The 138,516-nt window shown below is 40.2% G+C and overlaps 16 protein-coding genes across 26 annotated transcripts in view; 8 read left to right on the top strand and 8 right to left on the bottom strand.

Moving 5' to 3' along the window:
- LOC115741664 (heparanase-like protein 1) overlaps positions 1-3,649 on the top strand; it is a 4,627-nt gene extending 978 nt beyond the window's left edge. For 2 of the 3 annotated variants that reach the window (XM_048281512.1, XM_030675670.2), the window contains exons 2-10: positions 1-35; positions 149-185; positions 367-550; positions 888-1,036; positions 1,116-1,349; positions 1,852-2,041; positions 2,150-2,275; positions 2,391-2,490; positions 2,945-3,378. The exon at positions 1-35 is cut by the window's left edge and continues 235 nt beyond it. In XM_048281512.1, the coding sequence (XP_048137469.1) occupies positions 1-35; positions 149-185; positions 367-550; positions 888-1,036; positions 1,116-1,349; positions 1,852-2,041; positions 2,150-2,275; positions 2,391-2,490; positions 2,945-3,334 (1,445 nt within the window). In that variant the 3' untranslated portion in view covers positions 3,335-3,378. The other variant, XM_030675656.2, reaches the window with a different exon arrangement.
- A 319-nt stretch (positions 3,650-3,968) lies between these two features.
- Positions 3,969-4,647, top strand: LOC115741759 (LYR motif-containing protein 4). Its single transcript, XM_030675759.2, has one exon. It carries the CDS (start codon positions 4,156-4,158, stop codon positions 4,441-4,443), a length of 288 nt encoding a protein of 95 aa, XP_030531619.1. The 5' UTR covers positions 3,969-4,155; the 3' UTR covers positions 4,444-4,647.
- Positions 4,648-9,325: 4,678 nt separating this feature from the next.
- LOC115741743 (SNAP25 homologous protein SNAP33-like) lies at positions 9,326-13,157 on the bottom strand. 3 transcript variants are annotated; one of them, XM_030675749.2, is made up of 6 exons: positions 12,734-13,152; positions 11,111-11,689; positions 10,796-10,889; positions 10,493-10,620; positions 10,207-10,304; positions 9,326-9,705 (listed from the first exon to the last, which is right to left on the bottom strand). In XM_030675749.2, the coding sequence occupies exons 2-6, from the start codon at positions 11,606-11,608 to the stop codon at positions 9,606-9,608; spliced, it is 918 nt and encodes a 305-aa protein (XP_030531609.1). In that variant the 5' UTR covers positions 11,609-11,689; positions 12,734-13,152; the 3' UTR covers positions 9,326-9,605. The 3 variants fall into 3 exon arrangements, with proteins under 3 accessions (XP_030531609.1, XP_048137473.1, XP_030531602.1); XM_048281516.1 differs by lacking the exon at positions 9,326-9,705 and having other exon boundaries at positions 9,742-10,304; positions 11,111-11,445; positions 11,602-11,689; positions 12,734-13,157; XM_030675742.2 differs by lacking the exon at positions 9,326-9,705 and having other exon boundaries at positions 9,742-10,304; positions 12,734-13,157.
- A 2,688-nt stretch (positions 13,158-15,845) lies between these two features.
- LOC115741712 (myosin-4-like) lies at positions 15,846-21,811 on the bottom strand. Of its 3 annotated transcripts, XM_048281514.1 has the most exons (10): positions 21,590-21,811; positions 21,358-21,488; positions 20,377-20,483; positions 20,060-20,119; positions 19,857-19,959; positions 18,373-18,976; positions 17,676-17,793; positions 17,238-17,405; positions 17,034-17,158; positions 15,846-16,255 (listed from the first exon to the last, which is right to left on the bottom strand). In XM_048281514.1, the coding sequence occupies exons 2-9, from the start codon at positions 21,449-21,451 to the stop codon at positions 17,102-17,104; spliced, it is 1,311 nt and encodes a 436-aa protein (XP_048137471.1). In that variant the 5' UTR covers positions 21,452-21,488; positions 21,590-21,811; the 3' UTR covers positions 15,846-16,255; positions 17,034-17,101. The 3 variants fall into 3 exon arrangements, with proteins under 3 accessions (XP_048137471.1, XP_048137472.1, XP_030531567.1); XM_048281515.1 differs by having other exon boundaries at positions 21,286-21,811; XM_030675707.2 differs by lacking the exon at positions 21,358-21,488.
- Positions 21,812-23,909: 2,098 nt separating this feature from the next.
- Positions 23,910-26,189, bottom strand: LOC115741694 (zinc finger protein ZAT9-like). The gene is made up of 2 exons (XM_030675689.2): positions 24,578-26,189; positions 23,910-24,445 (listed from the first exon to the last, which is right to left on the bottom strand). The coding sequence occupies exon 1, from the start codon at positions 26,126-26,128 to the stop codon at positions 24,599-24,601; it is 1,530 nt and encodes a 509-aa protein (XP_030531549.2). The 5' UTR covers positions 26,129-26,189; the 3' UTR covers positions 23,910-24,445; positions 24,578-24,598.
- Positions 26,190-30,971: 4,782 nt separating this feature from the next.
- Positions 30,972-35,416, bottom strand: LOC115740615. 2 transcript variants are annotated; one of them, XM_030674151.2, is made up of 3 exons: positions 34,627-35,416; positions 33,308-33,459; positions 30,972-32,928 (listed from the first exon to the last, which is right to left on the bottom strand). In XM_030674151.2, exons 2-3 carry the CDS (start codon positions 33,447-33,449, stop codon positions 31,514-31,516), a joined length of 1,557 nt encoding a protein of 518 aa, XP_030530011.1. In that variant the 5' UTR covers positions 33,450-33,459; positions 34,627-35,416; the 3' UTR covers positions 30,972-31,513. The 2 variants fall into 2 exon arrangements, with proteins under 2 accessions (XP_030530011.1, XP_030529994.1); XM_030674134.2 differs by having other exon boundaries at positions 33,308-33,456.
- A 3,683-nt stretch (positions 35,417-39,099) lies between these two features.
- LOC115740606 (diacylglycerol kinase 1-like) lies at positions 39,100-46,047 on the bottom strand. Of its 2 annotated transcripts, XM_030674122.2 has the most exons (8): positions 45,864-46,047; positions 44,035-45,463; positions 42,734-43,100; positions 41,943-42,019; positions 41,474-41,593; positions 40,787-40,951; positions 40,168-40,305; positions 39,100-39,372 (listed from the first exon to the last, which is right to left on the bottom strand). In XM_030674122.2, the coding sequence occupies exons 2-8, from the start codon at positions 45,199-45,201 to the stop codon at positions 39,223-39,225; spliced, it is 2,184 nt and encodes a 727-aa protein (XP_030529982.1). In that variant the 5' UTR covers positions 45,202-45,463; positions 45,864-46,047; the 3' UTR covers positions 39,100-39,222. The 2 variants fall into 2 exon arrangements, with proteins under 2 accessions (XP_030529982.1, XP_048137466.1); XM_048281509.1 differs by lacking the exon at positions 45,864-46,047 and having other exon boundaries at positions 44,035-45,654.
- A 1,283-nt stretch (positions 46,048-47,330) lies between these two features.
- LOC115740634 (40S ribosomal protein S19-3) lies at positions 47,331-49,071 on the bottom strand. The gene is made up of 4 exons (XM_030674161.2): positions 48,881-49,071; positions 48,403-48,493; positions 48,125-48,308; positions 47,331-47,536 (listed from the first exon to the last, which is right to left on the bottom strand). Exons 1-4 carry the CDS (start codon positions 48,962-48,964, stop codon positions 47,464-47,466), a joined length of 432 nt encoding a protein of 143 aa, XP_030530021.1. The 5' UTR covers positions 48,965-49,071; the 3' UTR covers positions 47,331-47,463.
- Positions 49,072-50,897: 1,826 nt separating this feature from the next.
- Positions 50,898-52,727, top strand: LOC115741137 (UDP-glycosyltransferase 83A1-like). The gene is made up of 2 exons (XM_048281513.1): positions 50,898-51,384; positions 51,640-52,727. The coding sequence occupies exons 1-2, from the start codon at positions 50,898-50,900 to the stop codon at positions 52,530-52,532; spliced, it is 1,380 nt and encodes a 459-aa protein (XP_048137470.1). The 3' UTR covers positions 52,533-52,727.
- A 1,399-nt stretch (positions 52,728-54,126) lies between these two features.
- Positions 54,127-60,461, top strand: LOC115743709 (biotin carboxyl carrier protein of acetyl-CoA carboxylase, chloroplastic-like). Its single transcript, XM_030678625.2, has 8 exons — positions 54,127-54,338; positions 54,547-54,618; positions 54,744-54,853; positions 55,098-55,411; positions 58,558-58,574; positions 59,370-59,441; positions 59,930-59,995; positions 60,087-60,461. Exons 1-8 carry the CDS (start codon positions 54,165-54,167, stop codon positions 60,108-60,110), a joined length of 849 nt encoding a protein of 282 aa, XP_030534485.2. The 5' UTR covers positions 54,127-54,164; the 3' UTR covers positions 60,111-60,461.
- Positions 60,462-61,026: 565 nt separating this feature from the next.
- LOC115746112 (UDP-glycosyltransferase 83A1-like) lies at positions 61,027-62,782 on the bottom strand. Its single transcript, XM_030681824.2, has 2 exons — positions 62,263-62,782; positions 61,027-62,028 (listed from the first exon to the last, which is right to left on the bottom strand). The coding sequence occupies exons 1-2, from the start codon at positions 62,744-62,746 to the stop codon at positions 61,130-61,132; spliced, it is 1,383 nt and encodes a 460-aa protein (XP_030537684.2). The 5' UTR covers positions 62,747-62,782; the 3' UTR covers positions 61,027-61,129.
- Positions 62,783-75,257: 12,475 nt separating this feature from the next.
- LOC115745851 (flavonoid 3'-monooxygenase-like) lies at positions 75,258-77,464 on the top strand. Its single transcript, XM_030681465.2, has 3 exons — positions 75,258-75,719; positions 75,818-76,270; positions 76,823-77,464. The coding sequence occupies exons 1-3, from the start codon at positions 75,276-75,278 to the stop codon at positions 77,462-77,464; spliced, it is 1,539 nt and encodes a 512-aa protein (XP_030537325.2). The 5' UTR covers positions 75,258-75,275.
- Positions 77,465-78,902: 1,438 nt separating this feature from the next.
- LOC115745843 (chaperone protein ClpB1) lies at positions 78,903-82,839 on the top strand. The gene is made up of 8 exons (XM_030681456.2): positions 78,903-79,051; positions 79,399-80,564; positions 80,684-80,865; positions 80,954-81,576; positions 81,678-81,957; positions 82,054-82,251; positions 82,359-82,724; positions 82,762-82,839. Exons 2-7 carry the CDS (start codon positions 79,412-79,414, stop codon positions 82,677-82,679), a joined length of 2,757 nt encoding a protein of 918 aa, XP_030537316.2. The 5' UTR covers positions 78,903-79,051; positions 79,399-79,411; the 3' UTR covers positions 82,680-82,724; positions 82,762-82,839.
- Positions 82,840-90,495: 7,656 nt separating this feature from the next.
- LOC115745856 (flavonoid 3'-monooxygenase-like) lies at positions 90,496-92,666 on the top strand. The gene is made up of 3 exons (XM_030681470.2): positions 90,496-90,972; positions 91,271-91,723; positions 91,845-92,666. Exons 1-3 carry the CDS (start codon positions 90,538-90,540, stop codon positions 92,490-92,492), a joined length of 1,536 nt encoding a protein of 511 aa, XP_030537330.2. The 5' UTR covers positions 90,496-90,537; the 3' UTR covers positions 92,493-92,666.
- Positions 92,667-93,292: 626 nt separating this feature from the next.
- On the bottom strand, positions 93,293-128,559 carry LOC115745823 (DExH-box ATP-dependent RNA helicase DExH14). Of its 2 annotated transcripts, none has more exons than XM_030681444.2 (50): positions 128,348-128,559; positions 128,206-128,267; positions 127,890-128,076; positions 127,067-127,508; positions 126,870-126,935; positions 125,569-125,673; positions 125,172-125,468; positions 124,516-124,632; positions 124,366-124,425; positions 123,853-123,924; positions 123,573-123,689; positions 123,330-123,491; positions 122,441-122,506; positions 122,196-122,348; positions 121,983-122,066; positions 121,582-121,656; positions 121,359-121,490; positions 121,207-121,272; positions 115,882-115,947; positions 115,676-115,798; positions 114,091-114,240; positions 113,432-113,644; positions 113,025-113,180; positions 112,711-112,935; positions 112,534-112,635; positions 111,994-112,074; positions 111,836-111,916; positions 110,067-110,270; positions 109,794-109,910; positions 109,572-109,694; positions 108,610-108,699; positions 108,406-108,531; positions 108,272-108,334; positions 103,606-103,694; positions 102,494-102,584; positions 101,006-101,155; positions 100,744-100,935; positions 100,561-100,626; positions 99,271-99,426; positions 99,051-99,194; positions 98,015-98,082; positions 97,734-97,899; positions 97,588-97,650; positions 96,235-96,330; positions 95,979-96,146; positions 95,665-95,835; positions 94,956-95,105; positions 94,745-94,876; positions 93,957-94,069; positions 93,293-93,541 (listed from the first exon to the last, which is right to left on the bottom strand). In XM_030681444.2, exons 1-49 carry the CDS (start codon positions 128,455-128,457, stop codon positions 93,986-93,988), a joined length of 6,279 nt encoding a protein of 2,092 aa, XP_030537304.1. In that variant the 5' UTR covers positions 128,458-128,559; the 3' UTR covers positions 93,293-93,541; positions 93,957-93,985. The 2 variants fall into 2 exon arrangements, with proteins under 2 accessions (XP_030537304.1, XP_030537296.1); XM_030681436.2 differs by lacking the exon at positions 93,293-93,541 and adding an exon at positions 93,634-93,918 and having other exon boundaries at positions 93,978-94,069.
- A 3,580-nt stretch (positions 128,560-132,139) lies between these two features.
- LOC115744626 (PLASMODESMATA CALLOSE-BINDING PROTEIN 3-like) lies at positions 132,140-135,914 on the top strand. 2 transcript variants are annotated; one of them, XR_004015827.2, is made up of 5 exons: positions 132,140-132,362; positions 132,824-133,063; positions 133,168-133,201; positions 135,163-135,512; positions 135,635-135,914. XR_004015827.2 is itself a non-coding variant. In XM_030679899.2 (4 exons), exons 1-4 carry the CDS (start codon positions 132,311-132,313, stop codon positions 135,458-135,460), a joined length of 624 nt encoding a protein of 207 aa, XP_030535759.1. In that variant the 5' UTR covers positions 132,140-132,310; the 3' UTR covers positions 135,461-135,914. The 2 variants fall into 2 exon arrangements, 1 of the variants encoding a protein (XP_030535759.1); XM_030679899.2 differs by having other exon boundaries at positions 135,163-135,914.
- The last annotated feature ends 2,602 nt before the right edge of the window (positions 135,915-138,516 follow it).

Here is a 138,516-nt window from a genome sequence, read left to right as displayed (position 1 = left end):
AGTGTCCATGGGGATATTCATCTGTTATAAATCTGGTAAAGATCTTGCCAAACTCATGGCTTGTATGCTCTTCCTAAGGATTTCTTAGATTGAATTCAATACTCCAGCAATCTGATCTTTTGCATTCTTTCTGTTGGTATATTTCCAGAACTTGTCCGATCCAGTACTTGGGAAGGCAATCCAAGGTTCGTACTCCTAATCAACGAGCTTGCTTAAATTAAGCTTTTGCAAATTATGCCTAAACTACCATATCCAAGTGTAATATGGTAAATGGGTAAGTGATCCTTACCTATGAAGTGACTTGCACAATTTCATGTGTGGGATCTGATACAATGATGATGCACTTTCTCTATGGTGGCTTAAAAGCTTTCAAGAGTTTGAGGATAAGAATTGGAGGTTCCCTGCAAGACCGAGTATTGTATGATGTCGGAAAGTTGAGACTTCCTTGCCACCCATTTAGAAAGATTGAAGGTAGCTTGTTTGGCTTTTCCAAGGGATGCTTACACATGAAGAGGTGGGATGAGCTGAACAAATTATTCAGTAAGACGGGGTAAGATTCTCATGCTAGATCTCATCGAGTCATTGATCCGAACTTGATTTCCGTCCAACCTCTTTCCAAATTAGCATATGCAATGCGGGCACATACTAACATTAGGTACCAGATACTTTACTGCCTAATATGGGTGCCCCCTAAATATGTTCCAGTCATGTAGCTAGTTCTTTTCTTCGCCCGCAAGCTGTCCATGTCACCATGTCTTTTATGAGAAAATTGAATTTATTTTGCAATTATTGAAGTCTTGTAGTTGAATGTGATGTTCTTGATTGAATATACAACAGCAGTTTCGGGAAAAAGAAACTGGTAAACAGATGATATGTCTCAACTGCAGGGCTGTCGTAACTTTTGGACTGAATGCACTTAATGGAAGGCAATGGATCAAGGACAATATCTGGGGAGGGGATTGGAACTTCAGTAATGCTTATGATTTTATCAAATACACAGTTGCAAGGAGATACTCCATCGATTCATGGGAATTTGGTATAAACTAGTACCATTAACATTTGTGCTATATATCCATTTGATCAATCTCAACTTGTTTTTTCATCTCTCCTTGAAGGTAATGAGCTCAGTGGAAGTGGAATTGGCGCTAGCCTCTCTGCTGAACAGTATGGGAAGGATCTAATTGTCCTTAAGAAGATAATCGATGAGTTGTACAAAAGTTCTCATTCAAAACCTTCACTCGTAGCACCTGGAGGATTCTATGATCGGGAATGGTATGCGAAACTCCTTCAGGTTTCAGGTTCAGGAGTGATCAATGCAATGTCCCATCATATATACAATCTGGGTGCAGGTGAGCCAAATTCGTGCTTACTGGTTACTGATCTATGAAGTTTATAATATCGGATTGCACAAGCTTCTACCTTTCAACCTAATGTATATGATTCTTGTTTGTAATTCTGCAACCAATTCGAGTCTTTATCAATTGTATGTAGTTGTTTGATGGTTAAGTGCACAAACAAGATTTAAAACAATTGAAGTTTAAGGTTTTATTTTGGTCACATAAGGACTTAAGGTTTTAAAAAGCCCCAATTAGTTCTTGAGCTCGCTGATGGTGGAATTCAGGTGTTAGAAATGACGTGGCAAATGATCAAATTTGTCATGTTGGAGCCATGTTGGGTTCCAACACTTGAATTTTACCATTAGTGAGCTCGAGACCTGAATAGGACTTTTTCAAAACATCATCTCCTCAATTGACCAAAATAAAACCTTAAGTACTCAATTAACCAACCAGCCAAAATGTCAAGTTCTGTTTCCACGGGTATCTCGTTGTTTGACCATTGTGGCACATCCAGGTGTTGATCCTCATCTTGTGAGTAAGATATTGGATCCAAGTTACTTGAGTCAGATATCGGACACATTCATCAACCTGGAGGAAACAATCAAGAAGCATGGACCCTGGGCATCTGCATGGGTTGGAGAATCTGGTGGGGCATACAATAGTGGTGGTCGTCACATATCTAACACGTTTGTCAACAGCTTCTGGTAATTTTGACACTTTGAATGGATACTTCATGTACACCTTACTTGCCTTGGCTCATAAGGTGTATTGTGTGATTTCTTTGACACAATTTGGTTGATACTAATCGGTAGGTATCTAGATCAGCTTGGAATGGCTTCCAAGTATGACACTAAGGTTTATTGCCGGCAGTCTTTAGTGGGTGGGAATTATGGCCTCTTAAACACCGCCACATTAGCGCCTAATCCAGATTACTACAGGTATATAACTAATGTTCATTTATAGTTTTCTCCATCCTTGGTTATTCCCTTTTTAAGAGCATGGAGTCTTTCCTCCATACTTTGAAAGGCTAATTAGGGGACTATTTCTTGGCAGTGCCCTTCTGTGGCATCGACTCATGGGAAAACGCGTTGTTGCTGTCAGTGGTGACGCTCCTCCATCTTTACGCTGTTATGCACATTGTTCAAAAGGAAAGGTAAGGTTTCGTCTTACCTCGATTTGAGTAGGAAATTGGCCGCAAATGAACTCGGCAAACTAGGGTACCTTAAAAACTAAAGGGCCAACCAGACCGTTATTGGATTGCAAACTCGCTAGCTTGCCGTGCATAACTTTGTTAGTGTATTAACTGCTGTTAGGAATTTTCGGTGCATATCTTAAGTTTGAGGTCTCGGTGACTCTGGCCTATCATATTTATATATCCTTTCATTTACATTCTTGAGGTTATTTGGGGGGCGAGCATAGTACTTGAACTCAATTGTTGACTCATGAAACGATCAACACATGACCTTTTGCCCCCATGTTCAAGCATATAGTTGGTTTGGAGATTGATGCTTTGAGGGCAAAAATTGAGGTCAATCTGCATTTTTCATCAAAAGTGCATTCTTCACCTACTGTGAGCAGAAGTTCAATTATTCTTCGTCGTGTCACAGGCAGGCGTGACTTTGCTCCTGATTAATTTAAGCAATGAGACTAAATTCATGATCGGGACCCAGAGTAGTGTGCAGAATTTGCACGCGGAGGAACAATCTGTCGATGGAGGGAGTATTCTCATTCACGGATTGAAGAAAACCGTCTCGTTCGTCGGCCAAGGATCATCGGATGCTCTGCTTTTCAGAGAGGAGTACCATTTAACTCCACAAGGCGGTCACCTTCAGAGTCAAACCATGCTCTTGAATGGAAGCCCGTTGGAGCTCATGCGGGATGGAGGGATCCCGCCTTTAGAGCCTAACCTTGTGCGGGCCGATTCTCTAGTACCCATTTCTCCTCTGTCCATTGCTTTCATAGTCTTCCCGAATTTTGATGCTCAAGCTTGTGCTTGACTCGTCCCCAAGCAATTCGCGCTCTGAAGTCGGGTACCCTTGCATCGTGTTTGCATAATTAAGCGGCGCGAGCAAGTTCAATGTATCCATTTCAAGTGTGTGAATAAAATCAAGTTACTGATGTGTGGCCCTATTGTGTTCATCTGTTTGTGAGATTGGTATTGAAGCTCTCATGGCAAATTGTAACTAATGCAGCATGAGAGCAATTGGGTTCTTCTCAATGTGTTCAAGTCACTGATTTGCCAAGGGCATCTTGCAAAAGTTGCAAATCTTTTGGTTCTTGGAGGAATGGAATGGAAATGAGCTGTTGAAGAAGTTGTCAAGCTCTATTTGCTTTCACACTACAAATCCTTTTTTGGATGAGGATTTAAGTTATGGAAGAACGTCATTAAATGGTGATTTGAACATAAGATTTACTGCTTTATCGTAACTCAAGTACATCGCTAATTCGTCCCCTTCTTCGATAACTTAGAATAGAAATCGACCGACGCGAATTCAATGAGTTTACTCGTCAGATTTCCAATATTAACAGCTATGCTTGATCAAAATGTGATAATTAAGCGCGAAAATCAAGTTTCTCTTATTACGCCAGGAAGCTCAAATGAACAGCTAGCCTCATAAAAAGGCCAAGCCTGAAAGTCAAATGGGCGGGCCTGGAAAAAGGAAAAGTACCCCAGAAAAAGCCCGACCCGACGTAGCCCGAGTCAAACCCGGCCCGATTCAAGAGAGTCCAATTTGGGCAGGGGGAGTCGCGAGCACGATCAGCCTCGATATACTCTCTCTCTCTCTCGGCTAAGTCGGCTTGCTTCGCTCGCTCTACCATGGCGTCCGCATCAGCAGCAGCAGCAGCTCCGTCGAAGCCAGAAGTCTTGACTCTGTTTCGGTCTCTGCTACGCACGGCACGCGAGTTCTGCGACTACAATGTGCGAGAATACGTGAGGCGGCGGACCATCGACGGATTTCGCCACAACAAGGACCTCGCCGATCCGTCGGCGATCTCCGCCGCTTTCTCCGACGGGAAGAGCCAGCTGGAGGTCGCGAAGAGGCAGGCCGTCGTTTACTCTCTCTACGCTCCCGAGGTCAAGAGCGTCATGGAGCTCAAGCGCTGAAATCGAAGGCTCTCGTACGCTTTTCTCCATTGGGTCGTCCTCTGGCGAGTCTTTTTGCTAGGGTTCTGTTCGGCGTGGCGTTCCGGGTAAATGACTAGTATGAGAAGGAGTTCTATCTTGTATTATATTGCGGTATTGAGGATTGAACAGCATAGTGGTATCCGCAGTTCAGCTTAATTAATGGTGAAATCAATAGTTTTGCGATTTCTTTCTTGTGCTTTTGAGCTCCTATGCTTGAGGAATTTGTTGTTTTTGAGATTGGTATGCTCAGCTTCTTGATGTGATTATTGCTCTGCGGAAATACAACAGTGATTGATGACTGAGTGGATTTGAATGATGGGAATTCTATTGCCTTGTTTCCCCTGTTATTGAGTCATGAGTATCCTGGAGAATGAGCGGAGTCATGTTCTCTCCCACGTCGTTTCTTTGTTTGAAATGCAATGTGGTAGTGGATTAATGGCTAGGAGATGGAGCTATGGTGCAGACTATGCTGCATTAGAAGGATTTCTAGTTTTTTTTTTCCTCAATTATGGTCATTTGGTTACATAGACTCAATAGATAATGGTGCGAGGATCTATTCGTGGCCAGTCAGGGTGACCTAGTACTCTCAAATCTCATTGAACAAGGGAATGCTTCTGTATCATTAGTTCAGAACTTTCAATTTGGTTGTGGCCCTGAGTGACAGCTCATGCTGTTCATATCATTCTATTATGTGCTTCTTTTGTGCCACAGCCTGAGAATTTTTGCATTAGATTTTGCTTCAAGTTGATACTTCTCAGAAGTACATATAGAAGGTGGAAGGTTCTTGTTTCATTCTTAAAGCACTGTGATCTTTGTGCTGCCACATTTGTTTATTTAATTACATGGGCTGATCAAAGTTGAATTTGCTCCACGGCTCAAAGTTTTTGGTGTGCGAGCTGGTGTCTTGTTGATGTCTTCTGAGCACAGATTTTACTTTGTATAAGGCGTGAAAGTAACGTTATGTTATACCAATTACCTGCAGATAGATGCAATCATGAGATCATTGGTTTTTGTAGCTTGAAATGCTGGGTGAGCTTGAGTTCGGGTTGCTTAGGAGATCATGATATGTGAAGGATTAGTGAGCTTGCACATATACTATTTAACTTTCGGTATTGTTTATTCATTCATTTTAGTCAGGTGAGCGTGTGAACCACAGGAGTACACATTCTCTGTTTTTTGGCTACATAAATGAACCGGTAGGGAAAGAAGGTTCGTGTGCAGCTGGAAGAGCATAACTTTCGGTGAAGTTGCATATTTCTTTGAATCATGCTTTGTGCTTTGAGTGATCGTGAGTTTTTTTTTTTTTTTGTTTTTTTTTTTTGTTGGACAAAGTGATCGTGAGCTTGTACTTGCTTGAGTTTTTGGATGTTTGTCTTGTCCTTGCTTGCTTCCTGAAACATTGTACATTTGTTCCTACATCCGGTCATAGCAGGTAGAAAGTGGACTAAGATTTTAACTTTAGTTTCACATGGTTATGGTAAAGTTTGAGCAAATTTGCTGCTCAAGGTGTTCTTCTATGAGCTCTCTCTTTGGGCCTTAAAATTGCTGAATGCTACGCATTAGGTTTCACTTTTATGTAGAAGAATGAAGTCAATGAACCAATTTGTTCTTCAAAGAGTATATATACTAATAAGTGTTGACACCTAAATTTTGATTTTTTCGTAAAACATTTGTTTCTACACAAAAAAATGAGAACTAGTTTAGTTCTCACCAAAAAATAATTAAATTAGTTTTCATGCATATGCACATTTATTTTATATCAATCATGCGTTGCATTTTTTTTAATTGGACCAGCGGCAATGGACTAGGGCTAACATTGTGGAATTCGACAAGTATATGGGGAGCAGTGGCCAAAATATTTAAGGCATGGGAGGCTATGAGCTAAAAATTAGAATGCCTTCAGTGGTTTAATTCGGCCTTGGTTCGGTGGATTTAAAGCTTAAGTTATTAAAAGGCCTTGGATTTAAATTGCATATCTAGTTCGTGGACAAGCTCATGAAAATGAAAGAGAGTTAAGCCCATCCTTTCATGTGTACGTGGGTTGACAACGCTAAAATCAGGAGATAAGAATTTAATACTTGAAAATATGCGAGAGATAATATCATTGATATCTTAAAAAAAAAACCCTAGTCTCTCTTATAAATAGAGCATTAAGTCAGAGTTCTGACGAGGGGGGGCTCTTGAGAGATTGATACACGTTCAGAATTTTGGAGAGGAAAATAGGGAGGGATCCAGAATTTTTTTCTAGAGAAAGAGAAAATGTGAGAACGTGAGTGAGTCTTCATTCCACTGTTCGCTGCACTATTTGGGGTTAATTCTGCTGCAAATCAACAATCAAAACAGTGCTGTTCGGGGTTGATTCTTAGGTGATTTCACCACAATTCAGTTCGAATTTTTGCCCTGTGTTTTAAGGGCTGATCTAGCATTGTTTGCGAGCAACTCCCTCGCTGTTCGTGAGTTTCCTGAGCTGGCCGCGACGAGGCGATTCATAGTCCGAAGCCTTGCACAAGTGTGATCTTCCAAGTTGTACGTGCATCGATCCCGCGAACTCTCATCCACGGATTGATGGCGTCGAGTTTGAATTGGCAATACGAGGCCACGGTGTGCGGAATTTTAGCGCGACATATCAAGGTAACTCTCTCACATTTATCAACGTTGATTTGCTGCTGATTTGGAATAGAAAACATGCTGCTTGACACGCCTTAGATGCTGTTCAAGTGCTGTGAAAGTGCTGTTTTTTTTGGAATTGTCCTTTGCTTTGCATCATACGTGTCCCTAACCATGCAGAATCTCACCAAGCTTAAAGGTAAGTGTTTTGACTATTTTATTGATGATTTGGCATGAATTAATTGCTGCTTGTTTGCTGGTTTCTTCGACTAAGAAATTGAATCTTTTTGAAGAAACTCAAAGAACAATTTTCGCATATCAAAACCCTAATTTTGACACAAATTTCGAAAATTGACATTAATTGGATTCATTAGACATGTTTTCAGAATAAAAATTTTTAAATCTAAATTAGGAAATTTTATTTCCTAGTAGGCAACATCTATGTTAAGTTGGATAAACTTGTCCGTCGCCGTTCGGATACGACCCTCCAACTTAGTAAAGATGGGAATTTAGTTAATCTGATCTATCGCCGTTTAGATCCGATTTGCTATCTTCAAAAAGCCGAATTTAGATTTATGAATATCCTATTTTTTGAAAAAAAATGCAAGAGGATGGGGTTTGATTCGTTTCGACTTGTCTAGATTGCTATCTTGAATTATCCGATTGGATTGATATTCTGCAATTGATTGAGATCTTGTTTGATTTAAATTTCCTGATAAACTTTAAAAAAAATCCTAAAAAATTAGTGAGATATGGTTTCTTATAAACCATGTCCGATTAAATCTTTAGGAAGATAAAGTTTCCTAAAAACTTTATCTCATTAAGTTTATTTTGAAAATTTAAATCAAGAGAATCAAATCAGAATATTCTTAATCCGGTCGAAAATTCAAAGAAAAGGAACGAAAATCAGTTCATTGTCATCTTGTGTGATTTCATGCATATCTCATCTTATTTACGAAAAAAAAATACAAAAAAATCTCATGCATATCTTCATCTTCATGTTATTTTTTTCACATATCTCACGTTCCATACATATCTATGTTTGCATTATTTCATTTATCTAGCCAAATTCACTTCATATATTTTCGAGTATCCCATATTGCATTCCACATTTTCAAAATCAATTGCATATCTTTGAATCATCTTTAGTTTCATGCATATTATATTGCCAAAAATAAAAAAATCTGCTCACTTCATGTCTTGCATCACATCTTCGAGTGTCGTCTAAGCCCATCATCCATTTTTTTTTCTTTTAAATTAGCATATATCATCCATGCATTCATTTTTTTTATCCCATTGGTTGTCTTCCATGTTCTGAAAATAACATTCTCCATATCTACATGTCATATAATGTCACATATCATGTGTTGCATGCTCACGTTTATTTTATTTTTTATTTTTTATGTATTATATTTGCCGCGTCATTCGCATGTCACTTAGCGCCATGTTTAGGACCATCCATTTTAGGCCAGTTAAAACTAGTTCATTTGTTTAAATCATTTAACCTAAAGTTGCATCACTAGTTAGTTAATTAAACTTTGCATAACATTGTTTGTCTTGCATTTTTGCATGGGCATATTGCATTGTTATTTGGGTAAAATTCGTTGTCGTTGCAAGCATACATTAATTGCATTCATCTAAATAAGCGAACCCCAAAAAGAACTCCATCTTCTAAACTTTGAAGTGAACTCAATCAAGTTGTCAAATCTAGGATTTTCATGGATTTAAGGTACCGAAAGGGCATTAGCTTTAATTAGGTAATGTAACCAAGTCCCCAAATCCTCGCCTCTCGGTTCGTAGAAATAATAATAGTCCTCCCGCTATTTTTATTTAGGTTTCTAATCAACCTACCCAAAATGGTTAGTGGCGACTCCGAATCCTAAATCATTCTAATTAACCAAAGTTGCGATTTGGTAGAGCTTGGGAGAGTCCGTATTAGGTTAGTCATCAAAATTAACCTGATAATCCATTAGCCTGAAAAATTGATTTTTTATGTCGCGACAATAAGCGCGCTCTCTCTCTCTCTCATTCAAAAGTTTATGTAGATATATGAGCAAAGTATATCACAATTTCTTCCTTTGGCGCTTAAATTGGTTGATGCTGGAGTGGAACTGAGTTTTATATTCAGATTCAGTCTTGAGTTTCTTTAGTCAGACTAATTCAGAATGCATCATAAGAATTCACCTTCTGCCAAAGAAAGCTTGCTCCATTAACCCTGGAACTCCAGCCATGAGACGGCCTAGATGAAAACTCCAGCATTGCCAGTTGCCACTTATCAGTCGCTGATTTTATATTGAATACTCAAAGATGAGCTCAGAAAAATGATTAGCAATAGCAGAACAAACGGTTGCAGCGTCGCTTCTAAAATCTGTCATAAACACTCTCATGACATGTTCTTTACAGTGTACAGGTTGCAAAAGCAGCACAAGAGAGAATTCGTGAAAAATCACACATGAGATGATGCTCAGGCTCCAGGTAGAAAATGACGGAAGGATGTGCTAAGCCACTCGGAAAACAAATGAGCCGTCTGAATTCTACTTCTTAAGCAAATGGCGTCCGCGCTGATTTGCTTGTTCAGTCCGAAAAACAAGCTCCTCCGCATCCTTGTCGAAATGATCCAGAGCTTTGTTTTGCCTGCAACATGTGTGTAACATTATGAAAAGAATTAGTAGAGTGGCCAAACAGAGATGAAAGAACAGATTGCTGTAGTACCGTACAGCATTTATCAGTAGAAAGAGGGAAAACAGCACTGTCCGTACTCCATTTTGATTTAGATCAAACGTAGAGCTTTTTCATAGGCTCATTTAGCGAGGATGATTTCAGAGATAACTATTGATGCGATCACAAGAGAAATAAAGCTGCAAAATGTATGCACGAGGGTCTCATAAAATAGTACTCTCGACACATATGCTCAAGGTTGATAAAAATTAGTACATACGCTCATTCAGAAACACTGAAACTCTGCGCATGAAAAGCGCAATCTGATTTCCGACATATTTAACATAATGTAACTTGAGAATACTCGTTAATAACACATTATGTAGGACAAAAACCGGTAATGCATTGAGAGAGAGAGAGAGAGAGTATGACATAGAGTTGCATCCAAAAGATCGATGAAAGATCGACAACACTGACCTCTGAATTTCAGTTCCCATATCAACAGCCATGTCCTTCATATCCCCCAAAATGTTGCTAATTTCTGAGAGAGCATCATCTTGCTTCGACTTTTCGACCTGTTCCAGAATCATTGCAGTTGCAGACTAGTTATTGTGAAGACCGGATAGATGTGAGATTTTGAACATGATCGACGAGTCATATTCTCCAAGAAACCCAAGGGACCTCACACTTCCTCTTGTTTGAAATGACCAACTTGATATTTGCCCAATCAGTAATCACAAGAAACAACCAGCCAAATACTAACCTCAACTTTTTGCAGTGCATCTGTTGGCTCGTGCAGTGGCGTTCGCTTGTTAGATTGTTGCTTAGTCACTGAAGTCAAACCCAACTTCTCCCTCTGTTCCAAGTGATCACCCTTCGTCGGGACAGCATCTGCCAAATCAAAGCAATTACGCATACCAGACACATGGTCTTTCAGTCTTGAGTCAAGAGGGTCTCGAACCAAATTGCAGAATGAAAATAAGGATAGATAAGCAGCACAATGACATTCACAGCCAGGAACCACAGGCACTGAAAACTAAACTTGAACAGGGCATGAGAGAGAAACCTCTTGTAATTAGAGGGCCAGTAACTCGACGGTTTGTCTTTGGTTTCCAAGTCTTTTTAAACATGCCTCCAAGGCTTCCCAGAAGCTTCTCGCCCTAGAATGAGCATAACGGGCATTTATCGTTACGGGGCTTCACCATCTTAATATTCAAATGGAAAATGCAAGAAACTACAGAGCATTTACAGGCATTGAACAAATGATTTCTATGCTGGACTTGGAGTATGAACTATCGAGAGCCTTACTTGTTTTAGTTTGCAAGAGCCTTTCTAACATCAACTGGTGTACGATCTATTTATCTTATAAAGTGAGCCTTACCCGGCTAAGATTGTGATCTATATCAACAGCAATGGCATGGCTCCTGGTGATCTGCTCACCCTGCTGATGCAACATGACCAGGGTCTTCGTCGCATCCTCCCTCATGTCCTCTGCAATCTTCAGGCAGCCATTAACACTCTTTGTAGTCTCCTCAGCCTTGTACACTGCATAGCCTTCAAGTTCTTGCACTGATTGGTTCTCCAAGCCCCCAGAATCTTGGAAATTATTCTTATACCTATTTCTTGTGGCATAGGTTAGTGAACTTGAATATGAGGAAGAAGATGTTCCTTTTTGAGAGTGATCATTGTAGGAGTTAACGCTTGGTTCTGGTGGACCTAATGTAGGCTCGGATGATGTCCTTCTTGAGGTTTTAAGATTATGCTTATTGTCTACCTCATCATCAGAACCAAAAGGATTGGATCCTGAAGTAACAGGATGTCCATTATCAACAGAGCTATGCTTGGCCAGTTTCAATGGAGACTTCTTTGAACCAAACATTTTGTTCTATTGTACAAGTGAACGACTTTCACGCAGTAATGAACCACAGAAACAGAAACCAAAGCAAAGCTCGCAGTGAACCTGTGACGGGAAAAAGAAAAAAAGTCAGCCTGAAGGAAACAAAAGACATAACACATAACCAAAGGACACAGATAAAGACATGGCTCCAAAAAACAATAGGACAACCTAACTTGCAAAAGTCAACATGATGAAACCCCCCCGCGACCCCCATAGGCCACCTCAAGAAAATTTAACAATCACTGTGAACCTAAAGCAACATGATCATGAAGATCATCTGAAGGTTTATCCAGTTCCTTTTGACAAAAGGCCATGGGAAAAATTAACAGTAATAATGATGTAGAAGAGAGAAGTGCGGAATTTTATCTATATTTCGATATACCAATAGATAGTACATGAGCTTTATTTATAAGCTTCATTGGATAACTATGTAAGATAATAAAAACATAACACCTAATGTAATCTATCAATCAATCATATGCACTATCAAAGGAGATATATCCACGTTCCTGAGAAACATGCAAAATCAAGTAAATATCCTGACATCGCTAACAGGAAATTTCGAGAGATTTGAAAAGAAACACGTAAAGAAATCTATATGTATACTATTGCACGCAAAACTTTTAAAACTAATATGGCCTTGGTTAACCTTCTCTAATTATTGGGAAAAGAAAGAAAGAAGAAAGTCCGGTTTCGAATCCTCTAATTACCAGAAACTGAAGTGGAGCGCAAAAGCTCATCTATCTGCCAAAGACTGAGGTCAAAGAACTTGGTCGACTGAAGCTTTCAGATCTTAAAAGCTACACTACTGATTAGCAGTGGTATTGGATTGCAGGGTCCTTTTCAAATCACCAAACTTTGAATCAAGACAACGACCCATCAACACAAACAAAATTAAGACAACAAAATCCACGACCCAGTAACATATCAACAAACCGAACTCAGATTCTACCATGCTTCATTCAACAGAAAGAACAGTGATCAGCAAACTTGCAGTTCCAACGACGGAGACAAGAACCGGAACCCGGCGACCCATTCAAAGCTCACCCAGATTGATGGCATTCGCAGAAAACGAACATTTACGAAAGAAACAGAAACTGGGTATACCTGAAAATCTTGCAAGAACGCAGAGTCACGGCGATGAACTACGACCTTCCTCCAAGATTCTACAAAATGACGAACTTGACGTCAAAGAGAGGATGGAGAGAGGATTACTTAAGGCGTGGCCTGTGGAAAATGCTAGGAGGGAACGCGCATAAATGGCGTTCGAGAGAGCGTTGAAAGTTCAAAGGAGGACGAAAGTTGCAGGCTTTCAAATGGTTAGAGAGGAAAAAAAAAAAAAATTCTATCTTCCGGGTGGTGGTGGCTTCACTGTCATCTGTCGTCAAACGCAGCAGAAACGCGAAATTTAAAAGGAGAATCTCGTCCCGCGTGGTTGAGTTTTTCCTGGCGTTCCTTTGAACAGATCAAAGTCCGAGACTTTAAGCCGATGCCTGTTCTTTGACGGCTCTTACTTGGACCTCTTCTCTCTTTCTCTCTCTCTCACCAAAACTTCCCCGAACTCTCGCACGTGTTTGTTTCAAAACTTAGAGAGCTAGGTTCCCGCAACAATTAAGTTTTAAAACTAATTAAATTAGTGCAATTGTCTTTCCGTTAACGCGTCAATTTCTCTATAAAAAAAAAAAAAAAAGCTCACGTGACATTTTTAAATTAATTTCTTTATCTTACATGGCATTTATTATTATTATTATTATTATTATTATTATTATTATTATAAAAAAAAAAAAATTTTAAATAAGAATACAAAGTGTCCTCATTTTCTCAAATAAAAGCTCAAAATGATCCATATTTCAAAAAAAGGGTCTAAACTGGCATAATATGTATCAAATAAGAGCTTGAAGTGGCCATAGAGCCTAAAAAAAAGGCCTAACCTCAAGAGCATTTTCGTCAATGGTGCAATGAAATACATATAATAATAACCAATGGCCTAACCTCAAGAGCATTTTTGTTACGGTTTTGTTTCTTCGAGGGCTGCCCACACAACCCTCAGAAAAACGCGTCTTGCAAGTCTAAGGAGGGTCTAGCCATATAAACCATCCAAGACCTCACTCCCTAAGCGATGTGGGACACGGGTGTTATAGGTTTTAAGACTTAATTGCATTTAGAATTTCTGGTGAACTTTTCCCAAACTTTTAATTGTCATACATTTGCTCCCTTCAACTTAACATTTTGATTTGACTGAAAAAAATAAAACTTAACATTTTGCCACAATTATTAATCATCCGTTACATTTTCCTGTCATATTTTCCGTTATTATGTGTGATTACGTGATTTTTAAAGATTAAAAAAATGTAATTTCATGTCCTTTTTTTCCGAACCATTATATCTGTAAAAAATGAAAGAAGATAAAAAATGGAGGAAAGCAATTTGTTTAAAAAAAAAAACTTAATACTAAGTGGAATACGAAAGTAAAAAAAATGAAGTTTGATGAATATATTAATAGAACTAATAAGTTAAATGTAAGAAAAAGAAACACAATTACATAAAATGAAAAAAGAAAGACTTTAATAATAAGGTAAACTTAGAAAAAAAGGATGCTCATGCCTCATGGTGAATAAATGCAAACAATGATCGACTAACAAGGTATATTTAAAAAGATCATCTTCGAGTTGGATAAATCATGTCTTTTTATAAAATAAGGACACCGTTTCCTTTTGTTATAGTTCTTTAGAAACAATGTTACTGCCAAATCATTTTTGCAGTAATCAACCTTTGAATACATATAATAATAACCAATTCTTGTCGTTGACGTTTTCGCCATTGAAGCTTTTTCTTTTTTTATTTAATTTGTATTTATTCTTAGGCGCCATCCCAATATATGACCAAAAGTGCATTTCAAATTGCAATTTGAGCTCTATAAGCTCCCATTTCGATAATACACGTGTTGATCGATGTGAATTCAAGGTTGCGAACACGAAAAAACAAAAACTCACGAGTGCGAGAACGTAGAGCTTCATATCAACTTGAAAACTCAAACCAGGGGTCGTAAGTTCCTTTGCGGACACTAATGCTCTTTGATTGAGCGTTTCGTCCGCGAACCATGAGCTTTATTTAGGACTCACTTGATCTAATGACTTACGGTACCAAGTTCACAAAGACCTCGTAGTGCTTGTCCAAAAAGGGAGAAACCTATGACATAAAGACCAATTCAATCCTAAACCTTTCAATTGTGCTACTTTAATCCTAAACATTTTGACGATTTTTCAATTTAATCCTAAATTTGTGTCAATTTAATTCCAAAACTTTTAAAAATTTTCCAATTTAATCCCAATCGTATTATTTGGATATTTGACTGTAAGAACTACATTGACAAATTATCAAAAGGTTTAAGACTAAATTGACAAATCATCAAAAAAATTTAGGACTAAATTAATACAATTAAAAAAGTTTAGGACTGAATTGACTCCCGTATAATAAATCTATGACTTTTTGGACAATTATCCCATGGACCGAGTAAATAAGCAGAAAACATTTAGATATCTGTTCCAGAAAGTTTAGAAGAAGAGTTGAAGCGTTTCATGATGTTGAAGGGACCAGTGTTTAGTTGTAAGGCAATCCACCCATGAACCTACTAAGCAATAATAAAGAAAAGGCAAACCAACATCCGAATTTGAAAATGTCCATACGGTTGAGACTTCCTATTCTTACGTTGCACCAATTGGATAAACTAAGAGGATATCTCGAATGAAATGGTCAAAAGTGTAAGAACATCTAACACACTAAATCAGTCTCTGTCCATCAAAGGTGAATTAAAAGAGGAGAATGGCCAGTGCTATCTCTGTGCTCATTGTGGGAGGAATCTTGAAGCATCTCGACCACCAAGTTATTCTAGATTATCATTGAGTTCATCCTATTTCTTGATCTAAATCACTTAAGATTTTTAATCTGTAGGAGCCACAACTAATCGTTTGGATTTCTATAAGATCAAACCTGTGCTTGCGTCTTTCCATTACACATATTTTATCTGGTCCTCAGCAGTTTTTCAGATCAACTTGCTCCAAAAGAATGTCACCTACTTTGCCCAGAAAACTTATTGATAGTGAAGGTGTAGATTATCTAAGTTAGGTTACCATCAATTGGAGTAGTTGCCACAATGTCCATTTTAAGCAACCTGCAGGGCTAAAGAGCTTTAATTTCTATCTCTGGCAAAAAGAAACCATCCAAAAGAATACCTTGGAATTGAAGACTAGTCAAAGCATTGTCCACTCATGGCAATCTCAAAGGCTTATAAACATTTTGCACGAGTAGAGAAAACATGGCGCTTGTAGAGGCACGCAAATGAAATGCAACACCTGAACCTGTTGGTTCCCTTATGGTAAACCCTGACCTCTCATGCGCACCATTCACCCGGTGATTAAGACCATCATGATTCAACCCAAACTCTTTGACGCTGCATTATGTAAATCTGACATCTAGATTTGCTAGAATCATGATGGTCCTATTCACTAGGCGATGATGCAGATCACAAAGTCGGGGATTACAAGACTACCAGCAAGTTCCTCCTGGTTGGAGCTTTCTTCATCTCCACAGAGAACGCTCATGATCTGCAGAGGCTGCGTTATATATTACCTGAGAAAAATATTTATGAGATTATTATTAAACAATCACGAGTAATAATTTAATGATTGATATTGTCAACAAACATTCACAGATGAACCAGAAATGACGGGAGCATCCATTTTCATTCAATCAAAGAAATTAGAGTTTGGGTCTGATCTTGCTGTCTTGATTGTTCGTGCTCTAGATTATCCCTCTTACATCCCACAACGAATTTTAAGAGCCAGAAAAAAGACCTTGGTTTTGAGGACACAGGCTATTCCTAAGGTACGCTTGGCAACTTCAAAAGTAGTGATAATAGCAATTATTATTTTTTTTTTTTTTTTGGTAAGGATAATAGCAATTATTTGTGGTGTTCAGTTTCCACAAGTCCACAATTTCATTGTTAACTACCTGGGTTTCACTTTGACTAGTCTTCCATGGATTTGGATCACTGACAAAGGCCACATTTGTGTTTTAATTGATTAATTGCACCCATTGTGACCCCTAAAACTTAGGAAAAGCCGTAAGATAATCTAAACCACGTGTCCTGGAGATACTGGTTTTCTAACAGTAGTACAATACAACGCAATCGCTATAGTACCATAGCTTGGTCGCAATACACACAAATGCACTATTTACAAAAGACTAGAAACAAGGTCTGAGCAAGTTAGTTGGCCAAGCCAAAGATGAGCATGTGCATTCTTGACAATTGAGTTGGAAAGGAGAAAAGAGGAGGCATGCATCATATACAACAGTCATGAACTAAAATCATTGTAAAGAATCATTTGGGATCTTTCAGAGGGCAAACCTTTCTTTCAACCATTATCGTCAAGGTACTAGCTTCCATACTCCTGATAAGAGTCTTCTATTTACTGCTCACCGGATGGTGGAGATGCTCATGGCAGTAGATGATCTTCTCTGTTCTTTTTGAACCTAGAAAATTCGAAATTAACTCTTCATTCCATGTAAGTTGCTAGAGAAACTAAATATTAACAAAATCCAAAATCTGTACCTGTGCCTCTAACTCAGCTATCCTTTGTAGTGATGCCTGTTCGATACAAGCACGGCGCTTCCGTTCTTCTTCAAGTAAACCAGTAATTTGGTACCTTAGTTCGGCCATCTCTTGAGCCATGTCCTCTGCCTCTTCCTTTGCCTTCAACTTTTCCTCCCTCAATTCTTCCTATCAACAAATGGCACATCAAGTTTCTACCTGAAAACTAAAAATTAATGAAGAGAACTTCTCTAAACCAATATTGACAATTAGGTAAAACGCCTTTTAGAGTGGAAAAGGTTGTGATAAGGATATGATGATTGATGACAATATGCTACAATTGCCTCTGAATGTTTTCTCGTGCATCGTAAGTTGTGGCTCGATGTTCTCAACACATAAATTTTATGTGAGAGGAATTCAGCAACAGCGTAAAACTTATGTCTGCATTAATGCTCATACCTTAAGCTGCCTCACGAGAAGTTCATATTCATGTATCTGGAGAGACATCTTCTTCATATTTTCTTTTGTCACTGCATCTGGAGCATTTATTTTGGAGAGCAGTTGAACAAATGTTTCCCTGCAACAAGTTTCAGAATTAAGCCTATTTGAGTCTTCTACTTTTGACTTTTAATTTTTTTGTAAATACCGCGGTATTCAATACCGCCAACTTGTTTTTGGTGCAACTTCTTGATACTTATGCATTTGCAACTTCAAAAATTGTTGCAGGGAAACATTTATTCAGCAAATGAAAGCATGAAGCAAGAGAGAACATGTAAACGATATAACACAATCAGGTTACCAAACCATCTCAGTAAGATGATGACAAGAGGTTCTGCAAACTCCAATGACCATCTTAACGACACAAATTATGATTAAATGTGGCGGCATGTCAACATCAAATGATATAAACTAATGTCTCGCTGCAATCAAAGTGTGATGTTTAAGGTGTTTAATGAAGGGCAATAAGTACAAATTAACATACAAAATCATGGATGACCAACTTTGGAAGACCCTACTTCCATACGAAATAACTTGTTATTGCTTACATATGTCAAAATACCAATCAAAGTGATTCAGAACGATGAAATGAAGGTTTCAACAAGAAAATAGAGCAAAATCAGAAAATAGAGTGTAGAAGTGGTGATCCGCCACATACCCCATGTCCCTCTGAAAGGTGACGTTACACCCATTTTCTCCCTTGAACAAATGAAGTTTTGACCTTTCGTTGTCATCCAGCAGTTCTTCAAAATACTCTTCGATCTTTTGAAAGAACTCCTGCATATTTGTTTCAGATAAATCAAGCTTCTCCCTCAGTTCTTTATTTTCCTTTTCTAAACAATCCACAACTCCCATTGCGTCCTTCAATTGAACCTCAAGCTCATCCATCAACCTGCTTATCCTATCTTTTTCTTGTATTGCTTCATCCTGACCTTTCTTAGCTTCAAAAAAGTTCTCCTCCAAGGCCATTAAATCAAGCTTCATACTCTCAATCTCACACTGTGACTCCAATCCTGCAGAAGAAATAGACTCCTCTAGTTTCTCAATGCATAAAATGGATCTATTAAGTTCCAATTCCTTTGTCTCTAGTTCCTGTACCAAGAACTCCCGCACTGAATCAGATCTCCTCAGTTCTTCACTCAATATGATAACCTTCTCTTCTAAGGTTTCCATATACTCTAATTTCAACTCAAGCATGTGCACCTGCTCCTCAAGAAAGTTGACCTCAGCAGTCCTCATACCTATCTGATCCTGCAGATAGTCTGTGGTGATTATGTCAAATCATATAATTCATTCATCAAACCTCATGGAAAGAGATGAAACAAACAATATTTAAGATTGAGACAAAAATTATCAAGTCATGATCACAGTTCACTGGTCAAATAAATCAGTCACGTTGCGTGATACTGAAGGGATCAAATGAACTTTCACTGCATATATATAATCCAACTGCAACTTGAATGGACCCGGAACAAACAACTTGCAAGCAATGGAACCAGACTTATTCTTTGAAAGACTGCGCAATTAACTTCAGCATGCAAAATAGATTATTGTGATGATTTTCACTAGCATTCAATTTAAGCTGCCATAATGTGACAACACATCTCTATCCCAGAGCACATCAACCAACAGAAGAGAGTTTCTTTATGATTTCCACATAGCATCACTAACTGATACAAAATCATATGCATGCAGAGACATGACAGAATCCCTTGAGTGCTGTCTTTAGTGCCAGGCTGCTTTCATTAAATAAAACCTCACAGCAAAACAACCCTGCCGTAAAGGGTTTAAGAAACCATTGACACATCACATCCATTAAGAAAAGCAGCAAACCTCAAGGAATAATTTCTGTACCACAAAACAGTTAGGACAAGGTATGTGAAGATGTTAACTTGTGCCCAAATATAGACGGGGCACATGCATGAAAAACATCATATGGTAACTGGATACAAACAAAGGACATGCATCGCGCACAAGGATAAGCATAACGATGACAATGGGACATCGAAAGAGAAAGCGCTACTGTGTATAATCAGCATAAGCTATGATATAGAGGACTCAGACTAAACACTACCGAACAATAGCATTACTGTGCCAACATACAGAGTAATGACAATTAGAAAGACCAGTAAGAATCAATACCAATCTCTTGAGAGCAGTTCATCAGTTCCTTTTCCAACTGTTGGATGCACTTCTCATCTTTTGCACGAGCATCAGACAACGAATTTACATGATGTTCTAGTTTCTGCAAGAACAACAACCTTAAATTGTTTAACTATCTTAACATTTGGCCTAACCAAGAAGAATCATATTGTTTAACCGGTAAAATCGGTGCCATCTACTACCTTGATTAGTTCAAAGCTTTGGAATTGTGATTCTCTCAACATATCCCTTTCTTTTCCAAGCTGCATGGAGATTGACAATCAATTCAGTAGTTAACATACTAATCAACTCCATCAATTATCTGATTACTAGAAAACTATCATTTTAACTAAAGTTCAACTCTCCCGAGCATTTAGCCAAATAAGAGTTTGTGCGAAATAATAACAACATACAACCTAAAAATGCATGCAATTGATCTTGATTCAAAATTTTCTGAAATAAAAGCACGTTTTCCTAGAAGCTAAAAAAGAGTTTGAAAGTCCAAAGGGACGGTAATAACCTCTCTACATCTTGTGCTGATTTGTAGGAGTTCCTCAACATCAAAAGAATTATCACTCTCGCTCATGGTTCCACGTGGCACTTTATGTCTGAAATGCCGATGAGGACCTGCAACGAAAATTTAGTGAATTGATTCAAGCAATTTTCAAACTTTGATCTCACAAAAGAACTATTTGATAGAATTTATAGGATGTAGCAGAGCAGCAAGAAAATTGCTCAATGATGAGAATTGATAATGCTCTATGTGATGCTTTCAGCTTTCTAGCTCCACATTGATACAATCAATAAAGACGTTTCTTTCCCCTAAATACCTCCCACTCTACGTTACATGGGTGTGCTGCTGCTGCCATGGCACTTAAAGTGACTAAGACAACTTAAGCCTGTACTTGATTCAACCAGGTACCTTAAACCTGCACTTGCTTCAATTAAAATTCTTAAACTTCTGCCTCTAATAATAATTGGTTCTTGTCCACGTACACTATGATACAGAAAAAACACAATGCAGCAAGCATCCGTGGGGCACAGATTCTAAATTCACCACAATATTTCCAACCTGAACTTTCATGTACTTCCCTTTTACGCAAAAAATTTGACAGCGCCTCAAGACACAAAACTTCATGTGAAGAAAGCATATGTCCATGGAAAGAGAAAACCTCTCCATATCACCATATCTGACTCTGGTGAATTAAAAAAGGGTCATGTTTCCCTCCATCCACCCTTCTGACCGTGGGTTACAGCCATGGCCATCACACACATTTATATTTTATTGATTTTGCATGTGGATGACATCCATGACTTGTAACTCACCAATCACATAAGTGATTGAAGGAAAATATAGCATCATTCATAAGCATTCCCCAGATAGTATGCCGATTAATCTCCAACTTCACAGAATGAGTAAAAAAAATACTATCTTATGCAGCAGTACGATTTAGACTCGTGCCTGTGTGGAACTGAATGCATTTTTCCCACTAAAACTAACAAAAGACGATACACTCGTCAGGATACACCCCCATTGCAAGAACAGACAAATACCCAGGAACCGGTAAGATCTTCCCAAACGAAATTCCCCGCATTCCGAAAAGAAATCCGCACTAAGATCGTCGTTGACGCCTGTAACAACGCTTATTCAATCCCTACGCCTGGCAGATACAATAAATCGGCACCGCATAACTCATTTCCCCACGAATTCTCACACACAGAGAGGGAGAGACCTTGAAAGGGTTTCCTCCGAATGGAATGTCGACCGGACCCTGTCAATCGATAGCTTGATTAAGGAGGGATTCGACGGAAATGATGAAATTTCTTGGGAGAGAGAGAGCGCGCGCTTTGAAATCGAAAGGCAATCGTCCAAACCAATCAAGACTCTTTGCGATTTCAGACAGTCTTGCCTGATGATGAGACAGCTTTCGCCTTTCCTATGTTTTGGTCGCCGCCTCAGCCTCCGCTGCGTTTTCTTCGAATTGGCGAAGTTTTTGAAGCTGGCGGGAACTTGGGCTCTGGTCGGGCCGAAGTAACTGACGGACAGCAATACGTGCATTTGGGCCGGCTGGAAATAATCTGGCCCAGAGTTCGGGCGCTGGGGCCCAAACTCGGCCCAACTGTGTCACACTCATCCCAAAAGATAATTAGCCAACTATTTTAGTTTAGAACAATGTTTTCCTTACCTCCAGAGATTTGTGGGTGTTAATTGAAATGATATGTTCGGGCGATCAGAGGAATTATTTGTTGCTTTATCATGCCTTTTTTTTTTTTTTTGGTTTGTTTGGTATCATGCTTCATTGACATCAATTATCATCACATAATGGTCAACCTCGCGTATCGAAGAATCACATTTGCTTAATGTATGGCTTGATCAAATTGGAGTGAAAGCAATATCACTGCTCGATTTTTATACTTTGATCATTCAAATTTTTCCAAGTAACAATTCACACAACATTTGGAACAAACTTTCGCAAGTACGAAATAGGACTGTGCAAAAAAATCGAAAACCGCTCGGAACCTAATCGAACTAGCCTAAAACCAATGGTTTCCATGGGGATTGGGCCTAATACCGGTGAGTATCGATCCGGTCCCCGGTTTCACGTGCGGAACCGCCCATTCACCCACCCGGACCGGACCATATATATAGTTTAACTTCAGTTCACGCCTTATATGCGGAGTTGTCTATTTTGTCAAAAGAAAGATACCCTAGTCGGGCTTCACAAGACAATAATGCCCCTGAGGTTTAAAGTTTGCAGTGCTCCCCTTCTCCTGCTCCTGTATGTCTGTGTATAATGATGATGTGATGATGGGATGTTGTTGCTTGTGAGTATAGTCGCCAATATGGGTCAATGACCCATTTTTGACCCATATATTATACAATTTGTTGTATATGGGTTCTAAGTTTTAAAGGATTGAATGAAAATGGATTTAAAAAATTTAAGTTGAATCAGATGGGTTGAAAATGGGTTGTTAAATCAGATGGGTCTATAATGGGTTTAACCCATTTTCGACCCATGAGGCCAGCTCTATCCCACAAGTTGCAAATGGGCCTAGGGCCTCAAATGCTCAACTTGGTTATTATTATTTTTTTAATTTTTTATTTTTATAAGTGAATGAAAGAAATCAAAAAAGAAATATATAATTAAAAAATATATAAATTGTTGGCCAACCGCTTGCCGGCCGCCATCGCTCCCGCTGCCCGTCCGCCACCGGTCACCGACGACCACCACCACCCATTGCCACTGTCCATCGGTCGTTGGAGAAAAATGAAAGAAAAAATAATTTAAAAAATTATTTTTAATAATATAATATTCTTGAATAAAAATATTTTTAAAAAAATTAAAAAAATCAAAAAATTAATAAAAAATTAAAAAATTATATAAAAAGAAAAAAATTGCACTAGATTTTTTATTGCATGAAAGTATTTTTGTAATATCATTTTTTATTTTATGTACTAATTTTTTTATTGTTTAATTTGTTGTTTTTATTTGATGTGAAGTTTTTATCTAATAACATATATATGTGAAGAGCTTAAAATAGATTAAATGAGTTATATAGGTTTTCTTAGAATATTAGTGTGATTTGGTAATACAAGTAAAAAAGGGTCGGATCGGGTATGGGTCGGTTACGGATCGGATCGGGTATAGGTCATGAAATATGGGTCAAAATGTATTACACGAGTTAATATGGGTCGGATCATATTTGACCCAACCCACCCATTTGACACTTCTACTTAAGTTGACGGACAAAATGAGATGTCAACCCAATTGAGCTTTTGGGTTCTAAAGGATTTTATTAATTCGACCTCAAGGGGTATAAGGGTTTCGTAATTGAATTGTTGACAACATTAACTTGAACATAACGAGTAGAAGTAGGTTTTGTTTCGTCTCTTAGCAAATAGATAGGAGATCCACAATTGTAGTGATTGTTAACCCGTTTCATGCATTCACCCGGGAACTGGACCTGACCGAGGGTCCATTTTCGGGTGGCTCCATGGAACTATTGGGTGGTTTTTGGTTTTCATTTTGTAGAACTGGTCATATTTAAACTAAGTCCAAGTGCAAACACTCTCTAAGATAAGCCTTTGTTGACATGGCCTGTACATATTTTAAACTCTATAATAAGATGGAGAAGAAGTGAGATGGGCTGTCATGTTTTGATGGTACGTGACTGAGCAACCACCTTGAGCTCACCTGACATGGTTCTAGTCTCTTTCCCCAGTTACAATCTTGGCTTTTTGCAGCCTCTTTCGTGACTCAACCTCCACAATTTCAACACCTCATTCATGTCCCTTTGATGCCAAGAAAGAGTATACATCGCTTTGAGCAATCAAGGATTGGCTCTGCTGGTAATGAACAGTGAATTAATCTTAGTCTAACTGCAGCAAAACGATTAAAGAAGTCACTTTGGACATTGCAGAAGCGTCACTCCTTTACTAGCTCGCTTCAAAAGCTCTGAAACGGTAGTGGAGGAGAGTTCAGAGAAACTTCTTAGCAGTTGACAGAAACTTAAAAATATCAACTTTGAGGGCGGCCTAGTTTGAGGGGCACTGAATCAGTATCAATATTTGAAGGGAAAACTTGAATCTGTAAGGAGGAAGAGAAAAAATCAATGAAATGATGTCCAGAGAATCTGTGGCTTCTTGGATCTTCAGCTCTGAATAGAAAGAAAAGTGAAAAAACAACCAAAGAAGAAGTCTTGGATCTTCAAAACCATACCAGACCAGTGTGAGTGAGAGCTCAGTTAGAGACAAGACCAATCAGGACCTCAGGATTGCAGTTTCTTTCTAACCACCATGGAGTGAAGTCAACATGTCCTCTCTCCTCTTCATCAAGAGGAGCAGGAAGATTAAGATCCAAGAATTCCCGAACCTTCGGGATTGGATTGCAAAGACTGGAGATGGGTTCTTCCTTTCTTGTCTCGGGTTCGCGTGGCAAGTGAGATCTCTTGTGACCACCCAGTGCTTGCCCTGATGGAAAGACCTTAAAGCAAATTGGGCACTCATGCTCCTTACTCTTGATCTTCAAGTCATTTCTGAACACAAATACCTTGTTGAGATTGGAAGTGCTCTCGGGTTGCTTTATATCCACTGTTGGATCAGGAGAGATTGTGGTTTCAATACTATTGTCATTGCTCTCGATCTCTGATGCGGGTGAAGGCATTGCCTTCTTGTGACTGGCTCTGTGACCACCTAGAGCTTGGTAAGAGTGAAATGTCTTGTTGCAAGTGGTACACTGGAATCTGCTTCTCTTGACAGGGCTCTGCAAAATTTCGAAGTCCGAAATTTCAGAATCCCGTTTTTTCGGGAGATTCACTTTCAATTCTGCATCATATGAACAGGTCAACTTCCTCTGGCTTGAATTGGTCTTGCCTAACTGAAGTCCGGCATGATCGGTCACAACTTCCTCGATCTGATTCTTCCCTGAAGTGGTATTCGAAAACTTCGATGGGGATTGGACTTCTTTCTTGAACTTCTTGCTGTCAGCCAACATATCTATCTTGTCCCAATGCCCTGAATTCGCCAGAACACAAAAATGGGCAATTCTACTATTAGCTTGGAAATCATCAAATCCTGAAGTTCCCGTCTCCAAATTATTCTTTTCCTCGAGGTCCTTCATCTTCATCTTTGTTTCCTCTTTGCATCCCCACAGAGAACTACTGATTTTCACATCCCTAGAGAGCATAATCAAGCACATGGCCACTTCCTCTTGCTCTTGCTGATCAATCTCAGAAGCAGAAGAAGCAGAAGAAGCAGCAGTTGCAAACGACAAAGAAGAAGAATTAGTTGCACCTGCTCTCGCCATGTGCCTTTTTCTTCTTTCTGATCTCCTCCTCCTATAGAGAATCTTTGCTTCTTCGCTTTCGGATTGGCCATCTCTCGGAAGCTGCTTCTGGTCATAACCGTCTCGGCCTCCCAAGCTACCGCAAACTTTTTCTTTGTCTGAGTGGCATTTCATGTGGCCGAACAAGGCCTTCCACGACTGGAACCCTTTGCCACATTCTCTGCAAAACCTCTCATGCGCCGAATCCGGAACAGAGGTCTCCTCACTAAAGTCTGCTCCTTTCCACGTCTTCTTCGGATTTTCCCTGAGCTCATAACCAGTATTTGTCGGCAAGAGCTTGCTTGTGTTGAGATTGAGATTCTCATCCGTCCCAGCTGATTCATTGTCGATCAGATGAGATCTCATGTGGCCACCCAAGGATCTGCCACAGAGGAAGCTCTTGCTGCATATCTTGCACACATGCTTGAGTTCTTGATCTTCTTCCATTTTTTACTTCCTCTCACAACCCAAATGGAACTAAGGAACAACAAGAACCAAACCAACCTCAAATCTGCTCTGATGCAATTGCTCACGAGCGAGAACGAAAAAAACAGAGCAACCCACCAAGAAAAGCAGAAAACCCAGACCAAGAACTCAAGAAAGGAGACGAAATCGGATCAAGAAAACGTCCTCTGAACCTCAAAAGCAGAACCCACCTCAGTAAGAAGAAGATCTAATCACCAAAGTGATTAAGACCCAGTCATTAATATGAAGAACCCAGCCTTTTTTTGCCAAGAAGCTGCTTCTTGGGTCAGTTGAAAAATCAAGAAAAGTGAAGCATTTGAGCAAAACGAATGGGCCTCAGCACTTTGCTTGCTGATGATGGCGAACAGGCCAATGAAGATATCTGGAAGAGAAGAGAGTGTTGGTTTAGTTGTGAGTGTGGTCTCTCTCTCTCTCTCTCTCTCTCTCTTAACTAAAGTGAGAGTACTGACTATTTTAAGATCGGGGGAGGAGAAATCCATGCATGGAAGCAAAGATAAAGACGAGGAAAAGGGGGAGATGGGGACACGTGTACCCAACTGAGAGTCCTGAGCCAGCTTGGATCCGACGGCCGAGATTGGTCCATGTGGACCATCCAAGTTGCTACAAAAAGCTATGACTGTCCCTAACTATTCTTTCCTTTGTCTTGCCATACACAGCACCTCACCCCAGTAAAAAAAAGCTTTCCACTCTCTCTCTCCGGCCGTTATTCTTGTTATGATCATATTCTGTCTCCATTTCCTGCTTATTTAGACCATTTGCCCAACTTAGCAATGAAATATAGGATGTTGATGAATTCTCCCAAGAGCTTGTCGGTATAATGTTTTTAGGGTTAATACTACAAAAAATCTCAAATTGATATACCTATAAAATTTTATTCTAGACTAATATTATTTTTTTTTTGCTATCAAAAATCTCAAATTGGTATGTCTGTGATGAATTTACCCAAAATTGATTTTTTTGACTACCAAAAATCCAAAACTAATACACCTTCAATAAATTTATACTCCGTTAGTTTTGTTGCATTGAGTTAATATCACAAAAGATCCCAAATTAGTACACAACAAGCGGAGAGTAAAAATCTCAAAATGGTACACCCGTTAACTTCCACGTGTCATCCAACTCAGCAATTTGATAATAGACTTTAACAGAAACTAACATAGAGTAAATTTGTTATAGGTGTACCAGTTTTAAATGTTTTGTGATAAAAAATTAGTTTGGGATAAATTTGTTACAAGTATATTAGTTTGAGATTTTTCGTGGTATTAACCCATGTTTTTAAGGGATGGTTGGATGTGGTCCGAGGGACTCTTCTTATATTCAGTAATGGAATCATAGAAAATCCCAAAATGGTACATCCGTCAATTTTTATGTGGCATCCAACTAGCAATTTGATGGTAGGATTTAAAAGAGACTAATGGATGGTAAATTTGTGACAAGTGAACTGATTTTGAATTTTTGGTGATCAAAAAATTAATTTGAGGTAAATTTATCACATGTGTACCGGTTTGGGGTTCTTTGTGTTATTAACCCATGTTTTCAAAGAATGCTTGGATGTGGTCCGAGCGACTCTGCTTATATTCAGTAATGGAATTATAGAAAATATTAAAGTAATTATCGGTGATTTATCGTGAAAAGAAGCAAATTTTTGAAGGGAAATATTTGGAAGGAATTATAATTCTAACCGGGATTTGCCACTGAATAGTTGATTCGTTCAGATGTAACTTGTGAGTGGAATTTGATTTTTTGGAGCACAGGAAAAGACTAGGCTACACAACAATGGGTACAGTACAAGCTTACACAGACAAAAGCATTGTTGATGAGAGTTTGAACAAGCAAAAAACAAAGTATTTATTCACTTGCTAAGCATCTTCTTCACCAAATCTTATGCTGCTCCATATATAGTAAAGATCCAAGCAGCGAGAAGCCAAGCTTTTCGGATGCCGTAGTGGAGTATTGCTTCATCGCTTTCTTTTAATCAACGAGGCTATCTAGAAAACTCACAATTGACGACCATGCCGGCCAGGCCGAGCCGGCTTCTGTTGGATAAACCTCGGCACGATTGTCTTGTTAGAAGATGATAATCACATACTTCCCGTGCGATGGATCCAGCTTTCTTGTGCCCCTTTTTGGCCGGCCGGCGCTTAGTACACTGTTTATTTGTCATCAAATAGGATTGCATCTCCTTAACCATCTCCTTTTGTTTGTATATGTGATGGCTAAGAAAACAAAAGTCAATTCATCTTGCTTGTTCTTTTGGCTTTTCGTAATTTCGTGTTAAAAAAGGATTCTCATTTCCAATTAGTTATTAAATGCAGAAGATAACCACATGTAAATAGACACAGATCACATCTCTTCAGCTCTTATTTACTAGTCTGATGGTCCAAAAAGGAATAACTTTATAAGCAGTTGGTGTATCACACAGGTTGTGGCTTGGCGAGTGAAGATTTGGAAAAGAATCATGCAGTTCAAGAACCAAGCTCATGTGTAAATCCCAATGAACTAAATATCATATGTGGGTTTTGCAGAAAATGCTTGAAAGCTATGGCAATTCTCAAGAAACTTGGCGAAAGATCTGGTGGGTGAGGTTCAGAAGAGTTGCCCAACTACTACCCATTTTGCCACTTCACATGATAATGAATTGGAGATTCAAGCTCATCATTCTTGATACCTCCACCTATACTTTTGCGAAGAAGGTAAGGATTTCAATGTGCAATGAGTTTTGGAGAGTCAACCCCATGAATGTGCCCCAAAGTTCCTAGCCTTGCAATATGACCTGGATCTTGTCATGCTGTCATAGATACCAGCATTGGCCATTTTCCCTTTCTTTAGTGTGATATAGTACCCACATAAGATAATATATTACGAAACCAGGAAGATAGATAATCATAGTTTATAAGCACTGTAGAAGAACACTGATAGATTGTTGCACATATGTGCAACTACACATTGGTGTGGTGTCCTGATATGTACTGCTACTCATTGCTTGAAGAAACTTCACTTGGGGTTTAAGAGTTGGTGCTCCAAAAAAGTGTTCAAGACAAGTACCAGACATTTCCCAGAACTTCTTGGACCACACCCTCGTGTTCAGTCATAACTTGTGAAGTGAAATTGAGGCTGGGATACAAGATGCCTTGACTTTTGGCTTCATTTTGGACCTCTTCCGCCTACATAACTATTTATTTAAGATAATTAATGTGGCCATATGGGTTGCTTCACTGCAACAATTAGCAAACCTCTTTGTCATGCTAAGTTTTATATTGCTCGATGGGAATTCAATCTTTCTTAATTTCTCAGTGACAATGAAGCCGACAGGCTGCAAGCGATGAATAAACAAATGCAGAATGATGGGGACTTTTGCATCAACCGTAAGCATGTTAAAGGTGTAATTATAATTACAGCCTACAGGTTTTGACAATTGGGATATTCTTACTCAACTTCTTTCAGCAGCAAGTTAAAGGGTCAATGACCAGTTTTAGCTTTATCATAATGAAAGGATATCGCAGTAGACCCCTCAGCTATATCATCATTGAAAATGAGCTAAGCTAACTGCAATATGTCTTCACTTTAATTATGCGTCACTGATGCTCTGTCAACTTCTAATTTTTTCACTCAAGCATCTCTCGTACTAAAAGGTGCGCTGTATATGCCGTACATATACATCTACGGAAGTATACAATGTCTACTTGGTAAGAGTTTCAAAGTACCAATTCGGATGATATATTTATTGTTTCACTTCTCAGTTGGCATGGAAAAAAGAAATTAGCAGATGGGTATTGATTGCTGCAACTCCCATACATGTCAACTTGTTTTATGGACTTGGGAGGAACAGAGTAGAGTAGAGGTGAGCATGTTTACCCATCATGCGGATAGTGACGATGCTGCATGTGTCAGCAATAGTTCTTACTAACAACTCTTGGACTGTACTCGAGAGAGAGTCAATTGGATTCGAAAAAGGACTAAAATAAACTCAGAGAGAGAGAGAGAGAGAGAGAGAGAGAGAGAGAGTACTTGCTGCTAGTGTCAATCTTTTCTTTATTCTTTCCTTTTGGTTCTCTGAGCAACAGATACTTTGCATGGTAGCTTTTCAACCCACCAGACCAAAAACACAAAAAGCCCGGAATTCCATTGCATCTCTTACTAGCGAGCTGAGAGGCACAGCAACATCAGAATCCAGTTTTGTCTTTCTACTTAGTGTTGTCTTCTTTTGCATTTCTTTTCCCATTGTTGTGGATAGAACTGCGAACCCCTACAGCTAATAGTCAAGCTCCTACCCGGCTACAACCACCAGGCATGAGATGAGGCAGAAAATGCAAGACATATCGAGCGTGTTATCATCCAGATCCGAGGACCGACAAATAGTTTCAGCATCATCAAGTCGTGCAAATACTTTCAGCACATCAACTCTAACGAGGTCGATAGAAGAAACGGAGTATCACTAACTTTCCGGCTTTACTGATTTCGTAGAATTTGGCTGACGTTCACAAGTAGAAGGTATTTTTCTTGCTCCTTTCAATCTGAAGAGCAAGGCTAGTTCAAGTTGTGACAAAAAAACAAATTCTAATCACAGGTGCTCTAAGCACTAGCAACATACTAGACCGCGAGACAAGGGAACTTACCAAAGGTGACTAGTTGACAAAGGACATCATAATCTATTACCTGTTCTCATCTCTCAAAGGTCTCAGCTTCTTGATCATTTCGAGGTCAGGAAGTTGACAATGCGGAGGAAACTATCCCGAAAGGCAAAAATAATGTGCCCCCGAAGACCAGGGCATCCAATTACAGAAAAAAAATATAATTCCCAATATTCAAACAGGAAATTGAAATTTAGTTACACAAAGATCGAGTTAGAAAAGCTGCCCGAGGAGATATGATGTCTTTCGCACTTCACACGACCAATACAATTTATGAGGAGAAAAGGGAGACTTTTACAGCATTTTTCTACCGAGAAGCAACGGAAAGTTACATAGTTGAACATATAGGGACACTTGTTTTCACTCTTTCTTTACTAATTCCCTTCCCAAGGAGAACTCAGCACAATCTTATTCCTCGAAAAGGTGTACAAGGGGGATCTGAAAACTAACAAGAGTACGAACTGTTGAGGCTGCCTCAACACTGAAAAATAATAACCTTCTAAAACGATAATGAAGTTTTACAGGAAAGGGCGAGACTTCCATCTTCCACTCCAACCACATTTACAAAGGAAAACTGGAAGCCATCTCTTTTGTCAGACTCTTTTTTAAATAGAGCATCTCACTTTCCATTTGGAAGTCTTCCAGGCAAATTTTGCCCGACTTGACAGGTCTCTAGTTTCACACAACCACATCTTCGGAGGAATGACGAATACCACTAGCCAAGATCCTTCCTATCAGGCTTGCAGTTTGAAGATCCATGTCCAAAAACCTCTTCAATCATACTGAACGTGGATAAGAAGTCAACTTCCCTTTTTGGACAAGCCATACACCCAGCACTCCACGCTTTCCCATTACCAAGATCCGATTCATTATCGTGGCTTCTGTCGCCATTCAACCTGTCAAAGCAAACATTCTGGCAACCTTCGTAGTCCTTCCCATGGGTCCCCTGCAAGACAGCTACTGTATCAGAAGATGTACACGAATCATCCTGTGCACCTTGATCTACCCTGTCATCCCAAGATTTCTCCTCCAACAGAAATGTGTGATTTTCCTGGTAATTATTCTTTCCAGGCCATCCATCTGTTACATCAGCCATCACCTCGTGACTTTTGAAACTCGCATTTCCGTCATCGTCACAAGGTTCGTCTGCAACATCAACATCATCATATTCACTGACATGATATATGTGAATGCTATCAGAAGGATCAACCCCAGGTACAGGGGATTCAACAACAGAATCATCCTCCTCTTCATTCGCCTGCCATTCATCATTATCACTGTCTATGTTCATTGGATCACACCTGTTTTGCTCAGCCCTCTTCCGCAGCATGAACACATTAAAGTAATAGCTCACTATTTCCCCTTTCATACGTGAAGGGAATGCAGCAGAAAGATTATTCCAGAAATTCTTGCCAATTGAAGCTGGATTAGAAAAAACAATCTCATGAAATATCTTCCCTTCTTCATCAGTCCATTTCTCAGCAACATGCTCTCCCATCTCAAAGAAACCCATCTCTGCAAAAGTCTCAGGCCCAAGGACTTTCTTAAGTTTATCTCTTGCTTCCACAACATGCTTTCGGACACATCTAAAGGAACCCTTATCCCCACAACAACAGCTATCATTCCCAATTTTGTCATCACTGCTACCAAATTGTTCCCAATTGGGCATCGGCATGACACAGATCCCACCTAGATGTCCTTCATCTTCGTCTCTGGTCACTTGCTTAAGCTGTTGTCCATCAGAATTAGGATCCACTTCAATTGATGCTGAATTTGGAACATTTTCAAAAGCCCGCTCTCTCAATGCTGGAATATCAGCTTGATGATCCGGTCCAATGGGAACTGGTTTTTGTGGGGGGTTTGCTAAAAGTAAAGAATAAATGTCCTCATATCGCGGCAAAGTTCTCACTGGACGCTGAGGATAAAAATATTCTGGCAAAAAAGATCCATGGAAGGGCACTTCTGACCAGGTATCTTCTTCACTGGTACTACCGGAGCCCCAGGAAGAGATGGAATAGCTTCTGGGAAAAGTGCAATCTGCTTCGTCCTCATTGCTTAAAGATGGTTTTGTCTTTTTCTCCCCACCAAGCTCCTGCTCAACTTTTCTTACTACTGTGAACCCTGCCTCACCTTCACCAATCGATCATAGATAGAAAACAGGGTGAGGATAAAGGAAATTGAAATTGTTAATTTACTTTCTAATTGGTTTTCGTCATTCCACAAGAAATGTGATTCGACGAAAATGAGTGACAAGGCTGCATGAGGCTTCAAAGGCTCAACATATAATGCTTTTGTAGTTCCAAATGATTCATTCACATTGAAATACGTCATAACTATGCTTCTAAGACCTCATAAAAATGCAGCATAAGTCGCCTGCTATTTGTTATTGACTTCTCTCAGACTAGCTATATCTACATATACTTCACAAAATGCTAACATAAAGGGGGAAGTATTGACTCCATGGTGCTGCTCATGCATGAATGTGGTAAAAGAGAATGTCCTCTCTAACCTGATCCATCAGGTACTTTAGCAGTGTCTCCAAAGGAACCAAACTCAGAAAACAAAGCTAGCTTATCGCAGTGTTCTTGTCTTGGAAGCTTTGAAGCTACTTCATGCTGTCCCTCACCATCAAAAGGCCGTTTATGTACCATGTTTTAACTGCAGTCAAAATTTTAAAAAATTTCAGAAATCATTACCATTAAAGGCCTCATTTTCAGCGACTTTAGAGCACCTTCAAGAAAACAATAGTACAATAACACAACAACATTGTCACAAGGCCCTAAGTCACCACAAATGTCAATATTCATTATGTATGAGTCAGGGTGGTGGAAGCTAATTGAGTGATTACTCTACCCATCTAGTTCCAAGTATATGTAATTCCCCAAAGTCAACCACATAAATGTGAACTTATGGAACTTTGATGTTTCAGATATGTACTATTAAGCCAAACAATAATGACTCATTCCATTTTCATTTTGTTGAGCCCCAATCCACATTTGGTCTAGCACCAAAATGTCTCATATGCATCATGGAAGTTACCAATATGTGGTTAAGCTTAACACCAGCCATAAGACATGGAGCAATGCTACTTTGTCTTTAGACACCACTTTGGCAGTATGACTGATCGCGGAGCTCAACAATGTAGCTGTCATTAGCCCACAAAACTTTTGAAAAGTCTCATCTGCGCATCCTAGCGAAGGCCATAACCTAACACAATATACAACATCCGCATGTCTAAATCCACACATGCAAAGTATTCTTTTTGGCTTTTTGTCAAGCCAAAGATTGCATTGGAGGCTTCTAATGCGTGTACAGAGTTGACAAATTCAAAATAAGAGGACCAAGCAGGTATGCGAAACATATAACAAAAAAAGAAAAGGCAAGATGCATCATGGCCAAGAATAAAGCAATTTGCTAACTGTTCAAAATCAGCATATGCTCATCTACTCATACAAGCAATCCCCTACATCCCTGATATTGTCCAATATGCAGCACCGTATAAGAATGTTAACTGCCATATGTGCAATGCACATGGAAGACAAGTGCTAATCCAAGAATCATATATTCTTCTCTGAATTCTAGTCGCATTTAGCTTCCTAGCCCGTAGCTGAACGTCATCATTTATTAACATCAACTTAAAACAGACTCCATACACAGTAACTCGGCAAATCCAGGGCAACAGAAAATACTAATGCTTAAGCCAAATGAAGATACTTTAAATTTAATCGTAACAGAGCACACAGAAAACTATGTGATCTTATACGTGGGCAGAATTATCGAATTATCTACGAGATATGCTTTTCATGCTAAAATAGCAGCTCTTTTTACCTCGAAATATGTTCTCTTCAGGTACGAAAGCAGATCGCGAAATAGTGACCGAATCCCCAAAATTAGACGGGCACCTGAAGCTTTCCCCCAATCCGGTTGCACCTGAAGCCGAAATCCCCAATCTCCACCAGAGACCTAACCCTAGATCTTCAAATTCCCCACCAAGCCACCGGATTCACACCGTCGAAACGAGGGATCCACACAGCCGTCCGACAATCACACCCCAAAACTCGGCCGATCCAAGCGATCGGACCAACTTTCTATGGAATCAAAAAGCAAGGAGGACCAAGTACCCCCGAGCCAAAAACCTATACCGCAAATCGGGAAAAACCTATAGAGGCTACAGAAGCCAAATCCGAAAACCAAAGAAGATTATCGTACAAGGGGACACCCAGATCTGAGACTTCCGCCACGGGGTCGAAGAACGAAAACCCTAGAATCGAATCCGAGGCACGGATCGCGTCAAAAAAGGGTACGAATCGATAGGGAAAAAAAAGGGATAGATTAAACGGGGGATCAATTACAAGCTCATGGAAGATACCGACGACGAATCGAGGAAGAAAATGATCGGGATCGAAGACACGGGCGGGGAATTTTTTTTTTTTAGTTTTTTTTTTAATTTTTAATTACGGCAGGAAAATGCAGAAGCTAGGGTTCGCCTGTTTTGTAGATAATGGGCCGAGAATAGGAAAACGAAGCGAGGAGAAAAAAAAAAAGGGGCGCGGTATTTGGTGGTAATTACGGAGGAATGCCCCTCGGTTCGCGAGAGAGGGAGATGGGCCTTTGCGGTTGCCGGGGGTGGGGTTCCTGTATATTATACGAAGCCTATATATGGCAAAATGGAAGGGGCCAATGTGCAAATAGGATAAAGTGTAGGGAGTAGGAGGAAATATTTGACTGCAGCCCTTCTTTTTTTTTTTGGCCTTTTTGGAGGGAATGAATCGACGTGCTTCGACTGGCGGGGGAGATTGGAGAGGGGGGCGCGGGGTGCAAATGTTTAATTTTGGGAAACATATAGATGGACAGAAGGTAGCTGCCTTTTTTTATTGGAGACCATTTTGGCTCCAGCATCTTTAGTTATAAGAAATTAGATTAGAAGACACATTTATGTAGCAATTATTATTATTATTATTATTATTTTGTCGAGATGGAGCAGTTGTTATTAAAAAGTAGGGAAAATTACACCAAAAACTCGAAATTGTGTCCAATGTACTAACACACTTTACTTTTTGTCACCAAAACACCGAACTTGTACAAATGAAAAAAAAAAAAAAAAAGCAGTTTGGGGTACTAGATCACACTAAACATAATCTAGGACTTTTTTTAACATATTTATGTTTACGACAAAAAAAAATTTGATGTATTAGTGTTACAACGGACATAATTTAAATAGTTTTGAGACACAACAAAAAATACATAATATTAATATCATAGTGAGGACTAGACATGGCCGGTTCCAATTCCTAAAAAAGGTGGAACCGCCGGTTCCGGTTCCTAGGCCCAATGGGTCTTTTCCCCCAAGTTTCCTCCCTTTTAAAAAAAAAAAAAGGGTTGGAACCGTGGGCCCGGTCAACGGGCCGGTTCCAGGCCCACGGTTCATTTGGCCATGTCTAGTGAGGACATATTGTATTGATAATAATTCGGTCATAAACATTTCAATTTAGTCAATTTAGTCATAAACCTTTTTACATTTGTATCAATGCAATTCATCTCCCGCGAGAGGAATTGTAACAGAAATTCTTCCCAAAGAATATACTGAAATTTGATTAAAAAATAATGATCATTACATAGGGCAAACATCATTTATATAGATAGGACCCCTTAAAAAATTAAATACGAATCAAATCTAATCCTAATCAAATAAGAATCAAATCTAAATCAACAGAATTCAAATCAAATATCGCAATTAGATATATTGCAAAGTTGCCTAAAATAGAAAACTGCTCGAAAACCTATCTAAACGACTTCGAAACGCGAAAATCCATTGTATAACATAGCAAAATTGTGATTATTGATCAGAATGTCATTTCCCTTCAACCGACCAAATTTGAGCGCAATCCGAGGTCGCCAACCCCAAATCGATGAAATCTACCCGATTTCCGGCAATCACGTTTTTCCAAACAATCACACGCTAGTTATTCTACATCATCATCCTACCAATTTAGGCCGAAAATCACCGATTTGGATTCTAGCCGTCTTACATTGCACTATCGGCGTTGATGTGGATATTTTTTTTATATATTTTTTGAATATTTTTTCTTTTCAAACTTTTTTTTTCCTTTTTTCTTTATTTTTTTCCTTCCTCTTTTCTTTTAGCTGATGACCCTCGTGGGGCATTGCCTAGCGAGGCCAACCCTCTCCAATGCGAGGCAAGCCTTCACCAACTACGGGTAAAAAGAAAAGATTAAAAAAAAATGAAAAAAAGAACAAAAATTATAAAAAGAAAAATCATAAAAAAGTGTTCAAGTTAGCAACGACAATGCCTCATAGGACATCCGCGATTTCCGGCCTAAATTACCCGTATAGACTAAATTGATATCAATATAAAAAAATTTAATACTAAATTAGCCCAATTAAAATTTTGTTGACTGAATTGATACTAGGGGTGAGCAGTTCGAGGTTCCTTACTGATTTCACCTAAAACCCGAAACCTACCCGTCGGAATGCATTCCTCATTTTTTGGAACCCGGAACCTACCCCGTCACAGGTTATAGGGTCGGTTCCAGAGTACTCGAGAACCTATCAATTTTTTTATTTTATTTTATTTTTTCATTTTTAGTTAACCAAAATAAGAGTGAACGGTACAACTTCTAAGAGAAAGTATAGGTAAGTGGTTTTAGGCTCCGTACATATTACATTTAGAACCCGAAACCAATCCATTGGAACACGTTTATCATTTTTTGGAACCCGAACCTAAAAGTTTGTTTGGCTCCAGATTATACACTCGGTATCGGACGTAATAGAACATTGCGGGATCGTGCAAAAACACATACCAAGAAAAATATAAAAATTTATTTCAAGATCTAAGGTCCGGGTTCAAGGTTCCAAGTAACGGAACCTGGAACCTACCCATTGGAACAGGTTCCTCAATTTTTGGAACCCGGAACCTACCTTACATACCTAGGAACTCGAAACCGGACCGGATCCTACGGGTTCATCAATTTTTGGAACCCGGAACCTACCCTACATACCTAGGAACTTGGAATCGACCGGGATCCTACGGGTTCCGATTTCGGGTTCTCGGTTCTACCCCGAAACCATGCTCACCCCTAATTGATACATATACAATAGATTTAGAACTTTTTTGATACTTTTCCATCATCTCACTATTATTAAAGAATTTTCGTTTATAGATCCATTATGCTCGAGAAAGCGGGGGAGAATGCGTAAAATCGCAAAATGATTTTTATTTGAGGACATACAAGAACATACGAGACCCTTCAATAATTCTTGGGTACATCGACAAAGAAAATAACATGTACATACCAAAGAGGGTGAACACGTACCCATTCGACAATTCGATTTCAAATAATCGACATGTATCAACAGCTTTAACCACTAATATAATAAAGTTTATTACTATCGAAGAACTCACCTCCACAAACTCTAATGGCCTGCGCAAGATGACCACATTGTCCATGTTCCTACAAGAAGACGAGAGGAGATCATATTCAACGAAGAAAACAATGCAGTCCAACATCGAGCGCATAAGCAATACGGCACTTCCCAAGACGCATCCCATAGCATAAACTGCAGGCAAAACACCTCCCACACTCATGGAGGCTAAGGCAGAAGAGCGTCAAACGGCGACTTCGCTGGTCCGTTACCCACACTTCCAGAAAATGAATCCAATCTGGAGAGTGAGCCCCAGAGATGGCAGCAATGGGAGCACCCTCTACGACTCATATGAGCTTTGCGCCGTGACACGCCAACTCAACAAGGCGATCCAAGGTTCACGCGCATCCTCCCCGGTCTACCGCCGATGCTTGAAAAGCATGCATAAAGAGAGCACAAAATCTCCCAGAAGGATTGCATCTTCGCAGTCCAGGTGTCCCACCAAACTTGAGCACAAGCCGAGAGCAGATGTTGGCAGAGGGTTTGTGACGAGGCTGTGGAAGAAGATTAGACAAGGGTGGTTGAACAACAGGCATGGAACTGAGAGTACCAGAACTGCTCCCGATCTGCCCGATTGAACAGAGCAAAACCGTAGCTGTACAGAATGCTAATCACCGCCGTCTTACCTCTGACTCCGGCATCCTCTGAAATAGAGACGACAGCACCTTACCATGAGCAAGAGCAGTCCAGAAATGTAAAAGTTTTATTTTTTCTCAATCCTTCTGTAATGGAATGCTTTCTTTAGCCATGGCATTCCAAAATACTCAACGATAGAGAGAGAGTTGACAAAACACAAATTCAGAACCAAAATATGTAACACCTCTCATTTCTCATCAAAAGGCAAAATTCCCGGTAATTATATGCATTCTATACAAGCGTTCTTTGCAGAAAGCACTGGGCGCAAACATTAGAAAGTATATTTCAAGGAAGCCGCGAAATCGCAATGTATAAACATCTTTTATTGCTGTCAAACACAGGTCTCTAGGATAGTCGGAGTGCCATTTCTTGAAGAAGAGCACGTTTTTGTGATGCATTGATCACTTGGTTTGTTTCAGCATTCTCAAGCACGTCGGTTATAATTGCAGCAGCATGACCCAGAGGTTCCTCGACTGCTTTCTTCAACATGAATGCCTAAGCAAGCAAGATAAATTAGAAGAACTACGGAGTAACAAATACATAAGATGAAAATCATACTAAATCGACATTTTATAGGTTCTACTCCCAACCACATCCTAGTCCTAACGCCCACATATCACAACAGGATCACTAGCAGAGCGACTGGAGCTGACAGAAAGCATTAAAAAATAGGCATAGTGGTACAGATAAGGACGCCATGTCGTGTTGATGCACAGTCTTAAACAGTCCCGAACTTTTCAAACTCATAGGTTTGTCTTGGCATGCTCTATTGGCAACCAAGCTCAAGTGCAATGAAAAGTTCCACAAAAAACAGGGAAAGGCTTTTGTCCACGAATGGTAAATATCCAACTGAAGAAACTCAGCATATCTTTCTTTCAATAAATTTCAGGATGCCCAAATAAAAGAATAATTTTTTTCAAGGAGAAGAATTTGTATATCAATGCACATATCCAGCAGAAAAAATCAACGTGTTCCACAAGCTTGACAGCCAGTAATCAACCATCAATCTCCTTGCACTGGTAGTAGGACATAAATGGCAAGAGTTTCCAATTATACCACCTCCAAACATGATACAGTAATAGGATACAGAAGATAGAAGAACCTACAACAGAACAGCTCGTACACGGACAAAAGAGTTTTCAGATCACCACATGCACACTGCTCTCATAAGGCGTTTGCATTCTTATACGTATGTTTGCATTGTCACTGAACATTCCAAAGCTTGTGGGGACCATACATAGACATTCGTGCGCATGCGCGAGAGAGAGAGAGAGAGAGAGAGAGAGAGACCTGGCTATGGTGCGATATGGAAATTGTACACGGTTGCTGGTACCAGGGCTCCCCATCAATGTGAACAGGCAACGCAGCACAGAGCTGTATCTTAATAGACTGCCCTTGAGCAAGCCTTCGAGCACGAGAAAGCCCCACCTATTGTACCAAACTAACATAAATCATGGCTTCATAACAATCTTTCTGATGAATTTCTAGTTAACAGCTAAAACCATGAGTTCTACACTTTTTCCTTAAGGAGAGATCCTATTATTGGTTTTTCCGACACAAAAACGTCCATCGGCAGCGTGCAAGATAAGCGTGCGCATTAGGCAATCGGATGAGATGATGCAACATGCAGATTCACATAATTTGACCCATTTTCTCAAATGACTTAATGAGATTTCTATGCAAAGAACAAGCGCGATTAGACATGGAGAATGGTCACACCATGTAATTTGACCCATTCTCTCAACTAACACAATAAGATCTCTATGCAAAGAACAAGCATGATAAGAAACGGAGAACAGTCACTTCACGAGTCTTTTAGATGGTCACACATTGGAGAAAATTACACTGATGTAGACTAATGCCACATCACAAATCCTCAGCCCCAGTAGCACCATGAATTCTACATTACCTGAAGCGTCCCAAGATGCCACATCCCAGATATGCTTACGACTTCAAGTATTTTATCATGCATTGATTGTGGATCAAAATTATCATAGTTGTCGTCCTCATTTTGCCATAGATCTACACCACCCATGTAGCTACCAATGTTTGCAACAAGGACACCTTCAGCATCCTATAGTCATTAAACAGGCTAAGAAACCATTAGTCTATAATTTGTACAAGAAAAAGAGTCAAAAGCAATTTCTCTCGAGAAGAAGATACATCATCATGGCTATAAATTTATGACAGCAAAAGGAAGAGAAATAGAAGGTATAAAAGTTTTCTTCTCCTTTCCCAATCTATTGCAGTGAACAGATATTAAAACATTTAATCCATTCATGACAGCCGATAATGAGAAAAAGAAGTACTAAAGAAGACCAATATCATTCAAAAGCTTATAATCTTTCGAAAAATAAGAAGCCATCAAAGAAAGCATAGAAAGACAAAGACGATGACCACAACAACAAAAAACAGTAACACCAGCATGGATAAACAGGTCAGCTACACACCACTCTGCATCAAGTTTCTGACAGCAATGAAAGAAGCAAGAAAATTGACAATAGACGAAAGAAGTGCCAGGGAAATGGATTTTGATCTAAGAATTAGATGCTGCAGCTCCACAACAAAATATACCCAAAATTATCAGCATACTCACCTCAGGGACCTCTATCTCAAGACCATCTACTTCCACACGAACTTGCCAAGGAAAATCAGCAAAAGTTCTATCCATTATACTTTTTGCACCTTCTCGAGCATAAAGCACTTTGTTCATGAACTGCAAATGATGGAGGATCAAAAGACTATCAGGTGAATTGTTTTTGGGGCAGCTCCTTTAGTGCTACCATCACTAAAATTAATGGCCACTAGGTACAATTTTGTTATGAATTTCCCAACCTGTAAATCTCAATAGTACTGCAGCAACCAAGATTCACGAAAAGACTGAACGTAGATAATATGTATTCCAATGAAAAGATTTACAAACCTAAGCTGCACTAATTTACCCTCACAAATCTATTTCTGCTAAGAGTTTCATTAACTTCAGGACAATACCTGACAAAAAGTTCTCCAAACACCCAAAAAAAATTAGTATATGTTAATTGCAAATAAAGACTCAACAAAATCACCTGACTGTAGAACAAATCTGGATTCTCCTCTCGTAGATTATGAATGTCCAGAGCAACCTTCGCATCACACCCAATTCCTGAAATAACACATGTAGGTCTGGTAACTCCATAACTATCAGCAAATACTGCTCTATAATAAGTATAGTCTCGAACAGACTGAGCAAATGCACAAAATTGGTGTGCAACTAATATGAAGCTATACATGCATAAATAAATAACAAATGATAACTGGCAAGATCCTTCATAAAAGGGCAGAAAGACAGCCACGTAAGCTCGAAAGACATATATTCTTCTAAGTAAAAGATCGAAAGCATTGGTGAGCTTCTACTTTTGGAATGACTTCTGCAGCTATTTCAAGTTTTGAAGCTTTAAAGGATAGGGAACTATCCTTTTTTACTAGGTAATGTCTAAAAGCAGTCATTAAAAGACATCCTATTCAGTCATATTTGTTTGCACATGATTAAGACTTCTTCGAGTGCATTTCAGTGATAACGATATTACCAGAACTCAGCTGAAAAGGGTCAAGACCAAGAAGCCTCTCCTGTATGGCTTTCCTTTTGTTTGGCTTGCTGAACTTTCTATTATGTTAGCCTCGCGTAACAAAAGCGAAAGAGACATTAAATTCATGAACTGAGTTCTAGAATTAAGTCAGCCTAGATTAACACTGGGGCGATTGGGATGAAAAAGGGGAGGGAAAAAAAAAACAATGGAATGCACCACATAACAAACTTTTACATGCCATCAATCTAAAAAACTCTTGCAGGAGTTATGAGAGCTGCTCTTGTTTGTACCAAGATAATTGTTCATAAACTTGGGCTGCAGGAGCTGTTTGGCTTGATTATTCACAATCGTAACCTTCCACCGGTCGAGAATGGTCATAGCAGCATGCTCTATCTGGTGTAAAAAAGTAAATAGGCCTCCCTGTTTCTCCAGTGCACCCATCCCACCACCCCAGGATAAAACTCTGGCAAGATCATTTCCAGTTCCAGCAGGTAAAATAGCAACAGGGGGAGGAGAAACAAAATTTTGCTTGTCTATGGCATTCAGAACCCACCCCACAGTACCATCTCCTCCACATACGAGAACTCTGAAGTGAGGTACCTTTCTGAATAAATATAGACCCACCTCTGGGCCTTGTGCTGAGCTCAGCTCAAACACCTGCAAAAAGAGAAGGAACCCTCGTTAGGAAAAGCACTGATGGATGCTGCAACAACACCTAATGTGAGCAATGGCGAACTAAATCCTCATATACGATGGAAGTGCCTGTCAAATAACACGTATCAGTGCGATGCCCTTTACGGAGACCTGCTTCACCATATTCTTTATTCATATCTTCTTCTATTCACTAAAATTGGCAAGAACAAAAGCCAAACAAGAGATGCTATGCATCATATGCATAGTCTCTGCATATATTCACAAACCCGTTTTGCATTTTATTAGGTGCAGTTCACAATACTTAATCAAACGCAAATCCAACTAACGGATCCATTCATGTACACGTTATCTTCATTTTAGTCCATTTTATTTCAGTCTAGAGAACTGCTCACTAAATCTCAGATACAGACAATCAAAGCCACGAGGGGCCCAAATGCACTCCAGCTTATGATCTGAACTGAAAAGGGAAATCGCAACAATAGCCTGATGACAGATTGTAACCACTTCTAACATCACATTCAAGTAAACCTACATGAGAGAAAGCCCTCGATGCAGTAGTAGAATGTCAAACATCCCATAGCTTTCACTGGAGTTTAACCAAGAACATCAGGTGCGCAGGATTTGAAGCAATGACACTCAATTAATTTCTCTATGTTTAACAAAAATGATGCTTTGGTCATCAACAATACCCAACAAGAGACAATGGGCAAATAAAGAAAGGCACAGCATCCTGAACTGAATCTCTAAGTATTTCTCGGAGCAAAAATTATCAGGTATGTAAATCTTAAAGCAATGCTAGTCAATTGACTTCTCTTTTTTCAATTAAAAGGATGCTTTGGTCAGTGACAATACCCAGCAAGAAATGTAGACAGATACAAGAGGCACATGTGAGATGCATCGTGCAATGAATGTCTTGCAAATTTACAAGTAATATCACCTGAACAGGATTCAGAAGGATATTCATCTGTTGTTTGAGAGAGTCCCCTCGACGAGCTCCACTTTTCTTGTTGATGAAAACCAACAAAGGCCTTGCATCTGGAGGCACATCAACCAATTCATATCTTTGTTTCATCCGTATAGAATCATCCTTCTGACTGATTGATCCACTTCTTTTCAACCCAGAGGTTGATTCGGTCTTGTCATCCCCAGCTCCATCATTATGTGAAACTCCTGTGCTGAATTCTCCATTGCAATTCTCATCCATTTGGAAAGAACCATTCACCGCTGGATTTGACTCTGCAGTGTTCTCTGTGGATGTATCAGCACTGCTACTGTGTCCAATGTCAGCAGAAGTTTCAGTTCCCTGTTTATATTTCTTGCTTTGACTCCTGATAGTTGCACGTACAGATGAAGCAATTTCATTAGCTCCATGTGTGATAGAGCTCAAAAATGCCCCCGCAGAACTACGGTTCAACTCCTTGACAAAAAGTGGTGACAGGATCAACCTTCTGAAGGGGCCTAAATCACAAATATCGCCCGTCTCAGTAGACATATTAGTATGGCAATCTACATGAACCAGTCGTTGACACCACAAGCAACACCATATAGGGGAACCACCAAGAAATGATCCACTACACGGCTCTTCACAGGAGCTACAGAAAGAAGTTTCATCAGGAAGATCCGTGATCTCAGTCCAACGAACAGTCCACTGATGCACAACATTATCATTTCCAAACATAGATACACACTTGCAATCCTTCTGAGCACTTGAGGAACACTCAACGTGAGCTACTGCACCACAAATGCTGCATCGATAGATATCTGAAGTGACTGCGGAACCAAGAGTTTGAGAAGGCGATGCAGACTTCAAGCACACACAGCAGTTCAGGTTCTTGCCACGCAACCCAAACTCCGGCTCCCAAGAATGAGGTGCCGTAGGAACCTTGTGCCTTGCCTTGGGATTTTTCTTCGACCGGGCTATAGCTTTCATCCAACTTAAATTGATATTGCGTCTCCATTGGAAGGCCGTGTAAAATATAGTGACTATCCCAACAAAGGCAGCTGCGCAACAAGAGATAACAAAGAAACGAGACTCGTCCAATTCTGTGGGGCTCTTATTGCTTCGGACGGAAAACCATGTATCAATTTCTGTATCATCATCCATCACTCAACAAAACACTTAATACTCTATTATCGACAACATACCAACTCTACACTACTCCCTCATCCCTGTCCCAAAAAAAAAAACGTATCAAGTAATAAACATGAGCGCTGCACCTCAAAACCCACTCTCCTCAATCTTTGATGAAAATCACCACCAAATCCCCAAAATTCAACCCTTGTCACGGTCTGAAACAACCACTGACAGTCTTTATGAGCCACAGATGAACTCCAAAGCCTTGATCACGCCAATACAATAAACAGACCTGAAAAAGAAACCCGTAAGAAAGATACCATCATGCCGACTTCAACTTCCTCAGTTCTGGCGGTAAGTTCCAAATGAAAAATCCCCCGGCCCCTGAATTCTTACTTCAAACTAGCCATAAGCATAACCAGAGTCACGATTTCCTCCCTAACACCCGTCAAAAACAGAAGTAAACCAACTAGATTCCACTGCAAGCCCTCGAGGACAACGTCCTTCCTGATTGCCAGAAAAAACAATGCATTTAGAAAAAACAGAATCCCCTCGCAGGGTCACGCAGGTAAACGATCCAAGCATTTCCAGCTAAAAAGCCATTGATTGTGCTCGAGGTCCGAATGCGCGTAAGACAGCGAAAAGAAAACGACGAATGTGAGCGCACAGTACCCTGGGAATGACCGACTTACAGATGCAGGCGGCGGGAGCGAAAGCGCCAAAACCTAGCGGGGGTCCGGGGCGAGCCGGAGAGACTCCGATTCGGAGACGGAGGAGGAGTAGAGCTTCTCGCAGCTCCGATCCTGCACCGACGACGAAAGCGTGCTCGCGCTTTACAGTTACAGCGAGAACATCACTCCCCGCTTGAATTAGCTTTTCCGCTTTTGCTCTTGATTTTAATTAAATTATTCTTTCATTTTTTTATTTTTATTTTTTTAATTTTGCCTTTGATTAACGTCTGGGAGATTCTTCCCTCTCTGATCTCTGCCGTTGCCACTGATGACGTGGCGGTTCCAGATGGTTCGCGGGATGCAGAATCTTGTTGTCCTCGACTTTTCCAGGTGGCGCGGCAGGAGGGTTCTGGATGGATGGATGATGAGCCAATCGGACCCACGTCAATGATGACGTGGAACTAAATCCATCCACGTGGATTCTGGCTTATTACCTCTAATCAGGTTACGTTGCGCCGCACATGAGAGCTTCCTCTTTGGAATCGAATTACTTTTATCTATAACTAAATCTGGTTGTCATATAGAAACAACTGTAAATACGTATATTGTCTTGTTTCAGTTTTAAAGGAAACAAAAAGTTTAAACTCACTATAAACCGTTACCTAGGAAGCACGAACATTTTTCGCAAACCCGCACACGGATGCTCTTCGCGAATCTCCGTATCATGTCAAATGGATATCCGACACACAATCGACACGCGATTAATAGGTGTTATGCGCGCTCTGAACATGTGAGCCGAGCATCTCTATATTCCATTTCGACACGCACGGGATCAATTTTAAATTAAAACAAAAAACAAGTGTAAATCCTTAACAGAAAAAAATCTCACCGCTGATATTTTTATATATACATTATAATTTATCATATATATAAAAATATATACTTAAAATATAATATCTCCGAATGTGTCAAAGCTCTTTATTTTTTAAGTAATAACGTGTCGTATGACGCGTTGATGTTACTTAGACTGTTACCATTAGAAATTTAAGCTAGTACGCGAAACAAACAATCTGACAATGGAATTGTATAGGTTTAATCTATATTAAATAAAAAAAAAAGATATTTTCCCCTCATAATTTCATAGAAAATGTAAATATGACCAGATAATCTGAATTACTAAAATCAGCCGTAATTTTTTGGGTTAGCATACGGAGTAAAACAACTGAAGAAACACATATTACAAATTTCCAGGATACGACATATAACGAGGGCACAAGTGAAATGTCCCCACGAAATTAACCAATAGAGGAAATTGTTTTGAGCTGCAATTTAACACACCAAAGAGATAATTTATCCATTCTTTTCAATAAATCGATTAACGTCAAATGCAAATTCGTGTTATTTTCATTGGTAAATAACTCCCTTCTTATAGATATAAGCACAACTTTACCACTAGAAAATAACTAAAAATAGCAAGAGCAACTGGGGTAGCATTCTAAGAGACATGAGTGACAAAACAAGAACCAGAGAGGCATCTGTTCAGACAAAAACAGCAGTTCGTTTAAAAGAACAAAGACTATCAGCCTCATTTCCACAGTCATGTGCCGGGCCTTGAATCCTGTCATTGGGGGATGATGATCCTTCCGGCAACTTGATCCAGATCCCGCCGGCCGCTGGATGTGATTCTCCTTCCGCTGGCAAACGAAAAGATTACAAGGTTAAGCAATCGATTAAAAAAGTTAAACTGTCCCGAACAGCAACTCGGACCATTTTGGTTACGTCTCCATGTCCCAAATTGAACATTTTCAAACTGCAGAATTTTCAGAACTTTCCGTAGGCATAGGCAGAGGCATACTGTGATATCTCGGTTCATACAGAGAGGGACAGTTTATCCATTCCAAGTCACAAGAGCCATCTCATTAAGTCATTTAATGAAATATCACTGCCTGAGAATCAAGCCGATAGCTTCACGAGCCATAACATCTAATACATGGAGAAGGAAAGAAATTCTGCCAACCTAGATGTGTGCTTTTACACTAGTTAATCAACGAAAAGTGCTTCATGCAAAAAGACGTGAATGCTTTAAACTTCAAAATCAGTAACCAATGTGATGTGCTTCCATGGCATATACTTTCGAATAGAACCTCTCTCCCATGAGCAAAAGAAACAACTTTGCCCGCCCAATGCAAAAGGACCGGCAATTATGGTAGTTATCATGATAAACCAAACGAGATCAATTCTCCAATCCGTTAATGAAGTGTGAATTGGCCAAGAAAGCTCACCCTCTAGGGTCAACATCGACGATGTTCATCTTCTCCAATTGCTGAAGAATGTGGCGAGCTACAGAGCCGCTGCTCTTGCAAAAATGTGGCGGACGACTGCCATTCCTCTTGCTTCCACCATAGATTCTACGGAATGCACCAACACCGAGACCTCCCCTCAAATAAATCTTCCTGGCCATGGAAGCTGCAATCCAGAGGAGATATATCAATAACATCGACGATTGATTAACAAGTCCGCCATGTTTCTTACTCACGATTGGGTTCTGAAGCATACGTACCAGCTCTGATAAAGTACCAATCAGGGTCATATGGAGCGAGCTCCTTGAACGTAGCAGTCTTGACTATATCAGTCCAGTGAGGAAGTTCAACCTAAACACAGTCAAAAGGAAACTGTGAGAACAACAAGAACCTAAACAGTAGACTCTCATGTCCGAATAGACCAACCAGCAAAAACCTTAAATTCAGAGTTTCAACGCAATGCATCACACTGGGTTTGCTACATTATTTACAAATAATTACGGGGCAAAACCGGAGATTGGCGACGAAGAACTCTCCAAATAGATTGAAACCAACTCAGGGAAAAAATGCTAACTTCGATCCCACAATCCACGAACTTCATTGATTTCTCTTCACTAAATTAGGTACCCCTCAACGAGGCACTCGAATTTCGATCGAGCCAAGATGATTACCGATAAAAAGAGACCAAAAAAAAAAAAAAAGATTGGAAGAAGGCAAATGCACGAAATTGAAAGAGACCTTGCCGGATCGCTTGAGATGAACGGCGTACGCCTTGACGAACTCGTGAGGTGAAACGTCCTTCACTGTTGTCGCCGTCGCCATTTTCGCTTCCGCTCGCTTGCCTCTTCCCTCTGTTCGCTCGGCGGCGGAGATCGAAGGAGAGAGCGTGGATCTGCTTCTGAGCGTGTGCGGGAGAGAAAAAGAGAGAGAGAGAGAGAGAGAGAGGAATTAGGGTTTTAGGTTCTGATTCACGTCCCGAGTCCGAAAGCTCGGGCTTTGCGGGCTGATTTTAGCGGGTCGGGCTCTTCACCAACGTCCGATATTTCGAGCCCAACCTGGAACTAATTGGGCTAGTTGGGCCTTTCGGAGCCTCTTCATGGATTTTCGTCTCTCACCCAACTGATCCTCTCCTTTTACTGAAAAAAAAAATTCAGGTTTTTTTTTTTTTTGGGGAGCGAGCAACTTTTGAGTTTTGACCTAACAATGCTTTTGTGATCTCATGTCATTAGCAGTAATACATTTAGAAAAGTAGAGTAATGGGAGAAGACGTGTAGTTAAGAAGCTTGCCTCGGCCCAATTCGAACTCGAGCAAGGGACGGAAAAGGGCGATGAGTCAGGCACAGACTACGGATCCGACCCCGAGTCCTGTCCGCGATATCACCACTTTTCTGACAAACTAGAGTTATATCGATGAGAAAGTACTAGTATAATAAGATCAAGAAGCAAGTATTGCAAGGACCCATTGATCGGACCAAAAACCCCAGCTCAAAAATGGTGATCCACCTCAAAGGTAAATTTGGTCCGAAATAGACAGACAAATGAATATATTTATAATGGTCGTTGTCATATGACATATCAATGTTGTGTGTCGAAGACAGACCAACTTTACCATCAACCTCTTTCAAGGTCGTTGGTGTGACGGTGATGATGACTGGGGCTAGGTAGTGACATGTTTGGAACAATATGGAAGTCGATATCTCCCACTTTGCTTTCCCCGGAGAGCGATTTGGTAATTTCTTCATTACTTTGATGAATAAGAAAGCAAAATGTGGAGTTAACAAAGTAGAACATTTTACGGGAAAATTGTATAAAAAGTTCCAAACTTATTACAATTGTACTAATTCGGTTGCAAACATTTTGATTTTGTCAATTGAGTCCCAAATATTTTCATGTCTTGCCAATTAAGTCTATCAAGCCAATTTTGATCGAAAATCACTAATGTGGACGTTGGCCGTCCTACATAACACGGTTGTCTCTTACGTGGATTTTTTTAACTATTTTATTTTTTTTCTTTGCTTTTTTCTTTATTGTGGCTAGCAAGGACCTAGCCACTAGGTGAGGGTTGCCAGGCCCTCGTCGGCCATGGGTGAGGATGGCAACACCCTCACCTGTTCTCTTCTTTGAGGCCACGGACCTAGCTAGCCTCACCATGTGATGGGATAGTCGAGGATTGTGGCCCTCCCTAACCACATCACACAAAAGTAAAAAAAAAAAAAAAAGAAGAGAAAGAAAAAATATGAAAAAAAATAAGATATTGTTAAAATTTATCCACGTCAGCCGATCGTGTCACATAAGACGGCCTGCGTTCATATCGGTGATTTTTAATCAAATTGGCTGAATGACTCAATTGATAAAACGTGAAAAGATATATGACTCAATTGGTAAAATTTGAAAAGATTTAGGACTCGATTGTAAAATTCAAAACAGATTTAAAATTTTCTGGACTTTTTTCACAAAAATTCACAGGTTCAATAAGAAAGATGGAGTCCATGCTCATAAGCTGATCATCGGGATCTTGGATTTCTTGATTATTCTTGTCAGTCTAATTTTCATGGCCCATTCATCCGTAAGGTCATTTTCTTCCGGCCATGCCTATGTTTATCTGCAAGAAGGAGACAGACAGAAAAACCAAAGGAAAAACCAGTTCAGATATGCATGCGGAGTAGTAGTAGTAGTACTACTACTTATTCCCACACACCCCCCCACGCACGCCGCAGACGCACAAGGCTGTTGTTCATCGGCGGCATTGGAAAGTATGGAGAGGTGGCCGCACGTCGTAGCGATAGCCTTCCCGGCGCAAGGCCACGTGGGGCCTCTCCTGAAGCTGTCGTGTCAGATCGCTCGTCAAGGGATCAGGGTGACGTTTGTGAGCACGGCGTCAGTCCATGCTCGAATGCTCCAAGCGTCGGGGGACGGGGATTGTTGTTGTTGGGGCGAGATCGAGAGAGCAACCGTGCTGGAAGGAATGGAAGAGGTCAAGGACATGGGGGACAAAGAGGAAGTTGCCGAGACGAGGGCGAAGGTCATGTCCCGTCATTTCCAGGAGTTGTTGAGGGAGATGAATTCGTCTCGGGACGAAAGGGTCACCTGCGTCGTAGCCGACGCAACCATCGGATGGGCTTTCGAGGTCGCCAATAGCATGGGGATCAAGAGGGCTATGTTCTGGCCTACTGCTGTACCAGGCCTGGTCTTATCGCTCTCCATCCCACGTCTCACCGAGGCCGGCATGATCGACGACTGCGGTACGTATCTTTCGACCCGCTTTATCCTCGATGAGGATATCGCGACGAATCCGTCCTTCGAGCATGCGATTTTCCGGGTATTCTGCTTTCAACCACCCGTTTCAAGTATATACAAGCACACATTTGGAACAGTTAAAATCACAACCACCTTAGGAAAACGCAGATGTAACGACTGGTCACCAACAAAGGCAAAGTTGAAAGCAAATTTCAAGGAAGCATACTTGAAAATGAAGTCCTCACCAGATTTCTCTGTAGGATCTGCTTCCAAGGACACGGCGATCCAGCTCTCCCCGGAACTTCCCGCCGTGAAAGCCACGGATTTGTTATGGCGCTGCCCCGGCGACCAACTACGGCAGGCTATCATATTCGGATACTGCATGACTGTGAACAGAACTGTCCGAATCTCGAACTGGCTCCTCTGCAACTCATTCTACGAGCTCGATCGCGCCACTTGCGTCTTGATACCCGAACTACTACCTGTTGGCCCACTAACCTCTGCCGATGGCTTGGGAAGCTTTTGGGCAGAGGACCTCACCTGCCTGAACTGGCTCGACCTGCAACCTCCCAAGTCAGTCATATACGCAGCCTTCGGAAGCATAGCGGCTTTCAGCCAAAACCAATTCGAAGAACTGGCCCTGGGGCTCGAGCTCTCGGGGCGTCCATTCTTGTGGGTGGTGAGGTCTGACTTCACGAACGAGGACGAGATCAGATACCCAGATGGGTTCTCGGAGAGGGTATCGGACAGAGCGAAAATAGTCTCGTGGGCGCCGCAGGAGAAGGTCCTCGCCCATCCTTCGGTTTCTTGCTTCGTCACGCACTGCGGCTGGAACTCGACCATGGAGGGCATAAGCAGTGGCGTGCCCTTCCTTTGCTGGCCCTACTTCGCGGACCAGTTCTATAACCGGAGCTACATATGCGACACGCTGAAGGTGGGGCTGGAATTGGAGGCAGGGGAGGCGGAGATCGTGGTCTCCCGGCACAAGATACAAGCACAGCTAGAACGGCTCCTCTCCGATGCGCAAATAAAGGAGAACGCAGAGATGCTCCGAGGAATGGCCAAAAGGAGCGTTTCCGAAGGGGGGTCGTCTTCCACAAACGTCCGTCATTTCGTCGAACAGCTGAAGCGCTGCTCGGAAGCTGGTCCATGACTGTGACTATACCGTGCTGGCGTTCGAGCAATCAATCTCCTGGGCTTCTGTGATCTCCCATGGTGGTGAACGACGGATAGAACTGATGAACAAAGCTGCGAGAACGATTGCTTCGCGTTTCATAATCCCTTTGGAATCCAAGAGATGTGTCTTTGATTTCTCCTTATGTCTCCTCTTAATTTGAACTTCTCTGCTTTGGAATCGATTCTCCACATCATGCGCCAAAATGATGCCGTGAGTGTCTTTGGAACCGATTCTCCATTTGATTTCTCCTTGTATCAACCAAATATTATGCTATCGATTTTGGAAGATTTGGAATCATATAAGCAAGATATTGAATCGGAAATCATAATTTATTTCCATTAAGCTTATGGGAGTATTTATATACCCTAGAGTATATTCTAGAAGATTTACTAGAAAGAAAAAAAATACATAAAATAAAAAATTTTCCTACTTCCAAAGATATAATTTCAAATTTTTCAAAACCGGTAGCATTATTTGGTTTTTTTTTTTTTTTGTCAAAATAATATTTGGTTAATAATGCAGAGGATTCACAGAGCACGACTCCACAGAAAAACTTCATATTTCCATGCAGAGGTTTCACGAGAATATTCCCATGAAAAAAGACACTGATTTTAAGGGTGCATTTATCCAAAAAATGATTGGTTATTTCACTTAGAAAAGTTAGTTAATAGAAATTATTTTCATTATCGATAATATTTTATATTTAATTTTTTTCATGGGTGATGAAAATATTTTGCATTCATTCAATTTTGTAAGTGATTAAAGATATCATTTTTTTTAAAAAAATATTCTTCAAATAATTCTATGCAACAAACATACCCTACGTGAGATCCCAAATCTAGCCCAAACTTTTTATTAGTCTCATTAAACAAATACCATCTTTAGCTCTCTTTCCAAATATAACCTAGTTTTTCTGGTCTTATAAAAAAGCATTAACTTTAGCTCGTGTCCCAAATGTAGCCCAAACTCTTCTTTCGCCTACTATAAAATCACAAACTTTTGATGTGTACCGATATTTTGCTTCCGTCAAAGTTTCCTCCCAAACAATGCCAGTAAACATTTGACACGTCATTCCACGTATAATTGGCGGAAACTTGATGAAAGCCGGGTTTAGGTATCGACCGAAAGTTGATGCTTCTTTAGCAATATTTTTTTTTTCAATTGAGACGAAAAAGGAAAGTCTTGGCACGAGAACACGGACCCTAGTTAAAAGTCCGTGTCTTTTTTATGAGATAAAAAAAAAAAGTTTTGAGCCCAGAATTAAGGCTCGAGTTAAAATTTGTGTTTCCAATGAGAGTTTTGAGTCCTCAACAAATTCGCACGAAAAAAATAAATAAATAAATAGGCAAAAAGGAAAATTCCCAACGGCTATGAGCGTGAAATCGTCTGCGGTAGTTGGACACCGTTGGCGCGAACAGAGAGAGAGAGAGAGTGAGACCTCGCAGGCATCGCCCCCAGATATGGCCGCTCTCTCTCTCTCTCTCTTCGATTTCTCAGTCCAAACTCCTTTGCCATTTCCCCAATCCGCTCCCACCATCTCCACCCCCTTCGATCCTCTCTCGCCAGATTCCGCGAGCAGAACCGCTCTCTCCCTCCCTGCTCCCATCCATGGCGTCCTTCTCGATCCGCTGCCCCAGTCCCTCCGCCTCCCTCGGATCCTCTCCGCCACCGATCCAGGCCCCCCGCCGCCGCCGCAGCACCGACCAGCTCCGATCGGCCTCGGCCTTGAATCTAGGGCGCGGGTTCTTCAGCGCGTCGCCGCTTGCTCGTTCGAGTCTCCGGGTCAGTACGGACTCTGTGCTCTTGCGCCGGAACAGATGTGGTCTTCGTCAGACGTTGCGTTTTGTAGACCTAATTTGATTGTCTCCTTTGAAAGCTCACGGTCGTGGACGAATCATAGATAAGCGTAATTTGGAGATGGATTGCATGGAAATATGAATAAATTAGATTTCCGCTCTTCTTTGTGCTGATGGTGTCTGTACTTGTGAAGTTTGCGCAGCAGTCTAGTGACTCTAGTCGATGCCGATCTCTCGTTTCAAGAGTGAATGCTCTTTCCAATGAGGGAAGCACCACTGAGTAGTAAATAATGACTGATGGCTCGGTTCCCATCGAGTTGTCTTCTGTACATAATGCCCACGCTACATCTCGATTAGTTCTTCACTTCTTGGCTACCTTCTCTATTTGCAGGTTTCTGTTGCAGGCACTGAAACAGATGCAGACGCGGCAAAGAAGGAAATTCGCCTGCCTGACACATCATCCATTTCAGCTTTCATGAATCAAGTGGCGGACCTCGTTGAGTATGTTTAAGCTTGCTCTACTTTGCTCTTGAAAGCAAATTATTACCTATCTGGGTATTCTGTTTTTCATGTGGCTGTTAATACAATGAAGGAAATTTTTCAAGACAAAGGGTTTGTCCTGTTGGCAAAAGCCGCTATCCCCCTAGCAATAGACTGTATTGAGTTTGATTATCGCCTAACCAAGAAAAGAATAAGTAATATCATTTGTTTTGTTTTAGAGTTCATCCACCACATTGTTTGACAGGTTAGTTGATTCACGAGATGTTGTTGAGCTGCAACTAAAGCAGACGGACTGTGAGGTCACCATCAGGAAAAAGGATGCTCTCCAGCAGCCGCCTGTTGCTGCTTCCATTTATATGGGGCCACCCCCTTCTCCGCAAGCCATGCTTCCTCCAGGACCCCCTGCGACACCAGTTCTTGCCCCTGCTGCTTCTAACCCGGTTCTTTCAACCCCTAGTTCCATGCCAGCAGCTCCTGCTGCAAAGCCAAGCACACCATCACATCCGCCACTCAAATGCCCCATGGCTGGAACATTTTATCGATCTCCTGCTCCAGGCGTGTTGACACCTAAATTTTAACTTTCATTTATCACTTCATAAAAATGAGAATTAGTAATGGTTCTCACAAAAATAATTTTATCATGCATAGCACATTTATTTTCCGTCAGTCAAAAGCATGTTATGGCATTTAGGGTCAGATGTCGGGTCAATTGAGCTTAATTTGATAGGCAGCTGGACCAGACTAGTTTGAAAATTTCGAATGAGGCCAAGAGGGATGCCGAATTTTTATCATAATTTGGACTTAAAACAGCCCGTTTGAGCTCTTAAAATTGCAAAAAGGCCTAAATTAATTATCTATTTGATTAGTTAAGATCCAATTGGGTTTGGAATGACAAAATGAGCCCACAAAAGCCTAGGATTTTGGTCCAACTTGTGGGAGTCCTCATTTGGACTAAAATTCTAGCTATTTTTAATAAATAGGACTCCTCAAAAGTCAAAATTTTCAATCCGACGATCGATATCTAATAAGAGTTTTGAATCGAACGGTCGTCGGTAAACCCTACGCTTGCGTGCAACCCTTTGTTCTATAAATACACAGTTATGCTTAGGGTTTAGGGGTTCCACAGATTGAAATACTTTCAGAATTTTTCAGAGCGAAAGGGAGAACAAAGAAGTTGAAAGTTTCCCTACGGTCGAGATTTTCCTCCTTTGGTCGAATTCGTCACACCATCTGTCCGCCTCCTTGCTCCTCTCGTCGCTCAATCTTACCATCTCCCCTGTTGCTGCGTTTCAAGAACTTTTTACTGCGGTTTTCCCATCTATAGCTGCGGTTGTGAGCCTGTTGCTGCGGTTATTACCCTATCACTGCGGTTTTGGTTCTATTACGCAATTTTTACTCTATTGTTGCGGTTCTAGTACCTATAGCAGCATTTTCTGCCCTACTATTGCTCTGTTGTTCAGTTTGGAGTTCGTTGCCACTTGGTGTTGGAGATTCCCGCAGCTTAAGGACGAATTTGCTGCTGTTATAGAGGCTGTTACCCTGCTTTTTGCATCAAAAGACAGCACTGCTTGAAAGTGATTTTCAGACAAATTCACAGCTTTTAAAGGTGCGGATTTTTTGGGCTCAATTTAAGGCAATCCCTCTATACTTTCATGGGTTTGTTTTGATGATATTCTACGTTGAAAAACATGCTGTTTTGCCACTGTTCACTTGCTGTTTTATGCTGTTTATGTGCTGTTTTGTCTGCATCGATCTCGTTTTGCAAGTTCTATGATCACTAACCATGCAGATATTTGTGGGAGCATGAAGGTAAGTATTTTACTTCTTTTGATTGCTGTTTTGTATGAATTCCATGCTGTTTTGCTTGCTGATTTTGGGGTTTAACACTGAATTTTCGGAAAAGAGTTCAAGGTGCAATTTTCACACATCAAAAACCCTAATTCTCATCAAAATTTTGGAAATTGGAATTATTGAATATATTTTCAGAATAAAAAACCTTAAATCTAAATTAGGAAATTTATTTCCTAATAGGCAACATCTATGTTAAGTTGGATAAACTTGTCCGTCGCCGTTCGAATACGACCCTCCAACTTAATAAAGATGGGAATTTAGTTAATCTGATCTATCGCCGTTTAGATCCGATTTGCTATCTTCAAAACGCCGAATTTAGATTTATGAATATCCTTTTTTGAAAAAATGCAAGAGGATGGGGTTTGATTCGTTTCGACTTATCCGGATTGCTATCTTGAATTATCCGATTGGATTGATATTCTGCAATTGATTGGGATCTTGTTTGATTTAAATTTCCTGATAAACTTTAAAAAAAATCCTAAAAATTAGTGAGATATGGTTTCTTATAAACTATGTCCGATTAAATCTTTAGGAAGATAAGGTTTCCTAAAAACTTTATCTCATTAAGTTTATCTTTAAAATTTAGGTAAAGAGAATCAAATCAGAATATTCTTAATTTGGCCGAAAATTCAAAGAAAAGGAATGAAAATCAGTTCATTGTCATCTTTTGTGATTTCATGCATATCTCATCTTATTTACAAAAAAATTGCAAAAAAAAATCTCTCATTGCATATCTACATTTTTTTTTTACATATCTCATGTTCCATGCATATCTATGTTTGCATTATTTCATTTACCTAGCCAAATTCACTTCATATATTTTCGAGTATCCCATCTTGCATTCTACATTTTCAAAATCACTTGCATATCTTTGAATCATCTTTAGTTTCATGCATATTATATTGCCAAAATAAAAAAATCTGCTCACTTCATATCTTGCGTATCTTGCCGTATCTCATGTCATTCATGCATATTTTTGTATCATCTCGTATTAACATGTCATGTTTTTTGAATATCATTGCATCATTTACCATATTTTTCGAAATTTGCACATTCATACATCATATTTCTGAAAATCACATGTTCGCACAATTATATATCATAGCTTGCCATGTCATCATGTTGTGTTCTCTTTGCCACTACACCAAGTCATTCGCACGTCATGTAGAACCACGTCGGGATTCATTCATTTAGGCTAGCCACTTTAATCCACATGCTGAAGTCATATATTTTAGAATTTGCATACCATCTACATCAAGCGTACAATTTTTGCATCTCACATAGTCTTCGCATACGGTTCTTGCATGTTGAATCTAATTGATTGCGTATTCGCTCTTATGCCGCCTACGTTATCCATGTCATGCATAGTTAGAGTAGATTGCCTTGCGTTTTACGTCATATACGGATTAATGCCATGTCATCTTGCATGCTTTAATTGATTAGTTAATTTTTGCATATAGGTTAGTCTTGCATGTCGTGCATTGCATCCATTCTAAATAAATGAAAACATAAAAACACCTCGTTCGAGCCTAAATTCAATCAAGCTTGAGTCGTCGATTTGGGACATCTCATGGAATTAAGGTACCGAAAGGACATTAGCTTTAATTAGTTAATGTAACCAAATCCCCGAATCCTTAATCTCTGGTTCGTAGGAATAAAATAGTTCTCCCGCTATTTTATTTAGGTATCTAACCAACCTACCAAAAATGGTTAGTGGCGACTCCAAATTTTAAATCATTCTAATTAATCAAAGTTGCAATTTGGTAGGGCTTGGGAGAGTCCGTATCAAGTTAGTCATTAAAATTAGCCTGATAATCCATTAACCTAAACATGATTTTTAGGTCGCGACAGCTCACCACCTTTTGTCAAGGTAAACTCCCGCATCGTTCAATCTTTGTGGCCATATGTTTATGCAGCTCCTGCATATTCTGATATAAGCATACAACTTGCCCCAAGTCATACATTATGGGAGAAGAGAGGGATGAAACACAATGCATTTTAGAAGTTGGTTGTGCATGCTTCTGCATTTGAAAGATTAAGAATAGTTTCTGATAAATGAGTATGGGTGTACATCTACATGTTCTTTTATACGACTTCCCAGACGATCAATCTCAAGTTGGACGGTAGCCTCCTTTTCTACATCAACTTGGATTTGGAATAGGAAGCACTCCAGATCTTCTTTTTCATTATGTGATGATATATGGTCATGAAGATTTTGCAGAAATGCGAACTGCCTTTAGACAGCAGAAACCATGAGTCATCTTAAAAAGACTAAAACCCAAATTACATATTAGCATACAGTTTTGGCTTTTGTGTGTTGCTATGCAAATTCAATCCAGTTTCTTTCTTATGTGCCAATGGTGGACTTCATCCGATTTTCTTGTATGTCTATGCTTACAGTTCCTCAAGTTTTATTCAGTGCTCGATCTTTAAGTGTAGTGCTTTTGAGTACTTGATCTCAGAAGCGTGATCATACCATACCCTGAAGTCAACATACGTCGTGGGGCAATTATCAGGATGTGATCAACTTCTTTAAGGACAATAGATTAAGAATCAACCTTTTAGGACCTTTGGGTTTACCAAAGGAGATCTGACTATATCATTCCCCAAGTGGAGTGTTCCTTAACTGGCTTTTCCAATATCATGTTTTCTTCTTGTTCCTCAGGTTGGAGACAAGGTTCAAAAGGGTCAGGTTGTATGCATCATTGAGGCCATGAAGTTGATGAATGAGATTGAAGTAAGTGTCTATATCTAGAATTTGGTTAACCTGTTTAATTTGCATGTACTTCTTTCTTCCTGTGATCCAGGTCAGTACAGATAGTACTGAGCACCTACAGGAATTATTGGTTAGAAGTAGAGATTTCAGTAAGGCAACCTTTTTTTGCTAGAAAGCCAAAGTGTGAATCTTCAGAAAGGAGAAGATGGGAAAAACAATGAGTTGGAATGTTAATTGGGTTCTTCTTTTAAGGTGTTTTGAGTGTTTTAATTGGTTTCAGTTGTCCCATGGCTAATCTATTGAAAAGTTATTTGTTCCGTTTAGCATTCCTGACTGGAAAGTGGCTTCTTTTGAAAACTGAAGAAAAACTTACCTATCCTGCATATTTTATTAGAATATTTGAAGCAAAGATACTAACATTATTTATTACCTTCAATAATAAATAGAGATTTTGTATTGCATGCTGGCTAATTTCTTCAGCACCAACATAGCTCCTTTTTTTATGTCAGGCTGATCAGAGTGGAACTGTGGTTGAGATACTTGTAGAGGATGCTAAACCAGTTAGCTTGGACACAGTAAATCTCTCTCTCTCTCTCTCTCTCTCTCTCTCTATCATCCTGGTATCTGAAATATGTGTGTTCTGCTGATTTTTCATCTTTCTTGCAGCCTTTGTTTATCATTGAGCCTTAAAGTACCATGGGTAAAATCTAAGCCCTGTTGTTCTCCAGTGGAATCTCTTGAAGCAATTGAACTGCAGAGCAGACAAATGCAGCAGACTAGTCACTTAGATGTAACACTGATAGTTTCCCGACGGATGAACCAATTGACACGATACTATGTCATAGAAAATCCGAAAAGACAAAATGAAATAACTTCAATAAGAATGTTGAAGTTGCAGCTTTCTTTTTACTCAAGTAATTGCTTGCAAGACACTGCCAGTGTCTATATTAGCCACTTGAGACTTGAGAGGCTTTTTCAATATTACTGTGAAATGAAAGTATTAACTTGCAAGTTGCTTCTTAACAGATGGCTTAAGGAAATAGTGAAATTTCAGGAAAATTTCTTGGTAACAAGGCAAAAAATTCGCCTTTTATTGATATACTAGAGGCAGTAGTAGTCCACAATGATTCAGCACTAGACCAACCTACTATGCTTCTTCCATTTCATCTTGTTAGACATCTCAAAAGAGTTCGACTCCTAATCTGAATTTGAGATGGAGTAGCTGGGAATTTGATTCAGCCATAGCATTGTTTGGTTTGTTGTTTGAGTGTAAATCTGAAATATTGACGGCTTGGAAAATCTTGGCAGATGATGTAGTCTATCTAACGGTCGTTTACCTCTTCCTTTCCGCGATTTACACTGAATAAATCTGCTCCTGGTTGTTATTATGTACAACAGATTTTTTTTTGTTGAACTTGTGCATCGGGAGACTGAGTAACTTTCAGAGTTAAGTTACTAAGTACTACTTTTGCTGACCTGACCGAATGGTTTCAATAGTGCATGCATGCTATGTCTGCTATGTTGCAGCTTAGGCTTCCAAACGAGACTAATTTTCATCCTCTCTTAGGACCATGTTGGTTCAGTAAATGCATGTTAATCCCTTCATTTTCTCAATACTATCTGTCATTCACCATCATGAGAGATTACTGGTGTGAACCTTATTTCTTATTACTAATCCCATGAAATTGAGTACTGGACACTTGCACTATTTAGTCACAGTGATAGACAGCTTCTGAACAACATTTCAGCTGTTCGACGAAATGCTGGATGTTTGTAGAGGACGATCCCCCTTCAGACACACTTCTCCTGGCCATCCCTCGGAGCCTCTCTGCATTTTCTTTTATCTGCACATCAGAGAGTAGCTGTTCTAGTTGTGCTTGTATTTTGTGCCTGGAAACGATCTCTGCCTCCTCTGCCTTCAAGTCTAATCCCACCTTCAACGTATCACATATGTAACTCCTGTTATAGAACTGATCAGCGAAGCAGGGCCAGCAAAGGAAGGGCACGCCGTTGCTTATGCCCTCCATGATCGAGTTCCAACCGCAGTGCGTCATGAAACAAGCAACCGAAGGATGAGCGAGGACCTTTTCTTGCGGTACCCACGAAACTATTTTTCCTCTATCAGATACCCTCTCCAGGAACCCATCTGGGTACTTGATCTCGTCCACGTTAGTGAAGCCTGACCTCACGACCCATAAGAATGGGTGCCCTGAGAGCTCAAGTCCCAGGGCCAGTTCTTCGAATTGGTTTTGGTCAAAAGCCGCCAGACTTCCAAAGGCTACGTATATGACTGATTCGCAAGGTTGCAGGTCGAGCCAGTTCAGGCAAGTGAGGTCCTCTGCCCAAAAGTTTCCAAGGCGATCCGTAGAAGTTAATGGGCCAACAGGTAGTAGTTCGGGGATCAATCCACAAGCGGCATGATCAAGCTCGTAGAATGAATTGCAGAGGAGCCAGTTCGAGATTTGGACAGCCTTGTTCACGCTCATAGCATGTCTGAATATGATCTCCTCCCTTCTTTGGTCACCTGGACAGCGCCATAGGAAATCTACGCTTTTCACGGCGGGAAGTTTCGGCGAGAACTGGATTGCCGTGTCCGAAGAAGCAGATCCTACACGAAAATTTGGCGAGGATTTAATTTTCACTTTGTTCTTCCACGAAATTTGCTCTCAACTTTGCCTGCGCGACAGGTTGTGATAGTTTGCCTTTTCTGAGGTTGTTTCCATATTGACTGTTCCAACTGTGTCTATTTATACTTAAAACAGGTGGTGAAAGCACGACACCGGAAAATCACATGCTCAAAGAGACTCCTTATCGAAGCTAAAACAAGTCGAAAGATACATACCGCAGTTGTCGATCACGCCGGCCTCGACGAGACGTGGGGTGGAGATCGATAAGACCAACCCTGGTACAACAGTTGGCCAAAACATGGCCCTCTTGATCCCCATTTTCTCAGCAACCTCAAAGGCCCATCCGAGAGTCGCGTCGGCCAGGACACAGGTGACCTTTTCGTCCCAAGACGAATTCATCTTCCTCAACAGCTCCTCGAGCCGACCGGACATGACCTTCACCCTCATCTCAGCAACTTTCTCTATGTCCCTCATGTCCTTAATCTCTTCCATCCCGTCTGGAATGGTCGCCATCTCAATCCCACCCCAAGGACGATCACCGTCCCCCCATGCTTGAAGCATCCGAGTGTGAACAGACTCCGTGTTCATGAACGTCACCCTGATCCCGCGACGAGCGACCTGGCGTGACAGCTTCATGAGAGGCCCCACGTGGCCTTGTGCCGGGAAGGGTATTGCCAGGACGTGCGGCCGCCTTTCCATTCTTTCTGGGTACCGCCGACGAACGACCGCCTTGTGTGTGTGCGGGTGGGCGAGTGTGAGAGCAGCAGCATCTGTATATATTGACCAAAGTGGCATTGGAAGTGGACCAGACTGTGATGTGCATCATCTGAATTGGTTCTTCTGAGTGTCAGCAATCAGCATGTCATTGTCGATAGTGAAATGTTCCTCTCAACTTGGACCAGAAAACGCCTAAGGCATTCAATCATCTATGTCATTAGAGCATGTACACAGTGGCAAATGGGAATATCCAAAGGCTTAGTCCAGGGAAACACCATTGACACTTGCTTGACACTCAAAAACTCTCTTTTGTTCTTTATTGCTCATTTCCTTTGACACTCTCAAGCGCCGCTGGCCCTCGCTTGATACTCTCCTATTAAAAAAAAAAAAATTTAAAAAAAAAACTTGCTCGACGCACACGAAATTATTTATTTGGGGAGAAGGACACAATGCCATAATTTTTGCCCAACCCTCACTTAGTGCCATGACTTTTCAATCGATCGCCTGAGTGCCCAAAAACTCAACATGTCATCAAGATTTATGATATTAGGCTTCGTTCGTTTAGGGAAAAATGTGATGTTTCCAAAAAATATTTTTCAAAAAGTTATTTTTCAAGAAAATGGTAGTATTTTTCGTTGCTCGGATTAAACCTGAAAATGAACTAGCAAAACTTTTCCACTATTTGGTATGAAAAATTGAATTTGATTTACCTATGTGCACTCCTTTTAATAATGTTTTATTTTTATTTCAGCCGAGCAGTGAAAAATATTGTCTTTTTCTTTTCTTTACTTTTCTTTTTCCTCCTTCCTTCATCACGACCTGCCGACAACAGCCTCGCCTGAGCTTGGGGCTCGGCTGGTAGCCTTTGTGGTTGAGCTATTGGCCGTTGTCGAGGCCCAAGAACTAGTGGAGAAAGAAAAAAAAAAGAAAGAGAAAGAAAAGAAGAATAATCTTATAACTTTTGAAAATTTTTGGCATCAAGGTGTACGTTTTTCAAAATTCATGGCATCACCAAAAGCTCGACTTATCATTAAGATTTATAACATTGAAGGTGAACGTTTTTTTAAAGTCACGACGCTCAAGTGATTGCTTGAAAATTTTTGACATTAAGGTGAATATTTTTCAAAAGTTATGGCACTCCCAAAAACTCCACGTATCATTAAGATTTATGACACTTAAGGTGAACATTTTTTGAAATTCATGGCATCAAAGTGTGTGTTTTTCAAAACTCATTGCACTCCCAAAAACTGGACGTATCATTAAGATTTACAACACTCAAGGTGCATGTTTTTTAAAATTCAAAGCACTCAATTAATTGATTGAAAAATTTTTAGCATAGTGGATGTTTTTTTAAAGGTCACGACACTCAAATAACCATTTGAAAAGTCATGATGTTAAGTCGCGGAATAATGAGAAGCAAGTTATATCAAGGCAAGATTGTCCACATTCTACTTTCTTTCTGGCCTAGCGAATAGAAGGCTGAGATGGGCTGAATCATTGCTAATGGGCCCAAGTTTAGAAATTGGAATCATTTTTTTACAGGAAAATTTCAAATAATGGCCCCAAGTGCATTCATTTTCTCAAATAAGGGCATGAAGTGATCTTTATTTTAAATAAGGGCCCAAAGTGCTCTATTTGTCTCAAATAAGATTCTCAAGGTGGTATGCCTATTTCAAATAAGGGCCTGACCTCCCTGGTAGGCCGACCGACCAAATATTATGGCCGATCAAGGGAATTTTCATCAAAACATCAATTTAACCTTATTTTTAGTTAAATTATATTAACAACTAAAAAAATTTAAAAAAAGATAATAGGCAAGCGGGAAGGGTTGCCCTCCCATTTATGGCCGCTACGGCAGCTATGGCCGGTGGCGAGGCCGGCGACCCCGCCGACGAGAGGCGAGGGCCGCCAGGGCCCTCTCTTATATCTGTTTATTTTTGACTTTTAATTTTTTTTAAAAAGGAAAAATTAAATAATAAATAATAAATGACCCTATTACCAATGAGTCAAGCCCTTTTTCGAGACCGATAAGGTCAATTCATGCATTTATCTAAAGCAATGTCCACTTCAAGCCCTTATTTGAGACAATGAGGGCATTTCAGGCCCTTATTTGAAGTAAAGTCAACTTCAAGCTTTTATTTGAGAAGATGAAGGCACTTTGAGCCTTTTTTTGAAAATTTCCCTTCCTTTAGGTTACAAAAATAAATGGCACTTATTACTTATCGGATTTGATCACGATATTTCTTAAAATACGATCGATAGATATCCTCTCTCGTTCAACATTTATCTAACTATAAGCCCCATTTCTTTTTCGAAAGATGAGCGATTTGAAAAATATTTATAAAAATAATTGATTACCTAAATTCTCCCGCCTCTTAATTATTTCTCGCACAATGAGTTATATTATTTGTGGACTTTCTAAATGCCATTTTTTTTAGTACATCTGAAGAATAAAATGGGGAGATCATAGACGGTGACGCATTTCTATTACATTCACTTGGGAAAGCAAATGGAGACCTAGAGGATGTTCCTCCCGAGCAGCAAATCGGTGTGTGAGCCTATGTCCGGGATTCACCAAAAGTCTCCGGGAGTTGCTTTTGCAAAGGAAATTACCAAAATGTATTAAATATATTATAATTGTGCTAATTTAGTCATTAATTCTTTCTTTACTAATTGAGTTATAAAATTTTTATATTTATGCCAATTTAAGCCATTCAACTCACTTTGATTCGCTGAGGGGTGAGAAAAATCTCAGCTCGACAAGAAAGCGAAAAAAAAAAAATCAATCATGAGGCGACACCGACTACCATCCCATACAGTGACAACATTCATAATAATAGCTAGCACCACCCCTCTATTTGCCCTATTTTAATATTAAAAAATTAATCATTTTTAATAAAATAATCGTAGAGAGCTTTCACTTGGTCCTCCCCTCCACCGAGTCCAACTAAATGTGACGTTGATTTGGGTTTGCCCCTTTTCTGGTGCCCTTTTGTCGTTTCTTCTTTACCTTTGTTACAGCTCATAAAAAAAAAATCAGAAATTTAATTTTTTCTTTTCTCAATAATTGTTTCAACCCTATCTCTTTTACTTTGATCGATTGAGAATAAAGCTAAGTATAATGAACTGAACGAATTGAAAATTGACCGGTCATCATGCGAACCAATCAAATTGGCCGATTTAGTTCGGTTCCAAGGAGCTTCAACTCCTAAAAATGAAACCAATAGGCTAGGCATTCCATTTTTCAATTCCAAGGAAAACCGGATCAATAGACCTCCTAATTGGACCGACCATTGTTTCTTTTTTAGATATAAAATTAAATCTAATATTCTAAAATATATTTTAGCAGCTATAGTGTTTTCTACCTAATCAAAAACCCTAATCAGCACCACATCCCTCTCGTGTCAGGGGCCGATTTCTTATTTCTTGGGATCAAATCGTGTGGCGCTTTAGGCTTCGTTGGATCATTAGAATGCCTAAGTTAAGTCTTTCCCAAAGATCGCTCGCTAAAGAGAATGCTTTGTATTGCTCAAGTGTTGGATGATACAATTGAGGGAGAAAGCTCCCCTATTTATACAAGAAGCCTCTCAATGACTACCGTTGATCAACTCTAGATCTAATGGCTAAGAATGCACCTCCTTATCTAAAAAGTAGGACCATTAAAGAAGAGAATTCCTTCAAGTCTTGTGATTCACTCGGGCTATGTGGTTGAAAAGTTGGCTCATGAACCCTCCGATCAATGACATTCTCCCCCACCCATTTGAGCGACATCCTCAACACTCTCGACTCGGGGTCATTTGCTTGGATGGTTGATATGGGTGCATCAAATATGTTCATGTCAAATGAAGCAGTGAAGTGGTTGAGACTTTGCGTGGAACCAATCATACATCAATACAAGGCATTAAAATCGAATGAGGAAGACCTACTAGGGATAATAGACAAAGGACTAAAGAAAGAGTCAAAAAAGGATCTTTCGTGTATAATCCTACATAAACTCGAATGTTATCGGTTCTGGTTTATAGTTCAAAAAATGCAATGCAAGCAAAAGTTCCTAATTCATGGAGATATAGAACAACATTTAAGTTATTGAGCTTGCATATCCACCATTTGAATCTCCAATAATTATTCAAATAATTACATATCCGATACTGTTCGACGTTGCTCACAACGCAGAGCTACAAGTCTGAATGGAAGGGCAAGCTCTCTTTCTTTGTGGTAATTCCACTCAATGAATACGATCTTATATTAGGTTTGGAATTCTTCGATAGTGCAAAAGCCATGATAGATATGAGAAGCAAGTCAATCATCGTCATCGACTCAAAATGCCCGTCGATGGTATCTATGATCCAAGGGATGATCGAGACCAAGTACATCTCCACGATCCAGCTCATGGGAGAAGGATAAAGAATTGAGACGCTCACGACCGAGTCAAGGACTAAGCCACGGCCTTTGCAAAAACCAAAGGTAGAGACCTCACCTAAACATGGGATGCTAATCCATGTGCTACTTCAGGAGGTGGAAAGCTTATCGATCAACAAGGAAGCCGATGCCGCTTTTCTGATGAGGCCATGGCAGGCCGAAACCAATTATAGTGTCAAAAATGTTCTACTCATCTTGCTCAATGGGCTATATACCTGAGTTTTACTGTGTATAGTACGATTCGATACGGGAAAGCTATTCGCCTAACTGCTCTAGGGGACAACATGATAAGGAAGGCTGATTTGGCATTCTCGACTCACCAAGTGCGACAGGCTATTCCGGGGCCAAGAATCTATCGGCCCGTGACACTTGCACACCTCTCGCTCTTAGTCTCTATCGTTATCTGAACCCCGGGAACATAGAAGACTCTGCTATCTTTATCATGTGGAGAAAGAAGAGAACCAGAATCTGAAAGAAGCAGATTCGAGAGGAAGGAAGGAAGGAAGGGTGAAAGGAACTTGGGTCCGTGAATTCGTTGTCGTCTGTAGTAGTGCTGGTCGTATGTCCTTGCGTCCGTGCCTCCTTGATCGGCATGAAGCGCCGTGAGAACGTCACGTCGAGGAGGGCCCACCAGCTTCCAGTCATACGTGGCATGCAGAGGCAATGCTGTTTACCGATTTCACTAGACCGGTCCGATTCTCATTTTTTGGGAAAAATTAGATCGAATCGGAACCGATCACCTCTAATTGAGAGCCACATTCTCTCTCTCTCCTCGTGATAAACTTGTCCCCGTCTGATGTAATTTATTCTCTCTATCTTAACCATCTGCTCGATATAATCAAATGCATTTAAAAATGTACACCAACTTTGTTTCACAATTATGTTCGCTAAGTACATCTAAAGCATCCAATTGTGATTGATAGATCTTTATATATATTGCAATACCCTTTGAATTTATCGTAATCGTCTAATTCTTAAGGCTATAAGGCACGATGCACGGAGCGCCATCTAATCAAAATCAATATTTGTGTGTATCACCTATGTGATGATACATACATATGTATATATATGCTAAATTCATTTCGAGAACTACCAAAATCACGCACGAGTTGCATTGTATACAAAATTAATATTTTGAAAGATCTCACCAAATCATCTCGTTAGAAAACATCCGAGTCATTGATTGAACGAAGAAGATCTCGAATGAGCCTATTTCCACACCCTTTTAGCTGCGCGCTTGTCCTTTTCGCGGGACAGACCGGAAATACTCTTATTATGAGCAGAGAAAGATTGGTACTCACATCGTATTCTGCCAAACTTCCTTTCTTAGTCTTTTGGAGATTTGTCGGGACAAATTCTCTCAAGTGTGGAAGAGTTGTCACCTCTTTGGTCAACGCAATTCCGTGGGACCTTATAACGATGGTGGTGGCCTCCTCCTTGGAAGGCTCACTTCGTCACATTTCACGTGACCAACTCACCATGAGTAATTTACTGAAGCAGTCATGTGCGCAGAGAAGATGTTAAGATGCACGTGTAAGTAAGTTGTGCTAAGAAAATTCCACATTGAAGAATCGAAGTGATATAGAACAATTAATATATCTATATTGGCTCATAACTCATTGTCTAATCAGTCCTCATTTCTCTTCTAACTAACCCACCCTCATAAACCTCCAATACTTTTTAAAACCCATCTTCAACACTAACAGTAAGGGTACGTTTTGTATAGGATAGGATTTTAAATATCCCATCCAATATTTATTGACGTCTGGATATAACATGGATTCAAATAAATATGATCTAAACGAGTATTTGATTTGCAGGATTAAAATTTGAAAAGTAAAAACTATTCGTCTTTTCACAATCCGCCATCCATGTCCGGCACTCCTCTTTCCCGTGACTTCGAGGATGCCGACGAGGACACTTTCTCCTTTTTGCCTTCGAGACAACCCGGAATGGGAGTGCTCCCGCCATCCACGCCTTTAGAAGAGTTCTCCCGCCATCTGCGCCTTCCTCTTCTGCGGTGAATCCATCTCCTTTGAGACACCCCGGTTGAGTTCTCTTCGACGGCCACCACCATCGCCAGCCGAGCCCCACAGACGCCGTCTCTGGCCCGCTGCCACCAAGCATCACCAAGCCTCACAAACGCCATTACAGTCCCGCTGTCGCAGGCCCGTGCCGAACACCAGGGTGCTTGCTGCCTTCCTGATTTGTGACGCGTCTGCCTCAAGCCAAGGCGACAGCCTCGACCCTGCCACCCACACCGAAGCAGCTCCTATTCTTGAGTCCAGGGAACCCGACGTCAAAGTAATCCCAGATGGTTTCTTTCAACGATTCCCAGTGATCACGGCAAGACTGTCCAGTAATGCCATATTTTTTGTCAAAGACTGATTAAACATTGCTTAGTGAGAAACCGCAGAATATTAATCAAAATAGCCCAGATGCATCTGAAATTTCAAAACTAAAAAACTCATCAGATGTTTGTTTCAATCAAGATAACAAATTCTCTCTAATCGAGCATTTTTGTCTTCCAATACCGGAATAGTATCAACATCAGGTCTATCCTCAGAAACTCGAAGTTTTCCTACGCCTTCTAGCCACTCGACGAGTCTTTGCCGAGAAGCACCTCTCATACATACGATCCCTTCGTTTGCTTATTATGTTCTGGAAGACTTCCAGGTGTTCTTAACTCATCTATAAGGCCACACGCTGGAATTATGGTACAATTCGATCATGACGAGCTCCGGTGTTGCTTTTCCCAGCGATCGAAAGCGAGAAGTTGGTCGTTGCCGATGAGAGGAGTGATGGCCGTTGGAGTCTGGTGATTGTGGTGCCGCGCAAAAGAGAGGAGATCGATGTGGAGAAAGAGGCGGTATTTTTTTTTTTGTTTTTCAAAATTCACATATCATATCCGGATCTATCTCACTTCCTACGCCGAATTTTTTTATCCAGACTATATCTGGGCTATATCCGGTCATATCCGGATTTTGCGTCATTCCAAACACCGGAATTAATAAAAGTTATTCTAACTGGAGTTTTATCCGGTCCACCAAACGCAACCAAAGTGTTTTGAGTCCCAAACTTACATTAAAACCTACCTTGCATATACGTAAAAGAGGCAAATCAACTGGCCTCTCTAAGGAGAGGATGTGAATCTGAAAGCTCGTATTTGCCACAAAGAAAATCGAGTGCTCATGATGTGTTCTTCTTTCATTTGAGACAAAAGATTAATCGACCACGATCTATACTATAGTACTTTTTGTTTTCTTTGAATTTGAATAATGTGTTTTCAATCGACGGAAGCCCGAACCTTTCTTTTTTTTTATGTATATAAAAATATGGTTTCCATGGACATAAAATTACTACTTACCCATGGTGCTCAGTCCTTAAGCAGGTCATCTCTTTAGTTTGGGCATGGGAATGAAATCGTTTAAAGCAACTAAGACTCTCAAGTTTTCTTCAAACATGCCGACATCATACATGGAACTCTGTAAGCCTGTTGAGAAATTTGCTGAACTGAGTTTGATAGTAGGAATTTCATCACCATCATCGTAATAGAAATCTTCTATGTCTCTCTCTAACAATTCCTTAGATGCAATCTTAGGCGACTCCCGCTCTTCAATGATGGGCTCGCAACTTCCAATTTGATATCCTAGTGGAGTGGTAACGAGGGCAGCAGTTGACTTCTCCATTGTGAAGTATGATGGCATTTCCACCATTAGTAACGGGATTTTTAGCTGGTCTAGGTGCTGGAAGGGAAAGTCTTGCACCAGAATAAGATATTGAGTTTTAAGATATCAATCCATATACCAAAAGACAGTTCTAGGCTCTAGCAAAATGACTTCATACCTTCCTAAAAAAGTTCTGCAGCCTCAACAATACTCAATATTTTCCAGTTGCCTTTGATCGTTTCTTCCTTACCTTCCTTACATTCCCACCATATATAACATTAAAAAAATAGAAAATCAAGTTTTTCTTTTCTCAATAATTGTTTCTACTTCTCCCTTTTTCATTTGAGAGTAGAGTTGAGTATAATGAATCGACTCGAATGGAAATCGTCCGAATCAATCTAATCGGCCGATTTAATCTGGTTTTAAGGAGCTCCGGTTTGATTTCCGTTTCCTAAAAATAGAACCGATAGCCAGGCATTTCGAGAGGAATCGGATTGATGGACTGCCCAACTAGACCAACCTTTTCCTATTTTTTCAATGTAAAATTGAATCTACTATTCTAAAATATCTTTTAGCAGCTGTAGTGTTTTCTCCCTAGGCACCACATCCTCTCATATCACAGGCCGATTTCTTGGGATCGAATCATGTGGCAATTTACACTTCCTTGGATCATTGGAGTGCCTATTCGCTCGCTTCCTATCGATAGAAGAAAGTTAAAGTGTTTAGAGAGAGAAGATCTTGGGAGAGAATATTTTATATTACTCAAGTGTTGGATGATGCAAGTGAGAGAGAGAGCTCCCCTATTTATACAAAAAGCCTCTCAATGACTACCATTGATCGACTCTAGGTCTAATGGCTAAAAATGCATCTCCTCATCTTACAACTATCGACATTAAAGACGAGAATTCTAGAATATGGTGCATTTACCGAATCGTCCACCCTTAAAAATATTCTAGATGACACAAGAAAACCCTAGAGGTGAAGACACTTCAAGTCTTGTGGTTCACCTATGCTATGTGGTCTATTGATTGGTTCACGAATCCTTCAACTAGTGACACTCTCCCCTACCCATTCAACCCATTCAAGCGACGTCCTTAGCACTCTCTACCCGAGGTCATTTGCTTGGATGGTTGATACAGGTGCATCAAATATGTCCATATCAAGTGAAGTGACGAAGTGGCTAGGACTTCGCGTGGACCAACCGGACATCAGTATAAGGCAGTAGACTTGGAGTTTGGCGTTGCTCGGAATGTGGATCTATAAGTCGATGAATATGATCTTATCTTGGGTTTGATATTCTTCTGTAGAGCAAAAGCCATGATAGATATGAGAACCAATCATTGTCCCCAACCGAAAATGCCCAACGGTGGTACCTATGATTCAAGGGATGACCGAGACCAAGTACATCTCCATGATCCGACTTGTGGGAGAAGGATCAAGAGTTGAGACACTCACAACAGAGCTTCCAAACATACGTGACATGCAAAGGCAACATTGTTTATCCATTTCACTGGACCGCCCGAGAACCAAACCGATTCGGTCCGATTCCAGGGACATCCAGTTCGGTCCCCGTTTCGAAAATTGGGAACAATTTAGACCATCTATCCCATTCTCGATTTCTGGGGTGCACCGAATTGGACCGAGAACCAATCACCCCTAATTGAAAGTCGCAACAATCTCTCTCTCTCTCTCTCTCTCTCTCTCTCTCTCTCTCTCTCTCTCTCAAACATTGTTGTCTGATGCTATTTATTTTCTTGATCCTAACAGCCTGTTCGATATGACCAAATGCGTTTAAAAATCCATACGGACATTGTTTCACAATTATATTCAGTAAGTACATCTAAAGCATCCAATTGTGAATTGATAGATCTTCATATATATATTGCAATACCCTCGGAGTTTATCGCAATTGTCTAATTCTTATGGCTATCGTGCACAATGTGCGAAGCACCTGTCTAATCAAAATCAATATTTGTGTGTTCCGCCTATGTGACGATACATACATATGTATATATGCTAAATTCATTTCGAGAACTAGCAAAAACGCGCAAATTTGATTTTTTGAAAGATCTCATGAGATCGTCTCATTAGGAAACATTTGAGTCATTGATTGAATGAAGAAGATCTTAGACGAGCCTATTTCCACACCCTTTTTAGCTGCACACTCATCCTTTTCGCAGCGCAGATCGGAAATACTCTTATCATGGGCAGAGCACTTGTCCTTTTAGGGCCTACATGACAATGATTCTGATTTTGAAGAGTGATTTTGATTAGGATTGTTTTTTCTAATTCTATTCCCGAGATGAGTTTTAGATAATCGGGAAATGTTTGGTAATTGTACAAAATTTTTGTTCCCGCAACAAAAACGCATTTGGTAAGCGCATAAAATTTTTGTTCCCAAAATAAATTTCTCTTCCCAATTTTTGTCATTTAAGTCAAATAATTACGTAGTTACTTTATGAAATTTTATTCTAAATTTCGAATTAATTGAAGATTAATTTATATTGATGCTCTTATCTAACATACTACATATAATATGTTTTCACGCTATTCTATCTAATTGTCATGTTATAACGAGTTATTTTAAGCTTAAAAACGGATAGACCGTGTTAGGTTAGTGTGTGATTTTAAATTAGCTTGGGCATTCGCAAGCCTATACCGGATCGCAACAAAGGAATATCAAATTCAATTGTAGTGTGATTGATGGCATATGCATGTGTACATGCAAATGGAGTTACCACCGATCTTTAAGGAAGGTAGATTGAGAACCTTATCGAATGATCGGAAGAAACCGTTCAATTCTACGCAACCGGGGAAATGTAAGGTCGACGGACTTGGTTACATAGGTGTTTCCACCGATGCCCTTTCGGCACCGAAGTTGATTATTTTCTAAACTTGTTTCATGCAAATTTTTAGTTCATTTTTAAACCTATGAGACAAGCCAATGCTAAGTATTCATGCAGGTTATTTTTATCTTTTTCCAAATTTTCTAAAATTAAACTAAGTCTAAAGCATTTAAATCTAGGCAAATCACAACCAATGAAATCAAGTGCGCAATCAAGAAATCGTGAAATTGGTAAGTTGCACCATAAAACCCTAATGAAGCCCTAAGGGCTTAGAGAAATATGGTTCGGGTTTAATTTTAAAGATGTTTATGATTTTTTATAAAAAGAATAAAATCTATGAAATCTGGGAAATCTAAACCACAAATTTATGACAACGAGGTCAAATTAGCCTAATCTAAGCTTCTTCTATTTGTAGGGATTTTCTATAAAAAAAATATTTTTAGATTTTTTGAATTTTTTTTTTTATTTTATTTTTATTATCTTATATTTTTTTCTTTTTAAATGAGACCTCGTTATGTTTTAGGTCGATTAAAAAGGGATAAAAAAACTAAAAGGAAAAAGTGAGGCATTTGTTATGTTTTGAAATTTTTAAAAGTGATTTTTTTTTCAGAACCAACATTTTTTTTTTTCTTGTTTTTACTCTAAAATTATTCTCTGAAACAAAATCAAAATCAAAATCATTTACGTTACCAAACATGATTTTCAATTTTTTTTGTTTTGTTTCAAGTAACAAAATCAGAAAATCAGAATGGTTATCATGCATTGCCCTTAGCAGCGCACACTGGAAATACTCTTATTATGGGCAGAGAAACATTGGTACTAACAACATATTCTGTCGTACTCCTTTCTTAATCTTTTGGAGATTTGTTAGCACAAATCCCATGAAGCGTGGAAGAGTTGTCACCTCTTTGGTCAACGCAATTCCTTGTGACCTCATAACGATGGTGGCGGCCTTCTCCTTGGGAGGCTTAATTCTTCAAATTTCACGTGACCAATTCAGTAGAGTAATTACTGAAGCAGTCGTATGCGGAAGGAAGAGACCGAGGAGTGTTTGAAAATGTTGGATTTTGTGTCTGATTTTAAATTAATGAAAAACTATATTGAATAGTTTTATATAGTTCAAGAGCTACATTGAACATGTATCAAAAGTCCATGAATCACATCAAACATGTACCGAAAGTTCGAAAATCACATCGAATATTAGGCTAAAATTTAAGGATCATAATGAACGAATTAAAAGTCTATGAACAACATTGCATATTTGATCAAAGTTCAACAATCATTTATGTTATTATCCCCGACATTTATTAATCTTGGGAAATGAGGAGGGGTGGCATTTTTAAATCGTCAAGACATTGGTCTGAATATAATACCATGAAGACAAAAATGACTCCAAACGCAACCAACTATTCAAAACCTGTGCTCTCCGAGACTCCGACCAATGTTAACATTACCTAACACAAGCATCTAACCTACTCACTCCACATTTCTCTTCTAGCTAACTCACCCATCATTAGACCTCCAATCCTTTTTAACAACCATCTTCAATACTCACACTAATCCAAACAATAACACACCATGACGCCTCTTTCTTTCATTCCAGCCACAATAGCCATAGCTATCTTCCTCTTCTCCCTCCTTGGCCGCCTCAGCCGGCCTGCCCGCACGCTCCCGCCTGGCCCGAGGCCATGGCCCCTCGTCGGGAACCTTCCCCATCTTGGCCCCATGCCTCACCGCTCCATGGCTGCCCTAGCCCGGGCCTACGGGCCACTCATACACCTGGGGCTTGGGCTTGTCGACGTGGTGGTGGCCGCGTCGGGCTCTGTGGCGGCCCAGTTCTTGAGGGCCCACGACGCCAACTTCTTGAGCCGGCCGCCCCACTCGGCAGGGAAGTACCTCGGGTACAACTCCCAGGACATGGTGTCCGTGCCATACGGCCCGAGGTGGCGGATGATGAGGAAGATAAGCTCCGTCCACCTCTTCTCCAGCAAGGCTCTTGACGATTATGGACATGTACGCCAGGTGAGCCGTTTAGCGAGCTCTAGTTCGTCTCTGTATATATTATATTTCAATGAAGGAAAGACTTACTGTTTATTTAATTATATATTTCAATGAAACAGGAAGAGGTAGGGATACTCGCACGCGCGCTGGCACATGCGGGCTCGGACCCGGCGAACCTAGCCCGACTGCTCAATGTGTGCACGGCGAATTCTGTGGGGCGGGTCATGCTGGGGAGGAGGGTGTTCGGGGACGGAAAGGGCGGGGACGACCCGAGGGCGGACGAGTTCAAGTCGATGGTGGTGGAGATGCTGGCGCTGGGCGGCGTGTTCAACATCAGTGACTTTGTGCCGGCCCTCGAGTGGCTCGACCTCCAAGGGGTCGCGGCCAAGATGAAGGCGCTGCACCGGCGCGTCGACGCCTTCTTGATGGCCATCGTGGAGGAGCACAAGGCCGAGATGGGCAAGAGCGGGATTAAGCAAAATGACTTGTTGAGTACTTTGATCTCTTTGCAGGATGTTGCTGATGAGGAAGGACGGAATCTCACAGATACCGAAATCAAAGCATTGCTTCAAGTACGATCTCCTCTCTCTCCCCCAAAACATTTGGGAACATTTTTATCAATTCAGTCCTAAACTGTTTAATTTTATCAATTGAGTCATAAATCTGTCTATTTTGATTTCCATCTATTTTTCCAATTGAGTTTATCCAACTTATTTTGATCGAAATGGCTGATGTGGACGCCGGTCGTGCTACGTGACACCATCGACGCTTACTTAGATAATTTTTAATGATATTTTTTATTCTTTTTTCCTTCTTTTTTTTTTTCACGCCCTCGTCAGCCAAAGATGTAAAAAAAAAATTTAGAAAAATTGAAAAATATAAATATTATTAAAGATTGTCAATATCGCTAGTCACTCACATAAGACAACCGGTGTTCACATCAGCGAAATTGACAAAATCAAAAGGATTGGAATTGAATTGATAAAAGTTTAATAGGTGTATGACTTTTTGAATAATTCTCCCAAAACACTGCTTGCTAGTGCTTCTAATTTTCTCACATCTGCTTGAACAAGATTCCTCAACTCCAGGTAGTGAACTTGTTTCATCATGTGTTGTTCTTGCAGAACATGTTCGTGGCGGGCACCGACACTTCCTCTAGCACCACGGAATGGGCCGTCGCCGAGCTGATCCGGCAACCCGGAACGCTGGCCCGAGTCCAGGAGGAGATTGACTCCGTGGTGGGACGAGGCCGCCTCGTGACCGAGATCGACCTGCCCCGCCTGACGTACCTCCAAGCCGTGGTCAAGGAAACCTTCCGGCTCCACCCGTCCACCCCTCTAGCCATCCCGCGCATTGCGGCCGAGAGCTGCGAGATCGACGGCTACCACATCCCCAAAGGCGCCACGTTGATAGTCAACGTGTGGGCCATAGCCCGCGACCCTGACGCCTGGGCTGAGCCCTCGGCATTCCGGCCGGAGAGGTTCCTTCCGGGCGGCGAGAAGCCCGATGTCGACGTCAGGGGAAACGATTTCGAGGTCATCCCGTTCGGGGCAGGGCGCAGGATGTGCGTGGGAATGAGCTTGGGCTTGAGGATGGTACAGCTCATGCCGGCGATGTTGGCCCACGCTTTCGACTGGGAGTTGGCCGACGGGGTCTCGCCGGAGAAGCTCAACATGGACGAAGTTTACGGGCTCACCTTACAGCGAGCCGAGCCTCTGTTGGTCCACCCGAAACCGAGACTCGCCTCGCATGTCTACTACTACTAGGCATAAACTTGAAGAGCTAATGAATATGATTCCAGCAGTTTTTATAGCACTTGGTTCGGATTTCCGTACCACTTTCCTTTTTTCGGTTCGGATAGTGAAAAATAACGGAACGGAAAACAACCCAAATGACGGCTCGGGTTCTCGGAATGGTGAGGTCAGGCGAGGCGAATTGAGTAGGGAAAAAAACAGGAAAAAAAAATCGGAAACTGAACCTAACCGGGTCTTTGATTCGGTTCAAAGCTAATGCACTTTCAAACGGTTTGGTTCACGTTTTGGAAAATCCGAATCGATCCATTGACACCCCTAATTTAGAGCACTGGCACAGCTTATCATCTGTCTTTTCTTTGTAGCGGGGATGGCGAGAAGCTTTTGTCAAGGGAAAAGAAGGAGAAGGGAAGATTAATGAATAATGGAATACTAAGGAAATAAGAGAGAGCATCGAATTATTGTTTTCTTAATCTTTGAGAGGGAATTACATAGAAAAGATATGAAATTCATGTCGTCATTTTTTTTTTAAAGGATATCTCTTGATTTTGTACGTAATATTGCACAGGTTTAAGGGGTCCATGATCAATTGATAGACAAAGGAGCTGCACATTTTGAAGGCTCGTTGTGCCTCATGGGATAAATATGACACATGTGTATAAATTTAAAAAAATTTCGCAATATTAACCTTAATTTATTTATGTGCACGCCATGTCTTATCAACCCATGCAGGGTGTGTTCTTTGATGTTGGAGATGTGAAAAATGTCAAATGAAGTCCTATGATTCATCTCAATGAAGAATCACCAAAGTTGGACCAATGCCTTAGGCGGGTCAAGTTCGAGCCGAGCCAATCGGGTGGGGTTCAATCTGGCCCTAGACCTTTATCCAGCTAGACTCGAAGCGTATTCCATGCATTTACAAGTCGGCGGCAACATCGCCAACCCGTGAGCTCCACCATGTGACAACGCGACGAGGTCCATTAGGTTTCAAACTTCGAGAATTGATCTAAATGATGAGATAAACACTGCATTTTCTTGTCGGTATAGATATGTCGATCCTTTTTTTCTCTGTTAGGGATGTTATGATATCTACTTGATTTTGCACATTTATTAGAATTATGCATATATCTATTTTGATATTACATATCCTTGATTGATTATATTCGATATCATTTTTGTCTTATTACTCCGAGTAATCTTTTCTATACACATAAAAGTATACTGAGATTCCTAGTTGTATTCTTGGTCATGTTAGGACTCGGAATTGCAATGAGTTTAAGTTTCCTCCGAAGGAGGAGTGCTGTAAACGGGTCGGGCCCAATGGCCCGCCCAGTTTGTCAAAGCCCACTAAGAAGAGCAGGCCTAGCGGCCCATTCGGCCCGTCAAGTCCCTCGAACAGTACGTGGAGTTACACACGCGGGGGAACGTGTTTCCATAAGTTTCTACACTCCGTCGTCTCTAGCTCTTCTTCTTCACCGAATCACCGCCACCTTTTCGCGCGTCCTTAGCACTCTTTCTCTGGAAGGGAACGCTCGAGAAGCCCAAGCGGAAATCAGAGAAACCCCACATCAAATTTTGGCCTCTTCGACACAGAGTTGGCAGGTACTGCTCCATGCGAACTGATCAAAGCTTCATCTTGCGCGCATGTCTGTCTCTGTTTGCTTCGTTGCTTATGCCAATTGTGTATCTGTGTGGGTGTGACTGTGCTTGTTGTCGACTACAGGGAATGATGTTCTCATCTTTTGCTGGGAGGATTTTCTTTTAGTTTCGTTCCGTGACCAGTAGTTTAAGGATTGGAGTAGTATTGGGTTATCGCTTGTTGTAATTACCGTCTGCTGTTGTTGCTCGTTTGGTGGGCGTTTCGTGCTTCACTAGCCTTCGATTTTCTGTCAGTCAGTGGAGGATTGTATGCTTTCTCTGGATGTCTGACACTGGCATGGCGTTTTTAGTACCTGGAGGCACATGATGAATCCTGAGAAGTTCACCCACAAGACGAACGAGGCGCTAGTCAGTGCTCACGAGCTGGCGGTGAGCGCTGGCCATGCGCAGTTCACCCCTCTCCATGTCGCCGTCGCTTTGATCTCGGACCCAACTGGAATCTTCAATCAAGCGATCACCAGCGTTGGTGGTGAAAATGCGGCCAAAGCAGTGGAGAGAGCCCTGAAGGAAGCCCTGAGGAAGTTTCCCTCGCAGAGCCCACCGCCCGATGCAGTTCCCGCGAGTTCTAGCTTGATTAAGACGATAAGGCGGGCTCAGGCCGCTCAGAAGGCGCAGGGGGACTCTCATTTGGCCGTCGACCAGCTGATCTTAGGCCTCCTCGAGGACTCCCAAATCAGGGACCTGCTTAAAGAAGCGGCGGTTGATCCTGGGAAGGTGAAGTCCGAGGTCGAGAAGCTGCGGGGCAAAGAAGGGAAGAGAGTGGAAAGTGCCATGGGAGACACCACTTTCCAGGCATTGAAGACTTATGGACGTGACCTGGTCGAGGAGGCTGGTAAGTTGGACCCTGTCATTGGTCGCGACGAGGAGATTAGGAGGGTCGTGAGAATCCTCTCAAGGAGGACTAAAAACAACCCGGTTCTTATTGGGGAGCCTGGAGTGGGTAAAACTGCAGTGGTAGAAGGCTTGGCTCAGAGGATAGTGAAAGGCGACGTGCCAAGCAACTTAGCTGACGTGAGAGTCGTGGCATTGGACATGGGCGCCTTGGTCGCGGGCGCGAAGTATAGAGGTGAATTCGAGGAGCGTGTCAAGGCAGTTTTGAAGGAAGTGGAGGAGAACCAAGGGAAAGTGATCCTGTTCATTGATGAAATTCATCTTGTTCTTGGAGCGGGGCGAACCGAAGGGTCCATGGACGCCGCAAATCTGTTTAAGCCCATGCTCGCTAGGGGTCAGCTCAGGTGCATTGGCGCCACGACCCTTGACGAGTACAGGAAGTACGTCGAGAAAGATGCGGCCTTTGAGAGGAGGTTCCAACAGGTTTATGTGGCAGAGCCAAGCATTGCCGACACAATAAGCATTCTGCGAGGGCTGAAAGAGAAGTATGAAGGGCATCACGGTGTTCGGATTCAAGACCGAGCCCTCGTGGTCGCTGCACAATTGTCGAGCAGATACATAACTGGTATGGTGGCAATATGACTGTTCTCCACTTTTTCTGCCGTGCGACATAATTTTCGTGTTCTCGTTGCTTAATCCAAGGTGATTATGTGTCTGCGACTTTTGCATTTTTGTTCATGTTAGGTCGTCATCTGCCCGATAAGGCCATAGATCTGGTTGATGAGGCCTGTGCGAATGTGCAAGTCCAGCTGGATAGCCAGCCAGAAGAAATAGACAACCTTGAAAGGAAGAAAGTGCAATTGGAAATTGAGCTCCATGCTCTCGAGAAAGAAAAGGATAAGGCGAGCAAAGCTCGACTAATGGATGTAAGTAATATAATATGATGTGCGCAAATGCCTGGCTAAAATTAATCTCCATAATTGGTTGCACTGTTCAGCATTAATTTGATGCTAGGTCCGTAAGGAGCTTGATGACTTGAGAGACAAGTTACAGCCTCTGATTATGAAGTACAGAAAGGAAAAACAAAGAATTGACGAGATTCGGCAGCTCAAGCAAAAGAGAGAAGAGCTCCTCCTAGCTGCCCAAGAGGCAGAAAGAAGATATGACTTGGCTAGAGCTGCAGATTTGCGGTATGGGGCAATCCCGGAAGTGGAAAATGCTATCGCAGAGCTTGAAGGAAATGCCGAAGAGAACTTGATTTTGACCGAGACTGTCAGGCCAGAGCATATAGCAGAGGTAGTGAGCCGCTGGACCGGCATACCTGTTACGAGGCTCGGCCAGAACGAGAAGGAGCGGTTGATCGGGCTGGCAGAGAGATTGCATCAGAGAGTTGTCGGACAAAATCAAGCGGTCGATGCTGTTGCTGATGCTGTGTTGAGATCTAGAGCCGGGTTAGGAAGACCACAGCAACCAACTGGATCATTCCTATTCCTGGGTCCGTCTGGAGTTGGCAAGACAGAGCTTGCAAAGGCTCTCGCCGAGCAGCTCTTTGATGATGAAAATCAAATTGTGAGAATTGACATGTCTGAGTACATGGAGCAACATTCGGTCGCCCGTCTGATTGGTGCGCCTCCTGGGTAAGCACGTTAATAAGTTTCAAATGCCACCACTCCATCTATGAAAGTAATCTTTAGATGACTAGACGAGGTTGCCAAAACATAGTATAACACGTTTGCAGATATGTTGGCCACGAGGAGGGTGGGCAACTCACTGAGGCCGTGAGGCGGAGACCTTACAGCATTGTGCTGTTCGATGAGGTTGAGAAAGCGCATGTATCTGTCTACAACACCCTACTTCAAGTTTTGGACAATGGAAGACTTACTGATGGCCAGGGCCGCACGGTCGACTTTCGAAATACTGTTATCATCATGACCTCAAATCTCGGGGCAGAGCACCTCCTGTTGGCACTCACAGGCAAGTGCTCGATTGAAGCAGCTTGCGAACGAGTCATGCAAGAGGTGAGTGACATGACTCTCACTCGTCGGCTATATGCAGGTCGACTCGTCGGGTTCAGGATCAGATAGTAGAAATTATGCTGTGTTGTGCTTTGGCAGGTGAGGAAGCATTTCAGGCCAGAGTTGCTTAACCGGCTCGATGAGATCGTTGTGTTCGATCCTCTGTCACACGATCAACTGAGGAAAGTTGCCAGGTTGCAGATGAAAGAAGTGGCTGCCCGGCTTGCCGAGAGAGGCATCGCTTTGGCAGTGACCGACGCGGCTTTGGACTACGTCTTAGCTGAAAGCTATGATCCAGTCAGTACATAATCGAGACACTTGGCATGTTCTTTTTTCTTGCAATCAAGTGCTCAATTTTAAATGCTTGTGTGTGCAATCTTTTTCGTCTTTTCTTTTTTTTTCAGGTTTATGGTGCTAGACCCATCCGGAGGTGGCTCGAGAAGAGAGTCGTGACTGAGCTGTCTAGGATGCTCATAAGGGAGGAGCTCGATGAGAACTCAACTGTTTACATAGACGCTGCGCCGCACGGCGATGGGTTGGTGTACCGAGTGGAGAAGAATGGAGGAGTTTTCAATCTGGAAACCGGGCAGAAGTCCAATATACTCATTCAGGTACCAAACGGGCCTAAAAACGACAGGGCTCACCAGCAGGTTAACAAGACAGTTAAAAAGATGAAGATCGAGGAAATCGACGACAATGAAGAAATGGATGACACGAATCCTTGATTGAGAAATCATCAAAAAGTGTTGCGGAATCTTAAACCCTTTTTTATGTCGTCGAGATATCAGCTATGCTGTTGGTACTGTGTTTATCTTCTTATGTGTGGTTCCGATGGTAAATTGTTATAAGATGTTTAGTCTTGTGACATTTTTATCCTAGGTTACAATCGGAACATAGACAATCACGTGACTAATGGATGAATATTATTATGCCCGTGACATATCGTTTATGACCATAGACATTAATGTCAATATTGTTAGGATTCAGCGCACAATCACAGCGAAGCAAAATCTAGCGAGAAAAAGAAATAGAGATACGAAATTTTATCTTAGTTCATCCTTAATTAGGATTACGTTTAGCGGATGATTTTATTATAATTAGCACTAAGTATCTTACGTTACGTCACTCAATTACAAGCGAAAAAGAGTATATATAGTAGTAACTATTCATGAGTGGAATTCACGTGCTATCTTGTCGAATGGAAGTATGAATCACATTTCAACAGATAGTAATCGGTATTAACACACATTGGCAATATGCATCGATTATACATGCTATCGGTGATATTTGTTGATGGAAATTGTTAATCAATTGGCAATGCCCCGATGATGAATGATTACCTCTGGTCTCTGATCAACCTTTAGTACATGCTTTAACTCCTTTATGCTGGAACTAAAAAGAAGAAGTGTTGTTATCTATTCCGATGGTTCCCTTTCCTCTTTTCTAAAAAATTTCAGTTTGGCTTAAAAGATTCTGCACGCTTAATTCGTTAGGTTTTCAATATTAGAAGTATGGGGTGTTCGCAAGGTGCAATCACTGTTTTACGCATATAACAAAACTCACTATCAGAAGGCGGTTTAAGTTATTCTATCGAAAAGGGAATAAAATAGGATTAATAATTCGAAAAATCTCAAATTAGTACACAATTTTATCCCAAAAATTAGTTTTGACCATAAAAAACTCAAAACTGATACACTTGTAACAAATTTATCCTCGTTAGTTTATGTTTAGATTTTGCCGTCAAATTGCTGAGTTAGATAATACGTAGCGGTTGATGGGCGTACCCATTTTGGATTTTTACCCTCCGATTATCATAGGTGTACCAGTTTGAGATTTTTCGTGATATTAATTCAATTTATATGAAACTAACGCAGGGTAAATTTGTCACATGTGTACTAGTTTAGGGTTTTTGATAGCCACAAAATTAGTTTGGATTAGTTTTTTTTCGAGTGTATTAGTTTGGATTTTTTGTGATCAAAAAGTTAATTTGGGCAAATTTATCATATATATAAATTATATATATGATAGTATGGGGTTTTTCGTGATATTAATTCAATAATGTACACTCGGACAAAAAACTTTTGACGTCACTTACATTTTTACAAATATTAGACAGATAATTCCTAGTCCTCGATAGCTAACTCGACTTGTTCTTGGGACAAATGGTATGACTTATATCTTTAGAATTTAAGCTTGTTTTGAATTTATCTTTCTTGTTTAAACGATTAGATTTTTTTTAAACTTGGAGGGGCAGTAAAGAATAATGTCATTGTGCATAGCATTGATAAAGAGTTTGAATTTAAAATTGGCAAGATATTTGCTAACTAGGATAAAGCTTAAAATACACATAATAAATATGATGTTTGCAAGGATTTTGGAGTGCGAAGAAGACAAAAAGCAAACAATAACAAATGAATATTGCGATCATGCGCATTTTTTCATAATTGTAAAGGAGACTTTCCACCAATCTCATATCATGAACAAAGAGATGTTTGTAGGACCGTGAAAGGAACTGGATGTAAAAATTGCATTAAATTTAAAAATGAAGATGGAGTTTGGTTAGTTGCCAATTTTAAGGAGTTTCATAATCATCTTTTCATTGATGACAAATAAAAACATCTGATACAATCCTATGGACACATGAAGATAGTCATGATTTCTTTGGCTGTGGATGGAATAAGTGTTACAAAAGCATATTCCTACCTAGTGCCTAGTGGTGAAGCAGGAGGACAGGATAATGTTGGCTTTTGGTTGTCAAAATTTCTTACAATCAAAGAGAACTCACTGGGTGATTGTCCAAGTTTCATTAACAATTTTAATTGCTTACAATCAAATGGAAACGACTTTTCTTATAATGTTTCAATCGGACAAGACCGAATGGTGTATCCAGTTGGACTATATGAAAGTTTTGGAAATGTGGTATTTAATACTACTTACCGTGTAAATACATACAACATGATATATGCACATTTTGTTAGCTTGAATCATCATTGGAAAAATGTTCTATGTGGTTGAAAACTTTTAGCAAAAAACAAAAATTGATGTAGAACAGAGGAGTTCAAGTATGTGCAAAATGTAAAACAAAAGAGAATAACTCCTTAGCGGCTTGCAAACGCCCAGTCCCACCCAACCCTCATGGCGACAAAGAGTCTTTTAAACCACCGAACCTCGGCGCGGCTACCTTCTTATGTCGAAAGCTATGTGAGAATAGACCTGTCAAAATGGATTCAAAAACCATTTAATAATTCAAAAGGATTTAAATGGATCATAATAAATTTTGCAAGCCACTATAAATGGCTCTGCAAAATAAGAGATCAGAAAAAGTGAATATAAATAGATCCATTACGAACCCATTTGCAACCCACTTAAACCATGATTAGTTAACTGGTCACTGGCGCTGTTTTTGCTTCCCTCGATCGACGAATCGCTTGACAACTGCATAACGCGTCTCCCTGCTATGGTAGTCCCTGAGGTTGGTGCTCTCCTCGACTAACCATGAGGTCTGAGTTGGGTCTCGAGGTCCAAGTGGTTGCACTGCTTGCCGACATTGCGACTGCGAATGCTGAGAGGAGGGCGGCAATCATCGGCGTTGGGGACAGCAAGGTGGTGGATTGGTTGCTGGAGACAGCGGCAACACCGGGTGGGGTTCGGGACACAGGCTGAGTCTGCGAGGCGCTTGCTTACTTGATTGCGGATCTGAATGTCTGTGATGAAGGAAGAAGTTGATGTGTCCACTCTTGACTACGCAGCGGGAATATATGCACTTGCTTACTTGATTGCGATACCCAACACGACACACTGATACATCATTTCTCAAAAAATAGAGCATTTCAACACATTTAGTCACGTTGTATATGCGCTGAAAGAGTGAGAGCCCGACCCCATGCAAGAGAGAGCCGAGAGGGTAACAGCAACGTTGTGCGAGAGAGCATCGGAGTGTGAGGAGACGTGATTAGGATTTGGGCAAAGTGGCCAAGCCTATTAGGTGGAGGTTTTTTTTTTTTTTTTTTTTACAGAATATTAGGTTTTTCAAAAATTTGCAGTTTTACTCCTAAAATATTGGAATTCTTCGGAAATGGCATGTCGGAAGCCGGATTGGGCTTGCCCGACGTGTTGAGTACGTGTCGAATGTCTAACACACGTTAATCACGTGTGGAATTTGGAAAGTGTCCGTACTTCCCAAGCTGTGATGGTATCAAATCACTGAATATTTTCTCATCTTTTAAGTGTCTCATTAGAGCCGGAATATGGCATCATACCCACATATGGAGATACAATATTACCGACGTTGACACATCAGATGTGCTCTGTACTTGTATTTCGTGGACTCTTGTTGGGCTCTTCGTCCTCTTGTTTTTGTCTCTTATATTTTTTGGTTCTTCTTCTATCTGTTCTTTATTTTTGCAAGGAATTTCTTTTTTGGGGGTCGGATTTTGCAAGGAATTTTGATTCTCCGACAAAGAGGGCATAATTGCAATTGAGTGGGGATGGTAAATTGAACGACAGCTGAACTATGGGGGGTCAAAAAAATCAAGGGAAAATTTTAAACAAGGACAAGAAGTGCCTTCATTTTTTCAAATAAGGACATGAAGTGGTCTTTGTCTCAAATAAGGGCCTAAAGTGCCCTTATTGTCTCAAATAAGGACTTGAGAGGACCTTATTAGTATGAATGAAGGGCCCGAATCACCGATTAGTAGAGGCATTTAGTCATTTAATAACTTTAAGCTCTTGTTTGAGACAATAATGACATTTTAGGTCCTTATTTGAGAAAATGAAAGCACTTGAGATCCTTATTTAGAATTTTTTCCAAAAATCAATGTTGCATCCCCCTCCCCACAATAGTGGTTCGAAAAATTCATGCCGTGACAAAAACTTTTATATTTTGTCTCTTGCACTTTTAGTCAATTCCAAAATCTATACAAGTTTTATGAATCATGTTATATCGAATTTCACATGCAATTGTCTAAAATTGATTAAACGGGTATGTGCATTATTAGGAGAAATAGGGCGTGAGTATGTGCAATTACTGTTGGAAAATATCAATCGAAGTGGATGAAATTGAATCAAACTTTTGAAACGCGACAATACTTTCTATAACGATTCATTTGCCTCATAACGTTGCTAATGATTTTCGGCAAATATTTTTCAAAATACAACAAAGTCTCAGTGAGAATAGCAGATAACAATTCGATAATTCTTCCATGATCTCTCAAGGAAAACAATTGGTAACAATGGCAATGTATCTTTTTGAGAAAACAAAAATAGAAGTTAAGTCCGAAAAAGAACAGAGTCACTCAATATATAATAGATGAAAGAAGATAACTTTTCATAGTTTAAAACTGATCATTCGAACACAACTACTCAATATATTTAATAAAAATATTTGCAATCGTTAGGAATCAACAGTTTATTTTTATTATAATTTCGAAAGATGAAAAATAAAATGATTGTTGTTAGTGCCAATAATTATTGGCAATCGCGAAAGCATGTAAAGTGCTAAGTGCCCCTAATAAACGCGCCCTCTCACGCGGTTATAGTGGAGTCTAGCTCATTTGTCCATTTTTTTTTTTTTAAAGACTATAATATCCTCTTAAATAATAAAGAGACTTGCACTTTTCCTTCTATCCTACGTGGGATTAGAAAAGGGCACTTTTATTTGTTTTGCAAACAAACTTCAACAATTACTATGCCTAAATTTGCTTAAAGGGGTTGAGAACATCGACCCATATGTGCCTCATGCAAGGTCACCCACGTCAGCATTTGCCAAGACGAGACGGCCAAAGGTTGCCCTCACCAAATGCCAATGAGGGTCGGTCGCGCCCAAAGCTAGAAAGGCTCGACCTCGCCAGATCGTGGCTAGTCCCAACAACCAATGAAGGAAGAATGAAAAAAAAAAAAAAAAATGAAAAAAAAGATTTTGTCCTTCATCAGCGCCGGTTGTGTCGACTGGGACGACCGTAGTTCACGTCCGCGATTTCTAGTCAAAATTAACCCGATGGATTACGTTGGCAAAACGTGGAGAAATTTGAGTGTTGAATTGTCACAATTAAAAAATTTAGAACTGAATCAGTATAAATGCTATAAAGTTTAGGATTTTTGTTTTGGTAATTCTCGTAAAAAGGGGTTATGTAATAGATGGGGGTGACGAGGGCTTGAGGCTTGTTATGAAGTGTAAAATTGTGACTATAGGAAGATTAGGTGGAAGAGGGGGAAGATCAAAACATTACTGTCGCGTGCCCCACCAAACTTGAATCACATTGCAGCGTGATTTGACACCACACCACATAACGTAATGTCACGGGACGATTTGTCTAGCGTTCATAATTATCCGTACAATTTTAGGAACGGATTCCTAAGTCACCTAACTCACATTCACAATTTTCGTCGGAGGAGCAGAGGCTGATGAGAAAGATCTCTATATTCAGAATTCAAGAGGTGGGGCTCATCCCCATTTATACAAAGAAGGTTCCTCGTCCTTTGTTGGACTTTTGAGTCACCTAGGATCACATCACATCCCATCACATCACATGACTTTAGTGTGTTTCTACAAGGTCTAAAAGGACCAAGTAACTCTCTGCTGGGACAGGAGCTGGCCACGTCACCCAGAAATACTGGGACAAGAACTGGCCACGTCACCTGGGTCCCTGGGCCAGACTCGCACGGTCACTGGTCGTGCGCTGATCGAAGCTGCATGATCCATGGATCGATCTTTCGGCATGATTCGTGCGTTGATCGCCCGTCCATACCGTATGATCCCCAGGTCGACCGCTTGACCGTTCAGCATGATGCATGGATCGTTCACTCGGCCGCTCAGCATGATCCGTTGTACGATCTGTGGCATGATCGATGGATCGGTTGCTCGGTCATTCAGTTGATTCATGACACTATCCACTTTATTCACGGACTGATCCATCGGTCGGTCCATTGAATGCATCATGGTTATTTTTGTATGAAAATTCGTAGGGCCGTGATAGTAGCATTAGAGATTCCATGTGGTAGGACAATTTTTATTGCCGGCAAAGTTTAGTTTTCTATCGGAAAAATTATCCACAAGGTCTTGAACTTATTGCACTTTCATCAATTGAATCTTAAACCTTTTAATTTTGCCAATTAAGTCATAAATATTTTCACGTTTTACCAAATGGGTTCATTCAGCTAATTTTGGACAAATAAATCGTCCCGACTTAAGCATCTTACGCCGTAACGTCAAAATTACATGACATGATCAGACGGTTCAAACGTGAATATTTTTTTTTATAATATATTGATAATTTCAATTTTTTATTGTGAACTTTCTATATTTATTTCTTTATTATTTTTTTTTTTTCTGTGCCGGCGAAGGTCACGGCCAAAATTAGTCTGACTATAGCAGTTGAGGTAGAACAGAGGAGTTAATGCATGTACAAAATGTAGAACAGAACAGAATTAACTTACTAGCAGCTTGCAAATGCCCCGTCCCACCCTAGCCTCATGGCGACAAGTCTCGACCCCGCTCCCTTTTCGAAGACCTAACAAATTCGCCGTAAAGAGTCTTCTAAACTAAGGTAAAAAAAAAAATCGCAGAAGTTATTGGTCAAAGTAACATGTAAAACTTTGAATCGCAGCACATCATTGTCGCGTGCACCACCAAAACTTTGAATTTGAATTGCAAATGACCACAGAATCTGCGAAAACCATCCCACCCTCCTCCTAAGATACGACACCGCACCATACAACATAGGCGTTAGACATTTCATTTTTGGTAGAACGATTTCTATAGCCGGCAAAGATTAGTCTCTTTTTTGTTTATAGAAAAATTGTTAAAAAAATCCCGAACTTATTACATTTTTGTCAATTTGTTCATAAAGATTAATTTTTTTAATTAGGAACTTGTCTAAGAAGCCTTAAGTCTATTGCATTTTTTGTCAATTTAATCTTAAATCTTTTCACATTTTGCCAATCGAGTCTATCCGGCTAATTTTGGCTAAAAACGCCGACGTGAATGCTAGCCATTCTAAGTGGCACGGGTGGCTTGACGTGAATAATTTTTAATAACATTTTTCTTTGAATTTTTTTATTTTCCTTTTTTTCTTTACATTTTTTTTTTGTGCTGGTAAAGAAAAAAAAATAAAAACTAAGCAATAAAAATTCGAAAAAAACATTAAAAAAAATGCTATTTAAAAATTATCCACGTCAATGCCAACTGTCACACACAGGACGCCCGGCGTCCACGACAACGATTTTCCGATCAAAATTGGTCAAATAAACTCAATTGGAAAAAAAAAAATTAGGACTAAACTGGCAAAAAGGACGATAAATTTAAGATTCTTTTCGATAATTTTCCCGTTTTCCATCTGAATATCTCACTTACCACTCATGGGTCATAATAAAGTTTGCATTGATTCAAATTGGTTAGGGTGGGGTTGTCATATTGTAATGAACAACCGTTCAAAGGCACGTGCTCTCTAACATTCCAATGCCAAATACTCACCCCCGCACCAAAACCAATTTCACTCGCTTAATTCTATTGTGTAACCCACCCCACCCCCCAATTATAAAATCTCCTAAAAGTAACATCCTAAAATCACATAACTCTCTAAGGCCATGGCGCCCCTCTACCTCATCCTAGCCACCATAGCCATCTCCATTTTCCTCTACTCCCTCCTCAGCCGCCCCGCCCGCCGGCTCCCCCCCGGCCCGAGGCCGTGGCCCCTCGTCGGGAACCTGCCCCACCTCGGCCCCATGCCCCACCACTCCATCGCGGCCCTCGCCCGGGCCCACGGGCCTCTCCTGGGCCTGCGGCTCGGGCTCGTCGACGTGGTGGTGGCAGCGTCGGCCTCCGTGGCCGCCCAGTTCCTGAAGGCCCACGACGCCAACTTCTCGAGCCGGCCGCCCAACTCCGGGGCGAAGCACATCGCGTACAATTACCAGGACATGGTGTTCGCGCCCTACGGACCGCGGTGGCGGATGCTGAGGAAGATAAGCGCTGTCCATCTCTTCTCCGGCAAGGCCCTCGACGATTATAGACATGTTCGGCAGGTGATTGGTTTATTGAGCTTCTAACTCATAAGTAAATGTTTCATGCTCCGTGGGACCCATAACTTTTACATAAATACCCGCTCTCTTCTAGATGTCAAAATAGAGGTTTTCCGATCAATATATATATATATATAAAAGTTCAAATTGCAATAGAAGTCCTCAGCTTTTGTCCATTTTTCAATTTCGCCCCGAACTTTGGAACTCATATCAAATCTATCCCAAGATTAGATTCCCTCGTAAAACTATAGTTTGATTATATCCTTTTGCCCGTTTGGCATCATTCATTTCAATGTAACAGGAAGAGGTCGCGATACTCACTAGAGCGCTGGCGCGCGCGGGTTCAGCCCCAGCGAACCTGGCCCAGCTGCTCAACGTGTGCACGGTGAACGCCCTGGGGCGGGTGATGCTGGGGAGGAGGGTGTTCGGGGACGGTAGCGGCGTGGGCGACCCGAAGGCGGACGAGTTCAAGTCGATGGTGGTGGAGGTGATGGTGCTGGCGGGCGTGTTCAACATCGGCGACTTCGTGCCGGCCCTCGAGTGGCTCGACCTCCAAGGAGTAGCGGCCAAGATGAAGAGGCTGCACAAGCGCTTCGACGCCTTCTTGACGGCCATCGTAGAGGAGCACAGGGCCAAGATGGGCAATGCCGGGAGCAAGCACAATGACTTGTTGAGTACTTTGATCTTATTACAGGATGTTGCTGATGAGGAAGGAGGGAAGCTCACGGATACTGAAATCAAAGCTTTGCTTCTAGTACAATCTCTCTCTCTCTCTCTCTCTCTCTCTCTCTCTCTCTAGGAAATAGTACTCATGTAATATGTCTAGATCGTTAGATTAGGTGTATACCATGTAATATAAATTGCCCGCGTTGCAGAACATGTTCACGGCGGGTACCGACACTTCCTCTAGCACCACAGAATGGGCCATCGCCGAGCTCATCCGGCACCCCAAAATCCTGGCCCAAGTCCAGGAAGAGATCGACTCCGTGGTGGGACGAGACCGCCTCGTTACCGAGCTCGACCTACCCCGCCTGACGTACCTCCAAGCCGTGATCAAGGAAACATTCCGGCTCCACCCGTCCACCCCTCTATCCCTCCCACGGATCGCGGCCGAGAGCTGCGAGATCAACGGCTACCACATCCCCAAAGGCGCCACGCTGCTAGTCAACGTGTGGGCCATAGCCCGCGACCCCGATGCCTGGGCCGAGCCACTGGTGTTCCGGCCTGAGAGGTTCCTGCCGGGCGGTGAGAAGCCCAATGTCGACGTCAGGGGTAATGATTTCGAGGTCATTCCATTCGGGGCCGGGCGGAGGGTATGCGCGGGGATGAGCTTGGGCTTGAGGATGGTCCAATTCATGACGGCGACATTGGCCCACGCCTTCGACTGGGAGTTGGCCAACGGGCTAATGGCGGAGAACCTTAACATGGACGAAGCTTACGGGCTTACCCTACAGCGCTCCGAGCCTTTGTTGGTCCACCCGAAACCGAGACTCGCCTCGCATGTGTACAAGGCCTCGAGCTGAAGCGTTAAGAGAATCTCCGTTCTTCGGCGGTTTTTGCACATTTGGTTGACGAAATTGAGAGAGCAAATTCGCATGAATGCAGATTCAGGTTACGTCCTTCAGAAACAATTTGCATCTCATTCGAAAGTCGTATCTCTATGCTGGTGACTCAGCAAAGATGGTCGGCAAAATTATAGGAAAGACAATGCTCCATTCGTGTCGTTCAGAAAATGTTCTTTTAGAATGATTGTATGCATGTTTGAATTTTTTTTCTTTTTTAATTCAAATATCACTTGAGATAATTAGCCAATGAAAAAATGTTCCTCATTATTATAACAGATCATATCGATGAATTTGTTTTATTTTCAATTTCGTGAGAGAAATAAACAATCATTTTTAGAAAAATATTCCCCCAATCATTCGTTTCGCATAAAGCAAATGGAACTCAAATCTCATCTATAAATAACCGAAAAGAGTAATTGAGAACTCAAATCGTGGAGGCCTCAAAGCTGCACTGGCGTGCCAATTTCATACGTTGGATCACCAGAATTGACATGGCAGAGACGAGAGTCTCAATTTGAAGACCAGAGCACACCTTTCTTAAGCAGCCATTACTCAGCCTTTCACACAGAAATAACTTCATGAGCACCAAATTGCATCAAAATTTCAAACTAGGTCTTCGGTCATAGACTCGTACATCTCAAGCAATCTCCTAAAACAAGTCTGGAATTCCAAAAGCTTCATTTGATTTATCCGGTAGTGAAATTAATCATATATTATCAAATAACATTACCTCATCAAATGTTATCTACCAAAGGCGAAGAATATTAAGATTGACTTTAGGCTGATTGAAGTTCAGCCTCCCGAGCGTTTCACTTAATTTTCCATACAATAGATTGCTGGTTTTCATATATCTCGTATTTCAGGTAAGATCATGAATGAACATGAAAAAGAGCACTCGCACCGACAAGCTTAGGTCTTCGTCTTCTGCAATGAAGCACGGAACAGAACTATGTACTTTGAGAGCTTCAGAGGACAATATATAATGGCGAAAAGTCACCTTCATCTCCCTGCAGAATAGTAATTCATTATTCAAGGAAGGCACGTTAAGTCCCTCTTACAAAGGAACTTTATCCGGATTCACAGCAGAGGAGGCAGAATATTACTGAAAATGATTTTTTTCACATATTAATAAGTTTGCATAATTTAAAGCAAAAGTTATTTGATAGAACTGTTTCCCTTAAATAACCAATCTCGTCATGTAAATAATAACAAGCTATGCGTTGTGAACAACTCTCGATGAGAAAAAGACGTTCAAATCAGCAAGTGCACCTGATACTCGGCTCCTTCCATCTTTCGCTCTGTCCTCGAAGAAGAATTGCTGCCTTTTCCATAGAAAATCCAGATGCACTCGTGGATGCTTAGCATGCCAAGTCTAGCCATTGTCCACTACCATAGAAAATCCAGATGCCCTCGTGGATGCTTAGCATGCCAAGTCTAGCCATTGTCCACTTTTATGTGCCGAAAGGAAGATCTTCAATGGGGTACTCTTGTTCAAACCCAAGATAACAGTCCGAAATGAGTATCAATTTGACCCCCTATCAGAAGAATAATGGCCTTTGCAAGTCAATAGATTTACAGCATATGCAACACGAACTCTTCAGTGTAACCAAGGATGAGAAGAGGAATATTGTTGCTTGCCCATGATAATAAGGGATAAAGCCGAAAGATAGCCTAGTATCAGAAAAATGGATCATTCAAGAACAGAGCAAATTCTCTCCTAGATCCTCACAGCATAGTATTTTCCAATTCATCCTACTCAAAATACTAACGACCAAAAGCTTCTGAACATATAACAATTCATCCTACTCAAAATACTAACGACCAAAAGCTTCTGAACATGCTCAAGGTGAGTTCGCAATGCTAAATATGACCAAAAGAAAGGCTGATGGCAATTATCAACAGATCAAAGTAGTCTCAAAATGTCTACCTAACAACTAAATGACTTTTTGCAGAATATACAAAGTTTCAGACGAGAATATATCACCATTGCTCCAATTAATCCTCCAAAGTGTGCTATCATACCGAATCTCACGCAATACTTATCATCCAAATATTCAGGTAATCCTTTCATCTGATCAAAATACTATACTTTTAGGACCATATATAAAGACTAATGACACAGCCGAACATCAACTCGGAAAGAAAGAAGTTTTCAGCAAAAGAATGGGAAACAAATTGTTTGGCTAGGATGGGAGAATATTCATTTGAACCTGCATATCTGTCAGTGCTGAGGGCAACTTCATGTGGGTCACTAAGTGACCTGTGAAAGAAACTCTCTTCAATGCATATAACTCAGAAGTCGAGGTATTCCCAAGTACCAACCACCATGCTTCATCTTTCACCTGTCAAAAAAATTGTGCAAGAAACCAAATTAAGATTGTTTCACCTAAAGTATTTAACAGAGCATCGGATGCGTAATACCTTCGGAAATCGAGGGGCAAAAGCTCTTGATGTGCTTCTCCTCCGATTGACCTTCTCTAATCTAATATCGAGAGTTGGAGACTTTTCTCCATTGCTGCCCTTCCTCTGAATTCTTAATTTCATCCGGACTACTGGAAAATAATCCAGTTCCTGAACACACAAGATAGAAAAAGGAAGGGAGGGAGTAAATTTATGTATAGTCCAATGTCAAAACATAGGGTATTGAAATGAATCAATATCTCTATATCACCTCATGAATTAAGCTTAGGGGTACAAGCACTAGATAGATAAGATCCCTCTTTTTTATTTTCAGATTGTTTACATGATAGACCTCATGTCTTGCCATCCGTGTTGGAATTACAGTTTGCCAAATTGTCCAATCTTATACATGATTCTAAAACCTACCACAGCCACTTACGCTATTGTTATATGTCTGAAAAGCTTAAACGTGAAGGCTGAGTTACTTAAGACATTTAACATGCCGGTCACATAAAAAGTTAATTAATGTGGGTATCTTCTAGCAGAAGCATAGATTTATTATGTTCAGAAATGCTATTATGTAAAACTTCATAATATTCTAATCAGACTCAAAACGACAATTAGAACATTCGTTGCCCTAAGAAGTGGTGCCAGAAGAGTATGCAAACTCGAAAGTTTGCAGAAGAAACACTTCCAACCATGCGAAAATTTTTTCCAGAATATTCTATACCTGCAACAATCTTGGAGAGCGAGAATCTCCAATTATGCTCGGCAGGGATGACTTCGGAATGTCCAGTAGTTGCTGAAGAGTTGCAATTCCTCTTCTTCGAAGGGTATCCTCGAGAGTATCATTCATACTGGGCAACATCCTTAACGAAGAGTCTTCATCAAACCACAAGCCCTAAATGAGTTCAAGAATTTTAGTGAGAGACAGGAAGGATCAATAATAAATCAACTGCATAAATAGATCATATTTTGGAACAAATAAACACTTCACATAGTCTCATGTATGGTTGAAATTGATCTACGTGCAAAAATCCATACCTGCATAACCATTTGCAGAAGTTGCATGCAAGAAATTGAGCTTGACAGCCATCCACTGTTTGCACATATATCTATCATGGCCTGTATGATCCGAATACTCTGATCCAGCACCGACTTCAAGTCGGTCACATAGTCACTAACTGGTAACTCTAACTGTGAAAAATGTGCCTGAACCCCAAGAAATTTATCATATATAAATGTGGAACAAACAACAGAAAAAAAATTGGTCAAGCCGGGAAAAGCAACACAAAAGAACCTGGAATAGCAAATTGGCTTTAACATGGGGATCATCTAGGCGATTCTTATCAATCTTATACCTGACTTTCTCAGCCAATTGAGCATTGTGAAGCTCCTGGAAGAAAAGGAGAAACAATATAAAGCTGAGAGGCTCCACGAATAATCTTAACATAAGGGAGTAAATGCAATGCAAAGCCTTTGCATCAGACAGCAAGTATCAGGAACTACCATCATTTACAAGTTTCAAGTGATTTATAAGTTCATAGAACTTGAAATAGAATAAAAGCTTGTAAAAGCTGTTCTTTTCAAAAGAACAGATAAAATGCAGTGACAAAGCAAAAATGATGACATGTTACTCAGCAAAAGGAAAGAGGAGACAAGTGGTGATGCCATGAGGTAGACCTCTTTATGAAATTCAGTGTAGAAAGAACGAAAGTGCATGATTATCTTCATCAACCATAAATACAGTCTCATTGGACCCAGTCTTTCCCTTCATTGTGAATTATGTCTTCAAAGGTCTCTCATCTTAAATGTAAACCCAGGAAAAGCATGAACTCACCAAGAAGGGATGTTCCCTTTAAAGAAGCTTATTCGATAGTGACTAATACCCAAAGTATACAATGAGCAACCTAGACGAAAACATCCCGCAACTGGTCAAGAATATCTATGAAATAAAAACCAGGAAATCTATGAAAAGCAGGAAAGCTAAGAAAAGAAAGTTGAAATACCTCCTATCAACAAATAAAATAATGCCACATGACTACTCAGGAAAGCTATGAAAAGCAGGAAAGCTAAGAAAAGAAAGTTGAAATACCTCCTATCAACAAATAAAATAATGCCACATGACTACTGTTATTTCTTTTACAGCTGCAAACACATAAATTCCCAGCATATGCTTGTGAGTTTGGTTTCAATAGAAGCTGTAGGTAGGTATCATAACCTGGTGATAGCGGACTCAAAACACATCTTGGATTAAGTGACGGCAAACAGAAGCAAATCACAACTATCGAATTCTTGAGAAAAGCATAAAACAGAGCAGCAGGTTCATGCCGGAGTAATATCTACTGTGCATAATAGGCTACACAATGTATAGGACTATCAGAATCATCTTAGAGGTTATTTTTGTGGAATTCGTGTTAAGAATCTGATAAACATCTAGATAGCAAGGATACAGAATCTGAATAGGAATTTGCTACTGTAACATTTTGGGGGTTTTGGGTGTAACTATAAGTCCCAAGGAATTGAATCGTAGTCGTTACTGAAATGAGTGGAAAAAGTAACGATCGGAGAACTAAAACATGGCTTAGAAATACAGCTCATGGGAGAGCAGAATCATCACAGGTGACATCAACTAATCTATTTTTGCAATTACCTCGTTATGCCGAACAGGAAGCTCATTGTATTCTGAAGCACCCGACAATATGTGCAAAAACACCTGCAGTGAGAAACAGTGTAAGTGGCCACAAAAGTAGACCAATTAAGACCTCACAGTCTACAATATTGGAATTGGCTCCTCACTTCAAGTGACGTATCCGGTCCTATATTGGACCCAAACATTGATACAGTCAAGTAGCTGAGATAATATTGAGATGCAATTGATCCCAGCATCATTGGTTCAACACTGTCTTCATTCATCTTGATGCATCCACTATCCTCAAGATCTTCCAAAGTATTTTGTACTAACCTAGAAGACGACAACCACCAGCTAACTTTGTAAAAGGATTGCTAATAGTAATTTACTAGAAAAAGAGGTTTAGAAGTGTCAGGATAGTAAATGAACTCCACAATCCAAAGATTACCTCGACACGTAAGAACTGAGAGTTTCGGGATCTGTCTCATCTAGCCCATAGTAAGCAGGATTAACCGTCTGAGAGAAAGACGACCCCATTAGAACTAAAGCAAATCAGGAAATACCTTAGTTTCCAGAACTTGCAAGTGAAACACGGAAGAGACTATGCCATTTGGATGTGCTACTCAGATAAATTCAAGACTCAATCCGATAAGGCATAGGAAGAAAGAAATTGCCATCCCTAAATCTACACAGCATCAAAAAAATGCATGAAGAACTGCGATAATCAGGGTAGAAAAGAAAAGCCATCGTATAAGATTTAGAGTCCCTTAACTTGATGGGTGGAAGACAGTTCATAATCTTAATTCCATGATTCGAGAGAATTAAGTTTTGACTATACAGAGGTCAGATGGATCAAACCACCATAGAAACTACCTGTAAGCAGCAGTGCCCACCAAAGGCTTGATTGAAACGAAATGAACAGTCAATTTCTTAAAGCCATAGAAAAGCAAAAGCCCCATTTTCCAGTACATAAGCACATTAGGGTTTTACCACCGGAAGGAAAAAATAAGGCTCATAATACCATCACTAGCCCAGGAAAAAGCTTATGATACCCTGTTTCATTATTGTAAATGACAAAAAGGCAAAGGCTTTATATTATGCAATTGATGCCAGAAAGAAATTCTGCAAGTGACAACTAATATAAAAAGAAAGTACCTATTGCTTTTATCAAATTGGAGGATTATTCCACGGTATCTTATTGCAGATAAGAATCACTTCTAGTCTTATTCAATGAGCTAAATCAATAGAAGCATTATAGAAGAATCTTAGTTCTGCATTTAATGAAACTTAAACAACTCTCATAATTTGGAGAACTCCAGATGTCAAAGCATTAAAATGCAGGATATGAGAACTTTTCAAATTCCCTTTTTCCAACAATTTACATGTTAAGTTGCTCATATGTCAATATTCATTACTTTATGCAAGAAAATATCCAAGGCCAGATAGTCGCTAAATCAAGCTTCTGGAGGTGGCTAAGGATTTACCAGTCTTCGGAACAAGTAAGTCCAAGTAAGGTAATGAACTGCATCCTCCTTATGGCAAATTGTGCGGGAAACAATCTCTGCATTGATATGATCATGCAATTGCTCTCGTAGACTGCTTTCAACCGGGAATGGCTCATAGAGAAACTGCAAAGACAAGCATAGTAGGGTATTTCAGCTCTGAAAAGAACAGAGAAGCAATAACAAATCAGCTTTTTTTCACCTTTTTGTAGAAGCTTTTCTTGGGCTCATGGACGAGGATAACTGCTTTTCCATGTTGATCATACTGTGGACGCCCGGCACGACCCATCATTTGCAAGATATCGGTGATTGGAAAATCAACATACCTCTTCGTTTTTCCATCATAATACTCTGTTCCCTGCAAATGAAGCAAAGAAATCATTACCTAACCAAACTAGAGTAATGCGCATGATATGAGATGTGAAGGTAAAGTGAGCCATTTACCAGCAACCTTATGAATAAAAACTTCTGAGAAGGAGAAACTATAATATAGAGTCGGAAGTTTTGTTGTTGTAAAGTCCATTAGTATGGGTGCATGAGTAACAATAATCATGGCCACTCTGCCTATTGCTTCTTTGACCAATTATCATAAAAGGGATAAGGTTAGTGCAAGGGTTCGTATCAGCACCACAGTACCAACTTCAAAATACACAGAACAAGGAAGAAATGTGCTCTCTGTAGATTGTTATGCCGTAACAAACCATCTTCAGGTACTCTTCCAGCTGATACAGTTGAATCTAACACATCTTGTTTCAGAGGCAACAGAAAACATGAGGACTCCCATATTGGGTAAAGGAAGCAATGAATCATCAGAAAGGCTATCCAAGAGTATAAATTTCCCTTTTATTTATTTTCTCCTTTCCCCTTTTCATGACTAACCCCACAGAGAGATCCCCAATGTGAATATCATGGCAGGCTTCATCGATCGAATAGAGACGGGTATAATTTATAACCCACTTAGCCTTTCCTAATAAGCTTCCTTAGTTAATTTGAGAACTAAAAGGAACAATAACTCATTATCTTCAGGAAGTGGCAGGCTTCATCGATCGAATAGAGACGGGTATAATTTATAACCCACTTAGCCTTTCCTAATAAGCTTCCTTAGTTAATTTGAGAACTAAAAGGAACAATAACTCATTATCTTCAGGAAGTTCACTCCTCATGTCTTCCTTTTAGCCTTTCATTAAATGCAGATGACCTTCCAGCAGATACCGAACTGGTAGGATAATCTTTTATGCCTGTGAACAGCTTGAAGTTGAAAATAGGACAGTTGTATTAACCTATTCCACGAGATGTACAAAGAAAGCCAGATGCTGCTCAAGATAATATTTTCCTAGAGAAAAATCCTTTTAGTAAATAATCATAGTAAAACTGCCACACGTCCAACCATATTTGTTAAGATCAATTCAGCACAGGTTTAGCCTATGATGTGTTTGGAAGCCCTCGTCCAAACGAATAACGGCACTCCCATACATCTGATATTTCTGCATACCTTGATTATAACAAGATGAGCTGGAAGATTCACACCCCATGCCAATGTGCTGGTGCATATCAATACCTGTTCATGAATGAAGGGAACCTTGTAAGTCTGATGAGACAAAATAAATATCTATATACGAGAGAGAGAGAGAGAGAGAGAGAGAGAGGTGAATTCATCCAGGTTTATGAAAGTTGCCTGGATCTTGTTGTTAGCAAAAAGTTCCTCAACCAAGGATCTATCCCTGTCATGGAGTCCAGCATGATGTAGCCCAATGCCAAACTGCAAGGTCTGTCTCAGGTTTTGATCGGTAATTTGGGAGAGAACCATCTGCAGCTCTTCTTCAGGCAGGTTAAGAAATTGCCTAGGATGTTCATCTGAAGCTGCAAACTGGTCATGTGAAATGAGTATAAGTAAAGTGTCACAGAAACATAATGTCTCCACTCATCCCAGTTATTACCTGAATAAGGTCCAATGCGGTCAGCCTTGTCTGTCGCCGTGATGAGACGAATATAAGAACTGGCTTTGTGGGTGAATGAGTGCAGATTGCAGCATATGATGGTTTATTCATGCTATTCATCCGGGGGCAATAAAATTTTCCTGGATACCCCTGCTCACCAAAGTAAAAGCGGTCAAACTGGTGTCCTATTGCTACCTTTATAGGGTGCACATCATTTCAAGAGAATCTAGCAGGAGCAAAAATAAGCATCCCCATCCTGTCACAATCAAACAAGTATGTACTTAAGGATGTTTAATTTTACAGCTATGATTTGCTCAGGTGGACTGTAATTTATGTTTCACAAATATGTGATTCAGGAAAAGAGTGGAAAGTAAGATTTATCAGAGCGAAACTATTGGCATAATAGATTACAAGAGAAAATGGTTCCATACTGTCTGAACATAAAGCGCTCTACTCAGTCTTTTCTTGGCAATATATACTGGTATGAACTGAAGAAATCATCTCCCCCTTCGATTGCTTCCCTTTCATATATTCAAGATATTTTTGAAGGAACTGTAACCCCATATAGAAACTATTTTCACTCGCTTACTTCAAATTCAAAAGAAATAGGACAGAGCAATATATTGGCGACAGAGACAAATTAAGTAAGTAATGTAAGTAGTGAGAGATTAAAAATTATGACACAGATGAAAAAGAAGAATAAAAGTGTTAGAAAATCCAACCCAAAAGCTCTTTTGGGTTGGATTTTTTAACACGGTATCAGAGCTCACAATTGAACGCTCAGACATTGTGTTGTTGAGAGGCTCCCGTAGTTTGTTACATCAGCTCCAAAAGGATATGTTGCGTTGGAATCAAGAAAGTTTCGTGGTTTCAAAAATTGACTCGAAAAGTGTAAACGGAGCAATCAAACCACCGAAACTTGCCAAAAAAGGCCAAAAATTGGAACGAAGCCCTCTCTAGTAGTAGGCTGAAGTTGTCCTCCAAAAAACAGCCAAATCAGATCAAGGGAAGGCAAAAACCGATTTTTTGCAGGGTTTTGAAAACCTGAAAAAAAAATCAACAATTCTGATTTTTCCCAAAGAATTTGGAAAAAAATTTATGGTGGTCCACGAACTGCAATACTTTGGTCTTCAAACACGAGAGGATTGTAGGCCAGCAGCAAAGTAGAAACAATCACATACAAGAAGATTCAAAAAATCGCAGAAGGGGTTGAACCACCTTTCGTAAACTGCAAAGAAGCTTTAATTTTATCTCAAAGAGGTGAGGTTTAGGGCAGACACTAGATTCAATGAATCACCTCATTAGTGCTGCCCTACACTGTGAAAGAGAGCAAAGAAGAAGGTAAGAAGAGAGAGAGAGAGAGAGAGAAAGAGAAGAACGATTGCGTAGAAAAGAAATTGGGGTTAGGGTTTCAGTTCAGCCCTTCCTCTATTAGGGTTGGATTTTCTAACAAAAAGGAAAAAGGTTCAAAACATGGCTTCTACTTGCCTGAATATGAACTTCAAGAGGCACAGGCCTCACGCTTGGCTTGAAATTGAAGAGTCCAGTGTCCCCAACCCCCAGCCAGTCAGCCAAATCACTAATATGGCAAGAAAATCATAACAAGATCAGAAAATACTTTCCATTTGAATTTACCAATCTTATAGAAGTAATCATCTCAAATCAAGAAACAAATTATTTCGTATCTCACACAAATTTATCTCCATGAATAAAGAAGTCAGGCTTACTACTATGCAACTTAACCACATCGCAAAATGTTGAAAGATTGAGGAGTATAAAGTCAAGGATAGTATTTAAAATTTAAAGACAAAAGGCGAACTCAGCTGCACTAGTGAAAAATACAAATTTTAGCAGATAAAAGCACAAGAATAAAGTTTAAATTAGTGCACAGTGATATACATACTGGGAAATGAAAAAAATTAGGATTTGTCTAGCAACAACAACCATTGTCAAAGCCTTTCCCAGTAAGTGAGTGAATTCTGATCTGATTAAATTACTTACAGCTGAAGTACATTTATCTGCCCAAGTAAAAGGACAAAAAGTAAAAAAAAATCTTAACTCAAATATTAAGAAGACCAAAGTGGGTCTATATACATAGTAACCCTGCACAAACAAGAAATACTGTAATTCTACTTCATTAATAATGTATATCATTCCACTTATCCATCGCATTAGTACATAACAGTTAGTGAATGAATTGAAAACTCCTCCTCTCCCTATCAAACCAGTGGCAAGAAGCAGCTTTATTGCACAAGTTCATCAGCATAAATAACATTTTGGACCTCTACATGTGGGGCCCATTGCTAGGTATATACATTTACTTCTGTTAATCTTTCCAGATTCCCGAGCAAAACAAATAATGTCATTCACAAATTATATGTCTGGATGGACTAAATAATAGAATGCGGGTATACTCTACCCAGCAATCTATAATATATTATTAAAGAAAAGCTTCATATTACAATGACCATTACTCTGAAAAGACAGTAAAGAATTCGATCTACAAAAAAAAATTTAGATAAGCCTCGTTGAAGAGCTATAGAGAAAGAAACAACATGTTAGATCAAACAAAACAAGAGATATTCAAGAGCTACACATACCCTGCATTTGCTAGAGCAGTAGAAAGGCCAACAAACCGCACAGCTCGATCTGTCTGAGATGAGATATATCTCATTCTTGAAACAATTACCTGAAGTCAAATAGTTACCATCAGATACTCAATTATCAAAGTCAAATCATCCTGAATTATTTTTTTTCTAAATAAGGCCAATAATGAACTCGCCGTCTATATCCATATCAGAACTACTAGAAAGGGTTCTCCTAGCTGGTGTTCTTACCGGCACTAGTTAACAGTCCTATTTACACCTTTGTTGGAAGATGCCACACGTGACTTCTCAAGTTCAGCCGCCCAATTGTACAATCTTCATAAAATCCCCAAACAGAGTAGCAGGCCTAGGATTAACATATATGCTAAGACAAATCTCCTTGACTAAGAAGGTCCTTAAATCAAATCATAGGCTGTTGAGAGAATTTGGCCAATGGGGACATATTTGTCTATTTTATTTATTATTTTATGAATAGCAGCAATAAGGGCAATATTGTAATTTTTGGCCTTTTGGATTTATTATAAATAGATAGCTTGGGGTCATATTGACCTAACCAAGCATTCAATTCAGTTTTTTTCTCTCAACATGGTATCAGAGCAAGGGCCGAACTAAAACCCTAACCCTAGTTTCTTCTACGCGCAATCGTTCTTTTCCCTCTCTCTCTTCTCTTCCCATCACAGTTCCTTCTCACCTTCTTCTTTGCTCTCTTTCACATCATAGGGCAGCACTTATGAGGTGATTCTTTGAATCTAGTGTCCGCCCTAAATCTCACCTCTATGATATAAATTAAAGCTTCTTTACAGTCTGCGATAGGTGATTCACCCTCTTCTGCTATTTTTTGGGTCTTCTTATTTGAGATTGTTTCTGCCTTGCCGCCAACCTACAATTATCTCGTGTGTGAAGACTAAAGTACTGCAGTTCGGGGACTACCATATTTTTTTCAAATTCTGTGGGAAAAATCAGAATTACCGATTTCTTTTTCATGTTTTCAAAACCCCGAAGAAAAAATCGATTTTTTGCCGTCCCTTGATCTGATTTTTCTGATTTTTGGAGGACAAATTCAGACTGCTACTAGAGGACTTCGTTCCAAGTTTTTGGACTTTTCTAGCAAGTTTTTGGTGGTTTGATTATTCCTTTCACACTTTTCGAGTCAACTTCCAAGACAATATCCGAGGGTTCGAGCTCTACACCTACTGGAGATGATCATGACTATATTACTTTTGCTGCGATCCCCGTGAAGCTTGACGGCACAAATTATTTGATATGATTTCAATCGACATTCTTGACCATTGCAGGCCGTGGGCTTACAGGACATATCAACAAAGACTTCGCGATGCCGACTACATCGTGTACTGCTCGGGGAAAGTGGATCTCAAATGACTCTTTGATAATGTCTTTTTTGCTTAACTCGATGCAGCCAAATATTGAAAAAAGGTTATTTGCTTCTTCATACTGCGGCACAAATTTGGACGGCTGCAAGGGATACTCATGGTCAACTCGGGAATGATGCACAGGTGTATGAACTTCGGAAAAGGGTTCATGGCACCACTCGAAAGTAGATGACTATATCTCAATATTATGCTGAGCTTCGGAGTTTATGGCAAGAGCTAGATCATTATGTTGATTATCACCCAACCAACGATGCAGATGTTGCTGCCTACAAGAGACGTGGACAAGATCAGAATTTATGATTTCTTGGCAGGATTAAATGTTGAATATGATTAGATACTTGTTCAAGTCCTTAGCCAATCTCCATTCCCTACTCTGGAACAGTCCTATGCCCTAGTTCACTCCGAAGAAAGCCGTAGGACAGCAATGCTTCATCCCTCTACTGTTGATCGATCTTCTCTACAAACCAGTGGTAGCACTATTACCAAATCTGGTTTGTCCTTTCAATCTGATAACTCTAAGGAGGTGGTGAAGTGTGAATATCGTCATAGGCTGTATCATAATAAGGCTACCTGCTGGAAGTTACATGGAAAACCTGCAGATTGTGAGCCTAATAGGGCACAAAGAAAGGCAAGAAACAAGGTACGTCATATTGAACTTGTTCCTACTGCACCTACTATTGATATAGATTTATCCCAGGAAGAACTTTAGGCATTTCGACGTCCACTGAAAGCTTCTACTGCTGCTGCCTCCTCCACTGTTGCCAATTCGTCTTCTCCTTTTGCTTCAAACCTAGCCACTTTAGGTATCTTATTTGAGAGGTTTAATACATCTATTGTTTCCAGCTCATGGATCATTGATACGGGGGCTACAGATCACATGACAGGTTCTTCTAACCAATTTAATCAACATACCCCTACTTCCGGTAGAGACAAAGTTCGCGTAGTTGATGGAACCCTCTCTTACATTGCTGGAAAAGGGTCTATCAATTGTTCCTCCACTCTTTCCTTGTCTTTTGTTTTACATATTCCATCATTCTCTACTAATCTCTTTTTTATCAGTAGTCAACTCAAGCCTGGTTTAGTAGGTATCGTAGAGCTATGGTCTCTGTTGGGTATAGACAGAGCAATGTTGATCACACTTTGTTTGTGAAGAAATCAGGTGCTAAAATCACTATTCGCATTGTCGATGTAGATGACATTGTTGTCACAGGGAATGCTAGTGATGAGATCAGCCGGTTGAAGAAGTTTCTCGGACAAGAGTTCGAGATAAAAGATCTTGGAAAGCTTTGGTACTTTCTTGAGATTGAAGTTGCCCGATCTTCAAAGGGTATCTTTCTATCCCAAAGAAAGTATGTCCTTGATCTTTTGACGGGAGTTGGGTTATTGGGATGTCATCCCTTTGATACGCCTATTGAGGCCAATACTTGTCTTCAAGAAAAAGATAGTGATCCAATGGATAAGAATCGTTATCGGTGGTTAGTGAGCAAGTTGATTTATTTGTCCCACAACCGACTCGATATTGATTTTGCCGTAAGCCTAGTAAGTCGGTTTATGCATGATCCATACTCTACTCATATGAATGTTGTTCTTCGGATCCTTCGGTATTTGCAATCTACTCCTAGGAAAGGGATTCTTTTATCTCCTCATGATGGTTTGAAAGTTGAAGCTTATACAGATGCTAATTGGGCTGGATCTCCGGACCAAAAGTCTATTTCGAGTACTTGTACTTTCTTAGGAAGGAATCTTGTGACTTGACGCAGCAAAAAGCAGAATATGGTTGCTCGATCTAGTGCTGAAGCAGAGTTTCATGCAATGGCATAGGGAGTTTGTGAGCTGTTATGGCTTAAAGGATTACTTGAAGATCTTGGTGTATTCGTTCATCTTCCTATGATGCTATATTGTGATAATAAGGCCGCCATTAATATTGCTCACAATCCTATACATCGTGACTGTACAAAACATGTGGAGATTGACAGACACTTTATCAAGAAGAAGTTGGAGAGTGGATTAATTTGTATGCCCTTTGTTCGGTTCGGTGATCAACTTGCCGATGTGTTCACCAAAGGTCTAGGGAGTAAATCGTTTCATCTTATTTTAGTCAAGTTGGGCATGTGTGATATTTATGCTCCAACTTGAGAGGGAGTGTTGAGAGTATTTGGCCGATAGGGGCATGTTTGTCTATTTTCTTTATTATTTTATGAATAGCAACAATAAGGGCAATATTGTAATTCTTGGCCTTTTGTCTTTATTATAAATAGATAGCCGGGGGTTGCATTGACCTAACCAAGCACTCGGTTCAATTTTTTTCTCTCAACATAGGCCAACAGCACATATTCGCAATATACTTCTAGGCTCATAGCCAGCCTTGTAAAGATTTAGGATTGCAAGAGAAAGGGAGTGTGAAACATCCAAAGGACTATATCTTTGCTCAAATGGCTTACATTGTTACTCAAATGCTTTATAGAAAAATAAATAGAGCTCTCTATTAAGAGCATGGAGACTATCACAAGAACCCTAACCCCATCATAAATATCTATGTGCCAACTAAATCCATATAATAGTTAATACATTTCCACAAGCTTATACTAGATCTATACTGATAGAAGTAGATATTGGTTCATGAACTACGCGTCTAAACCACAATCTTAAGCTTTATTTGTCAGAAATGCTTCGATAAGGACTACATTTAGCAGGTCCTAATCCACTTTGATGTTTTTTTTTTTTTTTTTTTTGGGTCGATAATTCACTTTGATCTCTCCACCTGATAATTTGAGCTTTTTCTCTGGAAGAAATAAAGATATATAGTTAAAGAGCACAAGGTACGTATCCAAAACTAAATTAATGAAAAAGATCCAAAATTATCGGAAAGATACTACTGAAAGAGCTGCACTACAAGACTGATCAGAGATAGGCAGCAAATTCTGCTTTACAAACTAGGGGCTTTACTTCATTTCCAAGACACGAATTCTTAATAACAGTTTTAAATCAGTACTAAAAAGCAGCGCCTCGCTTTGAGTACACTCGGTTTCATATAAAATCAATAACTTCAAAACCGTATAAAGTACCAAATGAAGGCAATACTGGCTGGCAATGTCACACTCAGCAATTGTTTGGATGAAATGACATCCTAATAGCAAGCACTATTCATGCTAACATTACCAGAACTTCTTTCGTGTCATTTTTTAAAGGAAAAAAAAAGTCACCACAGTCATGAGTAGCATAATCAGGCGCAGGTATATACTTGAGAGAAGATGTGATAAAACAAGTACCTCAAGAATTGGGCCACGATCAGCTCCTAGTAAGTGTATCTCATCCAAAATCATAAGTCCAACCTATCAATTACACACAAATTACGTGTTGAACATAAAAAGAATAAATATTTAACAGACTAAACAATATTCACCTTAGTGACATAGCTTCTACTCTGCCAATTTCGGCTTATACCATCCCATTTCTCGGGAGTAGATATAATGATGTCTGCAGACAACAGGGCCAAAAGATCTGGAGTATAATCTCCCGTCATTTCCACCTAATACAATATATTGTCAACACCTAAAAAACAGTCACGCTCAACATATCATATTGTAACTAATAACCATAAAACCACCATCTGTTTCCCAAGCTGAGAGACAAGACGCTTTTTCCAATCATTCATTCTCTCTCGAACAATAGCCTTCAAAGGTGCTATGTAAATAACCTGAAGATCAAAAAACACATCAGACGATGATGAAGCTTCATATACGCTATGAAAAGGAAATTCGAAAATGGAAAACAAAAACTGGTGCGATCAACAAATGTATTTTCTTTGAGCCAAAGATCAAAAGCCCAGTATCTTAGCATCAGATTCATATTTGACCATAGAACACTGCTATAGGACTAGCAAAGCGAGAACAACTTGTCAAATAGTAAAATGTCCAAGTGATTACGTTTGCCCAAAACATAGCACTGATAACAGCCATGTCGATTTTTTTAGCTTCTTCCATTTAACTCTGATTATTTATTAGGAGACCAATATGAGACGTGAAGCTAAAAATCCTGATGAGATCTCGTCCTATGGTGAGGCTAGGCCCAGACGTCACATTTCCTTCCACCCATAACACTTGTCGCAATTCAGTAAAAGTCATCGATTTGCATTAAGAAAAACTACACAGCGCTCAGTAAGGAGGTCAAATTCTATAGTGACTTCTTTTTCAATATTTGAGACAAATCAAACAACAGCTGAACTCCCACAAGTAAGAAAAAGGGTGACATTGGATTTATATAACATATACTACTTACCATTCTAGTCAAACAATCTTGTACAACAGGTTAAAAGATGTCAACTGGGATACATGGTACTCGACTTGCAAAAACAGCTGAGCATAGCAACCCGGCATTCTAGGTAATATAGGATTAAGATTTTGCTTTCTCCTCCTAACAATCAATCATTTTCGTCTTTTCACAACATTGAGTGAGTGACGCTCATATGGATTAACTAGAACTGACGCAGCTTATATTCAAAGGGAGCCAAACGTGCCCTTTCTTTACATCCTCCATTGCCAATACACAATAAGTTAGTTAGACGTGCACCTTCATATCAGGCTGAGTATTGAAAAGATGAAGCATAGCAAGCTCAGCTGATATCGTTTTGCCACTTCCAGTTGGAGCTCCCAAGAGGACATTGTTGTCCGTGTGATAGAGAATGTGAAAGGTCTGACAGTTTTCAAGAAGAAAGTCCACTTTATAAAGATGATGATAAGAAAAGTGATTAACAGAAACCAAGTTAACCGCAGAAAAAAAAAAGACTCAAACCTGCGTTTGAATGGGATTGAAATGCGAAAATTTGTACAAGCCTTCATAGATAGGGTTTCCAAGTGAAGTTACTGGAAGAGGCTTTAGATCTAAAAGTTCAGTATGTGTAGTACGTGCCTGGAAAAATTAGTAGCTATCAATGTGAACTCAACAATAAGAGTGCATTTTAATGTCAATAAAAAAAAAAAAGGCATTCTACTCTGTAAGGAAGATAAAAGGCAAGCTGATGTTAACTTTCTATCCACACAGAAAGATAAGGACAAAATCTAACACCTCAGGCAGTGGCAGATTGTGGAACGTTATAGTGTAGAAAGCCTCAGCATGCAACCATGAATCCGAAACAGCACGGATGTAGTACTGCGGAGGGTGAGGTTCAAAGATTGGAACAGTAAATGAGAGCTTCTGTGGTTCACCTCTAGGCATCCGCTTTGTCAGAGTGAACAGCTCTGAATGATAAATGTGATCATTCTCCGAATCCTGTGGACCAAGCTCCAGGTGAGAGTGATAACCAATAGAATACTACTATAACATACATGTGGGGCCAGTAGCTATGACATACCAACAAAAAAAAAAAAAAGTATGAACTGGCATTTCATACTTAAGAGTATCATCGTAAAAGGGCTTAGCCAAAGAAAATTACTGCCCTCAAGCCAATAGTTCTTTTCATTTCCTAAACCAGTTTGTTTTTTTCAGCCTATTTGCTAAAAGTTACCAATTGGGGATCGAGTTTACTTCATTCTGACCCAGTGCGCCCAAACCAAACTAAGTGTACACATTACATGGATTGCTCTTCTAAATAATGGGAAATCATCACAAAAGCCCAAAAGCTACCCAAAAAAAAGTTATTTTCTTTCGTTTCCTCCCAAAAGGAGTTGAACAACATGTGCTGATGCCTATAACTAACACACACAAAAAGGTGAAACACTCTTTTACCTGAAAAGCAGACCAAACCTAAGAAAGTATACCCAATGCAGATGCAATTACTACAGATTGTCACTATACTCAACAAATAGTAGCATTCTTCCAACAAAAGAACAGACAATGAGAAAGCACACAGCCCTTTTGACAATTGGGAAAGGACGTATCTTTACAAGCCAGTCTTGCACAATTCATATGTTGAAATTGTTGTCCTACATCGCTTGACAACGGGTCGTATATGCTCTTTATATTCATGTGGTCTCCCTCGAACTATCAATTTAAGCTTTTGGGTTGGACTATCTAACATGGTATCAAAGCAAGGGCTAAACAAAAACCCTAGCCCTAATCTCTTCTACACGCAATTGTTCCTCTCTCTCTCTCTCTCTCTCCCCTCTTGCCCCACCACAATTCCTTCTCACTTTCTTCTTTGTTCTCTTTCATAGCGTGGGGCAGTACTAATGAGGTGATTCTTTGAATCTAGTGTCTGCCCTAATCCTCACCTCTATGAGATAAATTAAAATTTCTTTGCAGTTTGTGATAGGTGGTTCAACCCCTTCAGCGATTTTTTGGATCTTCTTGTTTGAGGTTGTTTCTGCCTTGCTGCTGGCCTACAATCCTCTCGTGTGTGAAGACCAAAGTACTGCAATTCGTGGACCACCATTTTTATTTTTCCAGATTCTTTAGGAAAAATCAGAATTATTGATTTTTTTTCAGGTTTCCGAGACCCTAGAAAAAATTGATTTTTGCCTTCCCTTGATCTGATTTGGCTGTTTTTTGGAGGACAACTTCAGTCTACTACCAGAGGACTTCTATCTAATTTTTGGCCTTCTGGCTTTATTATAAATAGATAGCTTGGGGTCATATTGACCTAACCAAGCATTCGCTTTGTTTTTTTTTTTTTTTCCTCTCAACATCATATATTCACTAACAACAGAATGATGTACTTCCATTTTGCACAAAACCAGCCGAAAAAGCATGTACTACGACAAAAGAAATTTCAGTGGTGAACTTCACAGATATTACTGCCCAAACAGAACTTCACCAAGCAAACACTGATAGGGACCATCCCAAAACAATGTTACCAAACATATACTAAAAGAGGTGGCCTGCTTTTAAGTCAGAACCTCGACAAGGATCCACCAACGTTCTGCTTGACCATGAAATCGTTCTTTCCAAGTGAAGTCTGGTGTAATAAGCAAATCCACCTGAGTAGAAAATGCAACTAGGTCAGCATTGCTTTCCCAAAACCATCAAATGATGCACAAATGGTATCCTGCAATACCTTCAAAACGGTTCTGGTTATTGGACTAACAGTTGCCGATAATTGTATCGCTGGAAAGTAACCCAGATATTGCTTGATTAACTGTCCAAAACACAATTGAAATAGAAGAGGTTGCACTAAGGGCTTGTACGATAAAACCCAAAGATAAGTACTGAAAGGTTTAAGCTCTAAATTTAAGGGACAACATTAAGTGCTGAAAATGGAAGTAAAGTTTTGTTTGATGATAGTCGAAAATAGACACCGAATGTTACTAGTTTCTTACCAAACATTGAATAATATTAGCAGGTTTTGACATATAATTGGCGAGATTATATTTCCATTGATCACTTTTCCATCATATCAATTAAGCATCCCATTCCTTAACTGACACATTAAGTGTGTTTTAAGTTAACTAGTTAGTGTTATTAAACATGCTTAATCTTGTTATGTGCCCATGTTTTAGTTTCAGTATTTCATCGAGTCATCAATGAGGACCTAAGAATGTTTGATAGGATGGGAATCAATAATCCTTAACATATACTATATCCACAAAAGTTATACCCTCCCCCCAGGCCCATAGCGAATCAGGACTCCAATATCCTTTTCATCCATCTCCAGAAGGTGATCTAAGTCAGCACCCCGTTCTTCAAGCTTCCGCAAGACCTACCAAAAATCAATATTTTATCAGACTGTGTAAAGAATCACTACAGTGGAGAGTCTGGCAACAGTTATACAGACCTCTAGAGAAAGATCTTTGTCAAACTGTCTGAGAGGATGTTGATGGGGCCAAATTTGGCGATCCACAGCCTTGCAATATTCCAACAAGAAAAGAGACATCTCACTCCAGCCTCTGCGCAAACAAATCTCAAACAAAGCACGCATGATACGGGCCAGACTTGCACTTATATATGCAGCGTCAGAAACCAATGAAAATGTATCAATCCAGCCACGAGATATGTACAACTGCAAATTTCACAATCCAAAAATTAGTCATCAAAACAAGTCACTAAGATTATAATAAAGTAAGAGCCAGAAGAGACAAAAGGGAGAACCTGAATAAGGATGGATATCTTCCCATGTTTGTTTGAAGGACCTCCTTTTACTTCAAGTGGGCACAATGTGCGTGCCAACATTTCAAGTTCATTCTGCTCTTCCTCTCGCACGACAATGTTCTCAAATTCAGAAGAATGGGCAACCATGTTAATGACCTACAAAGCCAACAAAGAGGCAACCCCACCATGCAAGACTTACAACTTATGGCCAGTTAAAAATTAAAATATCCAAAAAGATACAAACACCATAAGTACAACATCAGATGAAAGCCCGAGCAAGATAACCAGATTGCCAGTCATTTTAGATGATTAATCATTTGAAATCCCATCGCAAGGTCATGATAGCTCCCTATCTCTGTGTAAACATTGAAGTATTTCAACAAAAGTAATAATTCATCATCACTAACCTCACTCTCATTCATATGGCGTCGCATCATTTCGTTGTACGTTTCAACACTAGAATATTGGATGTAAAAATGGCTTGCAATACGGCCAAGCTCAGTACAGTAAAAATTGCCACTTTTCTCATCAAACCGCATCATTTTTGCTCTGTCAAGTGCACGAGCAGCATCTGTCACAAGAGCCCTTTGCTTTGACATTAAAGAAGGATCTGCAACAACCTGGTGGCCAAGTAAAACAACTTATTTCTAATAATCCAAGTCATCAGAATGGCCTTTTATTTACAGGAATTTGATGTTACTACTAAGTTTTGCACTTTTTTTTTAACTGCATTACTGAGAAATATTATTGCAGGCATAATATAGTCCTGTGTATCATAATTCTTCAGACTTGAAGCTGAACTAAATTCTCAACTGCTCAAGCAAACCAATCAGCATGCTACCACGATTCTTACTTCTCTAAAGAAGGGAGCGGAAGAAGTAGAATTTTGGATATGTCTCCACTACGTAGTGGGTAAAGCAAATGTTAACCTCAACTGAAAGGCAAAATACATCATTCACAGTTCTTATCACAAAGCTGACTCTCTTTAAAAGGAAAAACAAAGTACCAAAGAACAGTCTTTAAGAGCCTGAGATATCAAATAGATTTACTAAAATCTTAAAAATACCTCTTCCCATCCAATCCCATAAGCCAGAGGGTTCAACCTCATTCTCACTGCAAGATAGGTATATCGAAGCCACCCACATGCTTCCTTAACATTAGTCACAGTACCAAGAGCCACCTCTGCATTTAGGTTATCCTTCAGAGAGCTAATAAACTGCAAAAAAAGACACAAGCATTAGTAAAGAAGGCACATCAACCAATGCCAAAAGCAGGTGGCGGATGGCAACATTCATGAAATTTCTAGCAGAACTTTGTAATCTCCCCCCCTCCCTTTTTCTCCCACCAGTAAAGTTCTTGTCCGCAGTGATTGGAGTATAAATTGTGGCACCAACCATCATTGGGGTACAACTCAAATTATAAAGAAAGCCATGACAAAGAATAAGGCAAACCCAAGAGAGTAATTTCAACAATAGATGACAGGATCTACTCGAAAAAAAATCTGCTCCATTCCAAACTCTCTAGGGCAGTGGCAGATCTGGAAAATCATTTTAGGAGCCTTCCAACGCAACAAGAATTCAGGCCCAAAAGGAAAGGAGCAAGACAAGACTTAACATAATTAATATCGTTATAAGGCAACACAGTCAGGTATAGCCAGCAATGCGCAAAAATTTGGTTGCACAGAGAAGAAATCAAACCATCTATGTTGGCATTTTTAATCTTCAATAACTATTCACACAGGGAGCATTTTAAACTAATTATGGGTAAGTGTATCTAATAACATTGTTGGGTTGCAAATGCCTAAACTTGCTCATAGTTATATCAATCAATCTGTCAAGACAAAACTTAACAAATTAATATCATTATAGGCGAAGACAGTCGAGTATAGCCAGCAACGTGCAAAAAAATGCTTGCACAGAGAAGAAATCAAGCCATTTATTTTGGCAATTTTTTTTTTTTGTTTAAGAAGTATCCACACGGGGAGCATTTTTAACTAATTATGGGTAAGTATATCTCGTAACGATGTTAGGTTGCGTATGCCTAAACTTGCAGCATCTCGTAGGTCTATCAATCGATCTTGTCAAATAGGCCATGGAGATGATGATCACTATTACAAAAGCTATGCAAACTATAAACCCACTTTGGTGTATTACCTACCAATTAGTCGTGCAGAACAATATATCATAAACAACGATAGCTTTTACCAGTCAGATGCACCGCATTAACTCCAAATATTCAAGAAAAACCTTCCAAGTTTAACCCAGGCACTTGACTGATCTTGCTCCTTTCAAGTTTGAATTGAAGAGCTTGCTCGTCAAGCACAAAACATGATGTGACTTAGTAACTAACTCAACTAGAAGTAACCTACCTTAAGTTGCATGATTAGATAAGACCATAAACTCAACAAATAATCCTGTCTACATATTAGCGTGGGAGATACAGATGTTCCTTTTCCATTCTTTTCCACCTGATTTATTGCACGGTATCCACCCACTCTATCTCTCAAAGGGAGAGGGAAAGGGAGATAGAGACAAACAGCAAGGCAGTTTAACTGACGGCGTCCAGTGAGTAGAAAGTAAATGATGACAACCTTGACAAGGACAAAACTATAAATTGTTCAAGAAATCAAGTCAAACATTAGTACAACGTACCTGACTTTCTATGGGAAGCTGACTTGTCAGCAGCCGAAGATAGTATGATAATTTGTCATGAGATGTAATTATGATTCCTTCACCGCTTTTATCAAACTGAGGCCTCCCAGCACGTCCAAAGATCTGAAGTAATAATTTCAGACAGCAAAATCAAATTGTAGAATCAGGTGTATTCCATACTTAACATGTGGCAATTTGGATCTTACTTGCATCACGTCAAGCATGCCCAAATCTTTCCAACCACCAGCTTTTGGGTCATATAATTGGGTTCCCTGGGATAAACACCAAATATAGGCTCAAGCAAAGTAAAATAATGTCATACAAAAATTTTTACCTGCAAAGAGGAGCTGTAATGCAAGCGTAAAACCAGAAGGCAGCCATTTTTTCGTTTTACTAATTAGTTGAAAAACTTTTCTTGAGGCTTTGAATGGAGGGAAAAAATGAAATAGTTACATTTAAAGAACCAAAAACAGAAATTTGAAACTACCAACCACTAAAGAAAATGCCAATATGAACCTCCAGGTCGATTCTAAAATGATTACAATTTTCAGAAATACTATTGACGTGTTGTAGAATTGTGAGCCATTGCCATCTTATGAAAAGCTTAGGGTGGTTTACTATCAAAATGCTCTACACTCCTCACACGTAAGCTAGTAGTTTGGCCTAAAGCTTAAGTATGTAAACTTACTATAAATTAGGCAAAGCCGGAACTTGGAGAGACTCCAATTCATTATTTTCAGCTTTTTTACCATTCTAAAGTTGAGTGTGAAACCAAGAGCCTATGTCTTAAAAGCTTAAAATGTTAGAAAATGGTAAGTGTGCACGCACGCCCACACACATACACACAACACTCTCCCTCACACAAATGATGACAGCACGACCAAAGCTTGAAGCGTCACGGTCGATACGAGTGGATTAAGGTTTATGTCAAAACCATGTCGAAAAAAGAAAGGAGACCCATGGGAAGTATGAGAAATCGAACTCCAGACATCCAGCTCCAATATAATCAGAATCGTGATGCCACTGCTGACTTACTAAAACTTAGAAAGAAAGCATGGTTTTATAGTAGAAGCTCTAACATGTATTACTGAAGAAGAATCATCCTCTGTTGTGTTAAATGAAATAGTTGGATATCTCTTCCGATCCCATCTTGATGCAAAGCACACAGGATCTATACATTGGTATGACAATCTTTGAACATGGACTTTGAATGTTTGCACCAGCAGTGAACCCAAGGACAGAAAACCTATCATCTTTGGCCTAAAATGCACTTATGCTTAGTAACAAAGCCAGAAGGATTTCTTGAACATTTCACTCTATGGGCAATGCTTTAGACAGCAGAAAATGAAGAAAGCTACCCCGTGACCCATAATGCTCAGAACATAGAAGAACAAAGTGCTTGAGTAGCATAAATTGTTATTTGCTCCAGAAACAATATCGTCATAAAGTGGAGAGGACTAGGACCAAAGTATGATGCAGTCCGTTCCCAAATACTTGGAGGAGATAAGATGACTTCACTCACTGAGACATTGCTCGTGTCTTGAGGGCCCCAGGATGCATTCTCTACGGGTGATAGCTCAGCCTTGGCAGCCCAAGGAAATCGCGGTAGTGGTCGAGGTCGTAGTGGCGACCGAATTGGTGATGGTGGTCGTGGTTTTGGTAGAGGCAAACCACCCTCATTTAGTAATACTTTTAGTGACACGGGGTAATACTTGGACACATTCAGAAATTCTGTTATAAGCCTCATAGAAGGCCCCCTCAACAGGCTGCAGCTAATGTAGCCAATGGAGTAGAGTCTGATACCTCTTCGCAGTCTTCTAAAGGAGGAAAGGTGATCAGAATGACGGAGGAGGAATTTGGTAGATACAATCAGTTCCAGATTTCTCAGCCGGTTTCACAGTCCTATTCCACAGCTACTTTTGTCCAAACAGGTAATGCAACAGCGTATCTTTCTTCTGCCTCTCGCCCCTGGGTCATTGATTTAGGTGCTACCGACCATATGACTGGAGTTTCAGGTGTCTTTTCTGACTTTCACAAGTCTATGTCCACTGTTACATTAGCTGATGGTTCCCCATCCAAAGTAAAGGGGATAGGCACAGTTCCCCTAACATCGTCCATGTCTTTATCTTCAGTCATGTATCTCCCAAGCTTTCCATTTAACCTTATGTCTGTCAGTCATCTTACCAAAACATATGACAGTTTTGTAACCCCCTATCATGATTCCTGTGTTTTCCAAGATTTGAAGACGAGGAAGACGATTGATAAAGGACATGTGTTAGCGGGGCTATACTTATTTGATGATACTACCGGTGTTGCTTGTTCTGCGGCTTCCCCACATCAAATCCATTGTCGTTTAGGCCACCACTCCTTGGAAAGTTTAAAGAAATTAGATGCTCAGTTTCATTCTTTACAAGGATAGGACTTTTATTTGATTGGTAATGATTTTTTCTTACTGATAGGAAAGGATGACACCTGGGTATGTCATATAAAGGGAAGGCAGAGGTAGTACTTCAAATGGCGAAGAGAGGTGGCTCGACAGGTAAGGAATGGCAAATCGTCAAGGATGACTTCTTTGTTGGCGAAACGAAGGTCATGCTAGCGCCAGTGATTCTCTAAGCCGTTCTGGATTTCCAACGCCTTCGGAAACTGGTCGAGATAGATGACAGCACCTTTTTCCTCTCTTCCTTACCGAGAGAGCTATCTTCTCCGATGGCCTCCACCTCCCGCCCGGCCAGGAAATAGAATCCAGCCCCCTTCCGATCCATTCATTTTCGAAAGCGGGCGCTCTCAAGAGCCCTTCTATTGCATAACCTACAAAAGCTATAAGCAAGGTACCAAAGTGGTTGCGAGAACGATACGCTTTGGTTACCGGCAAACGCTTCGAAAGGAGACCCGCTTTCAATACTAGTTCTTACCTTACGATTCCTGTTCGTATTCTTCAAAGCGATAATGACAGAATATTTTTTTTATCGTTTTTTGAAGTTCACGGCTTAACGAGGCATCCTTCATCAATCTTCTCATTCGGATACACCACGACAAAATGGTGTCGCCGAAAGGAAGAACCGCCACTTGTTAGAAGTTGGTTGATCATTAATGTTTGAAATGAAGGTAGAGAAATCCTTTCGAGCTAACGCTGTTATGATTGCATGTTATCTTATCAACCACATGCCGTCCTCTATTCTTAAGGGTGCAACTCCACACTCTCTTGTTTTTCCTTCCGAATCCTTGTTTCATTTACCACCTCATATATTTTTCGTGTATCTTATATTCGTGATCATCGTCCCAAGGCTTTCCATACTAGACCCTCGGTCTCTTAAATGCATTTTTGTGGGGTATTCTCATACACATAAGGGTTATCATTGTTATTGCCCTTCTTTGCATAAGTATTTTACCACAACCGATGTTTCCTTCTTTGAATCTATGGTTTACTCTGATGAACCAATGGAGCCTCCTACGGTGGATGATGATTCTTTTACATATGTTATTGTGAAATCCATTTCGGATTCTCCACCAATTCCTCCACCAGTCCAGCATATATACACTCGACGTCCTTGTCAACATGTGGAGCCCCCGCAAACGTACCTCCACCTGTTTTGTCTTCTTCGTCCTTCGAGTCCGAGGTAAGCCTATCACACATTGATCTTGATATCCCTATTGCACATCGTAAATGAGTTCGTAGTTGTACCTAACACCCTATTGCACAATTTGTCTCCTATTCTAGTTTGTCCGCCTCTTTTCGGGCTCGTCTGGTCACCATTAATACACATCCTATTCTTAAAACTGTTGCTAAAGCATTATCTAGTCTAGGCTAAAGGACAACTATGGAAGAGGAACTTTTGGCACACTTGGTATCTTGTTCCTCTACCCGGGCGGACTGCTATTGGATGTAAATGGGTGTTTACTATCAAGGATAATCCTAACGGTTCTCTTGCTCGCCTCAAGGCCAGATTGGTTGCTAAAGGTTATGCACGTGTCTATGGGGTCAATTATAGTGATATTTACTTTCCAGTGGCTAAGATGACCTCCGTCCGCCTTTTACTTTCTTTAGTTACTTCTGCTTGTTGGCCTCTTTTTCAACTTGATATTAAAAATGCCTTCCTTTATGGTGATTTACGTGAAGAGGGGTATATGGAGCAACCACCAAGTTTGTTGCTAAGGGGGAGTTTGGTCATGTTTGCCGTTTGAAGAAATCTTTATATGGTTTGAAGCAGTCTCCTAGAGCCCGATTTGGAAGGTTTACTAAGGTGGTATTGCGGTTTCAACTGTTTAGATGCGGTGGAGATCATTCTATGTTTTACCATGTTTCTGGAGCTAGTCGGTTATTTCTTGTAGTTTATGTGGATGATATTGTCATAACTGGAGATGATTCTATAGGGATTGATGAGTTGAAACCGCATTTGCAATGGCGGTTTCAAACAAGGGATTTGGGATGACTTAAATATGTTTTGGGTATCGAAGTGGCACAAGCAAAGAAAGGTATTCATATCTCACAACGCAAGTATGTTTTCGATTTGCTTACAAAGATAGGTATGCTAGGAGCTAAACCACTAGATACACCAAAGGAAGCCAGCTCGAAATTGATGGCAAAGGACGGTGAGCTATTAGATGATCCAGAAAAATATCGAAGACTTGTTGGAAAGTTAAATTATCCGACTATCACTTGACATGATATTTCCTTTCATGTGAGTGTTGTGAGTCGGTTTATGTCTTTCCCCGTACCTGTCATTGGTATGCAATAGTCAAAATTTTGAGATACTTGAAGAAAGTTCCAGGTTGTGGTCTCTTGCATAAGGATCATGATCACAAAAGGGTGGAAGCATTTTCAGATTCGAATTGGGCTGGGTCTCCTACAAATAGGAGGTCTACATCGGGTTACTGCACCTCTGTGGGAGGAAACCTAATATCTTGGAAGAGTAAGAAACAAAGTATTGCGGCTAGATCCAGTCGCGAATCGGAATACAGAGCCATGGCTCAAGCTACCTGTGAGTTAGTTTGGAGCATCAATTATTAGTTGAACTTGGATTCAAGGATCCTACACCAATGGAGTTGTGGTGCGATAATCGGGTAGCTATCCATATCGCTTCAAATCCAATATTGCGTACCAAGCATATTGAAGTTGATTGTCACTTTGTCCGTGAGAAGCTTCAGGCTGGAATTATTTTTACTAGTCATGTTAGGACTAGTGAGCAATTAGCTGATATTTTCACCAAGTCTTTAGGGAATATATAAGGACCAATGAGCAATAAGCTGATATTTTCACCAAGCCTGTAAGGAATATCGGGGCTGAGTATATTTGTAACAAGCTGGGCATGCTTGATATGTGTGCTCCAGCTTGAGGGGGAGTGTTAAAGTGTGAGAGGGTTATTATAGTCATTAACATTGAGAGCGTTATTATGGTCATTATAAAAGTGAGAAGTGTAAAGACCCTAATCAGTTTTTAGGCTCTCCTCTTTTGTTCTATATCAATTTCTACAGACAGCAAACAAAATTCCTAGGATACAACTATAGGAACTAAAGAATTGGAAGTCAACCTTTATGACAACTGTATGGGCTGGAAGATTTACTCCCCACGCCAAAGTGGCAGTGCAAACAAGCACCTAAAACAGCAAATGGCAGAATCTCAGAAGATAGTAACCATAACTGTGCAACTCGAGAATATTACACTACAAGTTGGATACTCGACCTTCAATAATCCATCAGAGAAGAGGCGCTCAGTCAGCCCTCTGTCAGAACGTAGCATTCCAGCATGATGGACACCAACACCAGCTTCAAAAAGTTGAACAAGATCTTTGTTTCTGGACTTGTGGACTTCCCTCTAAAAAGGATAAAGTACTAGAATGTGATTTGTGAACAAACATGACTAATACCTTAAGAGTACCAATCAACTAAGATAATTTGCACCTTACCTTGACTGATGAAAATTGAGGATGATCATCATTCCTAAAGAGATCCAGCTCGTCATTCTTTCGCGCAAGTTCAACCTACTCAACAATGGAAAATGCTGACCAAAAAATAAACAATGGAAAATGCATAGGATGACTAGGCACACAATGATGTTTTTGCAGCAATCAGATTTATGCACAAGCTACATGTGCTAATTGCCGCAAAATTGGGGATTAAATGGGAGACAACTGCAGAAAATCCATTTTTCCTCCAGAGATTGAAACATAGCTATGGCCTAAAGGCAGAAATATCCTAAGCAGCTGAAGTAAACATTTACACGTAAGCCAGAAGTACTATTTACTGGAACAATCCATTTATACTCAGTCAATGAAACGGACAAATCTCACTCTTACAATAGCCTTACCAACTTCTCTGCTGTTTTTGCAGTGTCCTTCCGTGAATGCACAAATACCATTGCCTGATTACCTTGCTTTAGTGAATCAACAACCTGACATTAAAAGCATCAGCTGAACTGAAACCACCAAAAATACCATTTAAGGATCTCCCCTAAATCACATATTTCAGGAGAATAAGTATTTAATAAGGAAAATTATATAGATGGGTAAATAGAGAATACCTTCTTGTAGCATATCTCATTCAACAACTCAGTGCGAGCTAAGTAGTTGTGCTCACTAATACCAATGTACTGTTGAGCAAGAGGCACAGGACGGTAGCTAGAATCAAAGAAGAACAACCCCTTCTGCGCATTCACTTTCAGAAATTCAGCAACCTGGACAGTGAAGAAAGAGACTATTTGCTAAGAAACCTCAAAGATAGAGAACTCAACAAGCAAAGTCTAACAAATTTATTCATATATGACACCTCGAAATAATTAGGTAGGGTAGCTGAAAGGCCCACAATGCGAATCATTGATTGTGTTGATTCCACCTGCCACAGTAGTCAGATTCAATCATATCCAGGTACATATTTGGAAGAAGCAAACTGTGTCTTAAAAATCCATCTAATGGAGTGAATTAAAAAGTGCATGATGTTCGATTGCAATTTACAGCGAACAAAAACTCCTCTGCTACCAAAAAGGTTCAGCACTTATGTACTCAGAAGACGAGACAACTAAAGATACGGTATTAAGTTCCTTGAACCTAAACTCTGTACTGTGACGATATTAATGATTACGTGCCTTCAAAGTGAAAGATACATATGCATTTCATACAACATAAAACTCTAATCAAGTCGGAATAATTTACATATGCTCATAAAAGGTACTAAGGAAAACAGAACTGTACTTTATGTCTGCATTTTTAATTTACATACTTCCTCCAATTCAATCACTTTAGAGTCGTTGAAGTACTTTGTCCCCATACCAAATTTTTCCACGAGACAGAAAGTAAAACTTCATTCAACATTCTAATTCTTCATGTGAGATTTTATGGGACCACTATCAACTGTTCTAAAAGCTTAAGTTGCTAGATGAAGGCATGGTTATTACTCACGCTTCTCATCTGGTCTTTTTGTCTAATACTAAGCGTGAAAATATTTAATTAGGGAGGTAAATGGGGCATGGAAAGATTTGAACTCAAGACCTCCTGCCCGATACCATGTGAGATTTTGCGGTGACTATCGCTAGCCAATTGTTCTAAAAGTTTAAGCTGTTAGATGAAGGCGTGACTTAATATTTAATTATTCTATCACTTCATTGCTAATTCAGTTCCTATTGTCAGCCAAAAAGTAATGACAGTGCTTTAGAATGTACCTGGCGAAGAGTCCTAGCAACCAGTGCTTCTATTACAGGGCCTCTATCATCATTCAACAGATGCACTTCATCAATAATCAAGAGCTTCACCAGCATAGAAAGCGACATGTCACTGCTCTTGCGTGTAATAACATCCCATTTCTCCGGTGTAGTTACTATCATCTGATGATAAGCCTAACAGTCAAGCCAATGTTGTTCATAGACATGCTACCAAAGAGATGCACACAAGAGAGAACCCATAACCTGAGTTTCATCAAGTTCATATCTGGAAAGTTGCATGTCTCCAGTAAGTTCCCTCACAGTAACATTAAGGGGAGCCAAACGATTACTAAATGTTGATGTGACCTCAGCAGCCAATGCCTAACAAAGGAGGAGAACACATCAACTAGAGGGCCAAGGCCAATCAAGGACAACTCATTACTGAAAAGTGTAAAATCTGTGCCTTAGCAACCGAATCATTGCAATTGCAAGAGTCTCAAAGGGAATGCATGTGAAAATATAATGGAGCAACGGCAGCTCTTGCCTTCATTGGAGCAACATAAACAATCTTGAACTCGTCCTTATGCAAGTAACCATCCCTAAAGTGCTGGCCAACCTGCCAAAGATCATCAAGGAACTAAGGTCCATTTCCAATTGCATCTCTAGATTAGACTTTTGTCCTGCATAAGATCTACGCTAGCCACTAAACAAATCCAATCAAAGTTTTTACTCTAAGAGGAAAAACAAACAGGAAAATACAAGATAAACCAAGGCATGCACATGCCATAATAAACTCATAATAAGGTCATGATTGGTCACAAGCAGAGTCTGGCTTCAAGTGCCATACTATGATATGATAAACTCATAGTAAGGTCATGATTGGTCACAAGCAGAGTCTGGCTTCAAGTGCCATCTTATGATATGACAACTAGGTGATCTTTTCAATATAAACTGACAAAGAAAATTTAATCTAAGGCCATAAGCGATGATTTGGGACTAATGATATGATCAACAACTTCACTCCCACTCAAAAGTTTAGGGTATCAAACATGCATACCTCGTGCAAAATAGCAATCATAGCTATGTTTGTTTTTCCAGCCCCTGTCGGAGCGCAAACCTGCAAGTATATAGAAATAAAATCAGAGAATACTTGGTGAATGGCTTTGGACATACAATTGTTAAAGCTCCACTAGAATAAAATTCTCACCAATATGTTTTCGTTTGTATAATAAACAGTGTGAAATATCCGGCTCTGAATACGATTGAGGCTTTTATAGCCATGAAAAGCGGCTTGGGCTAAGTCATCTAGTTCCTTAATTTCAATCTGATGCAGAATAAGAATGAAAAAGTGCAGTAAGAGAATAAATAAGCAAATGGCAAACATGATAAGCAAAGAATGCAACCCAACTTCCCAATCAGAACCATGCACAAAGTACATTCACGATAGCTCAGCATTTCACAAGAGGAAGGATGTGTATCCATACAAAAAGACTCTTATTTTTCTTTCTTTCTTCATTGGTGTTGTTAGAACATTGTTTCTCACAAAAGCTTAAGCTGTCAGGAACAGTGAGTGACCAAGATTGTTTGGAATCTTCGCACTCTCTCTTGTGGTCATTAACATGTTATTCACATTCGTCCTCCCGTTGTTTCTAATATGGTTACATTTAGATCCTATGTTTCACATGTTAGATACAGCTTATGTGCAAGAGGAAGTGTAAGAACATGCTTGATCTACATTATGAAAACATTTCCAGACATGTTGACTGTTCCAGTGATGCCAAGAAGCTGAATGTTACTTTTTAATATTAACAGTTAACCTATCATGTGATAAAGGCAAAAGTAATTTGGCAGTGAAGAAGATACCAGCTTTTCACCCAATTTCATTTCTGCCGTGGGCGTTGGTGGAATAATGACTTCTTCATATCCCCTATGATGTTTCCTAATAGTTCCTTGAGGAAGTTCACGAACAGGCAGCAAGTGTTGGCCAGTTCCAATAAGATCGTCAAAAGGATTTTTCTTCTCACTAGCTTGGAGTAAAGAGGAAAAACTTGCAGCTGATAAGCCAGTTTCAGACACATAGTCTGATCCACGCTTATGTCGCTTTTCCTCCTTGCGCCGAAGTTTGTCAATTTGCCGTTCAGATTCTGTTTGCACCGTCACCTTAGAGAAAGGGGAAACAAAAAAGCAAGCATGCGATGAACCTTGTAGCCAATTATCCAATCAGTATAATATTGTCAAACCAGTAGACGCAGGGAATTACCTGAGTACCATAAGTTGGCACCCGTGCTTGTGCATTTGAAGCTGTTTTATCAGACTTCAAAACCAACAAGCCATGACGTATCGCATCAACAAGTTCCTCTCGATGCTGACAGGATTAAAGACTCTTAGTGGTTAATATACTCCAAGAGAAAGAAAAAGAAATAAACAGGAGCATAAAATTTCATTTGTCCAAAGAAAATGGTTCTATGCAAAAGTACAAGAGTAAATCAGAATACCATAAATCAAGAAATTATGAAGATGACTGACTTAGGTGGTGCTGCCAGAATTTAGAAAATCAGTCCCATAGATGATTATCCCTAACAAATACACTTATGAGATGTAAGGAACCTAATTACCATGTGGAGTTGTCCAAATATTTTAGCGAAATACCATCACTTGGCTATTTTGTTCAACTCAATCATGACTCGAAAGATCAGTTCTACAATGCATTGGGTTTTCAATATACATCCCACGGTTCTACTCAGAATAAGCAACATATGACTTTATTTCTTTTACATTTACCAGGCTATAATACAGATTGCAGTAGTACTTGCAAACAATTTGCTGGCAACTGTTCTCTCTTTTCTTTTTCTCCTTCCAATTGCAGAGGATCCTAGTTTAGGCTCGGGTGGACAAATTTTATAATTATTATCATAAACCCAAATACCTCATCACGAAACCATCAATCTCATGAAGACCTAATGTTGAAACTATTTTATGACAGTAACTAACAATGGTTTTTTAGTTCACGCAACAGCTCACCACATGCCAAAGAATCTTTCCCTAGTAACTTCAGTGGTTGCCTTCGAACAACAAATATTAATGATTCATAAGTTAACATTCAACAAGAAACCTGTTTAAAAGATCGAACCTGCGAATATGGCACAGTATTGATGACCTCGAGAACGTAGAAATTCATGTTTTCAAGACAGGACATACTCGAGAAAAATTACGTTACCCATCATTCATGACCCGTGCCTCAAAAGTAACATCACAGGATGCATTAAGCCAAAAATGCATCTTCGGATATACATAGGATAAGGCATTCAAAAAATCATGCACTACATTTACTAAGAATCAACAACCCACACAGAGCGCTTGTAAGAAAGTTCACACTCTAGACAGATTAGTTTTAAGACATGAAAAGCGGAGCAGACGTAGCTATTCTACATGACATTGCAAAATGATGGTAAGAGACTAGATTAATTGCATTTGTTATTACAACAGAAACAAAGAAAAGAAACCACCAATTTAATACATATAAAATAAAAAAAAAGGCTTGACAAAGAGTCGACTTCTGACCAGTACGACATCTTGAACGGTTTCAAATGCAGTATCCCCAACGAGATCCAACAAATCACCTGCAATCTTCACCAACCCAAAAGAAAGAGAGGAAAAAAAACAGATTGAGATTTTCCGTCTAATTTGTCAGACTACAGGCCAACAGATTCCAAAGTTACAATAACTAAATGTGACAGAAAACTGACTAAAACTCTTACCTCCTCACCAGGTTTATCTGAATCAAGCACTCGACAAATAGCCATGGCCAGTTCATCCCTAGAAAGTGATGAATTATTGCCCTTCACTATACCATCACATGCATCTCTCAACCAACTTAAATCGTAGTTTCTGCCACCACCGGCAGTGTGACTATATTTGTAGTCTCCCTCATCTTGCCATATATCATGAACAGATGAGAAAGAAGTAGAGACCTCCTCATCAAGTAATTCACCATGCTCCACAGACACGTCAACCAGAAAACGCGATGGAGGATGAAATGCAAGGTCAGCACCAAATTCGACGTCATTGATATCTCCATTTGTTTCTGCCACAGCCCTATGGTCTCTTGGCTGTAAGCCCGAGAGCCTCTGAGCCTGATAAGCAACTTTCTGCAGGCACGTCTCCGAAACTGCCCGGCCAACAAGTTTCTGCAGTTCTCCCCTGTAGAAAATATCCAAAATTTTATATTAAAACCACACCTACTTAGATATTCCCCTCAAAAACAGGATTGGAAACCCAATCATTGTCAAGCTCCTGTCCAAGTGAACAAAGATTATGAAATGAACTCTCACTTTGTATTCATCTTCTATGGTACCCCCCCCACCCCCCCCAACCCAACCCAACCCAACCCCACCCCACCCCACCCCAATAAAGAATTTTCGGCTGACACTATCACAAAATGCCCAAAAATAAATGTGCTATAGCTACAGCATCGCCATTGCGATAAAAAATACAGAGCCCGCTAAAAACTCTCGTGGCATTTCTCAAATTACCGCACTATGCGGAAATGCAGGTAAGAAAGGAAAAGGCTAACAAGATTACTTTTTCTCCGCAATTCTCCGCTTTGCCTCCTCCTCATCCTCTATAAACTCACCACCCGACTGCTCTCCGAAAAGACTATACACTCCCACAGCCACCTCACGAAACTCTTCCGAGGTCACCTCTCTATCCACCAGCTCCACCACAGCGCCAATGAACTGCCTGTACGCTTGCCTCACTTCTGCAGAAGCTGCAACGCAAACGGCACGATAAAAGACAGATCAAACAGAAAAAAAAAAACAAAACAAAAGCAAGAACCCGAAAACAGCATGCGCGAGTCCGATCCACATCGAGTTCAGGCCCAGCTGAAAACGCGCACCTTCCTCCCACCGATAAACGATCCTACGCGCGAGCTCCGACTCCTCCACCGAATCCGCAGAGCTGAGGCAACAGAATTCCAATTGCTAAGAAACAAAACACTCGGCGATCAAAATTTCATTTTTTATTCTTTTGCGCTTTACTTGTGAGGCTTGCGGCGGTTCCGGAGGACGATCCTGCGTTGGAGGTAGGCCTGATCGGCGTCGAAAGGCTCTCTGAGAGAGCTCGTGAGGCGAGGGAGCTGAACCAGCATCTTCTTCTTCTACTTCAGCGACGACACAGAGCGAGCAAGAGATAAAACGGACGGGGAATGAGAGTGTGGCATTCCCTATATAGCTTTGGACCCAACAATGAAGAAGGCCGCTTGACTCTGACGGAGGCCGATCTTGGGTACCAAGTTATGGCAATTAAAAAATCCGGAATACCGAATCCACCCGTACCTATCGGTTTACGCCCGGCTTTTGGGCGAGCAAGTTTGATTTCTGATTCCATAAATCCAATGTACCAAAGACACGATACGATACGACACGACACGTATCGACACGCGACACGTGCTTTCTTAACAAATAAGGAAGTTCGATATGTCGGAACACATAATTTATCATGCATGAATAAAAATTTCAACGATGATTTTCTTTTTCTTTTATTAAAGATTCACGATGTATATGACTTAAGTATATATTTTTTTTATCGCCAATTTATCGAAAATACTTAAAATTGATCACGTGCATGTCAAAATGGCGTATCGAATGCTTGGACTCTAGTGTCACTAGCATATTTAGAGCGCCGACCACCACTTGATCACATGTCGAAGAGTGTCAAACACGATACGAAGCTCCCGAAAAATATCGATGCTACATCGCTTAAACCTAGAAATGGCTCGGGACCAATTCGGTATCCGGTTTCGTGTACTGTTCAGCCAACGCCATTTTTAAGCTGGACCAGCTATCTCTTTCGGAGGGATAAAAAAAACTGATTTTTTTTATATTGAGAATCAAACCAGATTCTCAATACGAAGACAAGGCAACATGAACACTTGACTAGCATTTGCTTTTTGTAGTAAAATAGTGCCATTTTCATATCGTAAGTTGTTGTTTGTTTTTTTTTACCGAAACATAAAAACGGGTCGGGTCTCGAGTAGAATCGAGAACATCCGAGAACTATTCGCCCGAGTACATAACTTGAGCCTCTTACGTGAAGTCCAAATTGGGAAGAGAAAAACAGTTGGGAGTCTTGGGATGTCTTTCTATTGCACTCCAGCTTCCACTAATTTTCCTAATTTTGAAAATAAATCACTTATTGTCAACATATTCAACATTTAGAGTTTCTATTATTTATCTTATCGACGCTTGGATTTGTGATGTGTCTTGTGATAGAGTGTAAAATGAATAAAAGAGTCCGTTTGTTTCGCAAAAAATAAATGATTTAAGAAAATACTTTCATGAAAATGGTGATTTGTATCGCTTGAAATAATCGATCTGCGAAATTTATGTTTTCATTATCGATAACAATTCATATCTAAAAGTGTTCGTGAACGATGAAAGTATTTCTCATTGGTTCATTTTTGTTAACAATAAAATGGATTGTTTTCAATATTTGTTAAATTGTTCACTTAAAAAAAAAAGCGAAAATTAGGATTTTCAAATGATTTTACCATTTTGACCAAAAATTGATTTTACCTTTCACAAGTGAAAAGTACTAAAAAAGTCTTAAACATATTACATTGGTATCAATTCAATCATAAACCTTTCAATTAAATAAATTTAGTCATAAATCTTTTTGCATTGGTACCAATTCAAGTTATCCGGTTAATTTTGGCCCGAAATCGCTAAGTTGGATACCGGCGATGCCACATAGGATGGTTGGTTCTGACATAGAAATTTTTTAATAATTTTAATTTTTTAATTATACTTTTTAAAATTGATATTTTGATTATTTTTTCCTTTTTTTTTAACTTAGAGTTTGGCCGACGAGGGCCCTCGGTAACCCTCACCGGCCGTGAAGGCGGTCACCCAAGGCCAATGAGGCCGCAATGGCCCCGGACGAGGTGGTCCTCGCCCCGATCCGGCGAGGGCCGACCGACCGGCCCTTGCTAGCCAAACCCAAAATTTCGAAAAAAAAATAATTATTAAAATAATGTTCACGTCATCACTTGCTGCCTTAAGTGGCATTGCCAACATCCATATTAGCGATCTTTTTTTTTATTATCAAAATTGACCAAATAGACTGAATTGATATCAATGCAAAACCTCATGACTGTTTACGCACCCCTACCTCATTTATCACTAAGAGTCATTTAGGGGCCTTAGCTAGTGATCCAAGCCGTTTCTCTCTCTTGATGAAGCTTATCGGTCGATTTATTAGTAAACAAGGAAACATATTATGTAGACAGGTAAATAGATTAACCTTAAAACAGCAACCATTAATTACTATTGCTAAATAGGCTCCATAAGATCTAGTAGAATAAGCAATGTGACTTGAGACGCATTTTTTTTTTCTCTTTATCATCCAGCAAAGACAAAAAAATTTCAAGATAGCAAACATTCTCTAGAATTTCTGTTAAATTCGAACTGAAGGTTTAGGACTAAATTGGTTCAATTGGAAGATTTAGAACTAGATTGATACAAATGCAATAGATTTATGACTTTTTCTTTTGTAATTTCCCCCTTCTTGAATCATATAACTACCGAGCGTTTAATGTGCTGTTTATCTTCCGTTGTGGTTCAGCCATGACAAGGAAAACTCGAGCTTCGATCACGGTGGTCGACGATTTGCTTGCTTTGGATCGACCCCACAAGGAAGATGTCGGGGCCATGGAGGGCCGGAGCTTAATGGCGGAGCAGGCAACCATCGTTGAACCGGTAGAGAGAGAAAGGGAAGGAGGAGATCAAACCAGTCTCGGGTCGAGGGTGGACGAACATATAGGGATGATTACACAAATAGTTTCTAAACTTTGGCTTAACGTGCGGCGCCGTCTTTGAACTTTTGATTTGCTCAATACGGTGCATGAATTTTTAAACATGTACCAAAAGTTTAGGGACCATGTTGAATAAACTAAAAGTGAAAGGAACACACTACACATGGGGCTAAATTTCAACCAATTAAAACTTCAAAAATTGTATTTCACGTTGAGCTAAAATTCGTAGATCGTACGCGTCACTTTCCCCTTTTTGCTACGAACAAGCTATGATGGGCCTAGAAAATGAATGAGTGATCGGACAAAACATGAAGAAGGCCATTGGACAAGAGTCTTAGGCCCGACCAATGCAAGGCCTGTTCCCTAGGCCCGACTGAAGCCCCACTATTTTTAGGAAGCTCTCTTTTTGTTCCTTCTTCTTTTGTGGGTGGAGAGACCAGACAGCTTCCGCCAACGCACTCCGACACTCGCAACTCCCGATGAAAGCCAAGGAGCGGCATAATAACACTTCGGCTTCTAGATTCTCGGTCAAGAAGTCAATCAGGCATAGAAATCCATTTGATAAGTAAAAATTCGTTTGGTAAAAAAATTGACTTATAATAGGACTTTTAATTTATGGTAGAATTTTCAATTTCTGACAAGATTTTTGGCCAACTTGGAAAAGTAAAAATTTTGTACTTCTCAATTTTAGAATCACTTTTTCGACCACACCGACCTCCGCCCGTCGGCCGTCGAAGATTTTGTTAATAATGTTTAAAAAGTAGAAATTTTTAACATTTACCAAACGAATTAATTTGATCAAAAGTCAATTTAGAGTAGAAGTAGAGAAATCAACTTATGCATTTGAGGATAAATAGAGAAATCAACTTCTGCTTAAAAGTTGATTTGCGGCGGAGGAGTGTCGCCATGCGCGCCTCCCAAGCTTTCCATCAAGAGATTAAAATTCGAATTTAAAATCAAAAAAGAAAACGAAGACTGTAAAAAAAAAAAAAAAACAGAACAGCGGAAAACAGAGAGTACAAGGAGAGAGACAAGACAGAAAGCAACGCTCCACTGCTTCCATCCCACCACCACCCTCCCCCTCCTCCTCCCTCCTCCAACATTATCTCTCTTTCTCTCTCTGTGAAGCTGCGAAAGAGCGGAACTTTGGCCGCCCATCTCTGCATTCTTGAAGCTGCCTACAGTTTAAATGGCTCTCCTCCTGTTCGCGGTTCTCATGTTTGCCTTCACTGGCCGCTCCTGTAAGCACTTTCTCTTCCTCTGATCTCTCTCTCTCATTCTCTCGCTTCAAAGATCTGAGCTTGCTTTCATGTTTTGCACCTCATGGGTCGAAGTTAGTGCATAACCAACGGTTTCTTCTTGGTTCCTTGTGCACTGTCCTCTCACATTTCGCCCTCCAAGCCTCCCCTCGTTCTTGCTCCTGAAGCTCAGTGTACCCCACCCACGCGCCCTATTAGCAGAACTAACGAGGACCCGGAAGTTGCTCCTGTATAACAATGTCCGCTTCTTGGATATTTCTCGTTGTTCGTTCTTGAACCTCCCTCTCTGCCACCCCATTTTCGTGTCTTCAGCACATAACAAGGAAGAACCAGGAAGGACCCAGAAGAAGGGAAAGATGCGCTCTTTGCGCACATTGTTCTTGATGATATGGGTGATTTTTTAATGTCTGGTTCTGTGTGTGTTCCCTGTGTCTGCGTGTTAGGTGCCACTTGGTGTGTGTGCAAGGACGGGCTGGGCGACGCGGCGCTGCAGAAGACGCTGGACTACGCCTGTGGAGCCGGAGCCGACTGTGCGCCGGTAAAGCAGACCGGGGCGTGTTACTCGCCCAACACGGTGAGGGCTCACTGTTCCTACGCTGTCAACAGCTTCTTCCAGAAGAAGGGCCAGGCTCAGGGCACCTGCGACTTCGCCGGCAGCGCCTCTATCTCCACCTCGGACCCCAGTAAGCCAAGCCCTCACAGTTCACTTATAATCATCCCACTTCACTTTTTCGACCCTCTCGCTCTCGAGCTACATTCACTTCACTATGCCTTTGTTTTTGTGCAGGTGCTAATGGTTGTGTTTACCCTTCTAGTGCCAGGTATTTCATCTCTTTACTTGCGTTGCCATGTTATTTTTTCCTTCTTTCTTTAATTTGTGGGTTGAAGGATTAGCGTACTGCGAATCCTTATGGTAGATTTCTACCCTTACTTGTCGAGCATCCATAGGTTGTCAGCGCTGACATCTTTATCATCTTCACTATCTTCTCTACAGAGCAAGAACAGGGGAACTTGGGAACTTGCATTCTGCAGTTTAATACGTATAGGGCCACTGATTGTACAGATTGGAAAAGAAAATGTGTGTTCTTGGAGGGTCGTCGGGTTCATCTCATGAGTTGCATCTGAAAAAGATGATCTTTTGATATTTTTCTAGTGAGAAACCCCATTGTTAGCTTTTATCCTTCTCATAAACACTCGTTCACTAAAAAATTTTGGCAGTTTTTACCTGATTGGGTTTTCTCCTGGCGACTAGAACAACCTAAACACGACTTACTTTCTTCAATTTCATGTAGATGTGGAATCAAAAACCACTTTTGAACTGGAATCAGACTTCACTGGCTAGGGTTAGCTGTTCCAGCATACTTGAGGCTAGATTCAAATTCGTCTCTGTTCTTCATTAGCTAGCTCAGCAACATGGGTTCCCTTCCCGTCCAAGAAAGATGCCATTCACTTAGTAAAAATATCCGGCCTTGTAGAGTAGATCTGGAAAATTCTGGTGTCAGCTTAAGATTCCATCGTCAATAATAAGTCACCAACCAACAGCTGTGATCTGTCCTTGAGCTGCAATTTTTTGTCTGGTTTTGTTTGTAAAGCCTTTCTTTTTACCGCATCATTCTTCTCTCAAATGGAAAGGGTATCCTGGTTTTGTCCTTATAAAAATATTGCTGCTTACTTTAAAGAACATCCAACATCAGCTGCGTTCTTTCTCTTTCATATGTGCCTTTGATCGCGGGGATGATTCTTGAAGCTTTGAATACGAATTCTCTGTCAGATGCTTTGCCCTTCTTTTTCATCTTTTCATGATCCAATATTTTTTTTTTTTGAATTCATGATCCAATATGAACCGTACTCTTTTTGTCATTTGATGCACGGTGATGTTCCTTGACCCGTTGGGTCATTCATTCATCATCTTTTCTCTCTTTATATGAATCCATCAACTCTGTGAGGTGGCACTTTATTCCAAACTTTTGATAAAGGCACCCCAATTATTGGGCTTGACGATCTTTAACCCAAAATTTGAATTCACCTGAGGGAGAGAGAGAGCAAATGCCCATTTGTGAATAGTCCAAAAACACAGGGCAGCAAGGCTTTTTTGCAGATGGAAACTACAGAAAGAAGCAGGGAGCCAATTTTAATGCAACTTTGATTTGTGGTAGGGCCATTGTGTCGATGACTGTGACTCTCTGATTGTAGGAGCCTCGAGCCATCAGGCTCAGTCATTTTGCAGACCATTGTTTTGAGATTTGAGCCGGCTTTTTGACTATTAGGTTGAGAGGCCTCTAGAAAGCTGTGCACGATGACTCGCCCAAACAAAAAGTTGATTTTACATGGCTCGAGCCAGCTTTTTCATCCCCCTTAACTTTTTTTCTTTTTCTTCTGATTTTAAGAGCAAGGCTCCAGATGATTACTAGTCTCTACACAGGACCAGTGCTGCTCATTGTGATTCTTGGTATATTACATCAGGGAATGAAGTGCCATACTGCAACTTCTTAATCTGAAATCGTAGCTAAATTCGACTTAGACATGAATTTTTTTTTTGTCTTCAAGAGATGTGATTAAGGAAAGAGGAAGACATGTTCTTTTGAAACGATGATTTTGTTTAAACCTGTTCGTGAAGTTAGCGACACTGATCGTTTCATCATGTAAATCTTGCCCGAAGAGGTTTGATTGATGGATTGATGGAGCTGGTATTGCTTGTTCTCTATTTAATCTCTTCCTCTCTTCTTGGACACTTAGTTTGAGAAACATTTGATCACTCACGCCTGGTTTTTCGATGGTCCAGCACGAGTGGCACATCCACGACTCCTGTCACGACCACTCCGTCCACCACCACTCCATCCACCACCACTCCGTCCACCACCACTCCCACGACGGGGACTGGGACCACCCCAACGACCACAGCCACTCCCTACACGGCGACCCCGACGGGAGTCCTAGGAGGAGGGGGCACGGGCATGAGCCCGACGGGCATCAACACCGACGTCAGCAACGCCGGGCTCAGGAGGCTCTCCAGCAGCTGCTGGCTCTGTTTCTTCGCCGCCCTTGTGGCCTCTTCCGGGCTCATGCCACTGTGGAGCTGAATCAAAAGATCAAAAAGGGGTTTGAAACTGTGGAGCCTGTGAAGATCAAAAGGTGGGGTAGGAGGGGGTGGGATTTGGGTCAGAAACGAGTGAGACTCCACATGGTTTGTGCATATGTGGGTATGACTATGCAGTGCATGTGACTACTCTGTTTTCTTTTTTACTTTTTTGTAGGATTCCATGTTTAAGGACAAAAGCCTTTGCCGGACTTCTTTTCTTTCTTCTGGGTTTCCTGTCCTTCCTTTCCTATCTTACTCGGGGGGAAAATGGGAAAAAGCCAAAGAAGGGAAGGGCCTTGGATTCCTGGAAAAGTTGCGGGCTTGTGCTCATATGGGTCCTGTATGAGCTAAAAAATCTCCGGGTTTTGAGTCCTAGGCTAAGTGAGGCTGTAGCATACTATCTGTATCAGCTTATCGTTCTGTCGTTCCTGGATGGACCCATTCCATTTCCCTTTCCCCCTTCCTTGCGTTTGAGAAATACTTGCCCGGAGGTCGGAGCTGCGGCTCGTGGACCGAGTTCGATCCCGAACATTGATTTCGCAAGCCCTACATTATTAGCGACTATAGTTAGCTTTGTTAGGATTGACGCACAATTATAGTGAAGCGAAACGAGCTAGAAAGAGAAAATTGAAATACGAGATTTTATTCTGGTTCATCTTTAAATTAGGGTTACGTCCAGCGGAGGATTTTACTGTAATTAGTACTTTGTACTTTTGGTTATATTATTCAATTACAAGTGAAAAAGAGTACATAGCAAGAGTTATTCTATTCATGGGCACAAATCCAAATTACTGATAAAAAATTATAAGTTTAAATCGTAAAATCCCTATAATGTTTAGGGGACCCATGTGCTTTCATATCGCAAGAGAGTATGAATCACGTCCCAACAAGCCTCGGTTTTGGCAGACTATTTGTTTGCTGTTTTCAACCGGTTCGAGTTCCCAAATAATGTGGCTAAGATATGTAAACTATCAAAAATTGGCTTGACCTAATTAGAAATTCAATATGGTCCTTAAATTTTTACTCGATATGTAATGTGATTCTTAAACTTTTAATTTATTCAATATGGTCCCTAAATTTTCTCCTTATATGCAATTTGGTTCATGAACTTTTAATTTGTTCAATATATTCCCTAAATTTTAGCCTTTCATAAACTTTTAATTTGTCAACGTGATCTCCGACCTTTTGGTACATGTTTAATTTAGTTTATGGACTATTTGAATATTTTATACGGTTCGGAGACTACGTTGAATATGTATCAAAAGTTTAGGCATCACATTGAACATTATGCAAAATTTCAGTGATCACGTTGATCAAATTAGAAGTTCATGGATCATATTGCACATTAAACCAAAGTTCAAGCACTCTTTGTGTCATTATCTCATCATGTTATCAAATTTCATACTCTAACTACTTTCGAGATTGTAGGCCTCAACTTGATTTTCTTAAAACTGTGCCTTCTCATGCGCAAACGGTTATAATTCGGCTTCGTCTCTATTTCTACATCTTCCACCGATCTCGTAATCGGCTGCCTCCTTTCATAGTATATTGATTTTCAATTTTGCCCATTTTCTTTCATCGATGACGGCTACTTACAATAGTTTCCGATGAGTAATGCTTGTCCACGGTTGTCCTATCGACAATGCACCATGACTTCTCATCGATTTACCATAATTCAAATTATTTTTAGGTAAATCAACAGATATTATCTCTAACAATATTTTGGAGAAAATCCGAGGCTATTGTATGTGAACGGGGCCTCGTTTTAAGGGAGAGTCAATCAAACTTCACTCGAAAAGTCGATTTTTTAGTCCAATTTAAGACAAAACAATGTATCGACCAGGTTTAAGAAAATCGACTCGTCGTGTGGGGTTATGCATTCTTGTTCAAACACAACTTTTAGCCTAAAAACTATGTAACCATGGAATTTAATTTGGTATTTCGAAACATTTTTAATAAGTTTTGTATGAGGATTGTCTCAAATAAGGGGAGAAATACCTATATGCATATATTGTAATTGTGTCAATTCAGTTATAGACTTCTTTTTTTGCCAATACAATTCTAAACCTTTTGTATTTGTGCCAATTTAGTTCATTTGACAAGCATGCGTTGACTAGCATCGCTGGCGCCGACGTGAACTTTTTTAATAATGTTTCATTTTTTTTTTCTTTTCTTTAGCTTATTTTTCCTAGACCCTATGGCCACAATACCCTCATTGGATCTGGCAAGCCATGGGCACCGTGGCCCTTGCCCAGGGCCAACGAGCGTCGCGACCCTAGGGTTCGGGAAAAAAAACCCCAAAGAAAAGAAAATAACAGAAAAAATCATAAAAATTCAAAATATTCTTAAAATATTATTTAAATAGTCTACCTTAGAGCCAATCGGTAAAATGGACTAAATTGACACAAATGTGAAAGATCTAGGACTGAAATTAGCAACAAAAAAAAAGTTTTAACGCTGAATTGACACAATTGCAATTGGTTTAGGACTTTTTTCTCAAATAAGTCATTGATTAGTTTGAGCTTGACTAGGATTGACTTGATTAATCGATGAATTTAAGTATAAACTCTAGTTAAGCTCAAGGCCCACTGAAGCTCAAACACGAAATTTCAGAGAGTAAACTAAAATGGAGTGGACCCTTTTTTCATTCAAGTATATTTACGATTGAAATATATATAAAAAAAATGTAATCACCGATTTAAGCTTACTCGCCCAAGACAAATGCCTAAAAACTCAAGCTTTCTTCTATTAGGCATTAGAACTCGACTTGAGCAAATTGGACTCGTCCTAGAAGGAAAATGATCGGAGTTTGACGCTCTGTTTGTTTTATAATTTAAAAAAAAAATGATGATTCACATCTCTTGAAAGAATTAGTCAATAAAAAAATTCATTGATAATAATTTATGTATAAATAATTTCATGAACGACAATAAAATTTTTCCTTCATTTGTTTTTTTTAAGAGATATAAGTAATTTTTTTGGATTTTTTTTTAAATCAATCATTTTTCGCGAAATAAACGGAGCACGAGAAAGTCATGAGTAGCTTGATTCACTTTC

This window comes from Rhodamnia argentea, chromosome 6, assembly GCF_020921035.1.
Source record: "Rhodamnia argentea isolate NSW1041297 chromosome 6, ASM2092103v1, whole genome shotgun sequence".
Classification (NCBI taxonomy): Eukaryota; Viridiplantae; Streptophyta; class Magnoliopsida; order Myrtales; family Myrtaceae; genus Rhodamnia; species Rhodamnia argentea.
This window is presented reverse-complemented; position numbering and strand designations above follow the sequence as displayed.

Coding starts and splice junctions, on each gene's coding strand:
- LOC115741759 (XM_030675759.2), top strand. CDS start 4,156: ATGGCGTCCGCATCAGCAGCAGCAGCAGCTCCGTCGAAGCCAGAAGTC.
- LOC115741743 (XM_030675742.2), bottom strand. CDS start 11,608: ATGTTTGGTTCAAAGAAGTCTCCATTGAAACTGGCCAAGCATAGCTCT. Junction 10,621..10,795: donor TGGCCCTCTAATTACAAGAG/GTTTCTCTCTCA, acceptor TTGATTTGGCAG/ATGCTGTCCCGACGAAGGGT. Junction 10,305..10,492: donor ATGCACTGCAAAAAGTTGAG/GTTAGTATTTGG, acceptor ATTCTGGAACAG/GTCGAAAAGTCGAAGCAAGA.
- LOC115741712 (XM_048281514.1), bottom strand. CDS start 21,451: ATGCGGGGAATTTCGTTTGGGAAGATCTTACCGGTTCCTGGGTATTTG. Junction 20,484..21,357: donor TGACGAGTGTATCGTCTTTT/GTTAGTTTTAGT, acceptor TTTTCGTTGCAG/GTCCTCATCGGCATTTCAGA. Junction 17,159..17,237: donor TAGCTGAGTTAGAGGCACAG/GTACAGATTTTG, acceptor CGAATTTTCTAG/GTTCAAAAAGAACAGAGAAG.
- LOC115741694 (XM_030675689.2), bottom strand. CDS start 26,128: ATGGAAGAAGATCAAGAACTCAAGCATGTGTGCAAGATATGCAGCAAG.
- LOC115740615 (XM_030674151.2), bottom strand. CDS start 33,449: ATGGTACATAAACGGCCTTTTGATGGTGAGGGACAGCATGAAGTAGCT. Junction 32,929..33,307: donor TAAAGTACCTGATGGATCAG/GTTAGAGAGGAC, acceptor CGATTGGTGAAG/GTGAGGCAGGGTTCACAGTA.
- LOC115740606 (XM_030674122.2), bottom strand. CDS start 45,201: ATGGATGATGATACAGAAATTGATACATGGTTTTCCGTCCGAAGCAAT. Junction 40,306..40,786: donor GGCATCTTGGGACGCTTCAG/GTAATGTAGAAT, acceptor TTGGTACAATAG/GTGGGGCTTTCTCGTGCTCG. Junction 39,373..40,167: donor CCATATCGCACCATAGCCAG/GTCTCTCTCTCT, acceptor TTGCTTGCTTAG/GCATTCATGTTGAAGAAAGC.
- LOC115740634 (XM_030674161.2), bottom strand. CDS start 48,964: ATGGCGACGGCGACAACAGTGAAGGACGTTTCACCTCACGAGTTCGTC. Junction 48,494..48,880: donor ATCTCAAGCGATCCGGCAAG/GTCTCTTTCAAT, acceptor GACTGTGTTTAG/GTTGAACTTCCTCACTGGAC. Junction 47,537..48,124: donor GTCGATGTTGACCCTAGAGG/GTGAGCTTTCTT, acceptor TTCGTTTGCCAG/CGGAAGGAGAATCACATCCA.
- LOC115741137 (XM_048281513.1), top strand. CDS start 50,898: ATGGAGAGGTGGCCGCACGTCGTAGCGATAGCCTTCCCGGCGCAAGGC. Junction 51,385..51,639: donor CGGCATGATCGACGACTGCG/GTACGTATCTTT, acceptor ATTTCTCTGTAG/GATCTGCTTCCAAGGACACG.
- LOC115743709 (XM_030678625.2), top strand. CDS start 54,165: ATGGCGTCCTTCTCGATCCGCTGCCCCAGTCCCTCCGCCTCCCTCGGA. Junction 54,854..55,097: donor CAAGTGGCGGACCTCGTTGA/GTATGTTTAAGC, acceptor ATTGTTTGACAG/GTTAGTTGATTCACGAGATG. Junction 59,442..59,929: donor AGTTGATGAATGAGATTGAA/GTAAGTGTCTAT, acceptor TTTTTATGTCAG/GCTGATCAGAGTGGAACTGT.
- LOC115746112 (XM_030681824.2), bottom strand. CDS start 62,746: ATGGAAAGGCGGCCGCACGTCCTGGCAATACCCTTCCCGGCACAAGGC. Junction 62,029..62,262: donor CGGCGTGATCGACAACTGCG/GTATGTATCTTT, acceptor ATTTTCGTGTAG/GATCTGCTTCTTCGGACACG.
- LOC115745851 (XM_030681465.2), top strand. CDS start 75,276: ATGACGCCTCTTTCTTTCATTCCAGCCACAATAGCCATAGCTATCTTC. Junction 75,720..75,817: donor ATTATGGACATGTACGCCAG/GTGAGCCGTTTA, acceptor TCAATGAAACAG/GAAGAGGTAGGGATACTCGC. Junction 76,271..76,822: donor AAATCAAAGCATTGCTTCAA/GTACGATCTCCT, acceptor TTGTTCTTGCAG/AACATGTTCGTGGCGGGCAC.
- LOC115745843 (XM_030681456.2), top strand. CDS start 79,412: ATGATGAATCCTGAGAAGTTCACCCACAAGACGAACGAGGCGCTAGTC. Junction 80,565..80,683: donor GTCGAGCAGATACATAACTG/GTATGGTGGCAA, acceptor TGTTCATGTTAG/GTCGTCATCTGCCCGATAAG. Junction 80,866..80,953: donor GCAAAGCTCGACTAATGGAT/GTAAGTAATATA, acceptor ATTTGATGCTAG/GTCCGTAAGGAGCTTGATGA.
- LOC115745856 (XM_030681470.2), top strand. CDS start 90,538: ATGGCGCCCCTCTACCTCATCCTAGCCACCATAGCCATCTCCATTTTC. Junction 90,973..91,270: donor ATTATAGACATGTTCGGCAG/GTGATTGGTTTA, acceptor TCAATGTAACAG/GAAGAGGTCGCGATACTCAC. Junction 91,724..91,844: donor AAATCAAAGCTTTGCTTCTA/GTACAATCTCTC, acceptor CCCGCGTTGCAG/AACATGTTCACGGCGGGTAC.
- LOC115745823 (XM_030681444.2), bottom strand. CDS start 128,457: ATGCTGGTTCAGCTCCCTCGCCTCACGAGCTCTCTCAGAGAGCCTTTC. Junction 127,509..127,889: donor CGGAGAATTGCGGAGAAAAA/GTAATCTTGTTA, acceptor TATTTTCTACAG/GGGAGAACTGCAGAAACTTG. Junction 125,674..126,869: donor CCGTTCAAGATGTCGTACTG/GTCAGAAGTCGA, acceptor TAATCCTGTCAG/CATCGAGAGGAACTTGTTGA.
- LOC115744626 (XM_030679899.2), top strand. CDS start 132,311: ATGGCTCTCCTCCTGTTCGCGGTTCTCATGTTTGCCTTCACTGGCCGC. Junction 132,363..132,823: donor TGCCTTCACTGGCCGCTCCT/GTAAGCACTTTC, acceptor TCTGCGTGTTAG/GTGCCACTTGGTGTGTGTGC. Junction 133,202..135,162: donor GTTTACCCTTCTAGTGCCAG/GTATTTCATCTC, acceptor TCGATGGTCCAG/CACGAGTGGCACATCCACGA.